Source organism: Melanaphis sacchari, unplaced genomic scaffold, assembly GCF_002803265.2.
Source record: "Melanaphis sacchari strain LSU unplaced genomic scaffold, SCAv2.0 Contig444_pilon_pilon, whole genome shotgun sequence".
NCBI lineage: Eukaryota > Metazoa > Arthropoda > Insecta > Hemiptera > Aphididae > Melanaphis > Melanaphis sacchari.
This window is the reverse complement of record NW_020271289.1, coordinates 1-130,961: the sequence shown is the minus strand read 5'-3', so window position 1 is coordinate 130,961 and position 130,961 is coordinate 1. Positions and strand designations below refer to the sequence as shown.

Genomic DNA, 130,961 nt, shown 5'->3' with positions numbered 1-130,961 from the left:
AACATACCTCCACACAGTGCATTTAAACCATTATAACCCTTTAATAATCAATCTCTATACCCTTAACTCTATATAACTCTTACTCTGACTAAACAAACTAGACTAAAGACCTACTTTAATTCAGCTTAACATTCTTATATCTCAATTTTTTGAGAACAGTTTTTAAGTGGTGTCAATGGAATCTTTCATCATGTTTCTATGCCTTGTATATACATTTGTGCTTAAAACTTATTTATTATATAATATTTATAAATTGCAATATTTTTAATAAAATATATGACAACTGTTTGAAAATGTTTTATACACTGAATATTACGTATTAAACAACAAAAACTATAATATAATTGTATTCATTAGTTAGTTAGGTATTTTTATTTATTTTTTTCACTACTTTAACGTTCATATTTTGTTTGCTCAGGACTGATGCTGCCTATTGCGGTTTCGACAAATACGATCAATAACGATTTGTTGATAACATAAATGCAAAATTAACAATATAGAAGAAGAGGATTATAGTTTTTTTTTTTTTTTTTGGTAAATGTTTGATAATTTTGTTTGTAATTAAATCGTGACCGGGTAATTTGTAACTATGTAATTTTAATTTTTTTGTTACAAAAATAATTTCATATGGGGAGGAGTGTTAAGAGTTAAAAAGGTAATATGGAAAGGAGTGTCTACCAATTAACTTTACTAGAAGTAAGGGTTGGATAAGTTTTTTTTAAGTACACTAAGATCATTTTAATGGAAATTACTTAGATATAACTTTTGTAAAATTATTGTAGGGTTGAGTGTTCGAGATTTTATTTTATTATAACCGCTGAGCATTAATTATTGTAGTAAAATGTCATTAAAAAAAGCCAAAATCAAATATTCTATAATCGATGTTTTAGCGTTGTTGACATTAAACACCTAATTAGATTTTGAAAGGGTATGACGTCCCCTTAATACATTATGATACAGTGAAACCTCTCTTAACGGACACCTCTAATTAGCAGACACCTCTCAATAACGGACAAAATTTCCGGTCCCGGCATAGTCCCGTTACATACATATTATTCTATCAATTTTTCCCAATAGCGAACACCTCTCAATAGCGGACAATTTGGTCGGTCCCGTGAGTGTCCGCTATTCAGAGGTTTTACTGTAACATGTTATGGTGTCACACTGACCCATTTGCTTTAAGCTCGAGTATCCCGGGTCGCCGTGCCAGAAGAGTAACAGCAGAATGGAGAATATGACGGTCAAGTAACTTATCCAGTCCCACAGCAGAGACGCGCCCCAGTAGGCCAGTGGTTTCACTCCGGCGATCTGTTGCATGTGCTTAGCGCCGGTCTGTCGCTCGTTGACGGCGAATAGCACGTACACGGCACACACGAACGCTTGGGAAATGGCGCAGTTGAACGCCACCTGGTAACCCAGATTACTGCCTCCGGTCAATTTCATCAGCTGCAAGATGACAAAAAAAAAACAATAGGTTTAAAATACTATAGGTATCATCAATGATTTGATTATCGAAGTCATTAAGTGCATTTGTAGTAGATAGACATTTTGCTGGATCCCTATAATACACTGACAGTGTACCACTTCGTTCGACCGATTTAATATAATAGATCGTTTTTTTTTTTATATTAGCACTCACGAATTACGAGAGATTAATTAAATAGTGCTCGACATTTTTTTTCCGGAAACTATCGATATATCGACATTATTTTGTTAAGGATATTAGCCGTTGTTTAGTTTGATAACGTGGAAAAAACTCAATATTCTACGAGGACGATAAAATTCCATCTGTATAATTTTATATCGACGAAATCAACTATACTATTTTCTTACTTTATCCACTCCTTGGTAGGGCAGTGGATGATTGACTATGTGTATTCCGTAATCTTCTCCTTTGTAACTTTTTAGTATAGCATTATATACCATGCTGAGTGCCAACGGTGGACCATGGTACGGCTGGTTGTTGAAATACGCCGTAATCCTATCTTCACCGAAAATCGCGCCGACAATGTACTTCTGTGTGAACGGAGATATCTTTTCGGCGGCCTAAGGATAAATAACAATGGTATAATAGACGTTATTTTTGGTTCACGTGATCACGGAATAGGTATTTATCACGATACTCCCGCACGTGGTTAGCAAATAAATTATATTACTATTATTATTAACCGTGGATGGCAAAAACTCACCACTTGTAGTAAAAAGTCTTCGAAATAGTTTTCCGTGGTGCGGTAATTCAAATCCAAAACCGGATTTGGCGCACAAGCGTTCTTATATGATTCGTAGAAATTACCAATTTTCGTGTTATTGGTGGACAACATGACCGTACTGATAGGTTCCCAATAGTTCTGAAAAATAAATTATCATAGTCATTGAAATCTTCGATCGACAATTGTCATTACTTACCGATAGCTCGGCTGCTAGAGCCGGCAAGTCTTTCATACCCTGCCAGGCGTTAACGACCAGTAATGCCAAGAATATGAAAAATAGCGTTAGCGTTATTTGTAGTGAGTGCAATATCAGAGAACGGTACGACTGCAAGCATTTCTTTTCCATAATCGCCCCGACTTGGATCCAGAATAATTTCCATCCTTTGGCCCCTGTTATGAAACACAATGTAATGACCAAAGTTACACGAAACGTACAGTGGTCGTTATTTTTCGTAAATCCTTACTTTCAGATTTAAAATCAGTAGAATCGCACTCGGCATCGTAGAACAACGTGTCGAAACGATTCTTCAATTCCATTGATTTTTGTTTAATGGCATTCATCTGGTAATCCGATAATTTCTTGTTGTCTTCTTGACCGACTCTGCAATGACAACAAAATAACGCATATTAAATAAACCCTTATTGAATGTTTTACTATTTCTGTTTCGTCCACATACCGCATGAATACGTCTTGCAGCGTAGTCAAAGTTATTCCGTATTCTTTGATTCCTAACGTCTGTTTAGTTTGCTCCAAAGAGTTAAGCAAGTCTGGAAACAGCGATGAGTCTTCTAACTGATATGTAACTTCCATAACGGTCAGGTTACTTGGTACTGAATGCGGGTAATATTTACGAACGAAATTGGTTACTTTAGTCAAACTGAAACCGACTACATCTTTTACGAGAGTTAAGGTATAACCACCGCCTAAAAAATATTAAAATGTGTTATCTTTAAAAACAATATTTAATTCCTTATTCTATAATCTTAAAAATGTATACTTTTTCGGTCTTTGACAGTAGATACGCTATGTGTAATAAGACGAATAAATATCGTATGTTAATAATAATTATTATTTATGGATTATTAAAAATGTTAATGAGTAATATTTGACAATATTTTATTGAATTTTAAAAACATAAAAGTAATTTGAATTATTCTAGTATTAGTTTGCATAGGAGTGGAAAATTATAAATTAAAACTAATACTTTATATTTGCAGTTTTTTGAGTCAAAATTAATTGTTTTATTATTTCATATATATGCCTGTTTAAGACGTGTGATAACAAAATTAATTAAAATTGTATTTAAGACCCTGAAATTATCTCAAAGTATTTTTTTTACTAGCAATAAAATTATATTATAATATAATATTCTTACCATATTCTTTTTTCAACGAAAACGGTGTTCCGACACAACAAAGAGTACCAGCTTTCATTATAGCGACACGGTCACCTAGCAAATCTGCTTCATCCATTAAATGCGTTGTCATTACCATTGTTCTTCCTTCCCGTTCCGATTGCAAAATATTCCACAGAGTGCGTCTGGCTGCCGGATCCATTCCCGACGTCGGTTCATCCATCAATACCACCTACGCAAATTCGATTAATCGTTATTTTTAAATTGATAATGAATGAAAACCACTGAATTAAACCCACGGCGTGCACGAACCTTCGATTTTCCAATTAATGCTATGGCAACCGAAAGTTTTCTTTTCATCCCTCCGCTCAGATGTTTGGACTTAGTATTAATCATTGACTCAAGTTCGAATTTTGCTGTATACTTATCGATTTCGCTTTTCAGCTCTTGTTCGTTTAAATCTTTCAACTAAATAATACCAACAAACAGTAATCATATTATAATATTATGTATGTATTGATAAGTTTTATACTAAAGTAGTTAATTATTTTAATCTTGCCCCTCAGTGAGTGTAAATCGTTTAATAAATAAATAAAAATAATATTTTATTACATTTTATATATTTACACAATTTGAATATTAAAATAATAAAATATTACTACTTAATTGTGCAGCTATACTAACCATTCCGAAAAAATACAAATGCTCTACTACGGTTAAATCCGGTATGAGTAGATTATATTGAGGGCAAAGCCCCAAGGAATGGCGTATTGTTTTCATATGAGTTTTTATATCGTATCCCTCTATCAACGCTGTGCCGGATGTTGGACTTATCAGCCCAGTTAACATAGACATGGTGGTAGATTTCCCAGCGCCGTTGTGACCCAACAAAACGGTTATTTGATTAGGGTGCATATCCACAGAGAGCTTGTTGACGACATATCTGTCGGGCGTAAAACTTTTGCTGAGTGATTGAATATGAATGCCAGATTTTTCGGTGATGTGTTTGGGATTAACTTTTTTCTCGAACCAGAACGACGGCTATAACATACATGGTAAAAGAAAGCATTAACAATAAAATATGAATCATGAACGAGCGAAAAAAACAACCGAATTTAGATTCAATGAAAAAGTAATTGAATGAGAATAAAATAAAGCTCACCAGTATCGGGAAATACCACGGAGGGTGGAAACCACTGTTGCGCGGGAAAGCCGTTTCCAGGTATATGGCGATTAATAAGTACAGGATCGAGTCAAATACCAACATAAGCATTATATCCGCGATGCACATCTTGTCATCCGGAGACACCGTCACCGTAATATTTTCCCACGTCAGTCCGGCGCCAATGCCTTCGAACATGATAAGACTCTGGAAAATATATCCCAATGCTGTGTTTGGCAATATGGTCGACGCCAAAATTTCTCTGTTGGTCATAGACGAGTATTTAGGTTGAAATATCATAAATGGGGCATAAGTACCGAACCACAATACGCCACCAACGGTCGCCGCTGTATTGGCTGAAAAAAAAAATTGCATACAAAGAAATTCGATAGATTCAATCTCGCTTACACACATATACACACACATACTAACACTTATTATATGCAATGGACGTAAATTTGAAGGTCTAAATATTTAGTACATGTTAAAATATGTCATTTGTGAATGTATACATAAATATATATAATTATACATAATATATCGTATAGCATAGTTATTAATATATTTTTTATATAAGTATTAAATATTAGGTACGACATGATACCTTGACAATATGTTAATGAAACGGTAATTGTTATTTTGTTTACGGACGGTTATATTATAAACACAATGACAATTCGTGACAACTAGTAATCCCACATGTGTTGACAGTATAATATAGGGCTAAAGTCCTATTTTTTTTAAACCTTTAAATATACAAATATATTATCCTTAAAAAAATCATTAAACAAGCTCCAAAAATTACGAAAAATTACTTGAATATGTTCAAAAATCTATAAATTTTAAAAATAATAAGTACCCACTACTGTTACTTTATAACCTTAAATACTCGTTTAATGAAAAATTATTAATTAAGTGTAAATTTCACATTATATGTTAAATATGCACATTAATTAAAATGAATAAAATCTGAAATATAATATTTATACTTAATAAGTATTAAGAAACACATTTCTACAATAAACCAATGTGTTTTGAATAAATATTGAAAAATATACAGATCCCAAAATGTCTCTAGAAATGCGTTATAGTTGTAGTTATAATATAATTGCTTATAAATCAAACAATATTACCATATAATTTGTACATATCTTTAAAAACCTTAAGCTCGTAATCGAGTTTTACCTTTTTTAAAGCAGGCGGATATCAAGAAACAATAGGATATTCCAGCAGTCACATACAATGTCAGTATCACCATCAGTACCAGCGGGTCGGAGTACTGAAACACTGCACCCGTAGGCCAATCGAACGTTATAAAAAACACCAATATTAACAGAGGTATTATCCATACGACGAAACTCTTTAGATACCACGCGCACGCGTGCAACCAATTATCCAAGCCCATGAGCATCATGGCTTCCTGTAAAACAAAAAAAAAGTCATGATAATGTTAATATCGACTAAAGTATTCGCAGTCTTCAGTCATCATTTACTGAGGGAACTCGTTAAGAACTTACACTAATATTTCTGAGGCAAAACTGCAAATACTTAAGGTGGTAGGGTAAGGGATGGAGGGATGAAGATGTTAAAGGTTTAAACTCTACAACAGTGGTTAATAAAATATTTATTGAAAAATATCGTACATGCACCCTTAAGTTATAAATGATATTATAATATATCCCTTGAAAAATTGTTGCACCATACTCATAAACTCGATTAGAATTTATAGTAATGGAAATCAACAATATATAGATTTATTGTCGATTCCAGAAACGATATCCACTTATAGGTATAATATTAAAACCATTTTTATTCAATTTATTCAGTTACCTTCCTTCATTTTCATTTCTTTTTCAGCTGAGATCACTTTTATTGTATTGATGGCGGTGTAAATGTAACTGAGTAATACCACCGTAGATATGAACGATGTAAGTGCTGGTAACAATGGGTCTTCGATGTATTTCGGATATGGGAACCTCTGTAGCTCGATTTCTGGCACGTACTCGTCAGGAGCCCAGTATTGTATTAAAGCTTTGGAGATCTGGTTTTGCATGTACAAAAATGATTCTGACAAATAACCTAAAAACAAAAAAAAATTTCAAGACCCAATGTTATCAATAATGGTTATTTGTGCACGCATATTTCGAGATGCTGTTTGTCAAGGTAGTTATGGATTTATACCTGGTTCGCCTCCGTCGTTTTCTGATTTATGTCTAGGACCAAACGTCTGATACAGAGGAAACATTAAGTAAGTCCGCCAGTTCGCTTCGATCGTGTCGAAGCTCATTAGACTCTTTTTCGTTACTCGAAGATGACACGGATATCTCAGCTTTACCTGCACAGAATGAAATGAAATAAGCAAGAAAGTCATATCAGTATATCCTGAATTATATAGGTATACAATACGTTGAGTATTATGCGATATAAATGCGTAAAACAACCGTTTTATTTTAATTGTACTTACAGTTGTACTTTTTGGTAACGTAGTGTTCGGTTTGATATTATCGAAACGAACGCCAACCAAAAATTTTTTCATCGCGTTATCTTGATTCAGCTGTTCCTCCATCTTATCGCCGGTTTCAAACGATACAACTGAAAAAAAATAATGTATTTCTTTATTTTGTTGCGGACTTTGTACCGTACGACTTACGCTTTATATTGGGAGTGTGTGCAAAAGCGTTGCTCATGATTTTTTCCAATTCCGGGTCTTGCGGAGCCCATGCTATGGACCATCTAAAACAATTACAAAATATTTTTCTCGTTAAACGAATCATCTATTATTTACAGTATTATAGTTACCTTGTACATATATTATGTGCGATGATAAAATTAATATTTGTGTTCAAGGGTATTGTGGATTATTTATTAGAGACATCATCGTATTGACGACGAATAAATTAACAACAACATTATTATTATTATTATTATTAAGTATTATTTGTGTTCACAGTATGATTTTCACCGTCGAGACGCTAATACATTCAGTCATCACACTGAATTTCATTTCCTCGTATTACCGAATTCCTATTGTAGCATTACACTTTTTTTCTTTTGCCTTTGGCGTTTTATGGAATTATTATTATTGCAAAACACGGCGAGTGCCGCACCAGGAGGTCGTCATCACATTTTTTACTGTCCCAGTGGTGGGGTGTAGGGGGAAAAGATTTATGTTAATTAGCAAAATTTTAAGTTCCTAAATAATATCACATTAAGATTAGACCACTCAAAATATATTGAAGTTCATACACATGATAAAATAACTGACTTTAATCTAAATAAAATACCATGATATTTGGTGATGTTGAGATATATTGTTCAATGTGCATTATGATATGTGATAATAATAACAATATAATAATAATAGAAACATAAAAAATGGTATGGTAGTTTCAATACTTTAAAATAATACCAACATAAACAATAGTATCAATACAAAATCCTAATGCACTTTAATCAAATCAACTATATGTATCTAACTAGTAATGAAGAGTCTGGTTTAAACGTAAAGAATATTCGTGTAAGAATTGATATGTATCCACTTTTTATCTATTTTTGTAGAAAATAACTATTTACCCATATATTATAATGTATGTAAATACAAAATAGGTAAAAGGTAATACATAGCTTCTTCGAGTAAATTTAGATTTACGAAAAGGTGGGTATTTTCAAGTAAACAAGTTGAAGCAACATTTTAAAATTAATTTTTTAACTTCTTAACTTGAATATTTAAAGATGTTAAAGTATTCATTTCAATTACTTAACTTTTTAGAGTTAAATCAAAGAATAATACAACAAGTTATAATCGTGTTTATATGTAATATTTAACCTATAACTTTAATTAATATTTTTTTAATTTAATATCACCGTATAAAACGCTTTGAAATACGAATAAATAATTTTTAGAATTAATCATTTGCATCCACATACGTTTGTTAAAATCAGGGTTTACAAACGTTATAGTAACGTTATATTTAACAAAAAACCAATTGAAATTTGTAAACGTAATTAAAACGGAAAACGAAAAACATAAATAATTATAGGTATATATAACACAAAACAAAACTTAACGATTAACAAAATATATGATATATTATCAAATAAAACATAACGCAAAACATTATAAGATATAGTATGTCATTAAATGAAATAATTAATTTCCAATTATTTAATAGTTATAATTTATAAAATATATTAAAAATTTTAATTCTGAATAATGATAAACGCAAAATTTGTATAACATTTTAATTGTAAATAACGTAAAACAACATTTTTTTTCTAAATGCATGCTCTGATTAAAATACAATAAAATATAATCCAAGCTCCTAAAAAACATACTATTTGGAAATTCCCCATCAACAAAAAAATAACATACAACTTACCCGTGTCTGTATCCCAATATTAACGGTGGCACCGATATGGGGAACGGTACGTATCTGGTGACGTTGTTGAACTCGACCGGTTGTACCCAAGATCTGAACATGACCATCACGCACGCCATTATGGCCGGTAATAGTAGCTCTATGAACGACTGGATGGGATGTCGCTTTTGTATCAGTAAATTCTTCCATAGTAGAAGTTTTAACTTCTTGAAGTCTTTCCACATAACTACTAATGCGGAGGCAGTTAATCTGAATAAAATAAAACAAAAATAATTGTAATGATATTATATTACGATACGTAAGAACAGATAATATAAGTTTTATTTCTCTTGTAAACTATAAGGAATTTACATTTTTTTTTTTTATTACAGGTCATTTTTTATATTTAATAAAATGCAATTCAAAGTGATAATTCATTAAACATTTTTATTACCTAGTATTTTCCCGTTATTATTTGAATGTAAAATATTTTTTTTTTCATTTCTGTATATGTATATTGTATATACCATTTATTCGATTAAAACAGTACGTGTCTAGTAAAGTGTGTAATATATAAAATGTTATATTTCAGTTGCACACAATAAGATTTTGTAAATATTTGGGTAAGTAATGTTATTCAATAAAAACAAACTCGGGCAAAACTAATGCAAAGTATTTATATTTATTCAAACTCAATACGAATAATGACTATAATTACTGACAGAACATAATATGAATTTATTTCTATGAACTTGATAATTGTATTTTCGAAAACGTTACACAATACTTGTTGAAATAAATGTTAAATATAGCTAGTATTACATGGTATTACTTTAAATTCACGAGTGTTCAAATATTTTACCCTATACTGTCTAATTTATCAAACTTGTTGCACGAAGAGGAATAAAATAAAAATTCTAAACAAATCAAAATATTATGTTTTTTTATTGTAATATACATTTTTTCTCTTTTTAATTAATAATTTCGCAGATTGATGATGTTTATGACGCATAACCACACAAATAAAACATCTTCTAGATTGGTGCAATAGCATATAATAAAGAAAAAAAAATTGTTCAACAGTTATTTGGAAGAACGTAAATATAATAAATTTGACCTATTAAACTAGCAATAACCGATTGATACAAGTTAATGTTTATACTGTTTATAGTATATGAATATAGAATGTTCTAGTCTAGTAGATGTCGTGGTGCCATTGTGTAACAAAAGCAAACAATAAATTGAGAATAAAAAAAATACACACTCACAGGAACTGTAAAATAATTATAAATTACTATTACATAGCTTAAAAATTTTACCTCGAGCTCGCGCGTCTTAGTGTTTGGTCGGAAACGCCGCGCGACTGTACAAGCGGACGAGATCGGAACACTAAATAATAATAAACGAATAATATTCGAAACGAATTAATAATAAAATATACCTACCATATACCTACACTAGCAGGAACTATACCTATATATTATACCTGTTTTTAAGTTTACCCCCCCCCCCCCCGAGATATTGTTTGACGTGAACAAACCTCGTTTTTATACACACTGTAGTAGGTACACGTGAAGATTTTATTATTATATTATTTCACTTTTCAACCTATACGTTGATGAGCAAAAAAAAAACTCGACGAGATTATATTTTGATTGTGATGTGTACCTAAACGGACAACATCCCGCTACAACCATAAATTATCAGATGAAAGAGGGTGAATCTGTGGTGGGGCAGTGGTTCCCAGTTCGAAGGTTCAACAGCAGTTTCGTCCTAATAAATTATAAAATATTACAGTATATAAACGAACAAATGATGCATGAAAATATGAATTAAAATGTGTAAAAAATCTTATTGCGATGAATTAAAATAACACCGTTTTAACGGGGTTCGGAAGTCTACCAATCAAGTTTACCAATGCACGACAACGGATCGATATAGCGATCACTTTAGACACCAAAAAAAGGTATTGAATATTATTTTGAGGTTTCAATTAGAGTATGCAGCTCTACGTTTTACTAGTTCGATGATGCAATAACCGAAAAAAAAATTGACAAAAACGCCACCTATACTACATACCTATTCATAAACGCCCGTAAGTTGGATGAGACGGGTCGTCGCGCAGACCGTCTCAAAACCAACGGTTTGACGAACGGATGAAACTACGAGAATAGAAAAGAAAAGAACCGAATCAACCGTTATATCATCGTATTTTAATATATTGGACCGTTTCTTAGTCGACGCTAATAAACGTATGCGCATAAAAACGTCGTTGAGTTTTCATGTACGGACAGTAAATCGTCGAACTACGGTCACGAGTTTATAATATGCACATTGGAATATAGAGTGATTCATCAAGCACACACACCCCTTTTTCTTCAATATTACAGTTATTCAAAATCTGATTTTTGACATTTTTAATTAAAGAACACGTCAAAAAATTCTTGAAACATTTGTTCTATTTAATGGATGTACTCTTGTGGATATATGAACTTATATTTTTCTAAATTTAAAGCCCCCCTTTTTCTATTTTATCGGAACATTTTTTTTAAAAATGTTGACTTATCTAAATTGAAATTAGAAAGATTGGTATTTAGTTATTTAACTTTATATGTTTTAAGGATAATATAGGTCCATAATTATGGACTATGAAAATATTGGGGCTAAAATAAGTTAAAAATGTTGGTAATCAATATTTATCTATCAACATTTATAATTTGTAAAAATGATCCTAGTATAAAAAACACTAGATCCAATATTATATTTATTATATGTTTCTGTACAACTTTATTTAATAACCGTTATTTTTAGTACAAAATGTTGATAACTGAAAAACTATTCGTATAAATATTGAATTAGATGCATCAAAATTCAAAAAATAAAAATAAATAATCTACTGAGTAGTTTATAGGAAAAAAATTTCTAGTTAAAAAAAAATAGAAGTTTGTTGTTGCCACAGCATATCCCTTGTTTCCTTTAGTAGAACAAAAAATATCCAATTTTTAAATAAATTTAAAGATTAGAATTTGAGTTTGCTCGATAAATCACCCTGTATAGTAAAATGTTATAATAATATAAGTGGGTATTGTAGTGGGTGAAAAAAAAATACTGACGCGACATTAACAATTATTTCTGTTTATCATCTGTAGGTACAACTGCTTAGATATACCTGCTGTCTCGATTCGATAAGCGAATATCCATGAAAAGCAAACAAACACCACAAATATACGAATATTTTAATAAACAGCAATAAATTATTATTAACGTTATTATCATTATCGTTATAATTTACAAATTGAAATTTTTATTGTCATAACAATGCGTGGGTTCTAAGTTTGTCGGTCGTTTGGACGGGCGGCGGAAATTCGACGAGAATCGAGGACGATCGATTAAAACACATTATAACGATAATGTGATAATAACGCATGCGACAAAGGATTGGACTGACAAGCATAAAATTTTTAAAAATTTCCACGAGCCCGTCCGGTAAGTAATTATTATTATTATTATTATTATTATTATTATTTGTGTATAAGTGTTTTTTAATAACAGTCGACGTAGTAAAACGCGCTGCGATAATGATAAGACGCGTTACACCTCAAGATGTTCAAGTGGCCAATTCCGATCAAGGCCGTTGTACCCCGTCAGCCTCTCAAGCTTTGTCAAACTCTCTCTCTCTCTCTCTCTCTTACTCCCTCTTTCTAACACGTACATGAAGCCGTATCCAAAACTTCCGAAGAATAAAATATACTTTAACGACCGCGGTGCACTTCATCGTCACATGTATACACACTAGCCCTTGACGCGCGCACTCTCGAATTTTTTAATAACAATATTATTAATTATTAGTTTGATACGTATGTACATAATATTATTGTATCACTACCATGATTATTATTATCGTCGTCATCAAGTATCGAGAATAATTTATGAAACTTATTATTGAACCAAATAACACTCGACGTGGGTTTTTTTGTTTACTCATACTTATATTTTTCTTTCACTTTCGGCCGATCCACATCCGCGGCATACAATATCATTAAACTATAAAATAATACGGATCATTGATGTATTACTATGTCCTATATTATGATGGATGTGTATATTATATAGGTGTGATACTACGCAACAGCGGTTTTGGGATTCAGTTTTGGCCTACTCCCGATCAAGGTTGCTGTGAAACTCCCAGAGTAGAAAAACAATAACGAAGACACGCCGTACATATTATAGAATGTCACATGCATATTACGATGTAGGACGTATATATTTAAGTTGTATTACGATGCGTTGCTCGAACACCGCGACAGGTAGATACCACACGCGCCTAGACCTCACTTTTACTACGTTTAATTTTATTATGTAGGTAACTACCATTACCATCACGATCGGAATTTTACTTCCTCGGACGAGTGTATACACACATATTATTATATTATATAAGCATGACTCTTATGATATCGTTATGTTATTATTGTGAGTATCGGCTTGGCGTTACGTCAAAGCGAGACGGCGGCAGTTATATTACGTCCGCCGCCCGTGGACACATAACGACTGCATCGGCAGCAGCCAGTGAAGACATCGAAGACTCCACGTGCGTGCATTATATTTACATACAACATACGTATAACAGTCGTCAGCGCCGATTTCGACCGGTTTTCCGGCCGACGAACCGAGTATTACGCATCGATTGTAGTATTATATTACATTAAACATAATATATAGGTTATATATTATTATGCGGGAAGGTAAGATGTCTTACTACAGACATATATACGAGTGGGAATGGACGAGCAACAGTTGGAATACCGCAAAATGAGGTGGACCGCACTCTGCATGGACGACTGCATTATAATATTATTAATACATACACATATTAAATGTATTTGTTCGATCCATCTAAAATGAATAATTAGTCTAGGACGCCCGAGTACATAATACTAATAATTACATATTAGTATGACGGGCGATTCACTGAGTATGATCACCCCAACTTTTCCATTTAATGACTAATTTATTCAAGTTCTAATTTTCAGAATTTTTAAATAATAAATTTAAGGATCACATTTTATAGTTAAATAACTCATTAAAAATCTGATCTCGATACGTCAAAATGTTTATAAAAATTATCCATTAAATAATTTACAGAAGAAAAGAAGTTCTCATTTGATAAATAGAAGTTGCTATGGTCTCTAAGTACATTTAAATATTACAAAATTCAAAATTCAAATAAATTGATTATTAAATGAAAAATAGGGGTGAGCATGCTTAGTGAACCGCGCGCTCCATATAGATACATTTGTGTTACAAGAAATAAAAATCAAAAATATTAAAACTTTTTAACGATATCTTATTACTTTTTACTCAATACATTCACTTCGACATCATAATAATAATAATATACAAGACTCAATATAGACTCCGACCAGAAATCGCGTATAGTAATTATTAATTAATCCGGTGTCGAATTACAAAACGCGTATTAATGATGATAATATTATGGCTACAATAATATACAATATTTAAATATTATATTGTTATTTTTACAGTTATCGCATAATGCGTATTACGTCGACACTGCGTCTCAAGTAGTTAAGCACGAAAACTCAAAGTTTCGCATTTCTTCTATATATGGCATCATGATATAGCGAGTGTATAGTATCTTTTGGTAGGTAATTATGTATACATATTATCCTACGCCGTTTTTTTGAAATTAAACTCGGCACGTTCTAATTACCGCGTAGGTAATTAGTGTAAACGTAACGATTGTTTGACCTCTTAAAGCTCTCCCAAGTATGATATTAGTCTGCTGCAGTAGGTACTTTCAAAAGCGTTTTATCGAATCACGTTTATACCATATAAGTATAATTTATTTGATTATTATATGTACTTAAATTACTGTATGATATGCACTAACAAGATTTTTTTTATGAAATATACGTACGCCATGCCATAGCTTTATCTTAAATCCGATTTTAATTTCTGAGAAATGCGATAATTTATTTTATTACTTTTGTATACCTATTGATTATTTAATTATTATAGGTGCTTTATATAATAATTTATTATTGTATTGTATTGTATTCTCATTATTTTTATCATAATATACAAGCGGTTATTACTCGGTTTTTAATTTAATTTTCTAATCAATACTTTCTGGATGAAAATGGAAGTATAGATAATATACCAAAATAATATATTATTTAAGAAATGCGATTTATTCGCCAGAACATAATAATACAACTCAATAATTGCTAACTACAGTCAAAAACGAGTTTTCAATTATGATGCGGAATTATTAATCTAAGCCGAACACACTATACAAACCTAGTCTACAGTTCAAGTGTTGTGTAAGATACAACTAACTATACTACCTACCTATCTATATATTAATGTCTTCCTCATACGAACACAATCATACACACACACATCATACACAAGTTCGTACATTCGAATCATTATATACATTGTATTATGTATACATAATACAAATCGAATATAAAATGTACTGTGTAGGTATACTATTTATACAATATATTTTATAGGTACTAACCACAGACATTATTACATATTTTTCAATACGAAATCAAATATCGACTCGAATAGGTTGCCGTGCAAAAGAAACCATGTAAAGTCAAACTGCTTGTTTTGAGATTGTCCGCGTACTGGTCTCAACATAATATATAGTAATGTATTACATAGGTTTGAAAAGGGTAAAGTCAAACGTACCTATCTAATTTTCCTTCACGGTCATTAGGTCCGGCCACGGCGCGACGTAAGCACCGTTCAATTTCGCGCTAGTCACCTGTTGACCTTCGGTCATCGACGTTGAACGGACAATAAAAACTACATGCATGTAGGTATTATAAATCATAAATATAAAATATTATAATGTTCACGTGTAGCTAAACGCACATACGTCTCTGAGTGATAACACCGATCGATTCAATACGATTAATAAAATACGGTCTTGAATGTTTTATTAAACGCGAAAAAGAAAAACATTTCGGGTTGGGTCTTTCATTGGCAAGAGGGAGGGGGGAAATATCGCGTTTACGACGGCCGAACTGTTACTGAGTGAGCACCGCCTCCGCTGTCGTCGATATTGTAGTGTCGTCGAGTCAAACTAAGTGTGAAATCACACACCGAGATACGTAGCTGTACCTACTGTCCCCGCGCATAGCGACGATGAGTTGTATATGGTTTCGAAACACAATATCATATTGTTATACACAACTGTATTATTTTATAATATTTATAGTATTATATAATACTGTCATAATACATTGTTTAGTGATTCACTTTTAACCTCTGACAAATCATGATATGTTAGTAGGTACACATTACAGTAGGTAGCGCAACCAAAATGTTTTCAACGGGGGCTTTCGTTTGACGTGCCGATCGTTACGAAACGTTCTTCATCATAGTTGTGTTATAATTATTAATATTATCTTAATGCGAAATTATTACAAAATCGTTATTAGTCGATAATTTACACTTGATGTTATATCTTAGATAAAAATAAACATACTTAATAAATAATTGAATACAGCTCAAAGGGAAGAGAAGTTCTGGACACACCTATCCCCCAGATATCACCACTCAGTACTGACTCAATATGATATTTACTGGATAGTGGACAACAGGCTTCACCTTTTATTCACTATACTAACCAATCTCCTAAATCATGCAAACCGGATGTTTTATCTATAAATATTTTCATATTTTAACACTCATAACTTTCTTCTTTTTTCGATTGCCGTGACAGCGGTTGTTATCAAACATTGAATAATATCAAAACCTTTTTATGTAATATAAAGATGTGGTCGTTATAATAATATTTAATGTTCGTTAACCTAAGTAAGTTTTCATAATTAACTATTATTATATTATTGGTTTAAGACATTAAATGCGACTATAATGCGATATCGTTAGCCAAATAGCGCAATGTACAAATAAATAAGCAGTGAGTGATTTTTATGTTTTTTTTTTCTTCGCCTTGTCATAATAAATAATTATATCTCATCAGACTACACGATTTGTCTGTATTCGCGTATCATAATGTTGAAATTATTGTTTTGATGCAAATTCCTGTATCTTAACATTATCCTTTTTTTAAGTAACATGTACCGACAACAAACAAATCGTCACACCCTGAGTTTTATTGACGACCTTTTATTTTCCATTTCTCGTGAAATTGCCATTACTTCTAATATCTTAACCGAATTTACGCAAGTTCGTTGGGTTTGATAATAATAAATAGGTTGTAGTGAATGTGACACGCGACTTCGCGGGTTCTGCGTACCTACCGTACTTCATAATAGTAAACCCGCACATTATTACACGTATTATCCAATCGCACAACTTCAACATTAACGAGTATTTATATTATAGCATACATTATATATTATACATAATGATAATAGTTGCGGTAATCGAAAAAATCGTGTGTGTCTGTGCATTTATGCGCACAACCGAACCAGTTTCTAAGGCGGAAATGCGAGTTCGGAGGAGATCGTTACCGTTACGAATGTAATATAATAATATACTTACGCTCACGAATGGTTTAATAAAGCTAATAAATAAAAAAAAAAAAAAAAACACGAAATTAACTACCAACTACTTTATTTGTCGTACATGGTTAGTATGAAAATATCATCGTATATTATAACATGATGACGTGATGCAAACAAAAATCGAAATCGTCCATCCGGCTGATGAAGAGAATTTTATGACCAGAAATTATTTAAATTTATTATTACACATCACGTCACGTATGAAAATGTAAATCCCAAACACGATATATCATAACACGTCTTTGTAGGTATATTGTAACGATTATAAAGGTTTAGTAGGTATTGATTATATGAGATGTTCGGCTATATTGGTGTCATCGTGGCAAAAAATCGTACAAGGCGAATTATTCCGTTGTCGATGAAGTTCGTCCAGACGTTGGGCCCGTGCGCACAACTTCAATATAACGGCATGATAAGTCTGGATTAAGTCGGTCAAAATTAAAATATTCCAAGGTAAGGTCAAACAGATATAAAATAGATTCGGTAGTAAAATTATTATTTACAGTTCGAAAAATAATTGAGCGTAAAATTTCGCATTATTACAAAAATGATATAATGTAATTTTTAATATTTTAATATGCGTATCTCCTTGAAGCTTAAAAACAATTAATTAATAATGTCCAAGCATGTTATACGGATACCGAAGTAAAACAGGTCCTGCAGTACACTCAAATGTCAATGTTGTTTTTTTCGAGAAGAGAGGTTGTGCCTGTGATTGGGGTGGGATGAGGGGTATTGTATAAGAAAAAATTGAAAGAAATTGACAAAAAAATTCGGAAGCATAACATATTATACCTACGGTACCTATTATACATGCTATTCACAATTTCATAATATATACAAACATATAAAAGCTCAATGATCTACTCGAAACGATAAGCACTCGGTGACAAGAACTTGCTAAAACGGTAGTTCATCGTAAAATATCAATTTGCTCCTACATACTATTGTTTTATACATAATTATAATATATGGTTAACATAATTATCATTATATTACAGTATCTCTCATCAACAGTAACAGAACCAAATTTATACAAGTATTCATTATGCATATGCATTTCTATAGAACATTTGAATGCAGTCTTCATTATTTACATTTTGTACAATGATGACTAATCGATATTGAAATTTATTATGTATTAAAGTACGAATAATGTATTCAATAACACATATAAAATAACAGAATACTGCAGCACGCGATAAAGCCGTGAATTTTATGATGTTTTATCATTTTAATAATCTACGAGTATTAGAGAACATGTTTTCATTTATACATGATTTCTTATAGACTGGTGTTAGCTCATAATTATTGTAAAATAAATGTTTATTAAATATCAGTAACACTATATTGTGTATTATACATTTTGTGGTTTTCAAGCAATACAGACCACATTGCATTATTATATATTATATATAATGTAACAACTGAAATATTTCTACCTACATGCATAATAATATAAAATAATTCTTATCGGTAATCCAAAGTCTTTTTCAAATGAAATTATGAAATTCATATACATACCTACTATGATTTGGTGCGCAATTGCATAACTAAAGCGGTGGTATATAATGTGTCAAAAAACTATAGTTTTTTCCTATTGGTGAAATTTTTGTTTTTGACCGTGCAATACATCATTATACTTATTGTTGCTGTATATACCTAGCTGTTATTATTATTATTTTTTTTTTTATGAATAAATATATCTAATCACGTACAATAATCCAAGTAATTGTGCAATAAAAAATTATTATAATTGATATATATATATATATACCATATAATAAAATGTATGATTTTTACGAGGCACGTTATATTATTTTTCATCGATATAGGTACATAAAAATCTAATATTTTAAACAAAGCCATTAATCAATAGTGATAGAGTTATCGATTTTTGGCATACTTAAATAATAACATTAGTTAATAGTGGTACTAGAAAAAAAGCAACCAACGATCGACATAAAGACTTCCAAATAAATTCAAGTTAAGTGCTACGAGTCGAAATAAATAGATTATAGAAACTGTGAAGATTATATAATTATAGGGTAAAAAAAAAAACGTATTGACACAAATTGTATTAGAATATTGCATACTGCTCTAAGATAATATAGCTAATTTAAACATTTTATATACTCATATATTATGGTTATCAATGTGTTAGTTGTCTAAACAAAACTATCGCTTACAGTTGGTAAACTATCTTACAATGATTACACGTGTACCTTAGACCTAGACTAAAGTTTTTAGTGAAATAGATGTAATGCTGTCACAAAAGTGTACTATTGTACTTGTGTGTTATACAATACATCTATATTATATTTGTTTAAATAATTTACTCATAGTTTTGCGATTAATAACATCAACTTTAAAATTTAAATATCTATTGGGTTAAATTAAAATCAATACTATAATAGAATTATTAATTTTTATCACTAATTATTTTTAAAATGAGAATTTATTTAACATAAATTCGTAGATAAATAAAATTATAATATAAATATTTTCGTCAAATGATCATCACAAAGACAATAATATACTTAGAAACTTTAAAAAAGTCAAAATAACTAGGTATTTTAGAAATTTAAAATGTATTACAGTGTACACTGTACACACACACACACACACACTCGTATTATTGTAATTGAATAGTTCAAGCAGGTGTGGTGCATTTTGTTTACAATATTGTAACCAAAAACTATAGATAAAAAGCGGTCATTATATTATATTTTTGACCACTTTGTACATATTCCAAAAAAACATACTTATCCGTAGGTCATAAGAATACAGTTAAAAATAATGGTTTTTATTTATTTCATTAACCAATACCTAATATAATATTATAAAGTTATAATATTTAAATAATTTTTCGTATTATAATAGACGCGCTAGCATAAAATTTTGCAATACAGATTACGCGCAACAGTTTCATTTTGATCCTAGGTCGATTGATGTTTAGTTATGGACAAGTCGTATCTGGGCCATGTCCACCCGGGTCCACACGCCAACGATTAAATATGTGTTTCCGTGACGGGATAACACAACGGTAAAGTTATTTTCGAACTATAAACTCGAGGTCGATAACGAAATGCTACTAAAAGTGTTCGTTTATATAATATTTATATAAAAAAAAATCAAATTGTGTGTTTAGTAGCCGATATAGGGATAATATAATATAAATTTATAAAGACGAATGGAGATTTTAACGCCCCGCGCGTCAACGTTTATCCCGCAGAATACACTCGACGAACTGTCATGTATTACGATAGCGGTCATTAAAATAACACACTTTAACTTAAAAATAAATTTTGTTCCACCAATCGATGTATGCATGGTTTATAGGAAAAGAGAAAATAAATGTTAAATAATAATAAAATAATATAGTTTATATACATGCTAGTTTGTGTACTTACAACATCCAAAATATAACCTATTCTGTTTATAAAGGTATAACCAATAATTAACTTTTAATTGTGTATAATTTTAATTAGCAACATTACCATAATATTATATTATACATGTAGTTACTAAACGATTTACAAAAACAACTATTCAAATTCAACTAATAGATTTCTAAATAAAATTTACGGAATCGATTAATTTGAAAACAATGGTTGCGATACAAAATGTAATATTATAATAAAATAACTTCCACAATTTTAGAGATTTATAAAATATATTATTATTTTATCTAACCATGGTAATTACAAATTTAAATTATTTTTTTCCAAACATATCATTATTATTTATTAATTTTACTTTAACTGAAATCGTTAAAAATCAATAGAATTTGCTTTCTTACATAACGCTATGGTGTGTGACAGAATAAAAAATAATACATAATTTAAAATCGGTTTAATAATTTAATATGATTAAGTACGTTGTGCATGTAATGCTTGTTGACCTTAAATGTTGTGAAATGGACTTACGTTAAAAAATATATAAGTATATTGGAACCTAATATTATATGTATGTATACACTTTACAATAAAGTTCGGTAAGAGATAATAGTTATGTTAGAATTTTTTAGTTTATTAAAAATGTATACAGTTGGTAGATAAACGCAATTTCATTAATTGACTGCAACAAAAGTTCTACCTCATGTAAAATGTATACTGCGACCGGTAATGTAAATAAATACAATTGATAGAAAAAAAGAATAATAGAATATAGATTTCAAAACATAGTATGAGTGTTTTAAAATTAGGTATATAATATTATATATTTATAATAAGAACAATAAATAAAATATAACTTATGTTAGGTAATTATCAGCCAGTGACCTATAGACTATCACCATAATAATAACCAAAATTAATTAAATTAATAAAAATACTGATAAATATGAAAACTAAATTATAATATTATTACTAAAACAGAATCTATAGAACCATGATTTATAAAATATAAACACGTCGAATATGCAAATATAAAAAAATTAACTAAAACTATCGTAAAAATAGATAAAATTAAAGGTTACATAACATTTGGACTTTGGTTTCAATTTGTGAAAGTTCTTTAATTATTATCATACAATTTTCAAGTGTTATAAATTATAATAAACCATAGGCACTATATCACGTATTTTACCTGTGTTATTAAATCATCTTGTATTAGTACTTTTTCTTGAAAAGGTACATACACATTATATTTCAACTTTTGGTATAAAATCGATGTTTTATTATGTAATACATTATATTATTAACTTATAAATATTTTTAAATTTAAGCTTAATATTCGTTTATTAGTTTTATAGTGCGTATAATATATTTTGTACATATAAATATTATAAACTATAAAAAAACTATTAACAGGCACAATATTAACTATTTAAATATAATGTTACAGTAGTAATAGTTGTTAAAACTAACATCCTAATTTGTTTATAATGATTTTGATACTTGTATTGCTAAATACATATTAAATTGTATTTTGCATTTTATTTTACTGTTTAGTCATAATTCATATAGAAAATAAATTATTTTATATCATTTTGAATACATTATATTGCATTGTACATATTTTAATCTTTTTCATTTCGCTGACTTAAATTTTCAATGATTACTCAAGACGTGTCAATACATTACCACTTGAGAGTTTTGAACTAACGTAATATTTAAAATGAAAATTCTGGTTTCAAATTATTTTATTTGATATAAATTTGGGTGTAAACATTGGACAAGTGTTTTGTATTAAAAAATATCGGTAAGATTTAACTTTTGGAAAATTTATCTATTATATTATTATCTTTATTATTTACTCTCTTGTCAAATACGGCTATTAAAAAGATAATTATAGTTTTCCCACGATTCTTGGTAGCATCAATCAAAATATTATGTACACGAGTACACGCATTATCACGTGACTAAAATAACTAAATCAAATAATGCACTACCTCTAACTAGTAAGTAATTGATGACAAGTGTTATACCCCTTCTTAAAATGACCTCTTTTAATTCTAAGATGAATTAAAAAGTTGAACCCACAATGAATAATAATAATAATATTATATTAACGGGATTATCTCCATTTCGAGCGGGTCGTTGAAGTAAAAATTGTTTTAATATTGTTTGAAATTTTATTTCTGATTATTCAAACTATTATAATGTTATCATTTAAATACGTACTTCAAATCAGATTAGTATAAATGTACCTAATACATTCAACTTTTAAGTTATCTTGGTTTAAATGCAAACTACTAACAGCGTTTATTTTTTGTTGAAATTTCTATTTTTTAACCTAAGCTAACCATTTGTGTAAATAATGGCAAAATGCTTAAAGTTATTGTTCTAAGATGGGCAGCTATAGTACAAGCAAGAGGCAATTGACGAGATGAATTTTAAAACCTAAATATATAGTTTATACGGTTAAACGAAGGTTATAATGTCACCGTAAGCTCCTAAATAAACCACGGCAATACAAAATTAGTGATTACAGTTTGATATTGTTAAATGGACCTATTTTTGAACAATGAAAAACGACGAAATAACTGAAATTATATAACGTAATTTATATAAATATACGCATACGTCACCGTTTTACGTATAAATACGTATCATTACTTTAAAATATATATTATATATCTACTCGAACACTTCCACCGTGTAGTGGAATCCAATGTAAAACAAAAAATCGTAAACTATAAAATGCATTATGTATGGTCATTACCAGCTAGAAACCCCATAAATTCCATAGAAAGTGCGCAATTAGATTCCAGATTAAATAATACCCAACTCGATAAACTTTAACAACTAAAATCATTATTTTATTTAACGTCTTCCTGTTAAATAATAATGAGAATAATACGCGTACACATTCGAAATATATAAAAAAAAATCGTTAAAGAATTTTTGTTCAATAAAACAGACATAATGTAATTTTGAATAATATTACGTTAAATAAAACCCCATTTATGAATTGTAGAGACATATTTAACAGACATCGTTCTCGATCACTAGACGTTACTATTTATTTAACATTTACAATATAAGAAAAGTAACTTTGGTAAATAACACATATTATTATATTATAACGGCACCCATTTCTTTTATTTCAAACCTTTCCAATAAATTATTCCTTTTTAACGCCTCAATACTGCGCTTTATGATTTTATGAGGAATAATTATGATGTAGCTATTTCAGCTTTGTACGATTTACATCTGATTATATATTTTATTTTAAATAATATTTATGAGTTTAATCGAAATATATTTCTTTACATGTGTGAACAAAATAATTGTATTATTGAAATGGATTTAATGACTAATACAAAGATAACACAATAAAGTATAAATTATTGCAGTATTGATATTATTTATTGAAAAAGCAATTTAATTGATTGTTATTAATATCATTATTAGTATACTGAATGCGCATTTTTGAGGCCGAGTTTCAATGATGATGTACCACGAGAAGTCTTATATTAATAATAATCTATCGGAAATTCGTCATCACGTCAAAGTTTCACATAGCACGCTGTACGTAAAATATGAGTAGATTTTATGAATAATATTCAGTGACAAACGCGGTATTGACTCATCTATTGTTCAAATAAATCACTGATTATAATATAGCGTATTATAATATAATTATGATAATACTGTTGTCGTCCGTCGAACGATTAAAACAGAATATAATGTTCGAAAATCTATAAAAAAAAAAAAAAATAATATTTTTTACAGTTACAATTAGCAGACTCGTATGCGAAACTATCGATACAAAGTCGTCGAGTAGCAGGAATTTATACCTATACATATTATAATGTACGTAATATATCAGAGAACCATTATTACGTTTTCGTGCGCACTCGAGACAATGCCCGGCACGCGTATAGCGTACCTGTGGAAAATACGAAGGACGAAAAGTTTTGAGATTGTAGTTGGCGAAGACGCGTACGAGGAAAGGGGGGAGGGGGGGGGGGAGCCGAAAACAACCGTTTGGCCGTCCACCAGTGTGCGAATCGAGGACAAGTCGCAGCGGCTGCGGGCGCAATATTGTGACTGACGTGTCTCTTGATCCACTCGGCGCATATAATATATTGTACGTTGTATTATAGTCAAAGGCTAATGTCAGGGCCGTCCAGATCGCCTGTTCGCATAACATTATAAACACTGTTGCTCAATACTGTAACTATACGTCTTATATATACATGTATATTATTATTTTATTTTTTTGTTGATATTTTTCGTTTTGTCGGTCGTTAAGATATTGTTATGATATATTATTCTTTCGTGTGCGTATAACGGAATTTGAGCGCTAGACGCAAATGTAAAACGTAGTTGAGGTTAAACGCTCCGGCCGTCGGCGTATTATATTATAATATTCATATTTTGATATCGAATACGAAATATTATTATACGCATTATGCATCCGTCGTAAAATAATATGATAATAACAATTAAATCAATTTCATTTCGTTTACATTATTATATATTTTATATTGTTTTACACGCTGATATGAAATAATAACATGTGTTAAAGTTCAAAGATATATGTCGAATATATTGGACTAAACGTTCTGCAGATTGTACATTTCGAGTGTATGTCTACGTGACATTCGATAAAATAATACATTATATTGCAGTATATATAGCTTTAGGTCAAACTTTATCATGGTGAAATAACTAATTGGCTTTTCGATAAATCATAAACGGAAATTTAATAAATAAACGAACAAACGATAGTTATTTATTAGTTCATAATTATTACTCATAAAAAGTAAGTACTTATACGTGTTGAAAAAAAGACATGTACTTTTCGAACATTGGACTTAGCAAACGAAAAATCATTGATTTCTTACATTTTGGAAAATCCTTGTTATTGATAATGGATAATGAGTCAGTATTATATTTTAAACCTTTAATTATTTGTATTGTGCACTTATTTTTTTCTTTAAATTTACAACTCATCAAAATCAATTTAATTACTGTACGAATAGCATAGATGTAAGCATTTCTGCGTAATAAACTACCATCCTAATAAATTGTTTTCAACTATACTATTATTTGAATTCTATAACTAAATTTAATATTATATCATATGCCATATAAATCGCCTTAAAGCTATGTAGAATAAATTGGTGTTGAAATATTGGTTTTAATTTTCATACTGTAGTTTAAAAATAAACAACACTTTTAAGTTTACCTACTCGATTTTTCATACTACATTTTAGTTAACGATTTTCCATGCTCCAATTTGGTTTTCTTTATATCTATTTAATATAATGTCATAAATAATATAATAAATGTATTAAAAATAAAAAATAATAGTTCCCAAATAACAAATAACCTAATGACCTTATTTGTCTAGTCATGGGGATATAATCAGTTCACCAATTATGTGCGCATTTTTGATATCTATCGAAAAATCATAACAAATTTTGACCACTAACCATTGAACAGCATAAACATTTTGTATATATACATGTGAATAAAATTGTTTACTTATAAAAATTTAAAAATAGCCAGGAGTTATTTTAGAAATGTATTAAACAGTTATGATATCTAAATCCACCTAAACGCACCGATTTATCGAATGTTAGCATAGTGTAACCTTTTTAAATATTATGATTTAAACTTGTCAACACCTATAACTCACCGTTAATTCATTACTATTTTATTCAGAAGTAAAAACTCTAAATACATCAAATATCGTCATCCATCAAATATGCACAACCTATAATAATAATTATACCAGGAAAATAATGGTTCTGACTTCTAATTGATTTTAATTTAGTAATTATCAAATTAATTACAAAATGTATCTAAGGTAAGTAGTAGGTACATAATATTATATAAACATACCTATAATTATTTTTAAATGCTTATACTCTATTTGTTTAAGAGTCATTTTAGAACTAATAATATACATTTACAAATGTTAGTACCTACTTAGTTATAGTTTTGTAAATTGTTATAGGTCAAAGTGGCTGAACGCCTGAACTAACAGTTATTTTAATGTTTCAAAAAGTAAATTTTCTTATTTCTTTATGACAATATAAAAGCAATATATACTCATTACACTTGGTTGTATGTATTTATAGTGTTTTAACGTCACATGAAATATTAATATGATTATACCATAATCGAAAGTATAATTGTCTGGCAATTATTTTTAATCACATTGTGTTTTTTTTTTTTTTAATTTAAATTACAAATAATTTGACATTAAGAAGATATCAAAAATAATAATAATTGAATACAACTAAACATCTAATATACTACACACACAGTTGTAATGATTTTGAAGAGCGCGGATTCATAAATTAAAATCAAAATATGTTTAGGTTGTTGTTTTATGTTACGTGACAGATCTAAACGGGTTAGTCTAAATTTTATCATCTCTTGTGTTAAAGCGGTAAAGCCAAATATATTCTTACATCTATATAATGCAAGTAAATAATTTAGTTTACTACGTATGTATCGGACACACTTCTTTATAATTCTATAACATGCAATAGAATATAATAATCGATAAGGTTTTTTTTTTTATCTTTTAACAATAAAAAAGTAAAAATGAAAAAAAAATAACAAACCATAACGTTAATCACGTTAATAGACCATTTATTTAACAGATATTTTCTAAAATTCTTTAAAAACACATTGTGCCTCTCGGACAATATGTGTATGAAACTATACTTATACATATATACTGTCAATTACAAGTCAACATGTTTAAAAATCCAAGGTTTCGAAATTTTGAACCCTATAATAGGTACAAGCATTATAATTATTTGTATTTTATGGTGATTTTTACTACGCATAAAATAAAAATCTAAAAATCTCGTAAAATTTAAGAATAACAAATAATTAATCATTATCTATTTCACAAAAACGATTTGGGGATTTGGGATTGAGTGTAACGCTTAAATATAGTCAAGCATATTTCATCGATTGATGTACTAACAAAAAAATAATAACGTCCAAGGTCCGATAGAACGTTGCAAAATATTATTTTTTTAAGACTATAGGATACAGAAAAGTAAAATCGCACCAAGACAAGCTTGCAACGAGTACCCAAAACTCGTTAAAGATTTGTTAAGTCCAAACTCGAAAACTCGTCGAGTAAGTAAACACGTATTGGGTATCAGTTCGAAATCAGTTTAGAGAATATTCTAGTATATTCTACGACATTTGTCTGAGAAATCGAAGTAGACCTGGCTCTGATAATAATAAAATTATTGTCCAAACAGATAAAAATGGCAATTTAGTATTTATTTATTAATTTCAACAGAGATTGAAACAACGAATGGCTGAACAAATTGTTTGAGTGATTATTATAATTTCGACCAATGACTGTGTGAATGTAACACAGTTACATATAGTGATATTATATTATACGAGCATATTATGATGATAAAACCGCAATTAAACACGCAATCGTAGAAAAGTTTGGTGAACGAAACAATGGTAGGCACAGATATAATGATTTATAAAATAAATTTACTCGGAATTATGACTCGCCCTGTACAATAAAAAAAAATATTATATTAAAATATTACAATATTATGTTATAAGCTACTTGTAATATGGGTAAGTACCAGGTATTCATTATATCGCGTATAATAAACATAATATACAAACGCCACGGCGTTCGACGGACTTCCGCGTACGAAAATAAATTAATTATTGTAATAATAATTGTAATATTATTACCGCAACATAATGTAGTAGTGATAGGTATAACGTAGAATTAAACTCGTTTCTTGCGTCGGATAATTCAAATTCAGACGCAATTAAATTTTCAACCGTGTCCGGTAGATATGGGCATGTGCCACCGGGATTCGTGCTACCATATAATGTGCATTATACACACGTGTGCGAGTATATATGTACGACTGTACATGCTAAGGAAATAATAATGAATAATGATAATATTGTTAAACCGTCTAATATGCGCATACGCAATAGCCACAGCCCAGTACATCATTTCATCGAATGAGAGATTGTATGCGCTGTAATATACACAACTTTATTCGGACAGCACCTACCTATGCATATTGTACATGCGCGCGGTAATACTGTTCGGATCCGGAAAAGCCGTAATCTCATTTTTTTTCCCAATCGGTTTCGCGCGGAACGTCGTGAGCATCTGATACGTTGCACATGCAACGATAAGACGCACATGACGGATTTGTTCCATGGTTTATAGTTTTGATATTTAAATCGATCTTCAGCTGTATAATATTATGGAATTACGATAGTCCATTTTTTTTCTTTCTTCACATTAGAATTCTTTATCATCTTCGAAATGCCACACACGCGAAGGGTTACACGTAATATTAAACGCGCAAATAATACGAGTATAATACGTTTATATAGACAAACGATGATGTCATAGAAGGCAATTTTTTTTTTGTCGTAATGATTACGAACAGCTTCTTGGGGGTGCGCTTTGTCCCGGTGTGTCAACCGGATCCGGGGTGCTTGAAATAACGCCCGTGTCTATTCATCATAGTTTATTCGCGCAATCGACAAATGATAAAAATCTATTGGTCTTGACACGCCTCGGTCCTACGACATCTAATGAAAATCGTCTGCAAGTACCCAAAAAAACCACGTTCACCGGACAGAGACTTGAGAGCGACAAGTATACGCTTTTCATTGAAGTCTTTCTCTTTATTTCACCGTGATCGTTGTTCGTTAATATGACCACGTGTCACTGCTGCAATATTCATTTTATACTATACTCACGGGAGGCGTACGTGTAAATGTTCAAGTGCGTGTGTACGAGAGCGCTGAGTATTCCTTTGTGTGTGTGCGCGCGCGAGACGACAGTTAATTGCAGAAAGTGAAGTGGAACGATTATGTTTGGGCCACACTAATCGTTTCAGATTTTGGCGAAATCAATAAATTAATGACGTGCACATTAGCTACCAGCTGGAGTATGTGTTTGAAGCGTATATATACATAAAGTGTAATCATTTCATATATTATTATATAGGCATTCAGCATTTTTAATGAACATCAATGGGCGATCGCTGCAGTGAAAGCGTATCGTGTCAAAGTCAAACCAAATAATATTACAATAGGCGAAAAAGACAAAAAAATAATAATAATAATAACATAATATTAATATCTACTACGTGGAACCTACTGGCGCGCGAGCCAACAATTATAGCCCTTTTGTTTTCCCGTACAGAAAATAGTCCTGCAGAGATGGCCCCAAGATGTTTTAGATCTTTTTTTTTAAATTTGTTTGTTATCATTGTTATTTTTATTATTTGTACAATTAACTTTTCTGTAAAAACGTTAACACCAACACTACCGACATCATAATATTTAAAAATTAAAATAACTTATATAGCTGTGTAGTATGGACGTTTGTCGTTATCGAATAAATTTCTTAGTTAATATTATATTATTTGAAAGTCCATATTATAATCAGACATTAATTATGTAAAATCGTGCGGTTTATATGTAATGCAACTGCTACAGGAGAGGTATAAAAAAACAGTAATATCTATAATGTTGAATACGAGATTAATAATAAGTATTACTGAAGTAAGGCCAGAGGGAAAAAAATGGTTTCAGTGTACTTAACGATGGGATTCTGTGGCCAAAATTATACCTAAGCAAATAAGATTCAATCAACCAATAAGCAAATAGTCAATTAAATATGTATTTTTTTTTTTTATCGACAATAACTTAAATACATTCAATTAATTTATCACGCCGCACTTAATAATTATTTATCTGGCCATTAAAATAATATCGTTCATTAAAATATTAAATTATATCGAAATGCTATTATTTTAAGCAATACAGTATCGCACAATAGTTTCGATTAATAGTAGTCTTAAATCTACACTCTTTATACATGCAGCTTACAAAATACGTATTAAATGGTAACGAGGGGATAAAGGGAAAAATTAGCAGACAATGCAGTATATAACAATAGAGCTAAACCTTACAAAAACCGTGGTCCGGTTACCAAGTACGATGTTAATAGAAAAGAGTCGTTATAATATTTGGACGCTTTTACGACACGCATACAAATCCTCTCAGACATAATTTGCGATAAATAAGAAAATGAAATAAATATAGTATAATAAGAAAAAAAAATGCTTTTAGTTTTTTTGACTCTACATGCGCACATGATCAAAATTTGAACTATATATACCTACAATTGTATATAGTTTTTGAAAAGCCTTAATTTCTTTTGAGGTACTACCTATCTACACATACTATAAGAGTATATTTTACGAGAACAAATGTCATTATAGGACAAGAAAAGAAAAAAAAGTCGAAAAACTATGAAAAAGTAAACATTCTGTTGACAACGTGCACCTACATAAAGGATGTTTCTCCGAGGACAACAGGCAACAGCCTTTGTGTTATCTGTCGACATACTCGAATCCGGAATCAAATATAGTCAACCTTATACGTGTACAATGATTGTATCTTAAGCTACTATACATTTGATAAGAATCTTAATGTTATATTCACCTATAGAGCTGTTATTGTTCGATACAGTGTCCGGTGGTGAAGTGACAGTAAAACGATTATTCCTGTACGTACGTCGTTGCAGTGGCTGGCTGTAATGTTGGCACCAACAATACTCAAGACGACAGTAAGAATTTAAATAAAAAAAACTTTAAAAAAACGCGTTGCAGACAGTGGTGCAGGGATGGCATATGAAATTGATAAGCGAAGAGTAGATAGGTATGTCAGAAAAAAAAAATGTTTAAACGAGAAGAAAAAGTAGACGAAAACAAAAAATATACCATATAAATTTACATAAATAAAAAATTCACGATTAAACAATATTAATAAAAAAAAAAAAAAAATAAAATAATAATAATAAAAATAATTATAATAATAAATCACAAGCGGCACAAAACGAATAACGAAATTTTTTCTTTTTTTTTTTTGAATACGTAAAATACAATTATTATAACGACGAAAATATCGGTTACAACAATAATTAATGCTAATAATTAATATAATATATTGTATGATACGTAAACGCGAGCGGGTGCATGTCGTGTGTGCGAAGAGAGCGCGAACCTTGCGCGGAACGACTACTGCTTATTTGCCCGCGACTACACGACGTTCGACGGCTACAGTGACGGCGGCGGCGTTGGCGGTGGCGGTGTCGGCGGCGGCGGTAACGTGTTGACGACGTGCCCGCGCAACGGAACTCATACCGTCTCTACTGTACGCTACAGAAATGAGATCTGACGGTGAACTCGCGATGCGGCGGCGGCGGCGCAACCGGTACGCACACACACGCACATGCGCACACACACGCACACAAGCACACACAATACACACACAACGGCGCGCGCGCGGCGCGTTGCGAGACGGACGGACGTGTGTTGTGTGTATTATAATATTATTAAATCGTATAGATTGAAAAAATAAAATAAATAAATACAACGAAATAAAAATAATGTACACACAAAATAATATTATAGACGAATGTACAATATAATGTATTATACGTTCGAGCGTGTTTACAACGATAATACGTCGCGTGTATTATGTGCGGTACGGACGCGATGGAGAGGAGATAGAATGTAAGAGATAGATAGAGATAGAGAGAGAGAGAGAGAGAGAGAGAGAGATTGTGATGAGTGAGAAACGGAGAAAAAGAGAGTGACCGAGAGAGAAAACTATCGCGATCGGAGGGCGGCGGGCGACTACGCCGACACCGTCGTGTATCGCGTAGGTACACGATATACCAATGGTGGTGCCCAAATACGACGACGACGATGATGATGATGATGATGATGACGATGACGACGACGACGACATCGGTAGTAGTATTGTGGTATTTGGTCACGAATTACGGCGATTGCGCGTGCGACGTGCGCGAGTCTCGCGGGTCGTGGGGGTTGTCCGGACACGTAACGCGCGCCGCATCGCATCCCCCCACTCGCTCGCGAACCCCTACGAGTAAACTCGTCCGAACGGCCGAAGCGCATCGCGGTATACGAGATTTTTGATTTTTTTTTTTTTTTGCACCCGAGTGGTGCGACCGATTTTACAATGTTATGACTTATAGTTATAACAATATTATAATGTACGTATTCACCGTAGTACAATAATTGGCACGCTCGTGCGTCAAACGAAGCGTAGAATAGACGAAAAACTGCTGTAGAAAAAAAATCTCGCTCACGATATTATCTGCCTCGTTCGACGACCGAAACGTTTTCCGTTATACCGCCGCACACGCCAACTAAATAATAATAAAAAAAAACAAGATATATAGTATCGTGTCGGCTGATTTTTTTGTTGTCGTTGTAGTTGTTCTCAAATCTCAAACCGCCTCTGCAAAGGGATTCCGGCGTGAAAAACAATCCCGACAATAAAACGAATGTATTATATACAATCGATCCACTCCTATCATGCGATAATACAATACTTTAATACAAGTTAATTATTATAATATGCACGGTGACAATAAAATTATCGTGTATGTGCACAATAATTATTATACTGCCGCAGTGAGCCAACGTTGTCACATGTATGTGCTAATTGATTTTTCCGACGTGTTAAAGAGTTACAATTACTGTTTTCAGACTACTTGGCCATGCGTATTTTTATTATTATCATTAAATATATATATATAAACACCTAAATGAGCCAACGTTATATAATCTGCCATGTTATTTTACTTAAACATACGAATGGCATTTTGTTACAATAATAGTATTATGGATGGATCTGTGTTTTCGATATTATAACAATATAATACTATTATATTATATACTTGTTAATACTTGATTGTATTTTGTTTTATCAAGAAATCACGAGGATTAAAATTATATCGTAAACATTGTTTTTTAACAATAAGCTATCAATGCATCTAAATTTCACTGAGACATCCCCAGGCGTTTTTGTTAAAATGTTGTCAAATATGTCTCGAAGAAATATTACTATATTATTCAGTACAAATAAGTATTGTGCAAAAATATCCGCTACATATAGTTATAAATTATGCAATTTAAAAATAACTTAGATAACAATATTATTTACTTAATATAAATATTAATCGTTAATAATTATTCAATAAGCAATCCTCAAGATACTTAAATGATAAAAAAAAAATGTTAGGTACCTATTTTGTATGCGTATCCACAGCAAATATAATTTTATTATATGAGAAGTTATACCCAATATAATAATTATATAATAAATATTTATTCAACATAGATAATGCAAGATTGTTGTATAACAACGGACAATTTATAATCCAACTACTAGAATAAATATCGGCCAAACAAAATTATTAATAAATATTTGACAGCATCGCTAGTATCTACAAAAAACTGCCAAATAAACGAATTTCGAGAATTAAACATAATAATCGAATTCAATCAGAAATTACATATCCATAAAATACTAAAAATACATAAAAAATAATATCTAAAAACTAAAAAGTATACCGTGTTTACATCTTACGATTCTTACGTCTTGGTGTCAATAATATTCGTATTTTAAACTACCTACACTATTTATTATTATGTACCATTCTAACATATTGTTTTCTCGATAGCCAATTTGAATTACACATGACTGCAAAAAATATTCTCACTAATTAACTTATACATTTATTTCAATACAAAATGTCTTTCGAGCTCACCTTCCTAAAAAAAAAAAATTTCTTTGCTAAAATTAAATTTCTAGGCATAAAATCGATAAAAAATAAGTATACCTTGATAGTGTAGGTAGCAATATAGCAAGTTGGTAGTGTCTATAATTATAAGCTACTTTAAGTCAAAAATTTTACTCTAAATAATACTTTTGAAGTATGCGATGTACATCAAATATTCAAATAGCAAACAATGAATCTATTTAAATAACTTTATTCTTTAAAAAAAATATCTACATTAATTTTCAAACTATATAATATTTTAAATCATAACTCTAATAAGTGTAATATATAAAATTACATTACAATTATTATTTAAACATTATTAAATTATTAACTAATTTAAATTATTTAATTATAAAACAATACAATACAACAAACGTTATTAAAAAATAATGATGAAAACATAAAGATTTTACAAGTATAATTTATTATCGAAAGTAAATATTCAATTATTAAATATTAAACTATAAACAATATATTTTTATATAGTACAGGTATAATAGACACATAATACGTAAATATGAGTACATATTAGCAAAATGTATTGCGTATTATACAGTACAAAATAAAATATAGTAAAAGATATGTACGTATGATACCTAGGTAATACAATCTTCAGATCGTTCATCGATCATCTTTATTTCATTGTATTCAAGTAAAGTATTTATAATGATACAAATTGTGTTTTAATTTTTAGTTTATAAACTTATTCATATTAGTATAATTAGTATAAAGCTTAGTGTAATATTTCTTAACTGATATTCACTATTAATTAACCTATGACTATTAAGCTTTTACCACTATTATATTGTTAAAAAAAAAAAAATAAGATTTAAAAATATTAAATATTACTTAAGATTTTAATTTTAATTACCTACATTACCAAGAATCAGTAATTGTTACGCTTCACGGATTATGAAAAATTTAGGATTAGGTAAATCCACAATGACACAAAAATGCTTCTTCTACAAAACTGGATTAAAATCAGATTCATAAATATCTATGTGAAACTCAATACCTTCAGAGGAGCCCTGTATAACAAAAAAAAAAAAAAAAAAAAGAAGAGAGGTCTACGTCCTCGATTGCAGACTCACAAAACGTATTTCTATTAAATGAAACTGCATATAGCGCTTACTGCAACGAGTAACATCAGCACACAAACCTCGTGGTTATGTTATAACTAAATTATCTTTAATTTAATTTAATATATATTATCACTTATTAAATACATTTTTTTTTTTTAAATTATTAATATAATAAAAATATAACTACTATCAAATTTACAATATATGTAGTAATATATTGAAAGATTCTAAAATATAATACATAAATCAAAAATAAAATATCAATTTTCATATTAAAAAATTAAAATTTTTTTGTTTAAATGTATCACAGATCAACTAAAAATGATTCAGTGATTAAACGCAATAATCTTTAAATAAAGACGAAAACAAACTTAAGATTTGTATTACTTATTTGTGTAGCAATATTATTAAGACACGAAACGTTATTATGTAATTAAAATTAATGAAAGCAAATCGATATAAAATTTTATTATATTTTTGCACCTAAAATAATCATATTAACTAGTTATCTAACAATATCGACACGTTACACAGAAATAAATTTTAAAAAAAAACTAAAAAGCACCAATAAATTGATAAAGTACTTAATATTTGGGTAACTAAAAACTAATAGTTTCAGTAACATATTTAAATTTGTTTCATAAACGCTGAACATCTGTTGAAAAACATTAAAAATAATTAATTAAAATATGAATTATTCAAAGACATGATATTTTTTAATAATGAAAATATCCTAAACAAACTACAGTCGAATTCCGGGTAAGACCATTCCAAGTAATGTATTTGGTAGGTTTTATAGGGAGATGGTATTTTGCGCCATTTTAATTACCTGTAATTTGCGCCATCAAAAGGTACATTTAAGGACGTATGTAATTTGCGCCAAAATATAAAAACATAACATGTATTTTGCGCCACATATACAAATTAATTTTGGTAATTTGCGCCACGACAGAAAACGAAAAGGAATATGTAATTTGCGCCACACTTTTAACTTCAGTATTGCTGGAATTTACCAGATAAATTTACTGAAATAATCACATAGGATATACAATAGTCAATAATACGTATCGACGTGTATCCAATATAATATTGTTGTGTTCTACTGATAATAGACATATCATCTCTATTAGATTACGTCTAATCTAATAATTCTAATAAATCTAAAAATTAAAATGTTTCAGCATATTATCATTTTTTATATACCTATCAGATTTTTATAAGTTTTATTACTAAACGAAAATTTTACATACTAAACGAAACTTTATATTTATTCATTTATTTACAATTATTTTTTTTTTTTATTTATTAAAATTAAAATGTTTCAGCATATTATCATTTTTTATATATCAGATTTTTATATGTTTTATTACTAAACGAAAATTTACTTATTTAATATACATGGAGTTCGTTTTGTGAATTTTGTGAACTGTGGCGCAAATTACAATTTTTGTAGGTAAACGATGGCGCAGATTACATATTGCCTTTTTACTTAGTTTTATTTGGCGCAAATTACAAACTAAAAAAGTGGCGCAAATTACCAAAATACAATTTTAGATGTGGCGCAAATTACATATATTTTTTTTTTTTTGGGTTGTTTTTGGCGCAAATTACATACGCCCGTTTTATATCATATTATGTGTAGTTACTTTTTATGATGCGGATATAATGAAGTTTAGTTATAACGATCAGATTCTCTAGGTAGGTACCTATATTCAGGTGAATATCGTTATAAGCGAATTTGACTGTATACAATACAAATTACTGAAGTTAAAAAAATTTATCATACATAATAAAATCAAATATATTTCAAAATAAACTGTTTTATATTATCTCAACAAAATTTAAATATACATTCAAATTTCTATGAATGTGTTTGTTCTTATATTTTTTATTGTAATTAAATAGTACAAAAATATTATTATAACAGTATTGATTTGGAATTAAATATTTCATACAAATTGTATAATTTAACCACGACCGTTTTTCTAATACTATCTACCAAGCAGTTTTCAAAAATATGGCAAAAACTATAATAAATGAATGTAAATCACTACTTATTTAAAGACAAAAATACATACATAGTTCAAAATTTGTTTAACCCTACTTACGTTCAATTATTTTGATAATAATTTATTGTTTTCAAATATTATTTTATAAACCTGATCAATCTTAAAATCTAGTTTTTACATTAGTTAAAAATTATTTATTTTTATAAAATGTAATCTAATCTTCCATAAATAAGTTTTCATGGTTTATCAAGTAAAACAAGAACAATTTTTATTTCAAATTAATTTATACTTATGATGTTTTTACTATTTCAATTTTACTGATGGTTAAACAGATTTACAATGATAGGTACTACTAGCTAGGTACTCGTATACCTATGACCGATTACAGTGATTATAATTTGAGTTAATATTACATGATCTTTAATCAGATAATATTGTATCTAAATCGTATATCTCTTATTCGTTATCTTTTTATCTGATTAAGTATAAAACTATAATTTTTACATTGTTAAAATATAAAAGATTTAATAAAGTATATTTTTTGATTATCGAAAATGGATAATCTATTTACATTATGTGACACAGAAATCACCAAATACCAATATTATTTAAATTGTGTGCAATACTTACTCAAAAGCCAAATCTAATTTTTGAGAACCCCTAATTTAAATTGTATAACAAATGAAACGACTGTTTCAAGTGGATTTGTTAAATGGAATAAACATAATAGGGTTCTATCATTTTCATCAATGCGTAGATTATTTACAAAACCATCTCTGACCCTATAATTTATAGCTTGATTATTATTATTATTGTGAGTTTGAAGTTCTCGCTGATTTGTGCCAGAATAAATATTGAAGTTAATATTTTTTAAATCATTAATTTTAATAGATACATTTGTATAATTTAAAACAAAAGAATAAAAATCAATATATTTATCATAATCTATGTAATTGACCATAAAACTAATATTTGTACATTAGTTTATAAACAATAGTTACCAAAAAATAAGTTATCTTCATTTATCAAGTTAAATGAAGATAATTTATTTTTTCTTTCTTATAATAGTATGAATATCTTACAAGTACAGATTGATATTGTTAGATAATATTCTACGAGTCAGAAAGAATAAGAGATAATATGTTAATTTTTTTAAAATCATTTATTATTTTAAAACAACAGTTTACGTATTAGTTATTTATTGACACAATTAGTTTAATATAATTAATTAATATACATTTTAATACTTGGTATAACTATGTACGTTCCAAGAATTCTAAGAACGTTTATCAATACAATAATATTTATCTTAAATAAAATATATTGAGAAAACTTATAAATATATCAGTATTGAATATTTCAGATTATAAAAAATATAAACCTTAGGATCTTATAATTATAACTATAAAGAGCATTTCCCAATTTTGATAAACTAATTTTATTATACATGGATTCAAATTATGACTATTAAATGTATACCACTATATATGTTAGTATATAATTTATAACCATAGTATATGCTTATATTAATTGGTAACCACGTAAAAAATAATAATTTTTTACTTTTAAAAACCACCGTGTAACTTTTTCAAAGTACAAAAATTATTAATTTTGTATACAGGTAAATTCTTAATAGGTACTAAGGTAAATTAAACTATAAATTATTTTATAGTTTTATAATCAAACTAATATTAGCTAAGTTTTAAACTTTTGGATTGAAATTTAAAACAAATGAATAAACTGCCAATACATAACTAAAAAAAATCAGGAATTGTGTTTTTCTTTTTGGATTCGGACTTAAATAAAAAATATTGGGTATTTATAGAAAATTTTAATTTAACATTATATGGTTAGGTACTTTTAAACTGAATATGGATATTTTACTTTAAGTATTTAATTACTTAATTTAATTTTTTTCTTCTAATTATTTATTAAACTAAAAATAAAAATAATATTATTTGTTGAACACTATTGAATATGTTAACTATAGAAATTTTAAAATATTTTAAATATTACAAAATATTATACAAGTTATTGTGATATTTATAATTCATATGAAACATTTTATTTAATAATAATATTTTGTAAATGTGATATACATATTAATGTGTAGAGCATGCACTATAATATGGTATTATGATATTACGTGATAATAATAAAATTATAATTATTAATTTTATTTATTCGATATTTTGTAATATAATAGGTACTTAATATTATAGCATCCAAATGTTATACAATATATTATATTATGTAAGTTTTATTTTTGAAACTTTTTTTTACTAACAAACATTTTAACGTACGAGGACTTATACATAATAAAACATGTGCATATAATATCTCCATATCCAAACAATTTTTTTTTTTGTCTCAATAAGTTTTACAATTCAGAGCATATGTTTAAAAATTTGTACGAATGACAAAATAATTGCTTTTCACAAAATACCTGCAGTATATTTTCTATTTTGCATAATTACTTAAACAGATATATACGACAGTGTCACTATTTTTTCAAAGATAATGTTATGTAGCTATTTTGTATAGAATATATAGTTTATTGTGCTTCTCAGTTCTTATTCGATAAATAAAATCTCCCCTAAATTTCAGCCATGGAATAAGAATTAGATGTATGTCAGTCCAGGTGTTTAACAGGTAGTAAGATTTATCGTTTTTTGTTAAATTTTTTTTACCTTTTGTTGCCAACTGGAAAGATCATTAAACCTATCATACAAACTCTCCGAACAGGTGAATAGAACTCTTTTCCCCTCTTTTTCTTTGTTTCTCTCTGCACCCCATCAGCAATAACACATCGGTGGGATGATACACTACAGACAAGGGTTCTAAAGGAATGTCAAGGTTATTGGCAGGCACTTAACACTGGACCTTCCAATTGGTGACCAATACTTTTCCCTCCCCTTCAAAAATGATTTCGTCATACAGAGCGTTAAAAATAATTTATCTTTAACTTTTGTTTTAATTATGCTAAATAGATACATTGAAATAATATTTAAACGATAATTAATTAAAATGCTTGTGAAATATTTTATGTAATAAAATAAAAGTCAACTTATATAAGTTAAAATAAATAATTTACATTATTTGTTTTCTGAACAAAAAGATTAAAGACCAAAAGGTAAAAACTAAATACCAATAATAAAACCGGGTACAAAGTTGAAAACAAATGAAAAAAATTAAACATGCTTAGCTCCAAAACATTGATAAAATATAGTAGTCTACAATGAAATATTTGAAAATTAAGATGTAAGAAGAAGAAAGGTAAATAAGACTAATATTAAACGATTGATTTCAATACTATAAAAATAATTTTAATCAACAATTATTATTTTCTTGAAAGGAAATTTCGATTTAACTAAAAGTTAGTAAATGTATTCGTTACTATTGTTATAAAAAGTAAAGAAAGGTAAGAATTTTAAAAATAAATATAAGACTAGAAAAAAAAAATTGAAAAATTTTTTGTATCTATAAACTTAGAATTAATTTAAATCGTGACGAAATTGTACCAATAATGTTCAATGTTCATATTAAAGTAAGTAAGAGTAGGATAATTGGATTAATTTTTTCTAGCATGTATTTTTATTTTGAGAGACGATTTTGTTGTATAATGTACACTGATCTATAATTATTAATGAAGTTGGGACTATGCAACTAAGCGAATGACCTTTCCAGTGGTTGATAAAATGTATATATAATTTTAATAAATTTATTACAAAGTTAATATTTTTTAAATGAATTGAATAGGTAATAATAGTTATATAAACCGATAACTGATAGGTAACAATATATTATACTCGTTGTGTTTTAGCCGTTTTTATACGTAATGACAAAAGCACAAAATCTGATGCAAACTCATTCCCATTTTATTTAAAATTCTGATTTTCAGAAGTACCTCTCTTGTATACTTAAAGAGCATATTTTTAAATACTTAAATTTTTTATACCATTTAGAAAGTGCCGTGTGATGATTCAAACTTTTTTTCAAAGGGAATCACTTTTTATATAATGTAAATTGTAAAGCAAACAACTTTTTTAAAATATTTTGATGTATACAAATCAAAATTTAAATAATTACATTTTTTGTTAATTTATATGTAACAAAGATAATAGTATTTATATCTATAGTAATATATTTAAAAATATAGTTATATTACTTGAAAGGTGTAATAATTGACATTAATATATTAACATTTTATAATTTTATAAAAAATATGCTTTTATTATAAGTAATATACTTCATATCACATAGATTTTATATTCAATGTAAAGTATATATTGCAAAAGCCTTGTGCAGACACATACAATTTAATAACCAATAGACTATACTCTTTCATATTTAAATTTAGCTGCATCAAAATGCACATTTTTATTATTTGCTTGACAATTTTTAGCAAAAAAAAAAAGTGGTAATTATTTTTAAAAAAAAAGTTTCTATTATCATAGGATATCCCCTAATATTATAAAAAATAAAAGTATCTAAAACCATGGTATTTATAAGTATCCCTAGTAAAAATTTCTAAATTCAAAATTTTAATTAATTCACTATAAATGATTTAAAAAGAGTGTGTACAATGCATATTTACTGAATCGTTCTGTATAAAATATATATGACGTAAATTATGTATGCTGTTAAGACTATAGTTTAATTCTATAGTTATTTTTTTTTAATTTGATAAAAATGATAACATAAATAGTTAATGTTATCATTTTTTAAAATTTTTTTTATTAAATCTATTAGTTATTATTATTATTTTTATAGATAAAGCTACTGAACTACTAAATAAATATGTGAATAGTTTGAATGTATTTTTTCTTCATAAAAAAAAATATCCTGTGTGGTTATACATAGTAATTTTTAGATTATTAAATACTCGTTATAATATTACTGAGAAATCTCAATAAATGTAATAATTATATTTTTAATAAAATAAACTTTATTTTACTTTACTAAATTATATTTATGCTTTGAGCCAATATCCAACAAAACAGGTTGTAACTTTATAAAGCTGCATTAAAAAAATATAAACCCATTTTAAATTATATGCATATTAAAATGTAATAATAATAATAATCATAATATAACTATCGTGTCCTTAGTGCGGTTAGTATAAAATGTATACGTATTGCACGTAAAATTTATTTTTAAAATAAATATTGTCTTAAAGTCAAACCATTTTTTAAACTTAATTTTTCAATAAACGATATAATATTATGTATTATATAAACATACTCTAGAGCTTATAAGACTTAATTTATTTACAATTATTTAATTTGAACATATTTAATACGTATTTTAATGTATTTAATGTTCAAACATATTTGGAATAATAATTCATATTTTGTGGTTAGATGACATTAGTGGAGTATATTATTATTATTACTGAAAAAATTACTGTAATTAATGGCAGGTTCCGTAATTGTTTAGGGTCTTGAAGAAATGTTTCACCGCAGTACCAGTATTAACACCATTCCTTTTTATTCGATTCAATATTAAAGTACGATTACATATTACAATGATGTTGCAGTCTTGCAGTATGCACGCGATAAACGTAACGAAACCATACACAATTTTTTTTTTTTTTTTTTTGATAAAAAATCATAAATAATAAATGATTATTAAGTAGGTACGTTTTAAAATAAAATAAATAAAACAAAAAGCACTTGTCTCACGATTCGGACGAAGAATCGAACTGAGAAAAATCTGATATCGCCTTGAATAACGACAATCTGAGGACACCGAGTGTCTATTATAACTACTATTAAGTGTATTAAACTTGGATACACATATATATTTATATAGATATTTGTATACCCATCTAATATTTGCGACCTCGAAGCCGATCGTACTAGAAACACACATAATAATATAATATTTATTTTTATATATATATATAATATATATACACATGCACATTATAAACATTGTACAGTACCTATACATACTGTGGCACTATATCATAATATAACATTCGTATACACATATGTACGCGTGTATTATTGTAATATTATTATGTGTACAATATAATATTTTGCAACGAGTCGTCGTTGGTTTTACCCGCAGGCCGTTGCACTGCTTCGATGTTATTAACGGCCGGTAGTTCAAAAGCGGTCTCGAATGGAATTTAATTTGATGTCAACTTCCTGTTTAACGTAGTATAGTATGGCGTTTACGCACAGTCGTACAACAAACATAATATTATGTATACAGGGCGAGCGGATTAAACCGAATCAAGCTGCTCTTACCCACGATTCATATTATCTCGTCTATCAATGCCACGTTATTTTCAGTAGGTTTATAAGAAGTATTTATTAACATTTTCCAGGCAGTGTGAAATCTACAGCATCTTTGGCGAGGAACGAAAATCGTGTTCGAATTTTTATACGAAGTAATATAGTAACAAAAAAATGCTCGTCGTGTACCTATTATAAAAGAAAAATTAGCACATTTATTCGCGGTAAACTGGTTTTGACGAAAATCTTCTAGTTAAGGCGAATAACACAAAACTTGTTTGTGTGTTATGTATTACTTATTCCAAGTGAACAGTATACTGAAACTATGTTTATATATATATATATATATATATATATATATTTATGTTTGTTGAATATGACAAAACAAATTTTAAGATCAAGGAAACGAATGTATTATAGTCAGTTTTTTATAATTAATATTATTTGATCACCGATTATTGTGTTTACAGTTTTGTTTAACGTTATAATGTTATATAAAACTTTTGAATTAATTTAAGTATGTTTTAAATTTTGTTTAGATACAGCCTTAAATATGCATTATGAGTAAACTCATGTAATGCTTATAATTTTATTTATATAACCATATATATTATAATGTTGTGTGCACATATTGCAGTATTATAACTTATATACGCATGCTAAATATCAATTATTATATAGAAGACAAAAACATAAATTGAAAAAAATTTTCTGTATTGGTCATTACTTTTTATACTTAATATACATTATGCCCATTAGTGACATAGCTAGGTATCCATAACCGTTCAAAAAATGTCTATCTGTTGCAGTTTTTAGTCAAGTAGTTAAGTAGCACGGTGTTAAATGTTTTACTTCTATTCATATAAATTATTATTTTATAATATTAATATAATGATTTATGTTAATGAAGTACAACGGTCATGGCTTATCACAATGAAACATTTATCAACTATAAAAAATGGTAAATACGTATAGAATATTTAATAAAATAATATTGTTGGTATAAGATAATATATTCTTAATGTTTTTAGTTTTAATAGAGACTATTTATTCAATAATATTATATTTAAATAAAATATAATTATAGTAAAATGTTAAACCGTTATACTGAATAATAATATAACCTTTCTTTATTTTTTTTTTCAGAGAATCACTTACAAAAACAGTACCTAATGATACACTGTGCATCTATAAACACAATATATGTGGCTATATCAGTAAAAAAATATATTATAATAGGACGTTTGAACAAAATGTATATTATTTTTTATTTTTTAGGAATGATTTTAATTTAAAAATTTTATATAATTACAATGTAATTGTGTGGGTTTATTGCGATACTTAAATAATTCGTGTTAAATAATTAAAATATTCTCGAAGGAAATAGTATAAATAAATTATTACGATATGAAATCTGCTCCAATTATAATACAAATGGCTATTATATTAGGCATTATTGTTTTATTGTAATTAACAAGTTGCTAATATATATATTATATAAGTACATATTTCACCCATTTTGTTCAAATTTATAATAAGTTTATTATACGTATTTGTATGTACTATATTATAGATGTTTGACCTAATTGTATTATATTATTTTTGTACTAATAAACAAAATTTTTTATATTATATTCCATTTAAAAATTCAAATTATGCGTATAACATAATATTATTGTGTATATTAAACACTTAGTTAACATTATAGTACTTTATTATAGTTTATTGAAGAATATTTCTATGATAATATATTACGTCGATAAACAGTTCAAAAATAACTTAAATACTTGAATATGACTTCATTATATTTCAAGTACAATTAAAATTCAATTAGGAGCCTAGCTAAAATGTATTTTATTACTATTTTTCTTTTATTCTTTTATGATATGTGATAATATAATTTCTGTAATATTTAAAGAGAAAGTAATTTATTTTAAGATTCATATTTCTTTGAAATACAAAATTCAAACACAAAAGATACTTTTAATACAATATTATATTATTCATAAAAATATGCATCCAATATATGAATAATATAAATTGATTAAATTATTTAGACAAGTATTCTTCTTATACGCTGTAAAATAAAAAATAGGTAAATAATTAAAACATTAGGTCATGAAATCAATCTAATAAATATTTTGAGTTATTAGATTACAAATTATTAATATTATATTTGTTAAACTATTTTAGTTGTAAATATTTGGAAAGTTGTATAATAAAATATATACTTATACATTGAGTGTGATATATCATGCTATCAATATAAATCATAATTAATTACCTGTAAGTGTAAGTTGTAAATGATCGGACGTTTATTTAATAGGCATATAGGTATATTGATTTTAATATAAAAAATTAACAAATTAAACCTGAATAAATCTAACTAAAAATTTACAAACATGTAAAATAATTTATTATTGATGATTATTATGTCTAATATTTATACAAAACAAGAGTTTCTTTTGATTATATGTATTATCGTTTATTATAGAATATGGATAACATGAAATGTGTATTTTTGCAATGGAAATATTTAAGCTAATATAGGTAATATATAATATTTAGGTACCTATACTGTATTAAATTCATATTATTATATTTTTATACTATAATAGGTACCTGGTACCTATTATACTGAACATATTTTTTATCAGTCAATTGATTATTTGTTATTTAAAAAAAAAAAGTATACTGACCATGAAGAAGTAAATTTTTTTTTGTTTTGGTGTTTAGAACGTTTTGAACGTTTACTTATACTATATATTTTATATTTAGTAAGTTATAATGCATATAGATGATGATTTAATTTTAAATAGATGTGACAATTCATTTTGAAGTACCTAATGAAATGCAACAGATTAGTGGTGAGAAGAAAATATAAATAAAAATCTCACTCTGCCTATCCTTCACTCTCCTCCTTTCACTCTATTGCGTTCTTGACCTGTTCTTAACACACTAGTTACTTACCATTATCTAATTTCATATAATATACCTACACAAAATAATATAAAGCACACGTCTAATTACGTGTACAAGTTTCTGTGAATTTTCATACCTGATAAATATATTTAGAAGAAATACTGTAAATATCTATGAAAATGCAAATAACACATTACAATTATTCGTAAAATCAATTTCGTAATACAATGGTTCTAGGTATATATATAAAAAAAAAATAATCAATCAATAATATGATTGAACATTTTATCGATGTAATTTAAATATAGGTGTGACACATCTTTAAAAATAATATTATAATCATGAGTAAATATTGAATATGAGCATTGTATTTCTGCAAACTAACTATTTAAGTTATAAAAGAAAGATTACAGATTTATGAAGTAGGCAATGTAGAAATATTATTATTACCGATTTGGATCGTTTGTATCGTGAGCACCTACTGCTTATATTATATTTACAGGAATCGAATGGTAAGAACACACAGGATATAAATGGTCGAGCATCACGTAATCAAAACGGAATAAACCGGTAAAAACGCTCGTGTAATAATAATAATAAAAACTCGACCGAAGGTGAAAGTTTTCTAACTATGATTTTCAAGGCAAAAAAATCAACGGCTAAGAGACGTGTAATATATTTGGGTTTCTAGTATAGGAATTGATTAATCGGTATCATCCTTGGTATTTTACTAACATTATATTTTATAAGAGTAAATCGAATTGGTAAAATAATTATTAGTAGTTTCCCGAACTAAATATAGTTTTAAACCAAAATATTAACGTATAAAAAAAAAACAAAATGAATAAGAAGAGTAACAGTTATAAAATACTATTCTGCTTATACAAGTACGTAAAAATGGGCCGTAAGTAAAATTATTTGTCACCAACAGTTTGAAAATACGTTTATGAATACTATAAAATACTTATTTAATTATATTTAAATTTACATAACTTGAGCTAATTCAAATAAATTCTTCTAAGAGAAATACTGTTATTTAAATGACCATAAAACTTTAAAATCATTAAATAACATAATGTATTGATTTGATAACTTTGTATTTCATCAGTATAAACTATAAACAAAGCGAAAATATGAAATAATAGGTTTAAAATTTTGAATTAAAAAATTCAAATTCACATATTTTAATATACTTATACCTTTTATTTTTTCCTATTTAACCGTCAGAAGAGGAAGCTCTAAGTAAACAATACTATTGTTCTTTAGTTATTTACTAACTAGTTATTTTTCATTTCTTTAAAGCATTTTTCCCCCAAAAAATCAAATTTTTTCTATTAAGTAATGAGTTTAAAATAACAATAAAAATTTTAAAATATATTTCTTTAGCAATAAATAAAAATAATAAATAGTGGAAATTCTCCTAGAAATAATTATTTAAAAGTGTTTAGTATTTCATATTTTAAAAACATGCTATTGTTATATCAGATCAAGTTCTTTCGTCAACATAAATCTATTATCCGATCAAGTGATCAACAATAACAATTATTCTTAAAAATATAAAACATACACTTACCTAATTATATAATGTAACATCAATGTTTTACAAAAGAAAATCAGAAAATAACTTTGACACTCGATATTCACTCTGTTGTTTGTTAAATTTATATTGTACCTTCCATTGAGTAGGTTATTATAATAAATGTGTTGAATTTAAATTTAAATATAGATCATTGCATTTTATAAAAGCAATTTTGAACAAATGATAAGGATGAATCAGTGTCAGATATTTTGTTATATATTTAGTCATTTATTTTTCTATGAGTAATACGGTAGATAAGGATAAGTCAGGTCAGGTATCTTTATTTTTTATATAAATATCCAATTTTATTAAAATTTTAACTTAAAATACGAATTAAAATTTTTGACCGTGGTTTTAAATACTGCTGTAAGAACAACTTATGAAAAACTTCTTACTTAATTTTCAAGCATTATGCACTAAAATTGAAAATGTTAACAACATAATAATTTGCAAATTATTAATGTTATACTCATATTATTTAATGTACTCGTACAATTAAATTGTATTTTTTTAATTTATTTTAATTTGAATAATTATATTTAAGTAATATAAATATGTATCAAATGTGGTAAGAGTAACAATCAAAAAAACTATAAAATTTTATTTTACAAAAAGATTTAGAAACAAAGAAATAATGAAAAATATCAAATTCACTAATTGTTACATCAAATTAACTTTATACTTATATAAATACACATAAAATAATATTTACAACTAACGTGTACTTTAATTTAGGATTTTTTTTGTATTTTTAGTTCTTAGCTTTAAGTTGAATTCACAGTTATTATAATACAAAAAAAAAAAAAAAACTAACAGAGATTATACGAACTAACAAACTGCTTAATAGAACAATTTTAAAATATCTACCTACATGTATAATAATTTCTAATAATATTAAAAAAATAATAATAAAATAATAATTCTCAGAATTTTAATAACAGTAGGTCATATAAAAACGCAGAAATAATCCAGAATCATTATTTGCATAGAAAGGTAGTTCAAAAAATGTGGCCTTGTTTCTTTAAAAATGATTATGATTTAAATATATAATTAATAGTAATAAACAACATAATATAATAATAAATTTAAATTATTATATAAGCTTAGTCATCGAAAGTTTAAGCTGTCAATAATAATAAAATTTAAGCATTTAACACAAATAAATAAGTTAAATTTAGGAAAATAAGAAGTTTATATTTTAATATTATTCATTAAGCTACGATAAAAATTATTTATCATAAAAAATAAATATTTGAGCTGAGTGAGTTGAGTTGCATGATATTTTATTCAAAAATGCTCTGTTACTAATGATGATTTTAATTTTAATAATTAAATGATAGGTTCAATTCGATTAATAAATTATTATTATCATAAACGATTTTTATGTTAAATAAAAAATTAATGTTAATTTATTAACGTACTTTACTAGTATAAATTTAAATTAATTTAATAAAAATAAAATGTACATATTATTTACAATATTCGTATTGGCATAAATTATAAACTAAATCTTACTTTATACATTAAATAAATAAACTATATAGAGCCTAATATTTATAATAATTATTTTTATCAAACAGTAACAAGAACTGAGTGTAATATGTAAAGAATTAATTATAATCAGTTAGTATAAAACGACCAATAAATTGAAATAATTGAACAACTTATCAATCGGTTTTAATACCATTGAGGTCATTCTTAGTTGTTTTTGTTTAATTTTATCCATATTTTAATTTAAAAACAAAAAATGAATTCAAAATAACTTTCAATTAATTTTATTTAACAATGATTGGTGTTTTTAAATAATGAATCTTTTTTAAGACATTCAAATATATTATATTTGAATTTATATATATTTATATATAAATATATATAAATCAAACATTGATGTAAACTTTTTTTTTTAAATTGTGACAATATTCATGACGTAGTTATTCATATTTCTTTAAAAACACTTTACGTTCGTCATTTTCAGACAAAATTACTAAATTGAAATAACACTTATTTATAGTGTACATGAATTTATTAATATTATACTTTATAGTCGATACATATGGAAATATGGAGTTAAAAATAAGTAAATTAAATTGTTCGGCTGTAGAATCGTCAAAATATTGCATATTATACTGCAATACATTCAATTAGTTGAGAAAAATTTTGATTTTAATACACCTAACTTGTTAAACTCTTATTTTTTTTTTAACGTATCTGATTTTTTATCATCGTTAAATGGTTTATTTAACCATTTATAAAACTAAATTATAATATTATATAGCAATATAACTTTAACTATAACGATTTTGATAAGTAAGTACCTACTTTTAAACTACTGTAACCCCGTAGTTTGCCCTTATACATAACATTAAAACTTAAGATAACAATAATAACTTAGTAAAATGTTAATACTGTTAACAAAGTTAATATAATTGCCTATGAATTAGAATCCAAGCAATTAAAAATTTTTTCTGAACATCTATAGACAATGTACTACTATTTTAACTATTTTGACCACTGGAGATTAGTCAATATAATACATGAATTCTTAATGGCTTGGCGTATGAAGCTCAATTGTAAGTCTGTTTAAGATTTAAAAAGTATGTATGTACATTATTATTAATAATAGGAAAAACAACTGTTAAATGTTTAAAAACAAATTATTTTTGTTATTACTCATGTCTAATTTGAGTATTTGGCTATACCTATAAATGCTATATAATAATAATAATAATAATAAAATTAATTACAAAGTGTACTTAATATTTAAAATATTAAATTAAAAACAATACATTTCAAAATACGTTATGAAATCTATTGATAAAACATTGGATTAGTATTAAATGAATATTTTATAATAAAAAATATACAGTAAATAATACAATAAAGTAGTATCTGAAATTGCTAAAGAAAGCTATTTAACGATTACACAGAATATATTACAATGGTTTAAACACGTTTTGTGTTTATACTTTATTGAACAGAAGATCTTCAAAATGATACTTGAAAGTGGGCTAATAAAAATTCTATTGAAAATAAAATTGAAAGTAATATGATAAGATAAGGGGACAATATTCAAGATATGGCGAAAGACACAAAACAATCGAAAACTTTTGTGTACAAGAACCTATACGATCTGGGTCAATCGGATTAAAAAAACATAGAATTTATTATGTATAATATATATTATAATACAGTATGAAATATTTTATTATATATACATATAACGGTTTTTAATGGTAATTATTGATTTTTAATTGAATTCATAAGATATTATATTAGAAGCATACAATTTAAATCAAATTAACTATATTGTCCTGACTAACATATGATAATAATTGTTCTGTTTTGAGTTTTATACTTAATTCGAAATAAAAACCCAGGTTTTAATTTTTTGATTGATATTAAAAATGCATGATCCAATAATCTCTCTATTTTACACATTATATAATAATTTAAAAAATATGTTTATCGAAAATATAGCTGCTCAATACTATTCAACAAATAATAAGCACTATAGTGCTTATTATTTACGCTGTAAGTAAATAATTACTGCTGTAATATTTCCGACTATAAACAAAGTAAAAATTTCACATACATTAGATAGGTAGACTACCTATTATAATATTATCTGAAACATAAAAATTGTTACATAAACTCCATACGTATTGCCTAACAAGGTCTCCCTTCTCATACTCTAAAGAACATATTGACCAAATATTATGTCCAGCTGTTTTAAATATCACTATACCTAATGCGTTAAGTACGATTAAAAAACCGTAAGCGATCTGAATTGTTAGATAATCAATGATAATGTTAGATAATATATATTTTCGTACAAATGCGTTTTCAGTTTAAGATATTCTTCTTAGAACTGATTATAATTATTGTGATATCGATAAATATGTTTTCCATTCGAAACGTGAAGATAGCAATAGCACATATTATGCTTGCACCGGTTTTAATATAATATGGAAGGCACTGAATATATAATTGTTAGATTAAATTACAATATAAAAGGTATTAACACATCACTTTTATTTAAGTGTTTAACTTAACATAAATAATAATAACAATACTTATACATAAATTAATTTGCTCGCAAATGTTACTGAATTTATAATGTCCTTTTTAACTAAAATCTGAAACAAAATACTCACTCTTAAGATGCAGTAGGTATACCTAAAGGCTAAAAGTGCAATAAGATTCACTGCATTATGCATGCATCATACATATGTGCATTATGCATATTATATACATTTGAAGGCAGTGAAGTTTTTCTGATCAAATACTCAATAATATTTTAGTGTTTATATATTTTGTAATTAAAATTAAAAGCATATTAATATAACATATCATGACAATAGACATATTATATGATACATACGATACATAAATATAAACACATATACGTATACAAATCAATATGAATATTGTTATATTATGATACTAGGATATTGTTCGACATCGATATTAATATTATATATTGGTAAATACAGGAAGTTCTCAATGTCGTTTAATAAGCTATTTGTTGTTTATCTATTTTTATCAGTAAAACAATGCTATCAACGAGATTATAAAAATAACTCTTTTCTTTAAGTATTTAGCTTAAAATGCAGTATCGAATTCAAAAATAAAACTCAGCGTTCAAAAAGTTAATATGTCTAAATTCAAAAGCTTATAGAATGGTATACAATTTAAAAATAATTAACTATCTGGCATCATTAATATTTTTTTAATATACTTATTAATAATAATTATGCTTATGAGAACTATGATGATTCATGATTAATTTCATATCTAAAATAAATATGCTTAATATAGTTGTCTATATTATATTTAATATTATACTAAAAAGAAACTATATTTTTTAAGATTTACTTATACACTGGCTAAACTGCAGGGTGATTCATCAAATATGCTCATCTTTATTTTTTCTTTTAATGAATTTATTCAAATTGTAGTTATTGTAATTTTTTTTATACTTCAACGCCATATTTTTACACCACTTAAAAAGTATCTTGTAATGACACAATTTTCAAACGAAAACCGCCCTTTTTACTGTAAATAGTTATTGTAGAACTAGTTTATTTTTTTTATTCAAAAACTATTTATTCTAAGTTTGATTATATATTTTACAAATTTTATAGAAAATCATATACTTTATTATTTAAGTACAGTAATAAAAAGTATAATCCATACTTTATTTAAATAATAAATATAATTAAATTTTAAATTTTAAAAAAATTATAAAAAAATTAGGTACCTACTAACGTACTGTACGATTATAAGAATTGTACATGCACATGCTAAAATTATTTTCATTTTTTTAATTAATTTATTTTTATTAGATTTCATTTTTAAAAATAAAACTATAATTTCAGAATACTACTATTGTATCGAACAGTTGAATTTTATTATTGTTATATGTTAATTAATTCAAATATTACATTGTATAAATGTATATTTTTATGATAATAGTTTAGTTGATGAATTATGTGTAAATAATATTATATTATAATCACTATAATAATGAAAATATATTAAAACATAACAAGATTGAACTAAATGTTTTTCTTCTTTAAAATTATATAAAATAGTATTCGAACATCGAATGAAGATATATATTTACGGATACCTTATTCATTCAATAGACAGATTATTTTTGATTATTCATAACGTATATTCGTGAAAAATAATGATTAATATTGATGGCATTTAATTGTATTAAATTGTATTCTATCTATAGTGTACACATATAAATGGCAGTATTTATTTTATTAAAATATTAATGAATCGTTGAACGTTCTTGAACTTAAGAACCCTCATGGTCATTTTTCACAACATGGTTACAACGTATGTCGTATCATAATAATACATAAATTTGTGAATAGATTTTGTACACAATTTGGTTTCATATACCAACATAATTTTTAAAGTTATCGACAATGATATTTATCAACATTAATTTACTTAATTTTGAAATATTCATCAAAATTCAACAGGTGAAAAAGTAAACTAAAAATAAAATAGTTTGTAATAGTTACAAAATGCATGCTAATGTGCTAATAATTAGAGTTTAGACATTAATAGCATATTATATTTATGTAAGGATTTTCTTTTGTGAAATGATAACCCAAAGAAAATTCTTTCTTGCTCTGTATTTTAATATTGATCTGGATATTTTCTTATATTCTTGTTTATATATATACATAACTTTTTGTATGAATTTACTATTTGTATTCTAAGTTGAATGTGCTCATACATATATTTTTAATTTAAGAACATAAAAAAATATTTCCAATGGAAAAACTCTTTAAGAAGGATCTTATAAGGTATTTGTATGCAATAAAATATCAAAAATATCAGCTTATTAATAATAAATTAATGCCATTAAATAAAATTAATTACACATTATAAATATATCGATATTGTGTAATAATTTATAGTCATACAATTTTTAAAATTTCACTTAATTTTTAGGTTCATTTGAACAATTAAAAAAAAAAAAAAAAAATGTTTTGACTTTTTATTTTAATAATTGGTCTTTGGAAGTAAATGAACCATAATATAATATAATATACTTGAATGCACACACTATCCATATACCTTTATTTGTTGGACATTTATGATATTTTTAATTAATATTAATAGGTTGCTACTTATTTCTTTAACATCACGTTTATTAAATTTTCTGGTTACCTCTTGCTATATCACTCTACAGTATTCTTATCTAAACTTAATAAACTTATGAAAAGTAAACTATTTATTCGATATTTAATATTTATACAACAATATTTTCAGAAAAGTATTTTGCTTCAAAATATAAGATTTAAAATAATATAGTAGTTAAAACCATTAAAATAAGGATGAAAAAATAGGTCCGTAATTTAAATGCTAAAAATGATAAAAAAAATTTGAAATAGGTAGATATTTTTTAAAAATATACTAGTTAATACTTACTTAAGTTAATATGTACATAATTCATAACTATTTATACTTTTATTTAATTAGGTTTTAGGTATTAATACACACAAACTCATTTCTGGTATTTTTTAAATAATTTAATATAATACTTACGCAAGTAATAAATCATAATTAATTCTTCCGAGTATAGTGTAAGAGGTATCTTACATACTATACATAAATATTTTTAATATATCTACCTCATTATAGACTTTTGTTTTTATTTTTTGATTCTTCCGGCTTCCATTAATACATGAATAATTAAAACTTTAATTTGATATTTTACTAAGTCGTATAAATAACATTTGCTTACTTTAAGTATATTCAGTAAACGTAAACTTTTGAGAATTCATAAGATTAAGAAAAAACATATTTATTACGAAAAGCTTTAGAAAACATACTATTTATATGTGTATATATAGGCTATAAGTATTATAAGCTTATCGAATAAATTAATTCGAGATCCTCCGTGGCATTTGATATATTTTCTCGTTATCGATAACATTCAATTTCAAAATAATACACAAAAACAAAAGTTTAATATAGTATAATATTATGTATACACCGAATACCATACGTAAGGTTATAATAGATATATTACTTATATCATACACAGAAATAACTACACAAAAGGAATTATTGTGGATAGGTAAATTCCAAAAAAAGTGTATACATAAGCATATTTGTATAGTACCATATTATTGCAATGGTAATCTATGATGTGCTAACGAATAATTTTATTGTTGAATTGAGATGAGCTTTAGAATTCTAAACGGTCACATTAAAGAATGTGAACAATGGCTTTTCGTGTCGGTGTATAGGTAAGGTACATTATATATTCAACGTGTATCAGCGAAGATTATTATAAATTACAAACTATAGGTGTTAAAATCCAGTAGGTATATCTATTATACCTATAGGTATAGTGTGTTACGTGAATGTATGGTTGTTTTTAATTCATAACGTGAAAGATAGGAAGAAGCGATGAGTTAAAAAAAATGTATAATATAAAAAATCTGTCTAAGTAAAATGATAAAGAAAATATTCATAGTTTTTTTCATCTTCATGTACAGCTGAAAAAGTCTAAGTGCTTTTAAAATTTAAAATACTATAATATATAATTAAATTAGTGATCAATTTTAAAGGAATATTTGCAGCAACACGCAATACTAAATCCACCAACAATTTGGGCACTATTTGATTTCGACGATTAAGACAATTTTAATTTTATATAATAATACTGTGTGTGTGTGTGTGTGTGTGTGTGTGTGTGTGTGTGTGTGTGTTTGTTCAGTTATTTATTTTAAATTTTAAATTGATTGCCTTCTTAACATTAAATTTAATTTTTAATTTTTATACCAACATAACTCGAAATTTGATATATATATATATGAAATAAGTAATAATCTGTTATTAACTCTCGTTAATCATTAATGAACAATTCATTTAAAACATTTATGAAAGAATGCTATAATATTTAAAAAATATTTTAATTTTATTCATCCCTCAAATTATTCTATAATTTTTTGTATTGTAATTTTATTAATTAGTAGGTTGGTTTGTAGTTTATTCATATAAATAAAACAAAACAAATAATTAAATGATTATCGATGGATAGAAGGTAGACGTTATTGTTTTGATATATACAATTTTTTTAACTAAAATTAAAACCCAACACAAAGTATTTGAAATATTCAATAAATTAATATATTTCTAATTTAAAATGGATTAAATATAAATAAGTGAGGTGTGAATTTTATTGGATTATGAACAAAATAACGGTCATATACCTTATATACAAAAGTGATTTGAAGACATGAACGAATTTGTAAGATAATTCTAAATAAAGCTCAAATAACTATTCTTTTTACTTATAAGTTATAGGTATTGAAAAAAGACTTTTTATTTTTTAAATACAATGTGAAGTGAGCAATAAATTAATGATACTATTTTATTATTTATAAATTATTCCACTCATACATTTTCATAGAAGCTGATTATCTACTTAACATTTTTCATTGAATCACTTTATTTAACAAGAATCGAATTCAATCGTTGATGAGTTAATTTTTAAGTTAAGTGTTTACCATGACTTCTTAAATCGATAAGTTTATTTAATTCCAAGTTTTATACATTTAACTCAATTCAAATAAAATTATCATTACAAACTTGTAAATAACATGCCGATGGCACATAATATAATATATATATTTAATTTTTCAATTTTTTTTATCTTATTTTTAATTTATTTTAGCAACGGGACATACAGACAACCATCAATAAGTGAGAACATTTTGACAATCGTAGATTTAATCAAGTTTTTTAAAATATTGAGAATACTTATTAAATTTTATAAAATATACTACCTATACTGGTAGATATGAGTAATATCGTAAGTCAAAACAAATTCTAATCTTAATACTGAAAACTAAAAATTATATCATAGGAAATTAAGCACCACGTTAAAGTATGAAAAAATTGTATGGTAACCTATTAAAAAATAAATAAATAAATAACTAATAATATTTTATTCTTAGAACAGGAAAAATCTACACATCATAAAACGTTAACTAAATAGTTATCTTTGATGCGAAGTTTATGAATTATTCACCAAATTATACTATATTTTTTTCTATTTCAGGAGTCAGGACTGGCAATGCAGGTTTGAAGAAAAATATTTACTAACAAAGCACAACGAAAGTCGCAGATACTAAGTCTTAGGGATTAAGAATAATTATATTAAGTATAAATGAATTTTAAATTATTAGATTATAGTATTCATGTATTATACAATAAGTATACTCATATTTACTAAACGTGCTAAATATTTAATAGTTGGATTACTGAATAGAAGAAACACCCACAAAAGAATAGTGAATACGTTTAGAAAATCCTTTGTATATTGCTTATTTAACATTATTGTGTAGTTAAAAAACTAATTCAATAACAATATCTGTCATTAAGACTGACGAACAAATGGGAAATTAGATAAAATACTTTGATAATTTATAACACACAATGTATAATTGATAATTAGATATCAACAATTATTTGACCAAGCAATTAATATTTATTATTAGAAAAACACTATGTTTATCATGTAATGTCTTGCATGTATCACAAGTTTGATAGGCGGCTTCCCAAAATAACAATCGCATCGTCTAATGACTTAATCGCAGTACAATATAATAAATTGGTTAGATACTATTATTAAATGTTTTTTGTATGATTTCATATGACATATATCTTATCAACAACCAAACAAGTGGAAAGTATATCAATAATAATAATAATAATAATAATAATAATAATAAAAAGTCAATGTAATTATACATTAACCATAAATGCTATCAATGAAAGTATGTTTGAATATGTTTATTAGTTATTACTTACCCTTAACCGTATACTTAACTCAGAAGCATTTTCAGAATAGTAATTTTATTACTTATAAGTTAAAAGTTATAACTATTGTGTATTAATTATTAAGTTAATATTTAAAATGTGTATACAATAAATTCAATGAGTATGTATACATTTAGAAAAAAATATATAAAACACAGTGACTTGAATATTCATTAATTAATCAATTAAAATTAATTATTGTTTTAACGCATATTTTATAAATATTATTACATAAATGTTATAATAAATATAAAATTTATGTAAAATCAAAAAAAAAAATGTTTAAATAAAATATATCTTAACTAAATATAAAAATTCCGAAAATCCTATCATAAATATTGATAAAATATAATAAAATAATAAAAATTTAAAATATGTTAAATGAATAAATAAATATATTATGTATATTAAGCAGTAATTATTTTTATAATTATTATTATAGCTATAAATTATTTGAAAGGTTATTTGGTACCAAAATATTAATAAGTATAATTATTCGTTTATAAATCACAATTCCTGTATGTCGATAATAGATAAGAATAAATGTTTAATGCCATCTCATCATTATCTAAGTTAAATATATCTTAAATTTTAGTATTTTTAATTATTATATAGGTATCGAATATAAAATCAATATATATATATCAATGTAAGACACAATCATTTTAGATCACAATCATGACTATATGCTTATTTTAAACAATTATTTAAAAATAAAAATGTTTGTAGGATTACTTTTATAAAAATTTATTAAAATTAATTTAATTAATAAAGAAACAATACAAATTCAACATAATTAAAAAAAAAAAAAACTTAAATTATATATTTATAATTACTTAGATATTTAATATTTGTTTATATTACATGAATCATATTTAATTTAAGGAAATCCTTATAAGAATCTCTGAAAATGTATTTGTCATCCTAATAGTTACGAAAAAATGTATTATATATTTTCATAAATTTTTAACAAAATATTTTAAAAGTTTTCATGAGTTATGATCGTGTTCAGAAGATACTCCTTATGTAAAATGTAAAATAAAAAAATAAAATAAACTATTAATGACAATAATAAAATAACGTATTTAAAATGCCTATGAAGAATGTAAAAATAGTATAATATATTTTATTTTGTTTATAGATCAAAGAATATATAGACTACTATAGTATTATACAGGTAAATAAAAATTTATTTTTAAATTAAATAATCAAATATTTTACCTGAAAATATGTATACAAGATGATATTTTTAATTTTAGAGCATAACACTGTATTACGGTAATATCTCACAGACTTGCCTTGCGTAGAGGATAATATTTTTGAATATAAAAGACTGATAGAAATCTTAGACCTTCAATCAATTTTTGTATTAATTTTCTTGCTTATATTAACTTTAAATATTACCAAAAATTATTTCACGAGAATAAAATTTGATAGTTAAGATTCTGAGTGGAGCATAATAATTGGTTCCAAAACAATATGGGGAGGAAGAGAAGAAGGATTGTGTGTATTTGCTATCACGTTTTGGATCAATAATAGGTAATGATTTATTCTTCATAATTTATGGTGATTCCCAATAGAAAACTAGTTCTAGTTGGTATATTTTTTATTTTTTATTTTTTGAGAGGAAAAAAAGAATTAAAAGCAAAAATACCTTTAAATTAAAAAAAAAAAAATAGAAGAACTTGTATGTTTTGTTGTAGTAGGTATAGAATGTATCTCGTCATTGAATAGATCAATATTTAATGGATGAGTTAAATATAAACTCAATCATTGCATTAAAAAAAAAAAAAGATTCTGATGAGAAGTGGTTTACCTAATTTATTTAGAATATTAATTTACTATCTATATTTATATTACAATTAGTTATTTATTTTTCTATAGTAATACAATAGATTGAAGAAATATTTTCCATAAATAAATTGAAAATATAATTATGTAGAAGTGTATATTGTATATGTAATTTTATTTCATACTATATTACTGTCATTAATTATTATAAGTCACAAAATGCCAACGTACCATAAATATATGTGAATTTGTTTGTGGTATAAATAGTTTAAAGTTGATCCAAATACTTTAAAAATATAATTTTATAAAGTAAATAAGAATATAAATATTGTGTTGAAAAGTTTCAATTTCCTACCAATAATACTTAAAAAACGAGTAATAAAAAATCATTAGAAACAAAGGATGGTCCGTTTTAACCCCTTGATCACAATCGCACTTTATTAGAATTATAGATAAATAAATTAAAATATAACATATTGATTAACCATTTCAGTAACCTACTCAATGACGAAGAATGTACAAAAAAGTACAATCAAAACTTAATAAATAGCAGAGCGAATTTTCCAGTTTTTTAATTCAGTTAAGTATATTTTTAGATTAGATTCATAAATATGTAATTTTAAGTTTTCATAAAAATATAATGCGAAACTTATCAATTAAATCATGACGTTAAGATACAAAATTATAAATTATATATTTATTTACAATATACATTAAACTATAATATATAAGTGTTACTTACTTATTATAATTCGATATAACATGATAATAATAATATTGTCAAGGCAAATTCTTGTTTGTAAACTATATTGCCTAAAACAAAAGAAAAATAAAACGTTTTTTAGATTAAAAAAAAAATTATAATATAATTCTTATACTCAATCTTAAAAAAATTCAGAAAGTTTTTAGAAGCCAAAAATATTTTATTTTTGTATTACTTTAGTAAACTTGAAATTTCTTTGTCCTGCTCACGACGATCTTCAATCTTTTATTCTTTTACAAACTAAAAATAATAATTATAAATATATAAAAATCTGAGTGAAAAATAATATAAAAATTATAAATTATTAACATTTATTAACATTTTAGACAATAATCCACAATAATATCCAAATATCAAACACAATTTGTTGACTATTGTTTTTTTCAAATTTGCACTCAATCTTGATTTTCCCGTGGCTTTTACATTATAAAAATAGAACATTCAATTTACTATATATTAATAAAGCAATAATATAAAAATAACTCTAATATTGGACCCTCTAGTAATTATTAAAAAAAACAATTTTTCTAAACTTTTTTATGCAATAGTACGTGACTTTAATAAGAATTTAATTTTAAATTTTAAAGAATAGATACGGTTTTAATTGTTATCTAATTTAATTTTTATAGGCTAATAATGAAGATGAAATGTCGCCTTACTAAAAAATAATGTTTGCTATGAAATTATTTTAAACATATCTGATAATATGTTAAGAATAAGTACGAAATCAGCAAAATGGAATATTCGTGAATTATTTACTTAAGAGAAAAATAAAAAATCTAATTCAAAAAAATTAAACTCTAGTCACTAACATATAATAAGTCTGATGTATAAGTAACGAAGAAAAATAATTGCACGTGACACAAACACAACTCGTATAATAAAAGTCACTTAGTGTTAAAATTGTTTGCCATAATATGGAACTGAGTATTGCTATTAAACCGCTTGTTCCTTTCATTTTTATCTTTCAAACAAAAGTAACGTCAAATAGGAAATAATTATAATTTATTGATATAAATAGCGGTATTGTGATTTGTAATTATTACTTTCTATAATTGCGTAAAATTGAACCTGAGACTTAACCTCTGTTAATTTTTGTGGCTTTAAATTGCTCATTTTTTTTCTTTAATCATGTATATTAAAATACGTGACTTAGATATCTATATATGTATGTACACGACAATTTATGTTGATTTTATTTTTATTATACTTATTATTATTTTGGAACATTAATAATAATAATATATCTAAATATTTATTCTATATTAGATTATGTCGATTGTGATCAAAACGACAAATGGAATAATATTTTTATGCTATATGGGATCCGTTAAAATCTTCAATAGGTCAAAGTTCTAATACCAAAATCAGATAGTTATAAATTCAGATAAATTAAAACATTAACAAAAAAAAATAAATAAATAAATAAAATGTAATGCCTATTATGAATTAATAGATTAAATATATGTTTGCCAAATAATGATGTTTTTTCAGAGTAATTACTAGAAAAAAAATTGATCTATTTGTTACTTTGATACAAATAAATGCCGATCCATCTGTCTCCTTGGCACAGAATAATTTGTTCGTTAAGGTACAATGATTTAACATTGAATTCAAATTGAACATACACTCATTACCCACTCAATGACAAAGTACACTCGAAATTTACTATAAAAGGCACTGCGAATTCCTTGTTTTTATTTTCAATTTGGTATTAACATATAAACAACAATATAAAAACAGTTGGGGGAAAAATTGGTTTATAACAATAATATAGACTAGATTTACAATAGTAAACTAAAAATAAGGGTTTTAGATTAAATTAAGTTTTCATATCGATACTGATAAGCTATGGTAGTATTTGCGTTAGTTATTTCTTTACCTGCAATATCAACTTTTATTAGTGCATGTAGATTGTACAGTATATATTATAAATATACACAAACGGTTATTAAAATGACTAACATATGATACTAATTTTAACAACATACTTAAAATAAATACGATGTACAGACAACCATAAAATATATTTGTTTATTACGTAAATAAAGTTCAATAGAAAGTGAAAATAATATTTTCACACATATTATGTGTAAATATTTATCCCTGAGTCTTATAAATAGAAAACTTGAGGAAATATCAAATCTCAAAGTGACGCGTTTGATTTAATATCTGTGTAAAGTAAATGTGTTACCGATTCTGTATACGTTTTTATAGATATTGTTTCTCATGCCTACTAAAACTTGGAAATATATTGTCAAATAACATATAATATTATACTGAATTACCTATATAACCTCTCAGAAGGTTTATTTAGAATTAAATATAGATATCAAGTTTTATAATATTTCTTATCATAATTTTTTTATCTATAAATAAAAATATATCTGTTTCAGTGAAAATTGAGTGAGCTAGATTATTAAATATATTATAATATTAGGTTTGGAACTATTATGTTCAATAAATATATATATAAATTTTAATAAACATAATTTTGATCTAATTGCAAAAACAAAACAATTATTAAGATTTTGCAGAAGGTTATAGTAAGTTTATTATAAACCTACAATTAATACGTGTATTATATTTCTACCGTCAATAGTATAATAAATTAGATAGGGCGTGTAAAAATGTCACTATGTCATAATAATAGTGATATGGGCATACTGCACTCTACTCTGCAGATGCAATTAATTTTAAGTGACATTGGGGTTATGAGTGTTTTAATATTATTCTTTACGTTAAAAGCACAGGAATGTGTTTAATATTACTTAATTAATTTTATTGAATAATGAAAAATAAAAATATATAAATGTGAATCTTACTTCAATTTTAGAGAAACGATCAATAATACATTAGGTATATATGTATATAAGAAATATATTTTCACATATTACCTTATAGGATCCTAATATAAATTATACTGAATAATAGTTTTTAATTAAATGTTAAATTAATTAAAAATTTAGGCATATTATTACGAATTACGATGATTAACTATGTAATCAATCAACTCTCGAACTCCGATGGCTCCGATGAGTGTTTAATCATATTTTTAGAAAAATTAATCAAAATCTTTATTAAAAACATAAGTATTTAATACAACACTTGATAATATATTATAATATATAGGTAGGTACTATAGGTACTTAATCTAAAAATTTATGAAAAATATATTATGTTAATTATTCATTCGTTGGTAAAATTAATGACAATACCCGATAAGACGATATAAATTGGATAAAATGCACTTGTAAAACTACTCAATGTCTAGTCAACGTTCATAATTGCTATACTTTTAAGTTTAAGTCAATATAGTATATTAAAAACCATTAAACTTGTTTGCTTAAGTTATTATATCATTTGATATCTGTCGATTCAAAAGAAATACTAGTCAAAAGTTACTAATCCAGTACCTACGCTTCAAATACTATGATACCTATGCCTAAGACTATGCAATTTAACTTATGTGATGTATACTTATTGGTATTTTAACTATTTGGAATATCTCTTATGGATTTTGAACATGCAAATATACAAACACTAATACTATACGGATATATTTTACTTGCATACTGTAGACCAAGTCCATTCTAATAATAGTATAGTTAAGGTTTTAAAAAAATCTGTAAGCAATTCTGCAGTCGAGTGTAGTTCCTGGGCGGTCGAAAAATTGTATAATGTCTAACAAGTTATAAGTATATACAAACAAACAAACATAAACGTATGCTACAACCTTTCACTGCTTAATAAGAACTATTAAATTTCCATTTATATACCCATAATACGTTACGTCGTTTACAATTATCTATCTACAACTATCTTGGGAAATATCAGTTATTATTTGATTGAATTATGTGGCCATTCATAGTAAGAAATTAAAATGCGACTTTGTATCAATGAGGCTCGTAACTATTTAACAATATAAAATATTGTGTATAGATGTACTTGAGTTTAATTTGCTTAAATTTTTTTTTTTTTAACAAATTGTTATATTATTTTTTTATTTTATTCACGACTAACGTATACCACTACTTATATAATACTGCATACAGAACTTTAAAAAAATATTTTATTCGCTAAACATTAATCGCAACAACTTTCGGTTGGCCCTAGCAAAATGATTCGGGGAAAAAGTCACTGTGATAAGCGTACCTACATCTATTCAAAAACACAACGTTCAAAAAGACTTCAGATATACTTAAAAAAAAAAAAAAAAAAATACAATCATAATAACCGCAAAGGAAAAATGTGACACTGCACTTCATTGATGAGATTGATCGACATTTTAACTTTTATAGGTAATTCAAATAATATAGACTATTATAAAATGCAAAATAATTTTCACAATATATAAATAGAATAGTTACGTTCAATAATTAGTGACTTTAACTGTCAGACCTAAAGAAAAAATTTGATCTACTTTCATGTGATATACCAATCTAATAAAAAAAGTTTATTATAATGAATGTAGCCCATTCAGTTCCCGTTTTTTTTGAACGTCTTTCGTTTTTCAAAAAAGTCAATTCTCAAATGACTCCGACTTAAAACAGAAGTACATTAGATACATCATTGACGAATTTTTATCAAATGAAATAACACGTATGGATTATATAAAATAATAAAATTGTGCTTAAAATTTTAGCTAATGTATGATTTATTTATATTCTAACATTAACTTAATTTTTCTCTACATTTTAACGCTAAAATTTAATTCACAATATGTTATTTTTTATAATTTACTTAGAATATATCTAGTTTTGAAAAAAAAAACGCCTATACATTTTAACTACACCATTTTTGAGACAGACCTAAGTCTGAATAGAAAATAATTAGTGTTGTAAAAAACCGCAGCAGTTTGGGAATTTGCTTGTTCGTAAAACCTTTTTTACAGAAATTATATTGTGGTAGAAATTCGTTTTCGTTTATAAGATTAATTATTTTGATTTATTTGTACATACTCATACATCGTTAAATTTGCAACATCTATTATTGTATTGTTTTTTTTTTTTTTTTTTTTTTTTTTTTTTTTTTTTTTTTTTTTTTTTATTAAGCATTAAGCATTTAACTATGTAATAAAATCTACCTAAGTTCCTAATCATACTAATAATGAAAGCAGACCCATAGCCATGGGGGGGGGGGGGCAAGGAGTGGGACGTTCCCCCTTCTAAACCTAGTCGTTGCCCCCTCTAAAAATATTAAAAAATATCCTCATTTAAGTCCAAACGGACAGAAAACTTAAACATGGACATATTATTAACGAAATTCAACAAGCAAAATAATAGAAAATTGCAGCTGTATTAATTAATATTAAAATTTTCAAAATTTAACCATGTAACATCAGTATAATATTTACTTATCTACGTAAACTTAATTTAAATTTTATTTTTATTATTTAGTATTATTCATTTAGTATTTTTAAAATAAATGTTTCATTGTAAATTCCCAAAATATTCTATTATAAATGGATATCAGATGAAAAATTACAGTTGTGTTAATTTAATGAGATGTCAGTGTAAATAAATTAAAAATTGCATTAATATTGTTTTTATATATAATGCTCCCTCCCCCTCTCCCAAAAAAAAAATTGCTAATATACCAGAAAATTTGGTCTGACTACGGGCCTGAATAAAAATATCAACGAGTTTTTTAAAATCCAATTAAATATATATGTATTATAAATAATAATAATTTATTAATTGATGGTATAAATATTATGCAAGCAAATTAATTAATAATTATACAGATGAACAATTATGTGATCACGTTAATAAAACATTATTCTTTAAATGTAACAATACGATATTTATTCAATTTTCTAATGCTGTATAATATATAAATATTAAATATATGTATATTATTACATTCAATACATTTCTGCCATTTATTTTTAATTGAACGAACATTAAACATATTAGTATATTAAATAAAAACTATACAACTGATAACTTAGATATAGTCGAACAGAAAACAACAGTAATAAATATAATATTAAATTATATGTATTAAAATGTTTAAAATAATACTTAAAATATTACCATATACTGATAAATATACAAATAATAAAAACAATAAACAGAATAACATAAAATTTCTATACCCAATGATAAAAATGATAATCGTAAAATTTGACTCACAGAACTTTAAAATGTTTTATTACTTAAAAATACCTTGTAATATATAGTAATGATAGATAATAAGTAATAACTATATAATAAATCGTATTTCAATGATATTTAACTATTAAACGTTTATATTTTATAAGGATTATTTCAAGGTAAACATTATAATATGTCTTTATTATCATTATTATTATTATTATTATTATTATTTTTTTTTTTTTTTTTTTTGATATAAATATGTTAAAAAATAATATCTAGATAATAATCTAATTTTATAAAAAATTATAGTGAGATAAAAAATTGACATACTTAGGTACTTTGTTTTTTTATAAAATAAAAAAAATAGTTATATGATCATAAGTATCATATTATTTCATATTATATTTTATTGCGGATTTAGAAGTATCTAATCATTTATTATAGTGTTTTAATTTAATCGAATGTTTTTAAAAATTAACAACTCTATAAGAAAATAAATTTCAAGAAATATTTGCTAAGTAACTGCCTGTAACAGTTGCTGGTAAAACTGAGAACGATTTATTGCAAGTTTTCAATAAATTTATTTTCTATGGTTTTATGAATACAATGCAAAATTAATGACCAAAACTAATTTTTAGTGCGTATAACAATGGCTACACATATACACACATAATGTTAAATTATAATCGAAACACTATTTATTAGTAGATATTTATATTGCTTTGCTAAATATGTAGTTTAAGTTTATTTTTTACAATTTTATAAGCACGATTAAATCGTATGAATAGTATTATAAAAATTTTGAATTTTACTGTTATTAAATACAAATGTTTTTTATTACTTAATACCTATACATAATAAGTATACACTATATGTTAAACCTATTGGAAGGACGCATTTCATCAATTTTTATTTTTTATTTATTAATATTTACCTAATAGATTTTTAATTTCGTAATAAAACATCGTATTTATTGTATATGTATACCACAATAGAAATACCTATATTAAGTCAATAATAATGTAAATTTATACTCTATACAGTTTTTTTTTTTTACAATTTCTCACTTTTTTTTTCAATAAACAATAATTTTGACACAATTTATCAAGAATATTTCTATTTAAAAATATTTTTAAAACAAATTTGGTTATTTTTCAGAGGAATAACGAAACTAAAAAGGAAAAAAAATTATTTTTAAAATTAAAAATAAAATATAACATAAAAATAAAATAAAATAACAGACTGTGAATTTTATCTAAGAAAAATAATATATTTAAGATAAAAATGATTCATTTTTTATCATATCAACTTATGATGTCTTATTTTTAGTTGTCTTCTTAATAATTTATACTTTTTAATGAAAAAAATTCAATCCAATATTATTTTATGTTTTAACTTAACTTTTCAATAATTTAATACTTTTTATAATGTAGGGTATGAACACGTATTTTAAAATATACATAGTTGTATCTTAGTTTTAAAATTAAACTACGATTAAACGTTTAATACATCACATGATGATTAAAACGTGTTTTTTTTTTTTTTTTGATCGTTATTACATTAGTGGCATCTTGAATTTGTATAATAATAATAAACAACAACAAAAATAATTAACGTTGTGATAAAATATAATAATAAAATGGGTGGGTAAAAAAGAAAAAACCTACTTTAGAGTGATACTGAGATGGATCTTATTTAATATGAATAATAGTGCTAGGAATATATTAAAATTAATTTCATAATAAATTATGGTGCGTAGAAAATAAACAATAATTTGACACTTTGGATACAGATGACCTTTCTATATCATAAGGAATCAACCACGGAACCTCAAGAAGTCTGTTCCTCATAGATCATTGGTGTCGGTAACAATAAATATCATAATTGATACAAAGTACACGACTTACATTTTTTTTCTAAAATTTTGTTTTTGGGAGATTAAACCTAAGTCGCATCAGTGGTTTGGACAGTTCAACGTGTGCCTAAGCTGGCCAAGATGAGCGACGCCTGTTCGTCTACCGACCGACTAGGTTGGAACGTGAGGTTCGGTATCTTCTTGCCGATACCACCACCACCAGTCATCTTGTTCCTTCGGTTTCTGTTTAGATCATGTGGTGTCAGCGGTTCGTCCATTAGCCGCAGGATATGGGTCTGATCTGAGCTGTCGATGGGAGCTACCGAAATATCCCTAACGGCCCGGAACCGGCCGCAATTGTTCAGGTGTTCGTTTTCTAGTCGGAAAAAATTCCAAACGAATCGTCTGTGGTGTACATAAAACATAAGAGTATATAAATATATAATGTATAATAGATAACAAGTGAAATTTCATTGGTTCATAATATAAACACGATAAATGATAATAAAATAATATATATCTAATGAAAAGGAAGAATATTTTAAAATATAATGCAGTAAAATCTCTAAATACGAAATACTCTCAGTCACTGAAATTATGTATATTATTCGGAGTTGTCCATTATTTAGATGATTTATCTTGAAAAAGATTGAAGTTTATTTTCTAAAGAATGTGCGCTATTTGATGGTTTCCATTTCAGGAGGTTCTATGATTTATATTTTTTATAAAAACAATCTGTTGTGTAATATTGTAAATGAGTTTAACATTTAAATACCAATTATATATTATAGTGAATTTTTGGAATTTTTTTTTATCGATTTTAGTAATTTTTGCAGCAACACGCGTCTTATTTATGTTTTTTTTAAACGTCAATTCTTTAACTATGACATACATTTGTTTTGGAAAATTATTGTTATTATATAGTACTACATAGTACACACACACACAATTACGTATAAAATATGATCACAATTCACAACGTTTGCTGCATAACCACACCGTTTTTAATGAAATAATGAAATGCAATTAATAAATCAGTAAGTATAGAAATTTTGTTAAATAAAGATTAATAAAACTTATAACTTCATATACTATATTAAATTATAGTTTCGAATAAAACTGTTGAAAAAAAAAAGTAATTTATTATAACCACGATGACTATACAAATGCTTCAAAATAATGAGTAGGAAATATATTATAATTTATAAGTAATTTAATTTTTTACAGGTTCATCATATTTTATATTTTTCTTTGCTCTAAAAACATTTAAAAATATTTTTAAAAAATGCATATGAAATAAGTAAATAAGTAATTAATTGTATTTCTTAACGTGTAAGTATAGGTAGATATTAGTAGTTTACTTATTCGAAAATAAATTAAACATAAATATTAAATTGAATATTACCTACCTACCTAAAAAAGGTTTCACGTTCGACAAAATAAAAAATACATAAATTAATTTAATTTAAACAATAAAATGTACAAAAAATATTATATAATAATATTTTAAACATTTTAAACATTTATTTGCGCACGCTAAGTAATTATTAATACTGCAGATAAATATTAATATTGATATATTAACTGCATGTTAGGAAATAATAAACTACTTAAACAATAATTTTGTTGTCAAAATAATTGTTTTAAATGAAACAAGTAAAATTTTAATCTTTTGATCCTACTTATTATATGTTGTATACAGTTCAAAAAAGTACACTAATAATATTAAAATCTACTACCTAATATCGAAAAATATAGACAATTTGTAAGTATTCGATTAAATTTAATTATAATTTATTGAATGGTTATTTTTTTTTACTAGCCAAAATAATTTTCTGAGTTAATGGCTTTCTTCTTTTCAGCCGTATTAGCAACTAAGAGTAAGCATTCAAGTATTCCAATAATATATTACAAATAACAATATAAGGTAGAAATAATAAATTGTACAAGTTTTGTAATATGATTTGAGATCCTTAAAATAAATTCTCCCTATTTTTCTTGTGTTTAATTATCTTTATCTATTAATTAACTTTTTTTTTACCTTGTAATCTCAGTAGTAAGTGCCCACTCTTTTATTTTTTTTCAATGTAAGATAGTAAATATAATTATAATGATATATAATAAAAATATCAATTATTTCAGAACATAAAGTGAAACTAAGTATTTATCTTTTGATTTTGGACTTTAAAAGGCAATTATTCATTATGAGTAAAAATACACAATGCACGTATTCAAGGCCAAAACACTTGTATGATATATTGTATAATATTATTAATTATTAATATTAAGTGTTTTAAACAGAAATTAATGAAAAAGTACGAGTACAATACATTTTACCTTGGGAATGTAATAAGTACATTTAATATTTCGATGGATTAATTCTATTAATTTAAAATCATATAAATGATATCTTAACAATTAATATTTTAAGTTACGTGTTGTTTATTCAAAAATAAAAATTACTCTAGTATAATTTTATGCGGTACCTACATTAGACTTGAGCGTAATAAATAAGTAATTCAAATAACTTTTAATAATTTCAATTTTTTTTCAATTGCCACTAAATACTCTTAATATCTTAAAAGTTAAAATCTATTCATATAATTAGATGAATTATATATATGTCAACCATAAGGCACTTCAACAATTAATCACAATTTAACTTGATAAATTACTACAGAACTTGAGTTATGTGAATGTATTAACAAAATCGAGTTTACTGTTAAAGGAAATTTTAGGTAATGGTCTTTAAACTGTTTCGGAACGAATAAACTAATAATAATTAAAATAATATTCAACAGCAAACAACATTTGCAAAATGTAATATGTTGTAACTTATAAATGACACAACACGATAAACTAACCTCATTACTTCGAGAGGCGACAAAATAGATACCATTAAGTCACCATGAACATAGCCCATTTCGGTTAGAGACATTGATAGCGCCCAACCGAAACGTAAAATAAAATCTTCGACGATCGCAATGTAGTAAAATGCCTGAAAATAAAATATAGTATATATTATTAGGTCGTTTTAAAATTTTAATATTCACTTAATAATAAAACTTTAGTTAAACGTGACCAATATATTGAAATGATAATAATTACATTTTTATCTGATTTTTGTGCAAAATTGATCGATTATAAACAAAAATAGGCGGCTTTCATTTGGGTCAACATACGCTTTCCTTCCCATTTTTAAAAACTTAGAACTCTCGGTTAACTCTAACTTGGTATAGTTAAAAATGTATTATATTGTCATATAATTTATTGTATTATATTTATTATCTTAACTAAATTTTTTATTAGTATGATATCTCATACCCATTTATTTAATATAATCTATTATTGTTAATTTTTTGGTTTGATATTCTTCCCATGATTTTAATATATATTTGAAAATTGGTTTTGACGCTTTAAAACAGTTATTACCAATAAGCCGAAATGATAAAATAATAATATTTAGTTGTAGTAAATATATAATAGTTACTTTTCTATTATTAAATTCAATAATCTATAAATTCCCCTAAACGATCGGTTAATTTCTTACCCAAATAATATATGCTCTACTCGAGTAAATTTTGGGTTATTCGCCCAAATGAATGACGCCCACAAAAACATGAATGCTACATTGCAAATCAATAAAGGGATATTAAAACGAAAAGAGTATTTGAGAGTATAAATCACCCACAGCCCTTCGATTAAAATCGTTATCAAAATTAAACCTCATACTATTAAAAAACATTTTGTCATCATTAAAATAAAACTGTAATGAACTATACCTTTTTTAATTCATTACTGAAAATTGCTCTGATCCTGTACACTGAGAATTCTATGCTTAATACCATTAAGTCACTGATCTATGAATAATGGATGTAAATACCATTTTGTTTAAAACTTGGTTTTATTTGAAGTGTCCTATAGAATATTATGTTTTTAACTTAAATTGGAAATTTTCAACAATTACATAAAACCATTATTTATTTAGAATTATGATCATTATCAGTTAATTATGTTCTATGTTGTACGACCAAAAGGAAAAAGTACTCATTATACGAACAATGTAAGTACATTACATTTTATGTGTACTAACACTAAATAACACGCATTAATACATTAATTAATTTTTATACATAAATATACAACGTATTTGCGGAATGGCTTTGCAATTAAGCAGCACATATTATAATGATAATATCTATTTGCGAAAATGTACATAATATAAATACTATTTATATTGTAGATTCTAAGACTAGTTAAACATATTGAATTGAGCTTAAAACAATAAATATTTGTTATTTTTTTTTGATTTTTAAATATAAATATGCGTCCCTTACCGGTTAATCTTAAAAATTACTTGATCAATTTAAATAAAAGTTTTTTTTTTATTAACAAAACAACATTTACAATCTGTACATAATTAAATACAATAAGCAAATAAGTAAATAAAAGTTATGCTAATAAATTCCTCAAGAATTGCAGGGTGTTTTAAAATTTTTCATCTCTTATAATATACCATTATATGGTGGTTCGTACATACATTTGGTCCTCACTCTCCAATATTTATTATTTTTATGTTTATAGAAATAGTTGTCTTTGTTTATAGATTATATTATTAAAATACCTAATTATTAGAAATTAGAAATACATAATATATGGAAAACATTTTAATTTTTTTTTTATAATTACAATAATTATGTTATTATGTTTTATTAAATAAAAAATTACCGTAAGTACTGACTACCTCATAACTTTTCTATAATACCTTAACTTTACGGCATACAAATAGTTTACATATGACTTAAATACAAATCATTCTGACAACATAAAAAAAAAATTAATAATCAAGACTCACTAAAACTTGTGTTTTCACAAATATAATCCTCAAAATTTGTTAGCGGCGAGCATTATACAAATACTTAAATACCTGTTTAGTATTACTTACCGTTGACGAGTACACGATTTCTTCACGGAGGAATTTGTTCTCACCAGCGTTCCGGTCAAAAAGTCCCCAATCCATTTTGATATCCCATATATAAGAATATAAGGAACTAAATATAGATGCTGATATCCACAGGTAGAAGAAAACACTCGAGTCTTCTTTGGGGTTATTCTCTAAATACAAAAACAAAAATCAAAGATTGTTAAACACACGTTTAACTTTTAATCAATTTATTATAAATTATACATTTTAATAAATACGATTAAAAAATTTTTTTTCTTTAATATAATCTAGAAAAATTGCTATGTTGACTTTTCTGAACTTCATCCCCGAATGCTCACAATATATAAGGTGATTATTTTCGAAATAAATATTAATTATTCTTTCAAAAGGTATTAAATTGTTTCGTAATTTTTTTGAGAAAAAATGCAAATTCATCTTAATTGCCATTAATTTTTACACTCTTATATATTGATGACACAACTAATGACTTCTAGTTTATAAAAGGTAATCTATTTCCAAACTTTGAAATTATGATTAAAAGTTTAAAAAAAAAAAAATTAATTTTTAATTTTAGTTGTTAAAATTTTACAGTATATAATAAAAAACAGACATATTATAAACGGTCGTTAATGTATGTATGTACGAATAGGGAGACCATCTTACTTGCGTATTGGAGGTTTAAAAACGAGAACGTTATCACGAAGAAGGTAGTTGCGTATTTGGCGGCGTTTGCCAGATGAGGGAACGCTTCTCGTGAGTCCCGATACCGTCTCAGGCATTGCATGAATCGGAACCACGCAGGCAAGCACGCGACAAATGGTCGCAATAGCCACACGCGTTCCACGCATTTACTGCCGTCTATATCGATTGCTGTATATAAAATAAGACACAAGATAAATGTGTGTTAGGTTTCAAATCGTTTGATTTATTATACATATTATGCATAATAGGTACTCTATGAATTTCTGTAAGTATGTCTAAACATAAATTACAACGCGCAAATCAACAAACTGTAAAAAAAAAAAAAAAACAACAAAAAATTTACATAAAATATCTATAGGTATTTCTTGATTATCTACAGTTTATTAAAATAGATAAAATTCCAATGAAAATTTTTCTAATTGATCTTTCGTCATTACTATATATTAATTTAGACATATTTACCAAAAACTACTACTACGCTATACAGTCTACAAACCGCATAATATTAGGCGTAATATATATTTTTAGTTTTTTAGTAACGACTTTTGATTATAATGTTAAAAGTATGTTATATTCATGAACAAAGTCTATTACTTTTATTTGACATCCACTTGTCGTTGGTCAAATAGAAGCACACGAGATACTGAAAGTCCAGCAACGCAGGCACAAGACTAGTTAGTTGATCGGCCAGCCAAAAGTCCGCGAAACCCACGTAGAAGAACGGAGCAAAAAGTATGCGTACCTGCGTCATAATAAAATACGAGTACGTATTTATTTTTCACATGGGGTTATTTTTAAAACTCGATCATTGTTAATTTAAGTGACAAATATACAATTTTAAACATTGTAATTTTTTTGACAACCTTTGGTACAATTCAATTATTTGAAAAAGCTTGACATTTATGAAATAATTAGTAACTGATAAATTATGGTATTATAAATTAAAGTATAGAAAAATTATTTTTCTTAAACTGTTACGATTATATTTTAAAAATATGATGATATCCACAAATGTTTTTTTCATACAACTCCAGAGCTTTTATTACATGGGTTGAACCATTAAAAGTAATCAAGTAGCTAGTAATTTTTTTTTCAATGCTCTTTTTTAGTATAATTGAACTATTTTTTTCGTGAGCGGGAACGATTTGAAAAAAATGCACGAATGAAAAAAAAAGACCACCCTATTATGTATATATACAAAACTACCAAGTATTGCTTACCGTCACACGCAGCACCCAAAAACGGGCATCATGCCGTAACGTCTTGGTGGGATTGAATAGGAACGCAATCATGAGCACAGCCAGGATCAGCGGGTTTATGTACGGTGGAATATGTAGCGCCTCGCTGTACAGGAATATCAGCGCCGAGCCGGCCCACACCAGACCGAAGACGGTGGCTAACTCCATGATGTGCTGCTCGGTGAGATGATTTCTGGGATCTAACTCGAAGATGAGTACATGGTTGACGCCTGACGAACGCCAGCAGTAAACGTTTATACCCATCAGAAATAAAAATATGACCAACAGTAGCGGGCCTCGATAGAGTCTGACCATGACCCGCCAGTCTGTGTTCTCGTTGCTATGAGCGATGCCTACAAATCAATGATAATTTAATGGTAACTAAAAAATCATTTTTACCGATCAAATATTTCAAGGGACTTTATAAATTATATTAGATTGGGCTCAAATAAAATTTATAAATAATCCCAATTGATTTCGGTTGTGAATACAACTAATTTCTAGTTGAGACAATAGTTCTGTTATTATAAATATAATAAATATTAATATTGCCGCCTAACTTAAAGTCTTAACTGCACATTTACCATCGAGATAATTTCACCAAATTGATTCATAATTCTGATTTTATAGTTTAACGCAAACACTTCATACATTTTTAGTTGATAAGAAAGTACCCTACATATTATGATGATGTCATATATTTTCACGGTATTTTGTTTGTATAAACTTTTAAGTAGATACTAAATTTTTTTTAATTCACTCACCAGTGATGACGACTGCAAGCAGCATAACGACAAAAGCACCAGAAAAAAGGCCGACTTTGAACGTGATCCAAGGCGATTGCTGTTCACCGAGTGGCGGTACTCGCAGTCTCTTCATGGCCCTTTGGCGGTCTCCCCCTTCTAGACCCTGTGTGACGGTAGCTTCTGTTTCGCTTATCAGTCTGTCGATGTCTTTGTTGCAGTAGAAATGAGCGTTTTCCACTACTTCTGATCTCCATCGACCTCCGGAACCACCTTCCGATCCCAGTAACTTAAACGAACGACACAAAAATATAATATAGATCAACGTTAAAATACTGAAAACATCTCACAGTTATATGTTAATAAAATAAAATATATAATATATTTAAATCTTAAATTAGTTATATAGAAGTAATTATGTTGTACAAATTGGTTATTAATGGAAATTTTGAATATTTTTAAGACATAATATTATGTGTTAGGTAAGTATATTGTTTAGATAATTATACACTTAAATCTACTTAAAATATACACACATAATATATCATGTATAGTATGTATACAATGTATACATTTTGCATACTATACATGCTATACAAAATTTAAAATAATATAAATTTATATACTTGAATTAATCATATTTATTATTTAACACTTATTTTTTTATATTGTAAGGAAGATAAAATTTTCTTTTCACTCATCTAAGTATAAAAACATAATATATTTCTTCAGTATAGGTACTATATTACTTTTAGAAGTTATTGTAACATCGAATTTCAAAGTTGAATAAATTAAACGATACCAAAGATCAATTCGCGTTGGTATTTGCCCCAATAAGAGTATAATAATCCAACAAGAGGTTATCTAAATTATATATCTACGAATAAGAAATTTTTATCGAGTTTGTGTTATAAAAATATACACCTAATATATAATATTATTAAAAGTATAATATTTACTCGAAAAATGAATTATTCATGCCGTAAAAACATCAGGCATCATTTATTTGTTATACAATCGCAATTAGATACATTATACTAATATTTGTTATAACTACGTAATTAACTAAATAGGTATTCAATTAAAATTAAAATATTATTTTTAAAAAGTCTAAGGTAAATCAAAAATATATTTTATGATTATTTATGTAACCATTTTCATAGTATAATTATAATTTTTAGGATTTTCTTTACAATATATTACGCGAACAAACCACCATTTATTCTCATAATATTATAATTATATAGCGAATATCATAACTGATTTCTATATAATAACATGCATTAAACTGAAGATAGTTATTTGGTCAGTATAACGGTTTACGCGAACGTAGCCCGCTTAATTTTACAGCAATGATTGAACAAATATCTGGTTTGAATAATAATAATAATAATAATGTATAATGTATAAATGTATAGGATAATAGTTCATAAGTGTATAAGTGTTGTACGAGAATAGTGTTTAGAATGTTTAGTAATAGCTTTGCGCAAAAAAAAAAAAAATAATCGGTATATATTTATAATTAATTTATATTAATCGTCATGTCCGCAGTCACTACTCACTACACTGCTGCACGTACTGTGGCGTAAAATCTGATTCAAACAGAATTATTATGTTTAGTACGAGGTTAAAACGCTCAGGGGGGATTGAAATTAATTAATATTGGTATAATTTGCTAACCCAGGCAGGTAAAAATCTCTAGTTAGTATGATATGTAAATCAAAACACATGATCATAACGACCATTGGTATAATTATACTGTCATAGAAAATTATTTACATTGTTCTGAAAGTACCTTGTCGTGTTTTTTCATAATCTTCCGAAAGCCGGTGTAGTTTAAGTTTTGGTAGTTCTGCAGTAGAATCAAGCTCAGATAGAATTCACTGAAAGCTAACTTCAGTTCTTGAGTCTTACGCGTTGTAGTGTTTTTTCGGAGAATTTTTCGTTTTACCGGCTTCAGATTACCGCTTGCGTCTTTAGGTTTGATTTTGTCATCTTGAGCCTCTCTCAGGTCACTCTGGAGGTTGGCAAATTTTCTGGTCGCTTCTGCTAATTTTTCTACAACATTATACATCGCAAATATAATATTATACTATGCTATATTAACCAACGGCTCTCAAACTGTGGTTCGTGTACCAGTAGTGGTACGTGAAAGACTATATTTATTAGATAGTACGTGGAAAACTGCATAGTGGTAAAACGGAAAATTAAAAATAAATATTTTTACTTGAGTTTGAAATAGTTATTATGATATTATTTTTTAAATAATTACAATTATTTACCAGATATTTCATCGTTAATATCAAACCTATAAATCTATGGTTCTCATTGATAAATTGTCATTTTATTTATAAATTATTTTTAAAAAATAATAAATTTGTATTCATAAATAAATAATAATTATATCGTATTATTTTACTACTTTATTATTTAAAATAAATATATTTATCTATATAAAATGTGGATCGTTCTATTTCTAATCATCAATGGTACGCGACTGTTTGATAATATACTTAAATGGTATGCGAAAAAAGTTTAAGAACCACTGCTATAAACTATAGTAGACATTATGATAGAATACCAACAAGCCGGAATCGCGACGAAATCGTGTGCATAGTTTATTAAACAATAAATATGATTTATCAATTGTTTCTATTTTACCGGTTTTTAACTAATTCAATATATTATACATTTAATATAGTTATTAGTTCCACGATGTTTATAATATTTAAGTATATAGTAATTATAATAAGTTTATTCAAGTACTAATAGTTATAGATTTTAAATGGAGCAATGAATGTATTACGACTTGTGAAAGTCGATAATATGTTTTTTTGTACGTAAAGACATGTTTTACAATAAAATAAATGCTATGTACAATCTTCAACTACGAGTAAAATTTATGAAAAAAATCAATTCTAGTACCTATTTACTTTGAGAAATCCATAGGCGCACATTGGGTGTGAATTAAGGGGGTGCTGGAATAATTTACAGTAAACAGATCCTAAGTACCTAAGCTAAGCACCCCCAAGCACCCCCCCCCCATCCTATGTGCGCCTATGGAAAAATCAAAAGAAGAAATTTTTTAACATTTTTTAAATAATCAAGAAAAAACAATAACAAACAAAATTACAAATAACAAGAAATATTTTTATTTCTGATTAAAAAAGTTCGACAATTTAAAACAAAATTCTTTATAAGTTTTGTAATTGGAAAAATAATTAGGTAAACGTAAAAATACTCACATTTTTTGTGATCGATTCAAATTCAAATTCGGACAAAATTAAATAATTTAATAATACCAATTACCACTTAAAATAACGATCTTTATTATCTTGTTGTTATTCAAAAACTATTAGTTGTATGGAATCGAAACATACCACAATAAATTATTAAAATTATTATTTTCTTTAAAAAATGAAATTTTCAAATCATTTAGCCTAATTTTAAGCTAATAATTAGGTTTTTAAATTTTTTGAATTTTATTTTTTATTTTTATTTTTTTTGTATAAATGTAGATTAAAAATTACATTTTCAGACAAATAGCTTGAAAATTTAATACAAATAATATACATATTTAAAATCCATGGTTATAATTTTTATTCTAGGCATTTGAATTTTAAATTTTGATGAAGTTTGTTAAAATTACAAAAATTTACAAACTATTTTGTAGTTCAAAATTAATTAAAATTCTAATTTGCATAGGATCTAAGTAGTTTTGAAAAGATAATATTACATTTTCTATACAAGTTTTTTAAAAAAAAGTTAAGAAAAGCCATATTTTTTTATGAGGGTTTGAATTTCAAATATTGACATTTATATAGATGGACTATTTTAGGCATTCTCTGTTTAATTATTTTTTCATCGTACACAATTTTTATCATCAAATTCAAATTTAACCATACTCAATAAATCTAATTAATTAATTAAACTATATATAAGCATACAGCTGAGTAACACTTTCTTAGTTTTACACGTTGTTCAATTAAACACTACAGATGTCTCTGTATGATAAATGATAATATTATTATTTTAAAAATAGTGTACACTTGATTTCTAAATTAGCTAATTAGACCAAATCTCAAAGTTAAGAACATTAGTTTGTTTATTATCGATTAAGTACAATTACACAATAGGTATAAAAACAAACATAAACTGACAAAATTAATTAGTAAAAATAAAGCATTAAAATATCATATTTAAAAAGAGTTTAAGAAATATTAAGTTATTTAATTTTGTAACATTAAATTACCATTCGATAAGTATGTATTTATAAATACATAGTGTTTGTTACTAATTATTAGTGATAGTTTTTTGCTAAGTTGAGCCATGTTATGAATAAGCTTTTATATTTTGAACATAATCTAAAAAATAAAATGTATGTTTGTGAGAAATTTATAGTGACCTCCCCTCACCAAAAAAATAAAATAAAAATTAGTGCTTAAATCGATTTTTAATAAATCACATAATAATATGTAACTACAATAACATGCTATATTGATATATAGTAGATTAATAAATTATATTTTAAACTCAATTTTTAAGAATTAAAATAAATTTTTTTGTACATATTATTTTTGTTTTATGCTTAATTATTATTTTATATTTTATGATTGATGCGGTAGATACTTATGTCTGTACACTGCGTGTCGGTTTCGATTAAATGGAATTAAAATAGATTTTGGTGATCGTCGTTTCTATTTCGGTAATTAAAAAAAAAAATCACTGGAAAATCTTGGCGAGAAGACATATTCTGTGGATGACACCATTATATATGAATTGGTGAGTACGGTGAAATTTATTGGTAGTAATTTGTCCATATTATTATATTATTATAACATAATATATTTTGGTCATCAGATTTATCATGATATTTTCATCGATATAGTGGTTCTTTTTAATTATTCAAATATTATTTTATTTATATTTTATTATTTATTTTACACTTGAGTGTGACCGAGTAAGTTTATTTGCCAACAATCGGTCTTAAGAAAGAAACAATTTTAAATTATATCTTGCCAGTTCCATAACAAAATCTGGCATTAAAATCATTCCTTGTGAATAATTATAGAGGTGCCTATATAAATGGATATAAATATAAAAAACTTTAAAGGGTAATTTTAGATGTGAAAATAGTATTTAAAATATTTTTATTATCCATGTTATAATTCGGGGCTTGTGCTAATGTGCAGTACAACACAAATTGTGCAGTTCTAAAATAAAATGTGCAGTTATAAAACGCTAATTTTGCAGTACCTACTATTACTTATTCTAGCATTGTAAAAAAATAATTAATATACTATATAATACTATACAAAAACAATTTTTATTAAAGTTATAATTCATAATAATCAATATAATATTATATTATCATGATATTATGATACAACCATGAACCAATGTGGATTTAATATGTTTTCTATGATGTGGATTGATCCATAATAATGATAATAATAAAATGCGTATACAAGCTAAGTTCAGGTACCTACTTGTGCAGTTTTAAAATGTTCTTACCGCAAACACGGTATTATTTGATGCATAATACTTTGGGTATAGTATATTATACATTTTTTTATAAAATGTGTATACACGAAGACTTGAAGTATCACATATTATATTATACCTATTAAATATTTTTATCCACATTGTAGATTTTTAATTTGCCTATATTTATTTACGCTAAAAAACTTTCGTTCTATCTGCTAAGTTGTTTTTTCAGATAAACAAATAGATAGCAAAACAAAATAATAATTTCATTTTTATTTTTAGGAGATTTTCATGAAACATTACACACTAACAGGAATACCTATTTTATTTATTTCTCATTTGAAATTGATCCATAGTCAGTACACGACACGTTATGATTTTTTTTTAAAGACCTCTGTGTATATATATTTTATTAGTTCGAATGCACAAATTACTGATTAAAAGTAATAATTATTTAAATGTAAATCTATTCGTTTAAACGTTCCTAACTAAACAATAATTAATTACAATAATAATTGTATGGCTCGTCGATTTTAAATTATTATTCGAATATCTAAAAATTATTTATTTCATACTCAATAAACACGTCATAACTTAATATTTAAAACTGATTCTATACTTTCTTTCAAAAAAATGAAAAATAAATTTTGAATTTAATATACTATACATGTTAATAAGGCTTTTGCAAATTAATATTAGAGTGTCTTATGAAAATATACAATAGATCTATATCTTAAATGGTGATATATTTAACATGAAAATTTTATTATAATAATTTTTAGTAACCTATTGCAAATATTTGTGACAAACATATTTCGTTTAAATTTATTATAAATTTCTAAATGACTATAAATTATAGCCTACATAAAGCTTTTTGTTACATTAATTAATTTAAAAATATTTAATCCACTTGCTTTTCTTGATCATATTTAAATCAACATAGACGCAAATGAACTATTTAGGTAGGTACCTACCATAATACTTCTAGGTTCCTTTTAATATATTTTTGGGCTTTTTTATTTCCCAGGTCAACTATCTACCTATCATAAAAATATTATGTAAATCATAATTACACTAACTTATTTATAAACGTATTACGTAACAATGTAACATATAAGTTATCAGTTATTATAGGTACTATTAGATAAAAATATGTGTATATATATATATACTTTAATCAAATAATTAAATTTGATGGGAAAAGAACTGATTAAGTTTAATTCTTGTTTGACAAAGACAATTTTTATGATACACTAAATTTTCATCATCCGTTATTGAACAATTTTGATGTAATCATCAATAATAATGCATTGATGCGTATTTTAATATTTAATTTATAACAATTATTAAGCTGTTAAGCTGTACAAATAATGTAGATACCCAATAATAATACATTTTCATATCCACAAGTCAGGAATCTTTACTATAATATATATGTATAACTATTGCAACTTATGTGAATATTTATAAACATATTACGCGAATTCCATGGAGGTTGTCGACTTAGGTAGTTACCATTTTCCGCCAAAATTGACCTTTACATTTCCCGCCAATACAAAAATATATATTTCCTTTTACCGTCACCACAAATTTCAATTTCTATACTTTGGTAACCTCTTGCTATGTAAACAAGTAAAGTTATTAATAATTGGTAATGAGTTTTAAAATAAAAATAATTAGGTAATCAATTTTTAATTAAATATATGATTTGTATGATACAAAAACATATTCAAGTGATATTTAAAATTAAAATTATGTAGAATATTGTATAACATGTTATTACAAAAAAGTCTATATTTCAACGTAAAATACAACATCACAGTCAAACATTTATTTATATTATTTATTTATTTCTTATAGTTTTACAAATGTATATCGGCATATTTCTCCCCTTTTATACTGGTAAATTAAATATTGGTTTTATTTTTGTCGTTTTAAAGTTTGGTTTCGCGGTGTTTTTTGTTCACCGACGCTTCTTAATTTGCAATAAACGTCAGTTTGAACTTCTTTAATTAAAACATTAAATCATTGTAAAATACGAGTAGATGGCGAATGTCGATAAAAACTATTTTTAAAATGTGCATGAAATGACTCACAGGCATTTGTTGTGCTTGTAAGTTCTGAAGATACAAGTGCCCAAAGTTTTGGAGGATAAATACGATCTTCAGAAATATATGTTTCTACAAAATAGTCAGCAAACTTTTGTAGTCTTTCATCAATCGGACACTCACTCATAAAGTCATTGGTGAAACAATCACTTACATCTTCCGGATTTAGAAATAATAAGCCAAATATATTACGTAGGTAACTATTAACCAATTTCAGATGACTCGTCTTTGTACACACTTGATAAGCCAATTTCTTATATTTTACGGTACCAAGACTGAGTCAAGTGAAATCGGCATCCTGAAATATTGGTTTGCGTCCATATTTCAGAAGCTGCATTAATAATTATAGTCCTTTCAAAGTCCGCAGTTAAAGAAAAATTTAACCCCAAGTCTTTGCACTTTTTGCTTATTGCACGAAAAACATAAATATACGTTAATTTACATTTATTTAGTAATAAGCAAAAAACTAATGAAACATAGTAACCATTAAAATATCCATTAATCGAAAAAAATTGTAAAAAAAAAACCGAGCACTATAATTGAAAGTTCCGTCCATATAAATATTATCAACTGTTGATAAAAATCGAAGATTTGTTTCACACGAAAATATTATTATATTTTCTTTTTCATCATTCACCAATAAAAAATTTTCATTTTGTTTAGTTATCACATCAATTGAATTGAGTACGTTGTGAGTATCAGCTATATTAGTAGAATTTTGAGGCATAATTTTGCGTCGGTTTTCATAAATATTTTTTCGGATTCTATTTATATCGTTAATAGTTATATCTGATGAATTACTATTTTGTACGATTTCAGTTAGAATCATTTTTTTTTTGGTCTGGTACTTACATTTTCAATAGCTTTTCTTTTACATACTGTATTTAGCACCTGCTTCTTCAATACTTGGCTGGAATATTTACCATGATTGTGCTGTGGTGTATTTATATTGTTAATAACTGTATTATTTACATCTGTATAAACTTTTGCTATACAGTTTTTAGTAGTACATCGCCAAAAAATAAGTCCTTTATTATATGAACCAATTTGAAATTTAAAATTATTTAAAATCAACTGCTTTTTACCACGATTACTTTTAATTATATTTTCCATTGTGCGTAGCGTACTTTTTTTCATGAACTTCAACACAAACTAAAATGTTATAGCCGTTATAAGTATCTTAAAATCTATAAAAGATCAAACCAGACACGCTTTATCTTTATTGTCAGTTGTCGCATGAATTTCGAGCGTAATCTTTTCTCTCTTTTCTATTAATGGAGAAAAACATGATTACGAACGTATTATCTATGTAGTAAAATATACGTAGGTATATAATATAATATTTTAATTCTTTCAATCAGGGGTTACCAAAATATAGTAACTGAAATTTGTTGTGGCGGAAAAAGGAAATATATATATTTTTGTACTAGCAATAAACGGACTTGGAGGTAAATGAAAAGGCCGATTTTGGCGGAAAAGGAGATCACCCGCCGACTTATTGTAAGAGACATATATTTTTTTAATCGATTACCTAATCAGATTATGTACCTACGTAAATGGCTACGGGCTAGACCGTTTTTGACCAAAAACGTACCCTTCTCTTTTCGGCCACTTTACTTTTCAACCAAATTTAAAATAGATCGATTCCCTTTTCGACCAAAATCATACTCTTTCCTTTTAGGCTAAAACAAAATTTTATGTAATATATGTAAAAAAATAAAATAATTGCTTTATAATTTTTCGTAAAATTAGGGCAATTATATAATTATATAATTTTGAAAATGATTAAAAGTATAAGTTGTATAAAATGTTGTAAAATAAAATGTGAAAAATTATTTAAAATACAAGAATATCTATATATTAACATAATTTTTGTTAATATGTCACAAACCTACTAATATGGTTTAAATTTAATTTTTTTTATATAATATTATAGATATTACATACTGTAACATATAACATAAACATAATGTTGATATATAGATATTCTTATATTTTAAATAATTTTCTAAATTTTATTTTACAAGATTTTATGCATTTTATTCTTTTAATCATTTTCCAGATTATACAATTATGTAATTGCCTTAATTATACTAAATTATATATCAATTATTTTATTTTTTTCATTTATTATATAAAATATTGTTTTGGTCGAAAAATGAATCAGCTGAAAAGGGAAGGGTACGGTTTTGGTCGAAAACGACCATGCCCACGGCTGCATCCGAGTTCCGTCCCATATATAAAAATTGAAATTAAAGGTATACTAGTTCCGTCCCAGCTTTTTTTAATGAACATACTAATTCCGTCCCAGGTTTTTCTTAATGGATAATATACTAATTCTGTCTTGCATCAAGTCTTTTAGAAATAAAGATGATATTTATTTCAGTTATTGCACCAAATAATCGAATTTAACAATATCCTATTATATAGAAATAAAGATAATATTATTTTCAGTTATCGCACTAAATAATTGAATTTAACAATATCATATCACATAGAAATAAAGATAATATATAATAAGATTTTAGTTAACGAAACAAAATAAACTTTTCAGTCGTTATTTGTGCGTTTACGTGTCATTTAATATAACTATTAAATATGGATACTATGTACAGTGAAAAAGGTAAAATGTTAATTATTAAAAATGAATTTAAATTTTGTTTTCATAAAGAATTGAATAATAATATTGAACGCTGGAAGTGTATTCAAAAACAATGTAAAGCATATATAAAAATTGGTAAGATAACTAAATTTATAATAATTAAGTTTTTATAATAAGGCATATAGGTACTTAAAATAATTTTTTACATTAGGAAAAAATAAAGGAATTGTCTTTGAAAATTTAAATCACAGCCATGATAGAACTGATGAAACTAATTTAAATCGTCAAAAGCTTAATAATAAATTAAAAAGAAAAGCTGTTGATGATATTTGTGAAAAACCAGCAAAACTTATTCATAAAGAACTTTCTAATCATGATGTTAATACAATTACCTCTAATGATATAGACTTAATTAGAAAAAATATTCACCGTGCAAGGTCTTCCATATTATCAATGTTACCCACATCCATTGAAGACGTTCATGAATTATTGAAAAAAACGACGATATATACAAATAATGACGAAAATTTTTTAATTATAAATGATCCAATTACACACATTATTATGTTTACTTGCAATACAAACTTATCTCATTTAAGTAAAATTAGTACTATTTATGTTGATGGAACCTTTAAATGTTGCCCAAAACAATTCACACAATTTTTTACTATTCATGGATTAAAAGATTCAAATAATTATATTCCATTAGTATTTTTTTTACTGCCAGACAAAACTAAAAACACGTATGAACATGCTTTTAAATTTTTAAGAACAGAATTTGATAATCTCCAGTTAAAATTTACACCAAAAACTATTTATGCAGATTTTGAAAAGGCTATACATAATGCCGTATATGCAGTTTGGCCAGAAATAGACTTAAGAGGATGTCGATTTCACTTAGGTCAATCATGGTGGCGTAAAATTCAAGATCTAAAATTGTCCACTTTTTATAGGAATAAAAATTCTGAGATTGGTAGATTTTTAAAGTATATATTTGGATTGCCATTTTTAACACCAGATGAAGTAGGTGATTTTTTTGCGTCCGAAATGATGGGAATCAAACCAGTTGATAGAAAAATAGACTTATTTCTAGATTACTTGGTCGATAATTATATTTCACCTGAATCTACTTTTCCACCTCGTATCTGGGCTGAATTTTCGCATAGTACTTTCCGTACCACAAATAACTGTGAATCATTTCATTCTAAATTCAATGGAATGTTTTATCATGCCCACCCAAATATTTATCAATTTATAGAAGCTTTAAAATATATACAACAAGATTCCTATATCAAATTAAGAAGTACCATAAAACGAAGGAACCCTATATTAGCTAAAGAAGATTTTATTAAAGAAAAAATGTATAAATATAGTTCAGGTCAAATATCACGATTGGAATTTGTAAAAGAAATATCCTTTAAATTCAATCCAATTTCAAATTTTTAAAAATGTATTATATTTTTATTTTGACTATTTAAAAATAGTATATTTATTTTTATATTACAATATGCCTGTTTGACTAACTAACTGTTTAATATTTATTGATTTTTATTATTTATATTATTACGATTAATTATAATTAAATTATGAAGATGTACTCTAATATTATGAATACCTATATTTTTTTGTAAATATTTTATAACAACAATATTATACATATTATATTTTATTATTATTTTAATTCTTCTTTTTTTTTTAACCGGGACGGAATTGGTATGTGTCTTTTTTTTAACCGGGACGGAATTGGTATGTGTCATTTTTTTAACCGGGACGGAATTGGTATAAAAAAAGGTTCTCGGGACGGAACTCAGATGCAACCATGCCCACGACTACGTGTTTTATAAATATACCTACTTAAAAGTAATTTTTAAATTAATTAAGTACCAGCTATATATTTAATACTCACTATTAATTATTTAACTTTTATTATTTTATTTATTTTTTAATGTTTTGTTATACCAGTAAGCAAGGCTTGCATTTGAAAAAAAATGTTGTTCTACGTTATTTACAATTAAAACGTTAGGTACCTATACAAATGTTGAGTTTATCGTTACTCAACTTTTGCGTTGATCGTTATTCAGAATTAAAATTTTTATTATATTTCATGATTTATAACTATTAAATAATTTAAATAATTTTTTTTGAATGATATACTATATTATATACCTAACGTCTTACGTTATGTATTGTTTGATGATGTATTATATATTTTGTTAATCGTTATAATTACGTTTACAATTTTCAATCGTTTGCAAGCCTTGCATGTATCTAAGTAATAAAATTATTTGCCTTAAATTATAAATTACTTACATATTAAGTACTAGGTATTTGTTTATAAAAAAATTATAGAAATTGCTTTGGTATAGATTGAAACCGTATCATTGAGTAGGTAGGTTACTGTAATAGTTATATTAAATTTGAATTCAGTAATAAATTATTCAATATGAAAAATGATTTTAAGCAAAGTCGTATACAACTTCTATTCTTAAGGATAACCTGGGTATATAAGTAATTTATATTAGGCACCTTCTAGTTAATTTATTTTTCTTTTATAAGTAGAAAGGTTGAATCGATTTTTAAAAATATAATATACTCTCAAGTGTTACTAATCAGTGACTTCTCAAACAAAATTGTATATTATTTTTAAAAAATAAAAATAAGAGAACTTCGTTAATTTATAAAAAAAATTGTACTCATATATTTTCAATATTTATTAATTACCATGTATGATTGATGAGTTTATTGCTTGAATAAAATTAAAATCTTAGGCATATAAACAGCTTAAAAATTATAGTTTAAAACCATTTAGCCATCACTCAGAATCTAAAATAAATTGATATCTGAGACTAAAAATCTGATCAGTGCAATCATCAATTATTATTTAGGGGCACCTGAATTGCGTCCCGTGAAAAAGTTATAGGTACACGAATTACGTCCCACTATATTGGTTAGGTAGCAGAAATTTTATTTCGTTTTCAGAGATTCTCCATGGTGTATTAATTATAAGGAAGCCTGGGCTCTGATATTATATTATAATTTGTATTTATTTATTAATTGTTGACTGAAATTTTAATTAATAACATTGTTGTTATTATTATTATTATTATTATTATTTATTTGTTTATTATATCATAGACTATATTGATTTTAATTATATCTAAGTGATTTAACGTTTATACACTTTTTATTAAATTTAATACTTAAGCATTTTTTTAATTGACTTGTGAATTTATTTATAATTATTTTTTATTTATTTATTTATTTTTTGTTAGTTGTTTAGAACCCCTGATTAAAATACACGAATTGTGTCCTGAATTTTTTAGTACGCAATTCGTGTGTACTTTTTTTACGGGACGCAACTCGCATGTGCTCCCAAATTATTTATTCATATAATTATTTAGAGTATAATGTAAGATGTATGCACTATGCATGTATGTATAATATATAGTTAGGTGCCTAAATCAACATAACGCAATAAAATAAAACTATTTTAATACCTATCATATCATTTATATTATAATCTGTGGTAAGTAAGTACTAATACATAGAAATTAGTACCTATATATTTACCTACCTTCCTATATTTATATATTTCAACATAAATCCTTCTATATTCAATTAGAAGGTTTCAAATACAAATAGTTATGAGTTCTCTATAGGTAGCTTATATAAATAAAACTGGATGCTAATTACTGTGAATACATCTTATAATTATTATTAAGTTTTTAATTTTAAAATTAGTATGAGGTCAATCAATTCAGTCAAGGTGAAACCATAGATAATTTACCAATATTATTTTTACGAAATAACTAAATTAGGTACATTTTAAAAGTTCAATTTGAGATTTTAATGTTCATTTTTTTGTCTTATTTAATAAAAATTCAATTTTCATTTACAAACCTAACTTGTAAACATTGACTCTCAGCCATGGTTGCATCATACGTGCATTTGTTAATACATATAAATAGCATATTTGTGATACATGTATTTTATAAGTAGTTACCTATACATACTACACATACTTAGTTTTTTTTATAACCATTTAGCATACAATATTAAAATAAAAATTTCAAAACTGTAAAATTTCTAGATTTTTCAACAAGTTACTACCTACATATGTCACATACTAAGTACGTGTAAAATTGCTATAAGTCAGTAAATAATAAATAAGAGAATGTAATTTTTGTTGTTTCTCAAATTAAGTGTAAATAATACAATACTAATACAATACAAAAAAGATTTGAAAAATTATAACAGTAACAAACATTTTAAAGAATGTGATAATTTAGTGCTTTTTTCAGTAAGTAATTAATTTATCATGAACTTTAATTAACTAAAGGTCTACAACTATTAAATATAAAAATAAAATATTGAAAAACTTAAAACACTCACTGCCAAAAATGTAATTTTATGTTTTTTGTGTTAGTTCCTTAGTACATATTATTATGTTTTGTTTAATTAAAGTAATTAAGCCACAAAAAAAAAAAAATGTGAGTACAGTTTTGATGTATTTATTTATTTAATGATTGTTAGACTTTGATACTAAAAGATTATATACTCGTATTTTTTTTAAAGTTCAGTGTTTTTACTGATTTACTGCAAAGCTTTACATCCAAAATAATGAATTTATTTATTGGTATCAAGTTTTCAAAATGTAAAATGTTACCTATTAAAAACAGATACAGATTGGTACAATTTTTAAAACCTCCCAACTAATTAAATTTGAAGATGGTTATTAGTTAGATGAGAGAAAGGGTTGAAAACATGTAGGACAAAATTTTATATTAAAATTGTTGTCGATTTGATTATTTTGATTGTTGTAATTTTAAAATATAATATTAAATATTATTTTTTTATCTTAATCTTGTATTACATTTTTTTTAAATTTTTGATTCACTCTTATAATATTATCATGTAAAAGATGGGATATTGTTACTTTGTGAAACTATAATTCATATTTTTAGTATTAGGTTTTTATGAATACTGTTTTTGTATTTAATCTAGTTTTAATAGTTATTGGGTATTGTAAGTAATTTGAATATAAGGCCATGATTTTTGGTAGGAGTAACTAAGAGATAGATGAAAAATTTTAATGTGTATGCTTTTATATATTGACTTAAACATATAAAATAATTTATGGTGTATAAGTAATCTAAAATGAGCAATTAAATAAAAAATATGAATACAAATTTAAATTTAAATTTTATAAAGATACTATATTTATGTATCAAACTTTTCGCAAATAAAAAAAATTATTTTATTATTCTAAAAGAAATTCATGAATAACTAATAAAAATAACAGGTGAATAAATTTAATATAAACATAAAAAAAAAAACTAATAAAAAGTCTATTAACTTTTAATATTAACTTTTAGGAACTCAATAAATTCAACATAACATATACTATAAAAATTATAACTAGGAATTATGAATAGGTATATTTTAGATTATAGCAATTGTTATAATTGTAACTAAAATATTGAAGTTTGGTATAAGTTCTTCATATTTAAAGATACCTAAGTACTAGGTATTTCTATCATATAATTAGTAAGTACAATTTTACAATTTAACAATGAATAAGCATTATTTAACAGGTAAAAAAAATTAATATTCTAGTTCAATTATCAGAGACTTTGTAAATAATTTGATACTCTAAAATTAAAGAACTAAAAATTGTAACTTGTGCATGGAGAATTGGTACCAGTTCACAATGTTAGCTTAGAAGTATAATATGAATTTACATACATAATGGCACACTATATGAACACAAAACTATACTATGTAGTTGAAAGAGTGTCTTATACACTTTATGTAATGGTAATAGAAACACCCTCACACACTACTCTAATGTTCATGCAATCGTCACATGCATAAGTGATATAATTATGCTAATTGATGAAGTAGCAGCAGGCTTCAAGTGATGGGAATCGTGTCAACTTTATTATTGGGGTAAACACACACAGAGGAAGGTGTCAAACAAAATCATAAATGCTGTTCGAAACCTGAATAGAACGTGTTGATTTTAGCGAGTTCTTTGTCACAAAAACTGAAAAATTTTTCATCGAATTTGGCATAATATCGTGAAAGCGAATCAGGGTCCACTTGTTCAGGCGCTGGCACCTGTTCAATCGCAGCATACAACATTTCCTTCATTTCCTGTAAAACGCCTCAGATTAGAAACATGTAACCGACTTCAAAAACATAATTGTAAAAAAGAATAGTGTAGTGCATTATGTTATATTCTTGAGCAAATAATTATAAAATTTTGACCTACTTCATAACTGATGTATTGTTTTCTCCACTCAGGTGTGATGTGCGCGGCCAAATGTTCGGCGAATTTCATCTTTTTGCTTTTCCTCTCACAATCCGACTGTAATCGAGTATCGGATCCGGACACACAAAATTATAAGTTTCCAGAACGACTGCAAAGCCAATTGAATTGCCCGCCGTTTACGACTCGCGTAAACTCCAATCGATACAAGTTGTGAATGGGAATGTTGATAAATAATTGAGAATCAAAATCAAGGAAAGAACAAAAGTCGTGGAGAAGAAACGCCACGAAGAGGCTGATAAAACGTCAATGCCGCCGCCGGTTAATAACTGATAAGAGTTTGATACAGTGCGCAGGGGACCTCAATTTTGAATTTTTGTATGTCCAAATAGGTAGTAGGCACCCAACTCAGCGACACACGAATACACGATGTCTAGTTGCCGCGTAGCTTTTCTCAAGAGATCTGTAAGTACAAGCGATTTACGAATAAAATTCATATCATGATAGCCATAGGACAACTATAATCTCGTAATGATTTAACATCGGTTTTTTTTTCCTTTGTATCTATTAAATTTATTTGCGTTTTTAGTACACGACTAAAACGAAATTGAGAACCATATTCAATGAAGATGTGCGTCAGATGATATTACGTGAAGAAGTCAAACCTAGGAAACACCCTGGAAGATGTTACCTCAATGCCAAACCTTTACCAGATGACTTGACTAATACTGTCCTAAAAATTATTAAAGGTTAAACTTTAAATATACATATATTATGACATACCTTTTTATTTATTTTTAATATAAAATTGAAGACAATCTTTTATTGCAATGTTATGTTTTAGACAGTGGACAGTTGAAAAATGTGATGAGTGATGGACAGCTACTATTAAACTATCTGTATAGCAGACACAGTCCTGTTGAGCAGAGTGAATTAATGGAAAAAAAGCTACAAAATAAAATTGAATTGGAAAAAAAATGTATGTATCTATATTTTGATTAAATAAGAATATTGTTTGCGTGTAACATTAGTGTTGTAATGTATTTGTGTGAAAATATTATTAGATAATTGTATCTTAAAATACTTTACTAGTAATTTATATTACATATTTTCTTTTCTTTAACAATTTCCAATATCTGTACAGTAAATTGTATAGTTTTTGTTCGACAATCATAATTTATCAAGTAAGATATAATGAATTTCACTCTTCAATATTTACATTAAATTAATTCATCAGACTTACTGATAATTATATAAAAAAAAAATCTTTATAGATAGTAAAATGTACAAAATTAGTTTAAAAGTATATTAAAAAAATATTTTATCTGATGGTCATTGATAATTATTAGTTATATATTGTTAAGTATAAAGTATTTAAAATTATATTTTTAATACTCTTTGAAAAGTATTGTTTATTAAACTGAATGTCAAAATTATTTATTTTCTATATTAATTATAAAGATCAAAATATGAGGTTTTAGATTACAATGAAAACATGAATGAAGAGCAACAAATAAAATTTGAGAAATTCATAAACAACCGGGTTGAAAAACTTGTTGCTCAACGGACATATAATTGGAAACCAATTGATTATAGCAACAAACATGTATGCCATCAGTATCTGCTATCTCGTATTGCTCCAGAGTATAACGTCATAAAGACATTATTTAGTGAATTAAAACAGAGAGATCCGAATTTTGCACCTGAATCTCTTTTTGATTTTGGTTCTGGTATTGGTACAGTTACCTTGTACGTTTCTTTTACTTATTTTACTAAGGAAGACGTCAGCGTAACATATTATTGTCTATCTATCATGTACTGCTTATAACAAAACCAAATTTTACAAAACTCATTTAGTAGTCAGCCAGAAAAAAATAGGTGAGTTTAATATATGAAAATATTTACTTAGAAGGTCATAATGTATAGCTACATTTTTAGTTTTTTCAATATTAGTTAGAATAACTTCAGTTAATTGTAGATGAAATATTGAAAAAAAAATCAGTTAGACACTAATGCAATACTTAGTAAATATTGTAATAGGTCATATAATTTCTCCTTTTAGCAGAAGTACAAAGAGTGGTTTTTTTTACTAATGGGTATTTGAAAAATAAATATAGCTAATGTTACGCTGACATTATCTTAGAGCTTTCTTTAAAGTTAATTATTTTATTTTGATTCTTTAAAATGTTTATAGAAATGCAAAAAATATCTGGGGAAACTCATTAAAAGAGTATTATTGTGTGGACACTTCATCAACTATGAATGATCTGGCAAAACTTATTTTGCAAGAGGGGAATCCAAATAATGAAAATATATTGCCTAAAGGTCTGTTTTATAGACAATTTTTACCAGCATCACCAAACGTATGGACTACATTATATTATATTATATTAATTTTGTATTTACAATTAATAATTTCTTGTCTAATATTGTTCTTAGTTGAAGTTTGATCTTGTCGTATCTGCATACAGTATGTTTGAACTACCAGACATTAAAACTCGGTTTGAGACACTTTTAAATTTATGGAACAAGACTAAAAAATATATTGTACTCATTGAAATTGGAACGAAGGCTGGATTCAATTTGATAAATGAAGCCAGAGACCTTCTCTTAGAAATATCTTCACAAAACAATACAAAAAGTCATGTATTTTCACCGGTAACATTTTAATAACTGCTATTATAGGATTTAAAATTTCTAATCATAATTAGTTGTTTTACCAGTTATTTTATTTGTTATAGTGCCCTCACGAACATTCTTGTCCGCGTTATGATACTGACGACACACCTTGTAATTTTGAAGTATCTTATTATAAACCAAAGATAGCTCAACAATCTGTAATCAAACGAGAACTTTTTTCATATGTTATAATAAAAAAAGGTTAGTAAATATTTTTCAACCTAGGTTGGCAATTATTATTTTAACAGACATTTTTTAATCATTATAGGAAAGAGGCCAAACACAGACGAACAGTGGCCACGTATAGTGAGACCAGTTTTAGTACGTTCAAAGCATTCCATCTGTCGATTGTGCACAAGCAGTGGTAAACTGCAAGAAATTATATTTACTGCTTCCAAAAACGGAAAGTATGTAATTTAAATTCTATAATCAAGTAAATTATTCATATGTTGATTTTAGGTATTAGAATATCAGATTATAAAATAATCGAGTATTTAAATATCAAGTTTTATTTGATGGTCATAATTTAAAATTAACTTAAACATTCTATTGAGTAAATTGTGCAGATATAAACTTGCATTTAATAAGATTTCATAATATTTATTTAGAAAAAACAAATTTATAGTTTTTTTTAATTTTAATAATTTATAGTTATGAATTATATTTCATACACATAGTTATTTATTATGTTTAATAATTGTTTGAAATACATTTTATAAAAAATGTAGGAAATAAGTTAAATAAATAAAATTATAAATCACTATCATACTAATCAGCTGTAGAAAATATAAAGGTTTAATGGTAGGTACAATTAATACATGGGTAAATAATTTAGTAGTATAACTAGTATCACAACATTCACCTGGAGCCCACAACTGGTACATGACCTATTATTTGGTCTTGTAAATGCTTAATTTATAATTAAAACATTTTTAGTAAAAATGTTGTATAAGTCAAATTTGAATACCAAAGCTATTAATACTATGTTTATTGAATTAAATGTATTAAATACTTACTATTATAGATATTTTAGTTGGTAATTAACACATTTTAGAAATGCATGCATTTAATAAAATAAAATCATGATAATGGATGGCTTCTAAATTATTCTTTATCCTAAGGCTAAAAAATTACTGTTTATAATAATGTGGTTGTACAATTTAAATGTTTTTCAAAGTTTCAAGCTATAATCTACTATTACTTTAACATGTTTATGTTATCTGAAATAATATAATTTAACTATGGTCTTTGAATTTTTGTTTGCATTGAAACAATACTATAAAATATAAAAAAAAAAATTGTTTAAAAAAATATATAAAATTAAAATGTTTATTTAATTATTAAATCATCAATTAGGTACTTGATATATAAATAAAAAATGTTTTTAATAAAATTTCTACACTTAAATGATTTTTTCATAACATTTTATAGTTTATAATAGTTTCCTTTAAGATGATAGTTTTTTGTTCGAAAAAATATTATTGTATACTTTTATAGGGTTTCTAGGACAGCATAAAAAATTTAATTTACTTCAATATACAGACAAAATTGATATTAATAAATTGAAAACTATGATACATATAAGGATTACCTGATTACTTACACAAAATCCAAAATAATTAAATACAAAATTATATAATTGTTAATTATATTCAAATCCACGGTCCAATTTGTACCTATATTATATATATTACTCATTTAAAATGTTTAAGTAAATTGTTATTTTTTTTCTTATTTTAATACTCAATGTGAATTGGAAATCGCAGATTAGTAGGTATTATATTTTCAACTCGACGTAATAAATAAAATAAAAAACTCGCATAGAGTTTATGGATTAGTAAATAGAAAAAATACAAATAAATTTACAATCGTCTCATTTAATACATTTACATCGTAAAAAGCACTGACGCAGCATCGTTAATAGGTTACTACTAAACTTATACCACCGTCAACAGACTGTCTACTGGTCAGGGTCGTTATAAAAGATCGCGGCGACCACTATTCAAAAGATTTCAATTGATCGAGTATGCACGCGTCAAACGCAGGTCAAATTCTAGTCTTTAAAAACGATTTCTGGTACCAGGATTTGATAAGGGTAAAGGACTGTGGGAACGCAACAGGACGGCAACCCCAACTGTTCATGAGTTCCGGGTACCAGAAATTATTTTTCGTGTCGCATGCGTGTTCCGACGACGACATCACTCAAACTCCCAACGTGTATCACGACCGTATAAATTCCTAAGTTCCTGGTACCAAAAGTCGTTTATCGAGCTCACCTCGGTCATGGTTGTCAGTCAATTTCATTTCAATTGAAAACATTTTTTTAACCATCTAATCATAATATTATTATTTCTAAATTATAAATAATAACATATTATAAATTAATGTTAATATATTTACTCAGACTTGCTGGTATTACCCTAAATCCGGTGAAATCGCGTGTTTTTGAACCGCCATTTACAAATTTCTTGTGGGTTGGTGGGTAAAAACCCATCAAAATGAGCATGATGTTCACTAAACGTATTTTAGTGATTGGCACGATTAATGCGAAATTTTTTCTTTTTTTACGTCTTTACATTTTTATTTGTACAATTTGTAAAAAATATTTTTGACAATAAGAACAAGAGAAAGGTTAAAGTATCGCTCAACTCAAAAATTCAATTATTATTTTATTAATATATCATATAAAATAGGGACAATAGAGTCTAACCAGAACACTTAAATAATTCGTTTGTGACTATTCCTACACAATAATCATGGCAATATTTATCCATTTCTAGTTTAACATTGAATAACTGCTATTGAACTTTTTCATTTTTTTCGAATAAACTAATCAAATATGTTTATACAACAGTACTTCATACTTCATTTTTTATGTTTATACAAAAGTACTTCATACTTTATTTTTCTTTCCATTCGTAAAATGTATGTTGCATTGTCAACCAAATGTTGTGTGTTTCTGCATTTGAAATTTTAATAATTTTATTTCTGTGTTGGTTGGGTTGCCATTCGTCCGATTTTGCCGGGACACTACTGGTTTTCACTATACAGTCCCGATATTTTTCAACTCCCGGCCGGGAGATGGATGTGTACCAATTTCTCATAATTAGTCCCGAATTGTTGTAATGCGTAAATAACTAAAAATAAATAAATGTCGAAAAATTTGGAAATAGCTGAAGACGATTATTCAATGTTTTATAGCGATATTTATAAAATTTTGTTTTCATACTATAATACCTGATTTGCATAATATACATTATGGCTAAAAAAAAATTTCGACGAATGTTTTTGGAAGGGGAGAATATAATAGTGTCCCAGCTTGTAATTTTTTATAAATGGCAACCCTATCTGTTGGGTGTTTCTTGATTTTATTTCTGTGTGTAGTGTTCTCTTATGAGCACATCGTATAATCACATTTTTATATCAACAATATATTTTCAGTTATTTAGGAAATCGATTTTAAAAAACGAAGTATTCTTACATTTGCTATAGTCTTCTATATTTAGATTTAATAATTATATTTTATTGTGTAATACCAATTTAATCGGGTGCTATATATTATATTCGTGTATGTTGAAAAAGAAATTTTCAACTTGTATTGATAAAAGCAGACACCTCCCATGGTATTATCTTTCAGTGATTTTCCCTACCTAAATAATTCCTGAAAGATAATTATTGAGTTAAATACCTAGATTTCCCCTTGACAAAACACTAACTTGGACCACCTAAATTAAATCAAAAAGAACATTCTGATGGGCTCAGATGGTGGGTAGTTTTTATTAAACTAATAATATAGGTACTAATTTTAAAACTTTTGTTTACACATGTATTATTATGTTAGTGACATGCACTTTATAAGTTTACGGGTTATACCTAAGTCTTTAAATATCTCATAATATTACATTTCAAGATAACACCACACTAGCATGTATTGTTTCCATTTTACAATTGTATGACATCAAATTTGGATTTAGCAATTTCAATTTTGCAAATTATTGATAATAGAGAAATTTACCTATTATTAAACTTAATAGTAAAAATTTTCTGTTTTCATTAGTTATGTAATTGTATTTTTTAAGTAAGTTATGAGTATGTAAAATATTTTAATAAAAAATTTCCCATAAAATTTTGTGTAAAAAAACTAATATTCTTTCCTGCAAGTTTGACAATACATAAATCAATTTACTCTATTTTTATAGTTTATTACGCAAAACTGAAACTACTGAACACAAATTTTCCATGTTGTACATTTATAAGATAGATACATGGTAGACATATATATATAGTCCTATTGAATAGTCTATAGCACTTAAACACTTTTTATGTTAATATAACCATTATATATTTATTGTTATATATCTAAATTATTCTATTTACAATAAGATAATGGTAGATAATTTGAATAGAAAAAAAAGTCAATAATAAATTAATGAATCCGTTTGTTTTTCTACCATGTTTTTAGTTAATAATTATTATCATATTTATACTTTAATAATGAACTTGTTTTCCTTCATTTCACAGATCCCTTTTTTGGTGTGCCCGATCAAGTAAATGGGGCGACAGATTGCCAATAGTAATCAAAGAAGAAGAAGATGTAGTCAAGTCTGAATAAAATTAATTTTATTGTACAAAATAACAAATATCTAATTTTAAATTTTCTAAGACTGTATATTTTGAGGTAATACCACAGCAAGCACAGCTTCCTTGTATTTATTCAAAGTGTATGTATCTTCGCCTAAAAATATAAGATATTTTATTGAAATGTGATCAATTTTTTAGTTAAATGTTAGTTTTACCATTGTTTAATAATTCTGTAACGGCTTCTTTGTATTTCTGTCCCACTACATCATCATCAATAGAATGTGATTTTACATCATCGTCAGAAACCTTTTGTGGCCATCGAGTTAATGTAACATAGGCTCTTTTTGATGGATTGTTTTCCCAAATGTAATGTTCCATGTCTGCTTCTTGTTTTTGTCGTTCCCATTCCTCAAAGGTCTGTAATAAAAATCAGTTGTACAAAACGACTTGTTTTGGTTTTTTATAAGCATATTAAAGTATAAATAATAAATATCTAATATCTTACATTAGATTCATGGTACAAGGCTGTGAGAACATAAACTCCGTAATCATAGTTTTGTTTCCTCGTTGGACAACGGTCAGTGACAATAGTAAGTATATCAGATTCTTCATCATATCTGTCTCCAACCAACCTGATCATTTTGTCTCTGGCATGTTTATCCAAATTAAACGTGCTTAGTTTGATCTAGTAAACAAAACAATACATTTATGAGTCTATGAATGAAAAAATTACAAATTTATTTTATCTTCACAGAACCTATATAATAGTACTAATAATAAAAGTACTATTTTCAGAAATGAATATCGAGCAAGCAAATTGACAGTAGTTCAAGACAGAAGATTATATTGAATATATTATTGTATGAGGGTCAATGTAAAAAATCTATTGATTTGCTTAGTTACATAGCCAAAATAAAAATTAATGAAATCACTATAAAATTGATCCAATGTATTAATAATTGATAGCTCCAGCATGGTAAAGCACACTTTCTAATCTCAGTATGTTATTATTACACGGTTAGATAATTTTCATATCATTTAAAAATGGAAAATATAATTATCTCTTATATTGGGATATGTTGTTTATAAATATTGTAAAAAATAATAGGTAGGTACTGCAACATCACATACTTAATTAAAAAAAGCAGAAAATACTGTAGATATACATATAATAAGATGGTATTAATAGTATTATTACCAAAATCACAAAAATCGCTACATACTTTGATTGTAACTACTCTGGCTTTTGGATCTTTGATTGTCGGTGATGAATGACAATAATCTGTTGTTATTGTAGTCATTGGGAAATGTCTATCACAATCTTCATCGGTTTCTAAACCTTTAGGCCATTCGGTACAAAACTGTTTTAAAGCACTACAATGTTTTTTAACTGCTGGTGGTGTAAGATGCAGAAAATTTGGAATTTTCATTAGTTCAGCATTGCCATATTTTCCGGGTGATGCTCTTTTAGGATCATACCCTTGTCGTACTGCTAATGGCACAGTAGCCGGATGAAATGTTCTAGGACCGGGCCATACATTAGACCAATCTTGATCGACAGGCATACTTAAAGCTCTGAAATAATCAAATAATTGGTGTAATCAATGTGTATTTATTATTTTAACACAAATCGATAAATAATAATTGTTAACATTATTATATTAGGTACCTACCTGGGCGGTAAAGTGATGGTCTTGATGTATTTTTTCTTCGCATCGGGCACAAAAGCTTTTTTCTTCAAGTCCAAGACTCTGAACTTTTTGTCTGCAACAAGACATCGGTAAATAACTGATGTTAATTTTCGGGGCAAAAAACTGCGACGAAACGAAAAGGCGAGCCAGTTTACAGTCGAACTATAATCGTCGTCACGTCGCAGTGCTCCGGGTCGCCGACACCGATTCTCGACGAGACGAATTAATTAATACTAACTATTTAATAGTAACTCACCCACAGGTACAGCTCTGGTCGAACACCAAACCCGGGCAGGATAGAAACCATTAGGCGGCATCATCACACCCGTCGTACGTCGCAACGCCGTTTGTAACGCGGACATGATATTATTTTATTTTTGTCGTCCGTACGATACAATGACGTATATCGTGAGCTCTAAGTCCGAGTGTTTTAGTTGATTTTTCATTCGGTATTCAACGTTCCAACGGGACGACGACCGGCAGACGATCGGCTCACGGACAGTCGTCCAGCCGCGATTTATGGTCACTGATTGATAACGACTAAGAGTTTGATAACAAAAAAACTTCGGGGCGAAGCAACGTTTGCTCGATCGCGGGCCCAACATTCTCCTTTCGATCATAATATTATTGTAATGCACAGCACACACGTTTGTCTGAATCGGAATAAAATTGTTCGCGTGGTATAAAAAGTTAACAATTTGTTTGGACAGATAGCGCAGCTTATTTCAAAACACTTACGCGACGTCACGAGAGCACAGTTTATTTTACTTTTTATAAATCATTTATGAATAATTAATAATTATTGTTTATCGTACAGTTTTCGGGAGCGATTATAAATAATGTTAAAACTGTACGTACCCAAGTGGATACGCCACAGCCCACAGATTAATAGTAAACTGCTATAATATTATAATGTGTGTACCGTCGGAGTACAACGGCACGATCGTTTCAGGTGATCGCATTAACATATAGTAATATGCAGAATAGATATCACAGTTACTAATTACCTATCTACTTTTAATTAAGGATCCCATACGTCCGTATTTTGTGCTATCATCCCGTATTGGAATAAAGCGTATCGGCATCCCGAAAAAAAGTTTAAAAATAACACGTTTGTCCCGTATCTTGGACAGCCCATCCCGTATGCAGTAAGTAGGTACCTTTAACTATGTACCTTATTTTAAAATTAATTCAAAAATTTAATTTTTTCTTATTATTTAGCATTTTAGAATTTAAATTATTGATGAATGATAGTATCTAAATCAAATTACAATGCTAAATTTTTACCGAAAATTTGATAAAAAAAAAATCACGTATTTAATCGTGTATAATACCTTAATTGTTAACATAAGTCCTAATATTCAAGGTATTTCAATATTTGTTCAAGTACAAAAAAACCCTGAAACCTATTTAAAATTTTAACTTATATACATAGCATTATAACTAAACCATAACTTTGAATTTTGAGGGACTACTTCTTCACCCCTCCTATAATTGATACCAATGTAAATTACAAATATATAGGTATATGATTTAAAATGTCCCGTAATTAAAAAAAAACATATCTGGAATTCCTACTTTTAACCTACAGGTGGATATAATATATAACAATAATAATATAATGATTTATTTATCTATTATTAGTGATCAAACGAAAGATTGAATTAATTCTTGACAAAAATATTGCAGCTTAATATAATATTATTATTGTTACATTTTATCATGTTGTATTATTATTACCTTAAATTAATACCGATGTACAGATGCATATTGTGGAACAACGTGAATAGGTCTGACATACAAATATGGTTCAAAATTAATCTGAGTATTTTGAAAATCTCATTGTGTATAGAAAATAATAATAAACTTAATTGTTTGTAGACACTAAACACATATTATACACACACAAAAAAAAAATGGTCCCTATTGTAAAACCAATACATTCATCAAAGTAACACCGAGACGTTAACAATCAAAAACTTAAAGCTTTCATTATAACCAAGATAAAAAAAAATATATATTATGCGAGTTAAGTTTTCTACATGGACTTTATAAGTACCTACATTTTATTCTATTGTATTCAATTGAAGCTTGAATACGTTTAAAATATGATTGAGTCATTTTGTATGAACATTTTTAGGTTGGACACGTTTTTAGTATTGTTTCATCTTTGAACTCTTCTTTGACAATGCATGTTAAATAAAATATAATGACTATATAGACGTATTGATGATAGTAATTTAGTTATTATCGTTAAAGGAAAGATAATGTGATTTCATGTACCTGTTTTCAATTACAGTTAATCAACTTTTACCCCCAGTATTACAATTTTTTTTTTCGCACAGTGAATTTTATTTATTTATTTTTTAATTTGTACGGGCATTTTTGATCGTATTACTATAAGTAGGTACTGCGCGCGTAGTAAAAGGTTAATACTGATATCACCACAGTTTGAAAACTGAGGCGTGCTTAGTATACCCTAATTTTGAAATGAACACCCTTGTATTATTTATGATAATACATGTTTAATAATTAGTTCAAATTTTGTATCAATAAATTAGTATTTACCTCGTTAATGTAAAATCGTATAAAGCCATTATTATTAAATATTATGGGGTAAGTATAATTGAATGGCGGTGTGGGGGTGAAATTGTTAATTTTTCAGTGAAATTACACTCTTTACGTGATGAGTATACATATTAACACTTTGAAATTGGCTATTATACAGTTTAAGGAAGCTTTCTGGATCCGTATGTACCAGTTTCCGCGTAGTTGTAAATTGTAATGTTGTATGTCTTCCCACGTAATTTACTTTACATAATGTCGTGCGTTCACTGTCTTATTATAAATTGAAATGTGCTCAAAATTATATAATATATCTACCATAATATTATTTATAGTTACAAATTATTATTATTTTGATATCTCGGAAAAATTGGCCTGTTTATCTAGCTGCTTTTCTATTATATAAAAGGTCGTCGTGACGTCATTTCAGAATTTTACCAGGAATATAAAAACATTCATCAATACAAACAACCATAATCAGAAACGTTTGCGAATTAGGTACTTTCGGGTATAAAATATTAAAATGATTTTTAATAAAAATGAAAATAAATTGGTATTACCTACATGAACTGTAAAAAAAATCATTTATTATTATTATTTCTAAATTAAATATAACTATAGGCGAAAAGAAATACAAAAGATGATTCAAGACATTTTTTGTATAATAATACTTAATATGTTCAATAAATAAATCTATAGTTGCAAAAAATTGTTTTCAAAAAATAATTATTTCTATCGTTAAAACATTTAATTAAAATTAAAATTAAAAATAAAATAAAATAAATTTTTGGCGCTAAAGCAGTTATCATGATTGTCCATTATAATGGATGGACATTGGGTCTCAGGAGGCTAAAGTGTATTAAATATTATGAATATCTTTATTAATATTTCAATACATTATTGTATACTATTAGTAATATTATCTACGTCCATATTCAGTATTCAATTGCTTAGGGGCATCTAATCTGAATTATTTATACCATCTAAGTAGTATTAAATTGATTTTGTGGGGTAAAAACGATTTTCATACAACTAGAAATATTGTTAAATTAAAATAACTACGTGCTTTATAGATGTTATATTATTCGTAGTTATATTTATTTTCACGGCATTAAACCAGTATTTTTTAATTTATCATATTTAAATGAAAATAATTCATTATTATAATATTTCTAACATTAAATGTCCTTTTATGTATTACTTGGAACTATTTTCTGAATAGAAATTAGCAACTATTTACTATTATAATATTCAGGTTTTTGAGAGCTTAACACTAGGTATCGTGTTTATTTTTTATAGCTACAAATTTGCATCAAATCCAAAAACTGTGTAAAATATAATTATTTAAATATCAATAAATAAAAATTTTATTTGAAAATATTTTACTTGAGTATACGAGTATATCTATAATTTATGAACATTATGTAGGTGCCTCCTAAGTATACAAATGACATTCGTTTACAAAATGTATATATCATTATAATTTTTAGCTATTGTATTTTCAGTATAGATTGTAAGCCGGTACTTATGAGTTATGGTATAATACTTTATACCTACGCAGTATATTATATTTCGAATAATAAAGCCAAACATATTATATTTTGCATGCCAATGACACATTTGACCTTATCGTTATGTGTGTTCATAAAAACAAAGGTTTAGCACAAAATACAAATAATAATATGTCTTCGTAAACTCTTAAAATACGATTATTATAGGTAGGTATATGGTATATGGTTTATGCCACGTATGGCAATTGATCGATGTTCCGTGTTTCTATTTTAATTAAAAACTATTAAGCTCTTTGACAAGTTCCCGAGCTAAAGACTTATTTATTGCGAGTATTAATTAGACTCCATAGTAACTGAGCAGCGACAGATAGATAACTAGGCCACGACGACTACTATTTTACCAATAATTACCATAAACGTGCCTATATATGACTACAATGATAATATATTGTAGGTACCTACACTATATAGTATATTACACCCATACATATTATATATATTATTAGTTTCTACATGTTGGATTGTAAATAGTATAATATATATAGGAAGTATATAGGTACTTCTTATAGTTATCGCTATCGACACTATCAATAAATATTACAAATATGGCCAAACATGTTATATAATAGGTAACAAAAGTAAAAAACATAATTTATTGACGCGCTCGCGTGTCTAACTCTTTTATCTGCATACAAAATATATTATTATAAACATACAAACGGAACCGAAAATTTAAATACAACTAATATACGTTCAAACAACGTACGTCGTCGTCATTCGGTAATTGACTTTTCTTGTTTGAATTATACTAACGGCACGCCGACTTCTGTGCCCGCGTGTCATAATCATAAATATGCCACTGTATCGTGGTTGTTGTCCCTCTGGTCGGTCTAGTTAGTATTAGTTGTTGGTATAGTAGATATAACTACAATATTATAATGGTTTATTAGTTTGGGACCCGCATGAATGCGGTGAACACAAAACTTCGAATAAATTATTTCCTTAAGCTAATCTTCTATATACCTTAAAGTATAATTAATAAATTATTCCAAAGATATGGTGTTTGTTTAGTGTGACCTGCCTTGGGAGGGAAAGGTTGGGATTGGAAAGAAAAAAAAATACAAATACAAACAAGAATATCAACTTATCTAACCGTTCTTCGACATGGGACGTGTCTATTACAGTATTGAGTTATCGACTTGTCAGCTCCAACCCATCCATTCTGGTAAGTCTATTTGACTAATTTCCCAATTGAAAATATTTATTACCGCTGAGAAACTGCTCTAGCAACAGACTTCGACGAAGTACATATTATATATTGAACAAATATCTAGGTAACCTAGTATACCAAAATTAATAAATATAAGTAATCATAGTTTTTGTGCCCACCGCAGATATGAAAAATAACCCCATTGATGACCTCGCGACGACTCCACGGTGTTTATAGTTTATACACGCATTGCACATACAATATGAAAATAAATATAATAAAATTATTTTATTATTATTAATATTAAGAATCCACAATATGTACATAATACGGAAATACTGTACAATATGCTTAATAATAAAAATAATATTTCATAGATCAAAGTGAATGGCTTTTATTGGTCGGTTAAGGAGTCATTAAAATTATTCTATGCCGTGGATAATATACAAATAAAACTATTCTGATACAGAATTAATTACATTTATACGTAGAAGCACCTACATATAATAACATCGACAGTAATATTTTAGAAGATAAGAGTATTTATCAAACAACCCTAGCACAGCGACGTATTAAGTTGCACATTAGGGTTTTTATTTTATGCGTTATTAAACGTATAAACCGAACTATTTAACTATACGGCTATAGTTTCAAACAGTAAATAATAAACACAATATACATTTTTAAGGTATTTTTTATCACAGTAAAAAATATGTAAAAAAAAAATACATACCTATTATTTGGAGAATATTTTTTCATTTCAAAAATTTATAATAATAATTCTAATAGTTTGTTAATATAGGTAAGTAAGTATTTTTATGAACATTAAGATTTTTGTTGAATAATTTGAAAGCATTTTCGTCAGTAAAAGTTTAAATACTACAATAGAAATTTTAATATAACAAGCATTTAAAGTATTTGCAATCCATTAAATCATTACAAATACATTTATAACAATAAACATAAAAAATACCTTACAAGAATAATTTTATTTTTCAGAAAAATTAATTTTTTATCGTCGTTACGCCAAATAACGACTATGAGATTATGAGCCTATATGTTAACATAACTACATTAATATTGTACACCATTGTCATATAATTTTATGGTTCTTTGGCTATTCTAATCCTAAAACTATATACGTTTTCATAAACAATCATAAAAGACAAATTGCGTATTATATTATAATTTAATAATATATTTATAATATTTAATAGGTCAAAATCTGATAACATATTTATGATGATAGCTGGATAGAGCTGACTATGTAGAAATTGACATTGACCAACCAACATATTCAGTAAAAGTAAGTCATACATAATGTATAATTATGTTTTTGAAAATTTAGACCATATTTCAATATTTAACTAAAAAACTGAATGAATAAATAACTAGATACTCACTGAATTTGATACTATATAGTCTATGTATTGACAAACACAGAAGTATCGGTATTGATATACGTTGATAGACAAGGTTATATAAGAGTAGCTAAATAAATAAGTATTTTATTGAAAAAGAAAAATTAGGTAAAAAATCTTGATGTGATCTAATTCATTAGGATTTTTGAATTTTGAAACTCTATATTACGTATAATAAAACATTCGACGTAACCACGAATTTAAATGGTAATCTATTAAGATATTAAATCATAAATAAGTCAAATAAGTATGTAACTACATAAATGATTTATTTTTAAATAATTACTCATTAATAACGTAATATTCTCTAAGCCTTTAGGGCTATTAAAGAAACCACAATCTATAATGTATTACTTATCATATAAATATGATTATGTTACTTCATAAATATCTAAATATGAAGATATAACTGAATAATAAGTACCTAATAACTGATAAATTAAATAATTAATAATAACATATTTTGATAAATTTGTGTTTGCTTTAAATTTATAAAACATATCTAAATAGTTATTTTTATTTTACCGTATTATATGGATTAAGTTAATTATGATGTCATGAATGGTTGCAAATAATGTGATGTTGTAATTATACCATATTATACTCAAGGTATCAGTATGACATAAGATGTGTAAAATATTTAGAATAATATATATTTCATTTACCTATTTATAATTGAAATGTTACAGTTGCTGATGATTGACAAGTAACAATAAATATTATTTGATCAAACTAATATTTTTAATATTGTTATGATTGTTAGTAATTACTAATAATTAATAGTCTTATGATTCATTCATAAAATTTAAACAATAATATTGTTATTTGCTATCTTTTAGTGTCATTCATCAATAAATAATCAATGGTTCTCATTCGTTACCTATAAATATATTATATACATACATACATATATATATATATATATATATATAATTAAAATAAGTACCTATATTTTAATAGTTTTTAATTTTGTAATTGAACAGTTATTGTGTTCATAGTTCAGAAGGAATTATTCAATTCAATTGCTTTATAGATTTTGTAGAATACAAATTATCTTAACGTAAATGCATAATATTATAGTATAATATAGCACTCGTGTGTTTTTAATAAAATAATACCACAAGATTTTTTTCGTATTTAGTAGTTACTGGTTGTTACTTGTTAATAACAATCAACAATAAATGTAAAACTATTAGCTTATTTTTATTGAAAATTAGAGGATTACACGAATTATCACTTTTCTCATGTCGTAAACATTTATGAGGTTACAAAATTAATTAATTCTCAATTTGTTAAAATTCATAAAAAAAAACACAAGTATGTACATGTTAATAAGATAAATCATGGTACTTGTTTGTTATCGCCCTTCCAATGCGCCACAATTTATTGCCGTGGGGACCGGCAAGGTTACCGTATGTCGTACTATTCGTACTCAGATAGTTCTTATACATGTTGAACAAAATTTTCAAATAAAAGCTAAATTATGATAATATATTGTTTCATGTTTACAATTAATAGTAGCGCAGTTAATAATTCATTTCATATTTTATAACCTCACACATACATAAACACACACAAAAAAAAAAAAAAAAACGCTTCCTTAATATTATAGAATAAAAATATTTTTCTTGACCACTGTGAATAGTTGTCACTTGTCACATGTTTCACTTGTTTTAATATTTTTTTGTTATAAAATCTGATTTCTAGTATTGAATATTGCAGTAAATAACTACAAGAATTAAGAACCAAAAAAGTAAATGATTGATCACAAAAATATCTTCATTATTGATATCAAAATTACTCACTAAAAAATTAACTGTTGTCTACAAAGTAAATCAATTAATTTATGATTAATTATAAAAAGGTTGAAGATTGTAAAACATCATTACTTATTATTAAAACCAAGATTTGACTATCTTTATGTTCAGTCATGTAGGCTTCATAACTATTTTGTCGTATATGAACAGAAGATTTTTTTTTGGAAATTCATAATTTTTGTGGTATAATAAATTATTGTTCAAGTAAATAATAAGACTTTGGTGTTAAAAAAATACTAAAATATATTTTTAGAGAGTATTGTGGGTGGGATGACGTATATCCCACCATGTATGAAGTGATTAGTTTTATGTTATACTACCAAAGTACACAAATATCATAAACACTTTTTTTTTTACTATAATATATTGTTCGTTGGAATTTTGACCAGTGAATTTGACCACACTTTCGACAATCGCAATTATTTTAGAAGAATTATACATTCTTTGAAAGTTGTTAAGAAGAGTCTGTATAAAAGGCCTAATTTTGTATAACTTATCATACCCTGGTTGATTTTTTTTTTTTTTTGAAATAAGCTAATTATCATTCAAGTGTAAGTGAGATAATAACCTACCAAATCGATTTACTGGCATTAAACCACTTATATAAGAATCATGCAAATTGGATGACGATGATCAATAGCCCCTATAACTGCATTGCTTCTTGATACCCATTAGAAGTTGCATTCCAATAAAACATTTTATTTCAGATATATTTGTTCGCATGAAAGCTTTTCCTGTCTTCAATTATTTTTGAAATACATATAAATTAATATGATGAACTATATGATCAATAATCTCACCAGTAAATAAATATTTAAAAATAGTTGTTGGTGTACATATTGTTAAATCATTTATTACTATTGTGGAATCCTATCTAGACTATTATAAATGGAGAAGAAATAATTATTATAATGTCGTTTTTTTTTACCAAATTGGTTGAGTTTCAATCTTAATTTTAACTATTTTAATATTTATAGTATTGAAGTAGATTCAAAGTTAGACTAATAATCATTATATAAATCTGAAGATGTACAAGGTAAAAATGAAAATGAAATGTCAACGATAAATTTTCGTTATTTATTTATTATTTTTTTTTAATAATCGGAAAATAAGCACGTAAAGGTATTTATTTTTCCATTTGAATTATCAATTATTAGTTATTTTAGTAAATATTTGATATACCTAAGTATAATAGAGTAAAACTTTTTCGTAGTTTTTGGTCTACATTATTGAAATATTACGAGTTGTTGGTTTTTGGTTCAGAACGAAAAAGAAATCGAATTTGGGTCGTTCAACAAAAAATAAATAAAAAAAAATAAAAAAAATAATGATTAATGGTCAAAAAATGCAACGCTGAGCGGGACAGTTATGAAAAATTGATATATCAGAAATATGGCCTATACACCAGATAATCAGAAAACCAAAAATATTATTCATCCACACACATAATTGCGTTAAATGTTAAGCATTTAGCTACTAAGACTAACACGGATGCATTTTGTACAGGCAAAAAAGTGCAAACGGTTATTGCTAGTATATATTTATATGTATATAATTATCTACTTTTGAAGTATAGAGCCCAAATTATTAATACACAGAGGTACATACAGCTCTTAACGCAATAGGTGCGATAAAAAGGTTCCGTTGAGTTATTTGGTACGACTCGATAGACATTTAATGACCGCGGCGTGTGTACATGTTCATTATTATTTACCTATTCAATTTTAAAGAGATTTCAAAGATCAAAATATCTATCAATCGAACTGAAAATGTCATATCAGTTGTAGGTACACGTGGGACAGAAAATATGCCTTCAAATGAGTTTCGTCGGCGTCGTCGTAATGAAATAATTTGTTTAAGATATTTTCAAAGTTATAATGCAATCACATACCGTATATTGTTTTCTTTTTTTTATATTAACTTTTAAGTAAACCTTTTTATGAAACAACTTATACTATAATTATTTTGAAAAGTAAATTTTTTATAAAGTATTGATTAAATTGATTAATCATAGCAATTGTGTTTAAAAATAAATGAATTTACAAATATTATATTACATTACTACATCACAATAATTGTAATAATTTTCAAATAATAATTAACGCGAAACACATACTAAATAATGATATTTAAAATGATTATTAATTAATGTTAAATATATGTTATCAGATGTTATCAGCTATATATCAGAATTTACAATAAATAGTGTAGGTATTATATTATTTATATTTAAATACTGTTATTTTCGACTAATAACTAATAACTATAAAATCTATTTACCTATGAGAATATGTATTTTATTTTAAATAAATTTAAATATTTTTGTTTTATTTTTTAGTTAATTCTTGTTAATCTGTTAAAAATAAATTAGATATATAACTGCATGTAAAAATCTTAATAACAATAATAACAACTTGAAACTATTTTAAATTTATGCATTGATAATAGTTTACATTAAGAAGAATGTCAAAATCTTTATTTCTTTTTTTAATTAATTTTAATTTTAATATTTTCATTTTTTAGATCTCATTTATGACTTTTAAATAGTTAATTTATTATAAACTCCTTATCTTACACAAATGCAGGGCCAGGTTTAAGAGAGGGAACCAGTAAGCAATTGCCCGGGGACGGAAAAATTATTTCGGATAAAATAAACAAAAATTAATCTTTTCTTTGTAAAGAGAAATATTTACCTCAAAACTTAATAAACATTTCATTGTATTTTTTAAATTCATAAATACATACATTTTTTTTTACCTATATTTCATAATTTTAAATAAAGAAAAATATATGTTATTAACTAAGTAATTAATTAATAAATATAAGTTGATTTATTTTAACTAGCACTATTATTAAGAGGCATAACCGCATGGTCTCATAGCCCATAGGACAACTAGATCGTGAGTTAGAACTTGGAATTGTCGATTGTGGGAATCATCAAAATAAAATTAATTTTAGCAATAGTCGAATAAGTTATCAATGCGTCATATTTTTCTATTAATATAGATTCAACTTCAGTTATTGCACACGTTGTTCAATTATCTTTTTTATTAAGGTATTTAAACAATGAAGGTTTACCTGTAGAAAGATTTTTATATTTTTTTAGAAAATATTGGACATAAATCTCAGTACATACTGAACATTATATACTTTAAAAAAATATAATATTGATATTACATACTTGAGAGGTCAATCATACGACAATGCAGAAAATATGTATGGTATTTACTCGGGTCTTCAGGCTAGAATTAAAGAAGTTTGTCCATAGGTAGACTTTTTACCATGTACTTTATAGTCTATACAAAGAGCAAGTTGCTGAAAGAAAGCTAATATATTTTTTAATTTTTTATTCAAAATATTTATTCATAGTTTTTTGCATCTACTCATAGTTGGAACTTACTTAAAGTTAAATCAATACTGGAAAAATCTTTTCGAAACAAGATGGATAACACATGTGAAGATTTAAACCGATATTGGAATGGTGTTAAACAAAATCTGTGTGACATATCTGCAGAGAATATAAATGAAAAACTGAATACTTATAATGGAGCTCGTAGATTACTTAGATTAATAAATTGTTTTGAAGTTATATTTATGTCACTATTTCAGGGTGATTTACTTCAACGTAGTTAGTAAATATTTACAATCAGTCAATGTTGATGTATGTGTTGTATTGTAAGTAAGTATGTAAGTATTGATAAAATATGTTATAAATCTGTAGTCTGGTGTTTCAACATTATGAAGAACTAGCAATGAAAAAATGTTCTGAAAACCGTTACGAAACGATTTACAAACGTGAAAAAATTCAAAACATCACAACGAATCAACTAATTTGTACTAATGAAAATGAAATCAATTTAACAGGTACCTACCTAGTTTAGAATTCAAAGTAAATATATATTTTGTGATTTATGATTTTATGGTAGAAGAATTAATAAGTAGAAAGTTAGTTTATAATAATGTTATGATAAAGTATAGTTTTTTTTTAAGACTTATGAAGATAAAATCATCAAAAGTCCATGTTTAAGCTGAACATTTGTGCTCAATGTATAAAAAAGATTTAGATGTTACATTTACTAACAAATGTATTCATTTTTAAAGTTATAGTATTTAAAGTATAAAAATTCTTCCGTCAACAATAGTTGCTATGAGCGCTATGTTAAAAACAGAAGAATTAGAAGACATTTATGCGTATGTGAGTGTTATTTTACACATATTGTTATGTTAAAATTGTACCTCTGAACGGTCATTTTCAACTTTACAACATATAAAAATATATTTAATTTAACAATACTCAGTGAGAGATTAAACATACTTGCAATATTAAATATTGAAACAGAAATAACAAAACAAATTAAATATAAAGATATTATTGATAACTTTTGTGATATTCAGTAAAGAAAAAAAATGTAGAACGAATTATATTATTTATCATTATTAATTGTATGTATAATTAATTATTATGTGTATCATAATAGTAGATATTGGGTAGATAGTACCTATAAATTAAAAGTTAGTTGTTTGTGTTTTTTGTGTATGGTAGGTAGATTGAAAGTGTTTATAGCTAGTTAAAAATGTGTTATGAATTAATTACGAATTAAATTGTCAACGAGCAAGAGAAACATCAAGATCAATTTATTTTTTGGTCCTCGATGAAAAAAAAAATTGGCCATTATTACTATGACGTGAAAAAAAATGTTGAAAAAAGGTACCATAAACGTTGTAACTGAACTCAACATTTTTAAGTACGGCTTCGCACAAATACGTTATTTAGCAATTAATAGCAATTTGAAAAGTTATCTAAAATTTAAAACTGTACTTATACAGTTATACCAATGGATAAAAAAAAGATCTATGTGTAATACTACAAACATTTTTACAGACAAAATAATTTTCTTCACTGCAAAAATAAAAATAGAATTATAGAACTAAATGTTTATAGTGGTCACTACAGTTATTGGCTATGCAAAATCGTTGAGAAAATAATCGATATAATATTAAATTGAAAAATGACTAATCGATATAACCTAATAATGACCAACTGATGTAACTCTAAATACCAATTATCGTTGTTATTGTTTGGTTGTTATACCAACTGTTACAGTCAGAAAAATAAGTTGTATTCAGCTCAAAAACATGTAATACATAAAAAATAATTAAAAAAATAATAATAATATTTTTTAGTTTAAAAAAATTAGGTTACAGGTTAAACTAAACCAACCTAATTCACCTACGATGAATTTATAATCGTTTTATTTAGACAATTAATTTTCAATTAGTGCAAAAAGTCAAACAATATTTTTGGGAAGTAATTTATTATTATGTTATGTACTATTTACCTACTAGTTGAGTTGGTAAAATTAACTCAGCACGCTATTGGAACGCTTGGTTACTGTAAAATAAGAGACATCGCATGTGACATTATTATGTTTATAATTAAAAGTTAAATATTTTTGTATTATAAGCATTGTCATTTTATTAACATTCTATTTTTATTTTAATATTTCCATCAAATAACTAATTACATGATTTTTAGACTTTATTATAATGTCACTAACATATTTTTAAAACATTAATTAATTTTGCTTTTAGTTTTATTAACTATTATCTTTAATATGAACGTTACTTACTTAATAGATACATTTTTAAGGCTTTGATGATATCTACAGGAATAATTTTAATAACTTTAGATTATATGGCTTTGCTTTAAAATAAATAAACAGACCGAATTAATATTATTTTTTACTAAATAACAATATTTCATTGTAATTATTATAGTTTTCACTGTAATCAGAGATCAAAAATGATCTAAATATAAATGGATAATAATTAATATTTTGTAGTTATTATATTATAATACAGCGGTAGAGACCTGGTCATTGTATGTTATCGAATTTAACTCGTTTAAAAAATTATTGACTGATGGCATAATAATAAGAAACTTAAAAGTAGCGATATTAAATCAGTAATAATGTCGCATAAACGGCTATCAGTTAAAAAATATTTCAAAAGAAAAAAATGAAAATAATTTATTATGTGATTTTGGTTCAATAATCTTTTAGTATTAAATTATAACTTATAACTTATATAAAATATAGTATCACAGTGAATTATATTTATATATTATGTTTATAAACATATTTATTATTAAAAGCAGATTGTAGCTGATAAGTCACGAACATTATATTTATTATTAATTAATTATCAAATAATAGTTTTAGGCCAAAGTAAATGTGAAGTATAAGAATTCAAAATTAATAATATATTTTATAGCTAAATATAAACATTTTAAATAAATAAGCTATTTTAATATAATTTTCTCTACACTTAAAATTTTTATATGAGTTGGTACAAAATTATTACATAAATACTTATTTTAAATAATGTATCGAACTACCATTAATGAATACAATACTTATGTTTAATAATATTTAACTTTTTTTAGACATAGTTCATAATATGTTGAACAATTTTCAAACTATTTTTAGTTTCTTAAAATAATTTTAAAGTGAAAAAAATAATAGTTATATTATAAGCAATATAAACAGTGGCTGTAGTATATTCCAACTTTTCTTACACAGTTATAAACTTTAACTAATCATCTTTTTTTATATATAGCGGTCTTATATTTTTATTTATCATAGTAATTAGGCACATAATATTAAAATAAACATTAAACTGTTAACAATTATGTATAATATATTAATATACATAGCAGAAGTTATGTCAATATAAAATCCAATATAGTATGAATAAAGACAGTGCTATTTAATATTCTTATTCTATATTATAATAGTAAAATAGTAACTTTTTAATCCAAATGCCTTCGACAAATAACTAATGCCCCATATTATGTCTCTAATGACACTCTCCATAAAGATCTTTCCATCCAAACAGTTAAAAACGTCGCCAAGTTCTTCTACAAACGCATGCACACCAATCTCCACAATCACCGCAATCCCTTGATTTCGGAACTTTCTATCCCTGGTGACCTCCAGAAGGCGACTAAAACGAACATGGTGTCGTGATTTACTTTTAGATTAACCTCCTCCAATACATGTCAAGAACGGTGTTTCCTAGTTGCGGACAAAGTCACAAAAACCATGCGAGTTGCGGACGAAATCTAAAAAGGTAACATACGAATTGCGGACACAAATATAACATACTAATTGCGTACAATCAATTATTCGTGGTCCATGGCGTAAAAAATAGTATTTACGTACCATTATTTTTTTGTTTGTTGGTGGGCAAATCAGTTACTGATTATTGTACAGCACTAGAATTTTTAAAAAAACGTTCACCAATCCTACCAACTACTTTTCATATTGATTTTGAACAATCTATTCACTCAGCTGTTCGTCTAGCATGGCCAATGAGCAAAATAAAAGTATGTCGGTTCCATCTCGGACAAGCTTGGTACCGAAAAATACAGTTATTAGGTCTAGCTAAAGTATATAATACTGAGGGCGAAAATGGGAACTTTTTAAAATCATTTTTTGGTCTACCGTTTTTGTCACCTAACGAAGTGGATGACTGCTTTACAGATGACTTTATGTCTACGCTGCCGGCTGGCTGTACTGCTATACACGATTATACAGATTATGTTTTTTTGAACTATATAAATACAGATTCTGCAATATTTCCTCCAGAAATATGGGCAGAATTTTCTTCATCTATTTCACGAACCACAAATGCTTGTGAATGTTTCCATGCTAAACTTAATGGTATGTTTTATCGCAGTCACCCTAATATATATCAATTGATCGAGGCCATAAATGAAGTACAGACTGGTAGCTATACTAAAATGAACTATACTGCTGTAAGAAATTTAAAACGAGCCAAAAGAACTGTCGAAAAAGAGGATATTATTAGTAAACAAATGTTGCAATATTCAAATGGTGAAATCAGTAGATTATCATTTATACATGCTGTTTCAAAAAAATTTTTGCCACAAAAACTATAAAAATGAAAAAGTGGTGAAGGGAAATATTTGTGTCCGCAACTTACGTGATTTTTATTTAAAAAAAAACTTTGTACGCAACTAGTACTATGATAGCGAAAAACGTGTCCGCAATTGTTATGTTACAATATTGACCTGAATAATTTCGTCCGCAACTAGTATGCGTCCGTCAAGAAGTCCCATCAACGGATGGTCTCTTCTCTCATGCCCCTTGTCTGAATTGTCGTAAATAATGTGATTATTGTGATTATCAGTCCAATTGTTCTGTTACCTACCCTGTTATTTCGTCTTCTCTATATTATTCTATTATCACTTGTGCTTATTGTAAACCTTAAATTACAGATTGTACAATTCTCTTGTTTAAAAAAAAAAAAAGACATGAGTGGGTTTATATATATCACTTTCTATTTACATGCTATAGGATATTTTTATTTTTTATTTAAAGAATATATCAAAAAAAAAAAAACCCATATAGGTAATGTACCTCTAATGTTTATGTTGGATACAGAATGATTTTATTTTTAATTGGCCCGGTGATTCCGTGGCATTGTTATGCCGGAGCGCTGTCGCCGACGCAACCTTTGGACTCTTGATATCGCCGACCAAGCTATCCGTCGCCGATTCCTCGCCAAAAGTGTCTGTCATTTTTCTACCGTCTTTCGGAGTTGTTCACGATCCGGTGCCCTGTCGCCGTCAGTGTTCCGTACCGCCATCTTTGCATGTGCATTTTATTTTCAATTTTTTTTGGTTTTGCTCATCGGAGCTAATACCGTCTCGCCACTCTCGCACCTCGCTGTGCTTACGCCGTGTTATTTGAGGCTTCCGTGCCACCCTTGGCGCATTATTTTGCTTGAACCGTCGTTCGTCCTTTCTACGCAACGCGACCCAAGCTCCGTCAACTACGTGTTTCTCGCCCGTCCGTCTTACGCAGTGCGAACCCGTGACCGTTGACCATCTTCATATTTTATTTTGTGTCATCGCCCGTCCGTCTTACGCATTGCGATCCGTGTTGTGCACACGTATATTTCTGTTATTATTTTTTTTCGCGTGTTCGTCCGCGACTCCGCTCCGCTTGAGCGATCACAAGTGCTTTCGGACATCTCGTCATAGACACGTTTTCGATGTAGTTCACCTTCGCGCAGTTGTCGCTGCCCTGGTCAGCACCATCGGCTGTTATCACCGTCCAACCATCAATTATATTATCAACGAACATTGCCGCTAATCAGGTCGTACTCGTGATTGTTTTGTTATTATTATTATTCGTCACATTCGACGTACTATTTCTATTATTATTTTTTTTTTATTATTTGTTAGCGTTTCTGATGCACCAATTATTAATTAGTATATTGTCCTTAAAACGTTTTTGGCCGATCGCATGTGATCGTGTTTATTTTTACACTAACCCTAGTCGTACTTATTTTTATTGCAAAACACAAAATAAATTGTTCTATACATTGTTTTCATATTATATAAACGTTGTTTTGTCACTGGTCACTTAACACTCATCATATTTAGATATAATTTAACTAATTAGATTTTAGCCAGATATACAGTCCACTCTCTCTCTCTTTCCCCCAATAGTTATCCTAGTCAAAACGACACAATCAAATACACGGCGGATTGCGTGTCGACGTCCGTTCGCGCGCGCGTACACATCATCCGTACACTGACGCCGCCGTGCCGGCTTTACATGCGCAGCCGCTAAACGCAGAGCTTTTAAAGTTATAAATAAACATCATCATGGATTACAGATCCAAAATTAAACTGGTTATACCACATTTTTAAAAGTTTTTGAAAACTCGTAGGTATAGAAAAGTAAAAAGTAAAGACATTTTTACATTTTTTTTGTTTTAAGACAAATCGAGCTCTGATCATATTTTATCGTAGGTTTGAAAATTATAATAAATCGTTTGTCATAAGATCCAAATGAAAATCCTTTATCTTTTTCAGTTCAATAATTGTATAATTTTCAAAATGTTTACTGGATTGTGATCGTACAGTTATATTGTTTAGGTATAGGTGAACGGTATATATTATATATTAGATATAGCAGCAATCGTTTAAAAATTCTGTTCTTTAGATTATTTTTCAAAACACAAACACATGACTACTTATCCTATAAATGTATAATGCATTTAGGTCGCTAATAGGATCCTCGAGCTTCGGTTAAAATAAATGATATTTCAGCGTCACTGCGACAACAGCCTCTTATGATCTATCGGTCTGCGCTCTGCGGGAATGTTTTCTGCGGCTGGCACGAGGATTAACTGTACGAGGAGTAACATTTTCATAGTTTCGCTGTTTACATCACGGACGAGACTACTGCGTTGGCAACGACAGCGCTTCCGTTGCGTTCTCGTGTCTTTCTTGTGCGCACACGACATAATACGATCATCGTAATAAACATGGAAACTTACGGTCAGCGGCGGTTAATTGCGTGCGCGGAACACGCCGATAGGCAGCCATCGTCGGACGTCAAAAGCGACGGGTGTGAGTTTAGTGCGTCCGCGTACGTATACATTATACAGCGGTTCAGGGTCGTGTTTTAAGCGACAACGATTTACCGCACGGTAGGCATGGCGAAGAAGCCGACCGGGGAAAAGAAAACGAAAGGGGGAAAATATGAGAAAAAAAAACCGCAAGGACGGCGGCGGACCTCGCGTAAATTATTGGCGCACGTTGTCTGCTGCGAGGTTCGTATTGTATTTTCTAGTACCCATATATAATATTATAATATTCACTGTGCGTGTGCCACCCCGGTGCGCGGCGAACGAGAACGAAAGGTCGGCGGCGATGGTCGGGGGGAGACGTTTGTGCGGCGAAAAAAAATGAATACTCGAACGTCATCTCTCGATCTTGTTATTACATTAAATCAAGTGTAATATTATTATTATTAATATTAGATATTGTATACCAGCCGTAGTCGTCGGATGTCTTGTGCAATTAATGCCGTGTCGACCCGTTATAGCCACCGCGATTAAAATTGCGCGCGTTGGACGAGGCCCAACTATTATATTATTATAATATACTGACGCCGCCGCGAATGATTTAACGTAAACATGTTATGACTAGGAACCAGCTGGATACGCTGTGCGTGTAGGCGTCCGACGGCAAGTCGTAGGCCCAGACTCGACGTGTGCGCTTGTTTTTACGATTGCTGTTTTCCGGATAAACCGTGCGCAGAAACGTCTGCGGCGCGATTAAAACGATTGTGTTATTCGACGAAAAACACTTTCCGAGACTCCTAAAGTCTAAAACCGCTTCTCTCCACCCCACAAAAAAAAAAAAACGTTGACAGTACATCGGTTCAAGTGAGACGTAAGATGGTAGTGTAACAATTTGGCAATGTCGCAAAAAAGTTTTTCGTGTTTTACGTTTTTATATTTACGCGTCTATTGTTGAGAAGCGCATCACGAAGTATAACCTCCACAACGCAAAACGACCGTTAAAAAGTCTGCTTAGGAGATTTCCTCGGCCGTAGTAAAACTTATCAGTTAGAACAAGATAATAAACAACAATAGTTTTCTGGCCGATGGCCGTCCATTAAGACAAACATATTGTCTCCTCGTATATATTTTTATGGTTATTATATACTTGCTGCAATATATTAAGTATTATACACTTATAACTTATAGTTAAAATAACTTTTCTACTCATATATTGTATCATAAATTATTTTTCCTGACTTCTCTATTTAGTCTTCAATTTAAGAAAATGGTTTTCGTTGATTCATTTTTCGGCCCTTTAACAACATCTTGTTGAACGGTTTATCACCACACCATGGAATTTCTAACATTTCGCTACAATAATTCTTAAAACTTATTTAAATTAAAATAGCTACAATTCAACTACAAAAGATGAATTTATTTAAAGCTTTTACTTAGCTTGTTTTGTGTTTTAAGAAAATGAATTAAAAAATTAACTTTTAACTATATGTTTTTACACATCTTTTGTAGAAAATACATTTTTTTAAATATGAAATACTAAATTTGTTATTTAAATCATTGAAAATATAATTTTAATAGGCAAGAAAAAAAAATAAAAATGGTGTAATATAAAAGATGTCATTATTTCTATACTCAATCAGTTGTTTCATATTATTGAATTACTATGTTGTATTCCATCCTGTATTCCTGTGTATTCTTATTCGAAATAAGAGCTTTTAGGTTGTTTTTTTTTTTTGTATTGATTTTAAAATATATAGAAAAATTGGTCATTAATAATATATTATGAAAATTGTGTTATTTATATATTTTATTTTTAAATTAACTCATACAATTCGTATTTTTAAGAAATTAAATTAAGTTTTTAGTGTCTTAAGAGTAGGTAGGTCCTAGAATTTGGTAGATTTGTTTTGTTATATGGAATTGGTTGCGATAATGTTGGAATTTTTGACAATCGTTGAGGATGTGGTTAATAAATAGAACACTCCACCGTGCAAAAAACTGTTAGGTACGGTTATGTAAAAATAGTGTTCCGAGGGAACTCTGAAACGTTTCTGAGTAACTTCCATTGGAGTTCTAAAACCATTCCATAAACGCTTTATGCCGTGTTGTTTGTAACAATGCATAAACCATCATTGTACTATAAAAACAGGTTATATTCCGTAAACAGTTTTTCGGGAACATGATTGTAACATGTTTTTAAAACTGTTCCTGGGATGTTCATTCGGAATTCAAATGAATAGTTTTAAATTTTATGTTCCAGTTATATTTTTTGAAAGGTTTCTAGGAACATTCAAGCATATATTATCCGCTACTTTATAAATAGCTATATAGTTCGGTTATCTAGGGGAGGGGGGTGAGGGATGCTTACACTAATTATTACCAAAATAAAACACAAATTATAGTAGTCTTAGAAATTTATTTATATTTTAAAAAAATAATAATATATATACAATAAGTATTATAATACAGTTTTTATAAACATAAATTAATATTATATTCTCAGTGTAAGCCTTTGAAATTGGCGTTTAGAAATAGTTCCAATATCTTTGACTCGTTTATGGATTTTTGGCAGCACTAAAAATTATAATAAAAATAAACTGATTAGTGATATAAGTTATTATTAAGTAAGTTTAACTGTTTCAGCTAAACCCAAATTTTATTATATAGTATATACACACAACTTTATATTATGCTTTTATTGATAAAAAAATAAATAATATTTTGTATCTAAAGAAATCATGAAATAACATTGAAATTAAACTGATTTTATTGTAAATTTAAAGATTCTCAAATGTTTAAATTTAGATGATAGAAATTACCAATTTTTCTCTGTCATTACTATTTATTTGCAATAGCTTTTCATACTCTATAACATCTTCTTTTATTGAAAAAAGAAATTTTTCTAAAAGTTGTGTATCTTCAAATTCATGACATTCCTAATGTTGGTATATTAGTTTTAATTAACTTTTTAAAATCATCTTTTAAGCTATTCATCATACTCCAGAGCCTCTGATTCATTAAGCGATTTGCTACAAGTTCTTCATGAATTGCTTGTAAAATATTTGGATTTCCCTCTATCATAACGTTATAGTATATTTTTTATGAAATTAAATTATTTACTGTTGGTACAAAAAAAAAAAAAAAATGTACAAAGTTATATATGGGTTGTCCAGTACCTAATAGTACAAATACCTATACTTAATATTAAATTTAAATGAGTTATGTAAAATGTGTATATACTATACACTGAATACTGTTCAAAAAAATAAAAAAGTTATATTACCTTTAGGAGAATCTTGGGAACTTGGAGATGATTGATTTTGAATATCGAAATGATTAACCTGTCAAACAAAATAATAAATATTAAACAGTTAATTTAGGTTCCTATAGTCAGTTCTATACATTTTTATGAAATATTGAATGTATCTAAGAGGTAAATTGTTTGAATTAAGTTTACATTTGTTTAAACTATACCTGTGATCCTGTGTATGATGATTCATAATATGCTAAAGGTTGCGTCATACTTGAGTCTTGAATTTTTGTTGAGTTTGGTGTAGTTAAAGATTGAAGATTCAGATTTGTATACGATTTTTCTTGGTTATCAGCAAATGCTGGTACTGATTGAAAAGAAGAACTTGGTAGTACATTTGTGTAATTTGTATTATCTTCTTGACTTATAATGGTACTAGGTAGATTTAATTCAACTGATGAAAAACTATTTCCATGAGTAGAAGTTGATGTAGACGGTTTTAAGTTTGTATAAAATGTTTCTTGGTTAGAAGTAAGTGCTTGTGTTGAATTTTGTTGAGTTTTTGTTGTATTAAAAAGTAATTCATTTTGATTACTGCAAGGTACAATGGTATAACTTGAATCTTAAAAAATAATAAAATAAAAAATATGTTATTTAAAAAAAAAAATAATGTTAATAATTTGAGAAACTAATAAATATTTACCTTCATTTTCAATACTATCACTAGTTTTTACAGTTTTACTTTTTTTGTTTCTTTTAAATGGATGATTTAAAATGTTCTCATTGTCTGTAGATTTTACTTCAATTCGTTCATGCCAAGCTTTATTGAAATTACCTATATAGGTTATGAAAAAAAATCAAAATTGCCATTTCAGTAATCAACTTAAGTTTAAATGTTTCATTAATGACGTCGTATTCAAAGTTGGATTTTACATACTGTAAGTCTTGTTGCCTCCGACTACACGGACTTTATATTGCAACCAAGACGGATCTGGATCAATAGCATCTTTTAAATCTGTACTAATCACCCTTGTAGAAGGCCAGTAACAATATTGTATTGTACTGGTAGACAATTGCTGGGTTTCTGTTTCAATAAGCCAATTTATTGGAACTACACTATAGTCTATAGCAGGAGAAAAAATGACGACTACCCATTTTTGTTTTTTTGAACGATACTGAAAGGATATGGAAAGCGATAGTTTATCTTTTGATAAAATATTTATACAGGTAATGGGTACAGTAGATAGTTAAATAAAACAAAATAAAAATGAATATTATTGAATAAAAACAATATTGGAATCAATTTTACTTAAATGTAACTGATACCAAAAAAATTCAAAGTAAGATTCACCCAGCAAACTAAACTATTCTATTTAGGTACAGTTTTGCAAAAAAAGCTGGTGCAAAATCTTTTTTTTTTTCAGTATACAAAAAAACTTATTTAATGATTTATGTGAGAGATGGTTAAATGTTAACATAACACGTGTTTTTCGGACCAACAATAAAAATTTACCCAATACGACAATACCTGTTATAATATAAATTACTTTAAATATTATGTACTTAGAAATTATAATTGGTAAATTTAATAATGCAGTATACTTGCATATTATATGAGGTATTTTTAATTTTTAGGTATAGATGTATAGTAACATAACATTTTTAAATACTTTTATATTTGAAATTGTACATGCACAACGGTCAACGAATGCATGTAACACCAAAGTCCCAGGTGATTGGAACAAAAATGTGTTTATTCCAATAAATTTAACTATAAAAAGTCTTACCTTTATCAAAGTATTTGCCATGCTTGATGCTTGCAATCATAGATTTGTAGATATTATCAGTTATTAATCTATTATATGTGTATTATATCCGTATAATAAAAGTCAATGGTACGCAGTGACGGGACATTTTAATACATAACAACAGAACCATAGATCATTATACAAATAACCTCAAATCGTATAAGATTTACGCGGAGACATCTTCTAGTAAAATAAATAAATGTATATAATTATTGTCTTTATCATCGCGATTCACAACGGTCGACGGTCGATAATCAATAGCAATAAACAGACCCATACGATAACATTATAAAAATAGAATTTTTGGTAAATTATTGTTTACGTAAAAACATGAATAATATAGTTACGGTGATGTAATCTACGAAACATATTTTACAATGTATTTATTTCACATAAATGGAATGGTTTTTCGAAATACAAACAATTTTTAAAAATAGATGTTTTGCGAAAACCTTTCTGTAATAGTTTTAGAATATTACATTGTTATGTTACCAGGGAACTTAAAAGTATATATTCCTGGAACATTTGTAACAGTTCTTTGCACGGTGGAAGCTACATGTATCACACAATGGAGGTTCATCTTGACTTATCTAGAAGTTGTGCATTTAAATTATTTATTAATCATCATAAACATTGGTTGAAAACTTGAAACTCAAAAGTACTTTTATTATTCTTTGATAATAAAAAGTGATAATAAATCTTAGTTGGTTGGATTCAAATTAATTTTCTCAAAAAAAAAAAAAAAGTTTATAGGTTCTTGTAAATTTATGCAAGCAATTAAAATACTTTACAATTGATTTTTCTTAAAAATTAAAAACCCGCAATACTTCTTTTTTTTTTTAACAAAAAAATTTAAATACTATGATTTCTTGTTTAATGTTTATGTTTATGTTAAGTTTTTATTTTTATTTATTTTTTTTATTGTTGAAGTTTTTTCATTAACAAAGAACAGTATTTATTATACAATAAAATAATATCTAAATTCAAAAAAATAAACATTTTTTTCATTCATATTTCAATTCTATTTCATTATTTTTGGAAAACTATATAATCGTTTTTCAATATATCACAATAAAAAAAAGGACAGGATAAAGAAAAAAAATGTGTGGAAATTTTTCTCTTTTCGCTCTGCTTAACACAGATTAGTAGTATGTTATTAATTATTATAATTCATTTTAAAGTAATGATAAATCATCGTATATTTTAAAAACAACTCTAAACTGAGTTCAATTGACTATAAAGGGTGCATACTGTTTATTGGATATTTCTAAAGTTGTAAGTGCTCGTAAACAAAATTTATGAGTAACGATTATCAACATTTATTGAATATAGTTATATTAATGTAGCATGAGTAATTTTAGGTTATAAATCATATTATTTAAAAAATATAATAATAAAATAATATAATAATACTCAAAATTTTTGAAAACTCACAATATCACGAGCAATATCATAATACTATTCTAACTATAAACATAAATAATAAATTGTTTGAGAATTTTTAATTATGTATAGAATAATATTATATAGTTAAAAGTTAAAAAATGTTTATTCCATTTTAATATTTTAAAAGTATAAAATTGTAAATTTTATAAAGAATGGTTGATTTACTATATTAACATATAATAGTGGGCAAAACCATAAAAATATCATTATAAGTGTATAAATTAAACAAATTAATTAAATTATAATTTTGTATTTTTAATAGAATATTTTAAGGAAAAAAAAATACAAATCATTTATTAATTGTTAACTCAATATAATATTAGTATAAGCACTACTCGTTCTGCTCTGAATCTAAAATAAATATATACTGTAGAATAGTTTATAAAACATAAACAACAAAAAAAAATTATAAATTATATTTTATAATTTACTTTACTGTAAATTATAATGATATTTTTTTAAATTGAAATTATTTCTAAGTACTCGTATACTAATATTAGAAAACTATAAATTTAAATATTAATATATCAACTTTAAAATAATCCTTAAATTTTTTCCAATATTACTCAAGCATTTTAAAATTTTCCATTAGTTTTATAATCTATATTAAATTGTTGATATTGTAAGATACTACATGATATTACACCGTATAATAACGTATAATGCATTTATGAATTATAATAAATGTAATATAAAAAAAAGCGCGTTTTTTAACAGCTTCAACAATAACTATTGAATATTAGTTCGCGTATATGTTAAGACACGACATTAATTCAATGGCTATGTAAGTTCTAGAGGTGTGTATATATACTTGTTGACAGTGCCTAATATTTTTCATACCCATTATTTCACGCAGGCCAAGTTCTCAGACCTCGGTGGTATATTATGTTTGGGTTTTAAGCGTTTTTTCTTCATTTTCCAAAGTGCCCATAAATTTATACGCGCTCTCTCGTAATGCAACGGTGACGAAAAACAGTTGTATGTCATCATTTAAGTCGACTCATTTACACGATCTGACTTTAACAACCCACACGCGGGCTGCGAACAGAGGCGATCTTTGTTCGCGTTAAACAAAAATGTGACGCTGAACGTAATATTTGTTTGTATAAAGACAAATTCTATGAATGTCATTATATATTTATAAGATTTTCGTTTGAAGAGTTCAATGGCAAGTATATAACGATAATCATAACAGTACCGTGTGATGTATTAATTATTGTTTTCATCGTATATTGTATAATATTATTGATAAATGATTAACATATTTTGCGTTTGAAGTCCATAATGATTTTGCAGTAGTATTTTACTGTCGCGTAGTTCAGAAATAAATAGCGATGGATTTTTACCGTGAATTCGTTTAAATATTTTCCAGAAGTTGTAAATTATTGAGGGATATATACAGTAATTACATTTCTTTGGTATTTTTAACACGCTTTCAGGCTAAAACAGAACTATAAAAGAGAAAAGCATTTGCCATTTGGCTGCATGTATTATTATTTTGTTAGAAACTACATAGTAAATGTAATAAGGAATTAGTCATGTGCATACGAAATCGACCGTTTTGTTATTATTTACACATTTTAACAATCGCTAAAATAGTAAATACTTGTAAACACTCAAACGTACATACGCCAATAGTTCTTCGCGAAACATTTTATCGCTGTGTTATAAACATATTATATTATAGGTAAAATAACAATTATAAATTTAAAAAAAAATAATAATACAGTAAATGTTTATGTCTATCGTTTAATGGGATATAAATTTACGTGTAAAATATGGTTAGGGATGTAGGAGAATGTAACAATACTGTTACTTTATTAGATTTGGTAATGAATGGGTTAAATATTTCATTCTCGTGGTCGTGAATTTGCAATTCAAATGTTGTGTATTTATCTTTAGTCATGTTTGGCCATTCAACAATGCTTCAGACTAAAAAAAAAACAGAGAATATATTAAATATTAAATGTATTAAAGCTAAAACTGCGACTTAAGTCATTTTCACCAAATCACTATACTTTTTAACTATAAAGTTATTTCAATAAACGTTTATTACATTTTAAATATTATGATCATGTGAGTAATATTTTTCAAAAATCCAAATATTGTAAGTAGGGCGATGGCGTATTTACAGAGAAATGAGTTCTGGACCCCCCATCAATGTATATAAAATAAATCCATATTAAATGTTTGTATTTGTACGTGATTTCAAAAAAAAAAAAAAAAACATATATTTTTATATTATAATATTATGTAATCATAATTAATGCATAGTTACCACAGTTAATAATTTATGAACATGATAGTTGTTTGCATTATAGTTAATAAAAAAATTTAAAAGGTCCTGTGGTGACGATAAAATCCTATAACGCAGTGTTACCGTGTTACTATAGTGCGTTTCACGAAATTAGAGACTCGATAGTGGCGCGACCAGTGGCCAAAAATTTGAATTTCAATGCTATCAAACTTTTGACTTACGCGGGAAATTTGAAATTATATGTACATTTTCATAATATGTACGTATGAATTTAACATTTTTATATGTGAGTCTATTTTTGAGTTTTCATTCATAATATTAATATCGTACCTCTAAATTATTCACAACCTTAATTAATAATACTAACTATAAATAATTAATACAAACAAGTATCCAATAACAGTTTAAATTGTATGCATTTTTATTAGGTTTCAAAAATATTTATATAAAAAGGTTATAACATATAAAAAGTATAAAATTAAAGTCTGATAATCTATCTCGCACTAGTTTCGTCAGTTTATAGTCATAATAATTGGTTCTAAAATCTCGTCCCATAACCCTTCTTATATAATCGTCGATTCTGTCCAATTGTTCGCAGTGTCCGACACAACGTTCTAATCATCGACCGTAGAGTGCTATGATCTGTGTTTTCGACATCAGCATTTAAAAGTGGTGTTCACATCTGCCACTTATTTTAATTTGACCCTATAAGCTCGATAGCAATACGTAACTGAACGTGAAGTGGCTACCAG

At 26.6% G+C, this 130,961-nt stretch overlaps 5 protein-coding genes across 6 annotated transcripts; 1 reads left to right on the top strand and 4 right to left on the bottom strand.

The window, feature by feature from the left end:
• Positions 1-1,169: 1,169 nt before the first annotated feature.
• Positions 1,170-31,902, bottom strand: LOC112597898 (ATP-binding cassette sub-family A member 1-like; the record flags this gene model as incomplete). Of its 2 annotated transcripts, none has more annotated exon segments than XM_025344124.1 (17): positions 1,170-1,446; positions 1,834-2,046; positions 2,190-2,348; positions 2,407-2,600; positions 2,675-2,811; positions 2,888-3,134; positions 3,587-3,797; positions 3,878-4,033; positions 4,250-4,606; positions 4,728-5,083; positions 5,913-6,143; positions 6,558-6,806; positions 6,909-7,062; positions 7,192-7,319; positions 7,378-7,460; positions 9,107-9,355; positions 31,605-31,902. In XM_025344124.1, coding segments are annotated over 16 exon segments (3,376 nt in total), but the record flags the coding sequence as incomplete, so codon positions are not given.
• Positions 31,903-69,091: 37,189 nt separating this feature from the next.
• On the bottom strand, positions 69,092-93,812 carry LOC112597900 (xenotropic and polytropic retrovirus receptor 1-like). Its single transcript, XM_025344127.1, has 10 exons — positions 93,570-93,812; positions 93,298-93,451; positions 78,894-79,156; positions 77,120-77,387; positions 76,338-76,708; positions 75,712-75,859; positions 75,079-75,285; positions 74,416-74,585; positions 72,335-72,468; positions 69,092-69,875 (listed from the first exon to the last, which is right to left on the bottom strand). Exons 1-10 carry the CDS (start codon positions 93,636-93,638, stop codon positions 69,587-69,589), a joined length of 2,073 nt encoding a protein of 690 aa, XP_025199912.1. The 5' UTR covers positions 93,639-93,812; the 3' UTR covers positions 69,092-69,586.
• Positions 93,813-93,910: 98 nt separating this feature from the next.
• On the top strand, positions 93,911-101,016 carry LOC112597901 (methyltransferase-like protein 17, mitochondrial). Its single transcript, XM_025344129.1, has 9 exons — positions 93,911-94,031; positions 94,156-94,315; positions 94,411-94,545; positions 95,048-95,315; positions 95,761-95,929; positions 96,006-96,224; positions 96,308-96,446; positions 96,514-96,652; positions 100,767-101,016. The coding sequence occupies exons 1-9, from the start codon at positions 93,996-93,998 to the stop codon at positions 100,855-100,857; spliced, it is 1,356 nt and encodes a 451-aa protein (XP_025199914.1). The 5' UTR covers positions 93,911-93,995; the 3' UTR covers positions 100,858-101,016.
• On the bottom strand, positions 100,844-103,053 carry LOC112597902 (28S ribosomal protein S35, mitochondrial). The gene is made up of 6 exons (XM_025344130.1): positions 102,774-103,053; positions 102,500-102,590; positions 102,050-102,401; positions 101,332-101,511; positions 101,042-101,243; positions 100,844-100,980 (listed from the first exon to the last, which is right to left on the bottom strand). Exons 1-6 carry the CDS (start codon positions 102,877-102,879, stop codon positions 100,904-100,906), a joined length of 1,008 nt encoding a protein of 335 aa, XP_025199915.1. The 5' UTR covers positions 102,880-103,053; the 3' UTR covers positions 100,844-100,903.
• A 20,886-nt stretch (positions 103,054-123,939) lies between these two features.
• Positions 123,940-126,671, bottom strand: LOC112597899. The gene is made up of 6 exons (XM_025344126.1): positions 126,486-126,671; positions 125,636-125,873; positions 125,402-125,533; positions 124,923-125,320; positions 124,732-124,789; positions 123,940-124,022 (listed from the first exon to the last, which is right to left on the bottom strand). The coding sequence occupies exons 1-6, from the start codon at positions 126,504-126,506 to the stop codon at positions 123,940-123,942; spliced, it is 930 nt and encodes a 309-aa protein (XP_025199911.1). The 5' UTR covers positions 126,507-126,671.
• Positions 126,672-130,961: the final 4,290 nt, after the last annotated feature.

What these genes read in the sequence shown, in the direction of transcription:
- LOC112597902 (XM_025344130.1), bottom strand. Translation starts at nt 102,879, where the DNA reads ATGTCCGCGTTACAAACGGCGTTGCGACGTACGACGGGTGTGATGATG. An exon ending in CCTTGTACCATGAATCTAAT is followed by an intron (nt 101,244 to 101,331) that starts GTAAGATATTAG and finishes TTTTTATTACAG; the next exon opens with ACCTTTGAGGAATGGGAACG. An exon ending in TACAGAATTATTAAACAATG is followed by an intron (nt 100,981 to 101,041) that starts GTAAAACTAACA and finishes TTATATTTTTAG; the next exon opens with GCGAAGATACATACACTTTG.
- LOC112597899 (XM_025344126.1), bottom strand. Translation starts at nt 126,506, where the DNA reads ATGGCAAATACTTTGATAAAG. An exon ending in CATCATACACAGGATCACAG is followed by an intron (nt 124,790 to 124,922) that starts GTATAGTTTAAA and finishes TTTGTTTGACAG; the next exon opens with GTTAATCATTTCGATATTCA. An exon ending in TTCCCAAGATTCTCCTAAAG is followed by an intron (nt 124,023 to 124,731) that starts GTAATATAACTT and finishes TATAATTTTTAG; the next exon opens with TGCTGCCAAAAATCCATAAA.
- LOC112597900 (XM_025344127.1), bottom strand. Translation starts at nt 93,638, where the DNA reads ATGAAATTCGCCGAACATTTGGCCGCGCACATCACACCTGAGTGGAGA. An exon ending in AATCAACACGTTCTATTCAG is followed by an intron (nt 79,157 to 93,297) that starts GTTTCGAACAGC and finishes ATAATGTTGTAG; the next exon opens with AAAAATTAGCAGAAGCGACC. An exon ending in TTATGAAAAAACACGACAAG is followed by an intron (nt 77,388 to 78,893) that starts GTACTTTCAGAA and finishes CGTTCGTTTAAG; the next exon opens with TTACTGGGATCGGAAGGTGG.
- LOC112597901 (XM_025344129.1), top strand. Translation starts at nt 93,996, where the DNA reads ATGTCTAGTTGCCGCGTAGCTTTTCTCAAGAGATCT. An exon ending in GGTATTGGTACAGTTACCTT is followed by an intron (nt 95,316 to 95,760) that starts GTACGTTTCTTT and finishes AAATGTTTATAG; the next exon opens with AAATGCAAAAAATATCTGGG. An exon ending in ATATGTTATAATAAAAAAAG is followed by an intron (nt 96,447 to 96,513) that starts GTTAGTAAATAT and finishes TAATCATTATAG; the next exon opens with GAAAGAGGCCAAACACAGAC.